Source organism: Tubulanus polymorphus, chromosome 1 (genome assembly GCF_964204645.1).
Source record: "Tubulanus polymorphus chromosome 1, tnTubPoly1.2, whole genome shotgun sequence".
In the NCBI taxonomy this organism is placed as follows: Eukaryota; Metazoa; Nemertea; class Palaeonemertea; order Tubulaniformes; family Tubulanidae; genus Tubulanus; species Tubulanus polymorphus.
Genome location: NC_134025.1, coordinates 2788938 through 2903461, shown reverse-complemented (window position 1 = coordinate 2903461; position 114524 = coordinate 2788938). Strand labels below are relative to the sequence as shown.

At 36.6% G+C, this 114524-nt stretch overlaps 14 protein-coding genes and 1 long non-coding RNA gene across 21 annotated transcripts; 10 read left to right on the top strand and 5 right to left on the bottom strand.

Moving 5' to 3' along the window:
• Positions 1–19096: 19096 nt before the first annotated feature.
• Positions 19097–20972, top strand: LOC141914215 (NAD(P)H oxidoreductase RTN4IP1, mitochondrial-like). The gene is made up of 8 exons (XM_074805485.1): positions 19097–19356; positions 19446–19606; positions 19692–19885; positions 19968–20016; positions 20089–20219; positions 20309–20495; positions 20573–20665; positions 20757–20972. Exons 1-8 carry the CDS (start codon positions 19119–19121, stop codon positions 20862–20864), a joined length of 1161 nt encoding a protein of 386 aa, XP_074661586.1. The 5' UTR covers positions 19097–19118; the 3' UTR covers positions 20865–20972.
• A 261-nt stretch (positions 20973–21233) lies between these two features.
• LOC141914244 (protein FAM76B-like) lies at positions 21234–25711 on the bottom strand. The gene is made up of 8 exons (XM_074805515.1): positions 25541–25711; positions 25250–25314; positions 24431–24491; positions 24059–24214; positions 23018–23265; positions 22523–22606; positions 22198–22435; positions 21234–22108 (listed from the first exon to the last, which is right to left on the bottom strand). The coding sequence occupies exons 1-8, from the start codon at positions 25625–25627 to the stop codon at positions 22049–22051; spliced, it is 999 nt and encodes a 332-aa protein (XP_074661616.1). The 5' UTR covers positions 25628–25711; the 3' UTR covers positions 21234–22048.
• A 112-nt stretch (positions 25712–25823) lies between these two features.
• On the top strand, positions 25824–30121 carry LOC141914139 (centrosomal protein of 57 kDa-like). Of its 2 annotated transcripts, none has more exons than XM_074805417.1 (9): positions 25824–25933; positions 26131–26311; positions 26500–26679; positions 26916–27157; positions 27239–27316; positions 27944–28183; positions 28436–28632; positions 28756–28897; positions 29405–30121. In XM_074805417.1, exons 1-9 carry the CDS (start codon positions 25895–25897, stop codon positions 29642–29644), a joined length of 1539 nt encoding a protein of 512 aa, XP_074661518.1. In that variant the 5' UTR covers positions 25824–25894; the 3' UTR covers positions 29645–30121. The 2 variants fall into 2 exon arrangements, with proteins under 2 accessions (XP_074661518.1, XP_074661510.1); XM_074805409.1 differs by having other exon boundaries at positions 27239–27334.
• A 235-nt stretch (positions 30122–30356) lies between these two features.
• LOC141913972 (DNA helicase MCM8-like) lies at positions 30357–36259 on the top strand. Its single transcript, XM_074805205.1, has 27 exons — positions 30357–30473; positions 30826–30933; positions 31025–31107; positions 31195–31255; positions 31520–31608; positions 31691–31838; positions 31909–32009; positions 32518–32559; positions 32648–32733; positions 32809–32891; positions 33134–33398; positions 33485–33515; positions 33613–33675; positions 33754–33822; positions 33907–33984; positions 34056–34190; positions 34439–34482; positions 34557–34643; positions 34724–34787; positions 34862–34920; positions 35036–35183; positions 35254–35319; positions 35401–35493; positions 35589–35665; positions 35792–35876; positions 35959–36048; positions 36132–36259. Exons 1-27 carry the CDS (start codon positions 30383–30385, stop codon positions 36243–36245), a joined length of 2460 nt encoding a protein of 819 aa, XP_074661306.1. The 5' UTR covers positions 30357–30382; the 3' UTR covers positions 36246–36259.
• Positions 36260–40065: 3806 nt separating this feature from the next.
• On the bottom strand, positions 40066–52739 carry LOC141914077 (islet cell autoantigen 1-like). 2 transcript variants are annotated; one of them, XM_074805356.1, is made up of 15 exons: positions 52696–52739; positions 52297–52411; positions 51546–51720; positions 50958–51030; positions 50687–50810; positions 50128–50326; positions 49685–49909; positions 49535–49590; positions 49273–49404; positions 47672–47790; positions 47487–47591; positions 43446–43733; positions 42913–43100; positions 42518–42580; positions 40066–41707 (listed from the first exon to the last, which is right to left on the bottom strand). In XM_074805356.1, the coding sequence occupies exons 2-15, from the start codon at positions 52299–52301 to the stop codon at positions 41600–41602; spliced, it is 1860 nt and encodes a 619-aa protein (XP_074661457.1). In that variant the 5' UTR covers positions 52302–52411; positions 52696–52739; the 3' UTR covers positions 40066–41599. The 2 variants fall into 2 exon arrangements, with proteins under 2 accessions (XP_074661457.1, XP_074661467.1); XM_074805366.1 differs by lacking the exon at positions 42518–42580.
• LOC141914012 (E3 ubiquitin-protein ligase TRIM56-like) lies at positions 44454–47460 on the top strand. Its single transcript, XM_074805260.1, has 2 exons — positions 44454–44589; positions 45028–47460. Exon 2 carries the CDS (start codon positions 45035–45037, stop codon positions 47051–47053), a length of 2019 nt encoding a protein of 672 aa, XP_074661361.1. The 5' UTR covers positions 44454–44589; positions 45028–45034; the 3' UTR covers positions 47054–47460.
• A 902-nt stretch (positions 52740–53641) lies between the features above and the next one.
• Positions 53642–58665, top strand: LOC141914369 (uncharacterized). Of its 2 annotated transcripts, none has more exons than XR_012620825.1 (4): positions 53642–53724; positions 53881–54059; positions 54144–54265; positions 58638–58665. It is a non-coding gene; the product is annotated as an uncharacterized LOC141914369 (long non-coding RNA). The 2 variants fall into 2 exon arrangements; XR_012620819.1 differs by having other exon boundaries at positions 53659–53724; positions 53809–54059.
• LOC141915359 (uncharacterized) lies at positions 58665–75439 on the top strand. Its single transcript, XM_074806852.1, has 16 exons — positions 58665–58739; positions 64212–69356; positions 69871–69987; positions 70071–70206; positions 70303–70406; positions 70480–70611; positions 70710–70967; positions 71057–71209; positions 71287–71370; positions 72636–72781; positions 72894–73008; positions 73082–73177; positions 73269–73427; positions 73515–73631; positions 73720–73818; positions 73898–75439. The coding sequence occupies exons 1-16, from the start codon at positions 58683–58685 to the stop codon at positions 74024–74026; spliced, it is 7047 nt and encodes a 2348-aa protein (XP_074662953.1). The 5' UTR covers positions 58665–58682; the 3' UTR covers positions 74027–75439.
• Positions 75440–75697: 258 nt separating this feature from the next.
• LOC141914276 (ganglioside GM2 activator-like) lies at positions 75698–78130 on the bottom strand. Its single transcript, XM_074805551.1, has 5 exons — positions 77911–78130; positions 77173–77368; positions 76942–77017; positions 76501–76641; positions 75698–76025 (listed from the first exon to the last, which is right to left on the bottom strand). Exons 1-5 carry the CDS (start codon positions 78020–78022, stop codon positions 75873–75875), a joined length of 678 nt encoding a protein of 225 aa, XP_074661652.1. The 5' UTR covers positions 78023–78130; the 3' UTR covers positions 75698–75872.
• Positions 78131–79241: 1111 nt separating this feature from the next.
• Positions 79242–80401, top strand: LOC141914299 (neo-calmodulin-like). Its single transcript, XM_074805583.1, has 5 exons — positions 79242–79357; positions 79547–79568; positions 79649–79795; positions 79885–80130; positions 80264–80401. The coding sequence occupies exons 1-5, from the start codon at positions 79355–79357 to the stop codon at positions 80350–80352; spliced, it is 507 nt and encodes a 168-aa protein (XP_074661684.1). The 5' UTR covers positions 79242–79354; the 3' UTR covers positions 80353–80401.
• A 453-nt stretch (positions 80402–80854) lies between these two features.
• On the top strand, positions 80855–98592 carry LOC141914039 (uncharacterized). Its single transcript, XM_074805301.1, has 14 exons — positions 80855–80967; positions 81081–81111; positions 81196–81339; positions 81424–81666; positions 88322–88372; positions 89140–89283; positions 89408–89650; positions 91023–91166; positions 91350–91592; positions 95757–95900; positions 95982–96127; positions 97822–97996; positions 98079–98321; positions 98472–98592. Exons 1-14 carry the CDS (start codon positions 80965–80967, stop codon positions 98498–98500), a joined length of 1983 nt encoding a protein of 660 aa, XP_074661402.1. The 5' UTR covers positions 80855–80964; the 3' UTR covers positions 98501–98592.
• Positions 83834–102585, bottom strand: LOC141914254 (uncharacterized). The gene is made up of 9 exons (XM_074805521.1): positions 102312–102585; positions 100987–101017; positions 100350–100493; positions 100004–100246; positions 97923–97951; positions 84822–84879; positions 84590–84733; positions 84262–84504; positions 83834–83877 (listed from the first exon to the last, which is right to left on the bottom strand). Exons 1-9 carry the CDS (start codon positions 102312–102314, stop codon positions 83849–83851), a joined length of 924 nt encoding a protein of 307 aa, XP_074661622.1. The 5' UTR covers positions 102315–102585; the 3' UTR covers positions 83834–83848.
• LOC141914989 (uncharacterized) lies at positions 92630–94501 on the top strand. The gene is made up of 5 exons (XM_074806341.1): positions 92630–92671; positions 93432–93462; positions 93678–93821; positions 94113–94355; positions 94443–94501. The coding sequence occupies exons 1-5, from the start codon at positions 92630–92632 to the stop codon at positions 94466–94468; spliced, it is 486 nt and encodes a 161-aa protein (XP_074662442.1). The 3' UTR covers positions 94469–94501.
• Positions 102586–104022: 1437 nt separating the features above from the next.
• On the bottom strand, positions 104023–106356 carry LOC141914237 (uncharacterized). The gene is made up of 8 exons (XM_074805506.1): positions 106193–106356; positions 106014–106104; positions 105444–105639; positions 105251–105360; positions 104780–104941; positions 104555–104686; positions 104333–104470; positions 104023–104240 (listed from the first exon to the last, which is right to left on the bottom strand). The coding sequence occupies exons 1-8, from the start codon at positions 106282–106284 to the stop codon at positions 104106–104108; spliced, it is 1056 nt and encodes a 351-aa protein (XP_074661607.1). The 5' UTR covers positions 106285–106356; the 3' UTR covers positions 104023–104105.
• A 223-nt stretch (positions 106357–106579) lies between these two features.
• LOC141914047 (uncharacterized) lies at positions 106580–109852 on the top strand. 4 transcript variants are annotated; one of them, XM_074805321.1, is made up of 4 exons: positions 106580–106619; positions 107387–108498; positions 108588–109091; positions 109261–109852. In XM_074805321.1, exons 2-4 carry the CDS (start codon positions 107392–107394, stop codon positions 109525–109527), a joined length of 1878 nt encoding a protein of 625 aa, XP_074661422.1. In that variant the 5' UTR covers positions 106580–106619; positions 107387–107391; the 3' UTR covers positions 109528–109852. The 4 variants fall into 4 exon arrangements, with proteins under 4 accessions (XP_074661422.1, XP_074661428.1, XP_074661437.1 ...); XM_074805327.1 differs by lacking the exon at positions 106580–106619 and adding an exon at positions 106626–106706; XM_074805336.1 differs by lacking the exon at positions 106580–106619 and adding an exon at positions 106894–106906.
• The last annotated feature ends 4672 nt before the right edge of the window (positions 109853–114524 follow it).

Genomic DNA, 114524 nt, shown 5'->3' with positions numbered 1-114524 from the left:
AATGATAAATCAACAGTATGTGTAAACATTGCTGCCAGTCAGCCATCTTGGTTCAGACTTCATAGCCAAAATGAATATCAATCATTACCATAGCACTCTAACTTATTCAAACTAAACCCCTAAAGTTTTGAGAATTAAATATGGCTGCCAGTCAGCCTTCTTGAGCATGCATGTAACTAATGCTTCACTTAGCACCCTACATCTTTTCCATGGTAATAATGATTTTGAGTACTAAACTAAATAATAGTTTTAACTATCAAATCTGGCTGCCAGTTAGCCATCTTAAGTGCCACTATTAATGTGGACGGATGGGCAGGCCACAGCCACGACAATACATTGTGCAACTAAAGACTAAAGAGAAATAAGTGAAACATGAAAGATTATCGGGAATATATGAAAATGAAAAAAGGTTAAAATAGTTTCATTCAATAAATATAGCTGTTTATATGAAATGTGTTTGAGAACCTTAAAAGTGGTGACACTAGTGGTCCAGGGACACCATGCCCTTTGGATGAAATGCTAGACAATCTGACTATGCGCCCGGTGAACACATACAGAAACCAATGGCCTTTAAACTCATCGCAATATTAGAACGAATACCAATATAAATGGAACAATTTCATACAATTCAATATTAGGCTAACCCCAATTCCACGTATGGAGATGTGTCCAATGAGAATGCTACGAATTAGCAAATTATCAAGACAAGATGTTAAAACCTGTTAAAACATGGGCACTACGGGCATGCATATATAAGAAACATCAATCAAATTGGGTGAAGCATCTCTAAAATATCCCTAGTAAAATTTAAAAATCTGATTTTGGTGAACAATAATCACTGCCCGTTGGCCATATTGATTCTGTTTGGGCCTTCTTTTGGTGTCTAGGGAACATGTATAAACCAAAAGTCATGACGATCTGTTGAAGCCTCTTCCCACAAAACTGGATTCTGTCTATGGATAGAAGACGATAGGCAAAAAAGTGAATGCAATAGTCTATATGTGCTTAAAGGTTCAAGAAGATCAAAAGAAATATTTGAGAAAAAAAACTTTAAAGAAGAACCCCATAGAAGTTAGGATAAAATAATAAACCTAAAAAACTAGAAAAATCATTTTTTCATTTCCCTATCTTCCTAAATGATTAAAAATCTATTCTTTCCTTCAGTTACAATCTATCTTATATACAAATCATATCCTAGAAAAATTCACCCAAGATGAATCCCACACATAGAAATAAAAAACTGATATCTAAAATTCTGTTAATGACAAAATTTACCCTCAGTTCATCAATCATAAAAAAAAACCTAACCGTATTCTATCATGATTAAAAAAAACATATAAAACTTTATCATTATTTTACTGATGAACTGAGAGTAATTCTATCAATGAAAAATTTACCCTCAGTTCATAAAACAATAAAAATAACCTAACAGTATTCTATCATGATTAAAACTGGTCAATTTTGTTTTAAATATATTCTAGTGTTAATCCTACTAACTTTATAATTTATGAATTTTACTGATGACCTGAGAGTAATTCTATCAATGACAAATTTACCCTCAGTTCATAGAATAATAAAAATAACCTACCAATATTCTATCATGATTAAAACTGATCAATTTTACTATAAACATATTTTACTGATAATCCTTCTAAATTTATAATTTATGAATTTTACTTATGACCTGAGAGTAATTCTATCAATGACAAATTTACCCTCAGTTCATAAAACAATAAAAATAACCTAACAGTATTCTATCATGATTAAAACTGATCAATTTTGTTTTAAATATATTCTAGTGTTAATCCTACTAACTTTATAATTTATGAATTTTACTTATGACCTGAGAGTAATTCTATCAATGACAAATTTACCCTCAGTTCATAGAATAATAAAAATAACCTACCAATATTCTATCATGATTAAAACTGATCAATTTTACTATAAATATATTTTACTAATAATCCTTCTAAATTTATGATTTATGAATTTTACTTATGACCTGAGAGTAATTCTATCAATGAAAAATTTACCCTCAGTTCATAAAACAATAAAAATAACCTCGCAACATATTCTATCATGATTCAAACTTATCAATTTTACTTTGAATATATTTTACTGATAATCCTACTAACTATATAATTAATATATTTTACTGATGATCCTGAGAGTAATTCTATCAATGACAAATTTACCCTCAGTTCATAAAACAATAAAAATAACCTACCAATATTCTATCATGATTAAAACTGATCAATTTTACTATAAATATATTTTACTGATAATCCTTCTAAATTTATAATTTATGAATTTTACTTATGACCTGAGAGTAATTCTATCAATGACAAATTTACCATCAGTTCATAAAACAATAAAAATAACCTAACAGTATTCTATCATGATTAAAACTGATCAATTTTGTTTTAAATATATTCTAGTGTTAATCCTACTAACTTTATAATTTATGAATTTTACTGATGACCTGAGAGTAATTCTATCAATGACAAATTTACCCTCAGTTCATAGAATAATAAAAATAACCTACCAATATTCTATCATGATTAAAACTGATCAATTTTACTATAAATATATTTTACTAATAATCCTTCTAAATTTATGATTTATGAATTTTACTTATGACCTGAGAGTAATTCTATCAATGACAAATTTACCCTCAGTTCATAAAACAATAATGATAACCTAACAGTATTCTATCATGATTAAAACTGATCAATTTTACTATAAATATATTTGACTGATAATCCTTCTAAATTTATAATTTATGAATTTTACTTATGACCTGAGAGTAATTCTATCAATGACAAATTTACCCTCAGTTCATAGAATAATAAAAATGACCTACCAATATTCTATTATGATTAAAACTGATCAATTTTACTATAAATATATTTGACTGATAATCCTTCTAAATTTATGATTTATGAATTTTACTTATGACCTGAGAGTAATTCTATCAATGACAAATTTACCCTCAGTTCATAGAATAATAAAAATGACCTACCAATATTCTATTATGATTTAAACTGATCAATTTTGTTTTAAATATATTCTAGTGTTAATCCTACTAACTTTATAATTTATGAATTTTACTAATGACCTGAGAGTAATTCTATCAATGAAAAATTTACCCTCAGTTCATAAAACAATAAAAATAACCTCGCAACATAATTTATCATGATTCAAACTGATCAATTTTACTTTGAATATATTTTACTGATAATCCTACTAACTATATAATTAATATATTTTACTGATGATCCTGAGAATAATTCTATCAATGACAAATTTACCCTCAGTTCATAAAACAATAAAAAACCAGAATTCTATCATGATCGGAAAAAGCTTATCAATCTCCATTATAAACATAATTTCATCTTCATTTTACAAAAGCAAATAATAAAATTCTATTCGAATCTGTTTCAATAAAACTATTTTTTTGAAAATTCAATAAGAGAAATCTGATGAAGCGTACCTATAAATGTATATTACTGATGATCCCGAGAGTAATTCTATCAATGACAAATTTACCCTCAGTTCAAAAAAGAAAAAAGTCTATTACAAACTGTTTCAATAAAACTAATTTTTGAAAATTCAGAAAAATAAATCTGATGAAGCGTTCCTATAAATGTATATTACTGATGATCCCGAGAGTAATTCTATCAATGACAAATTTACCCTCAGTTCATAAAACAATAAAAAATAACCTAACAATATTCTATCTTGATTAAAAATATCTGATGAGTTAACATTAATGTATTTTATTGATGATCCCAAAAGTAATTTTATCAATGATGAAAACTTGTTTATCCGGAACCCTAGAAACAAATGACTTCATACCTTTAATAACTAAACTTAAAACAATCATATAACTTGACCTAAACAAACTTAAATAACAAGACTTAAATACACTTAAATAACTAGACTAAAATAACTAGACTCAATTACACTTAAATAACTAGTCTAAAATAACTAGACTTAAATAGACTTGGCCTAAATAGACTTATTAAATAACCTGGCCTAGACTCAAATAACAAGACCTAAATATGCTTAAATAACTAGACTAAAATGACTAGACCTAAATAGACTTAAATAACTAGATCTAAATATACTTGGATAACTAGAAATATACATAAATAAATAGCCCTGAATAGACTTAAATAACTAGATCTAAACACAATAAACAAATAAACTGAAATCAAAAAGTGAAGACAATAAACTCACTGACAAACTAAAAATATCTTTAAAAACTAGGAAAATCAAGAAAAGAAGATAAAATAAAGTATGAGAAAAAGTTCTCAATCACATTTCATATGAACTATGAGTACAAGCTCTTCATGCATACATTATAATATATGGGCCTTTTACATAACCACTATTTATATCTGCGTTGTGGACCACGTAATTGTGTCAAAGAGTATTCAGTGATAAAACCTGGACCTTCAGTTATCCTTTCCAAAATAGCTTGGGTTCCAATATATGATATAGTCAAATACATAGAGAAATATAGTCAAGATAAATAATTCATCAAATTGATCTGTAGGCGTGTTTAAAAAAACGAATATCATTTCGTTCTTAAAAATATAAAATGGTTCTAAATTATATACAAATAAAGAAATTTAAAATAAGTACAAATAAAACAATTTAAAATACAATACAGATTAGTGAAAATTGGAATCTTAAGCAATGAATGCCTTGAAACATAGAATTTGGTTGAATCTTTAGGAAATAAATGAAACACTGTAACGGCAATAATCATAACACTGACTGTTCAATAACTGGAATAACACTGAAATGTTTGTTGGCTATTGGTGATGATGATGATGATGATGATGATGATGATGATGCTGGTTTTTGTTTGGATATGTACCTCTATACAAGGGTACAACCTACTCTCTCTCCCGTCCTCCATACAGGGGTTCAACCTACTCTCTATGACTGTCCTCTATACAGGGGTTCAACCTACTCTCTATGACTGTCCTCTATACAGGGGTTCAACCTACTCTCTATGACTGTCCTGTATACAGGGGTTCAACCTACTCTCTATGACTGTCCTCCATACAGGGGTTCAACCTACTCTCTATGACTGTCCTCTATACAGGGGTTCAACCTACTCTCTATGACTGTCCTCTATACAGGGGTTCAACCTACTCTCTATGACTGTCCTCTATACAGGGGTTCAACCTACTCTCTATGACTGTCCTCTATACAGGGGTTCAACCTACTCTCTATGACTGTCCTGTATACAGGGGTTCAACCTACTCTCTATGACTGTCCTCCATACAGGGGTTCAACCTACTCTCTATGACTGTCCTCTATACAGGGGTTCAACCTACTCTCTATGACTGTCCTCTATACAGGGGTTCAACCTACTCTCTATGACTGTCCTCCATACAGGGGTTCAACCTACTCTCTATGACTGTCCTCTATACAGGGGTTCAACCTACTCCCTATGACTGTCCTCTATACAGGGGTTCAACCTACTCTCTATGACTGTCCTCTATACAGGGGTTCAACCTAGATACTCTCTATGACTGTCCTCTATACGGGGGTTCAACCTACTCTGTATGACTGCCCTCTATACAGGGGGTTCAACCTACTCTCTATGACTGTCCTCTATACAGGGGTTCAACCTGCTCTCTATGACTGTCCTCTATACAGGGGTTCAACCTACTCTGTATGACTGCCCTCTATACAGGGGGTTCAACCTACTCTCTATGACTGTCCTCTATACAGGAATTCAACCCGTCCTCTCTGACTGTCCTCTATACAGGAATTAACTTCCCATGTATCTGACAGCCCTCTATACAGGGGTTCCCTCTATGACTGCCCTCTATACAGTAATTTAACCTGCACTCTCTATCCTCTCTATACAGGAATTAAATTCCCTTTTATCTGACTGTCCTCTATACAGGGGTTCAACCTACTCTCTATGACTGTCCTCTATACAGGGGTTCAACCTACTCTCTATGACTGTCCTCTATACAGGAATTCAACCCGTCCTCTCTGACTGTCCTCTATACAGGAATTAACTTCCCATGTATCTGACAGCCCTCTATACAGGGGTTCCCTCTATGACTGCCCTCTATACAGTAATTTAACCTGCACTCTCTATCCTCTCTATACAGGAATTAAATTCCCTTTTATCTGACTGTCCTCTTAACAGGGGTTTCCTCTCTGTCCCCTATACAGGAATACAACCTGCACTCTCCTGACTGTCCTCTATACAGGAATTACCGGTAAATTCCCATTTTACTTGACTGTCCTCTTTAAAGAGGTTTCCTCTCTGACTGTCCTCTATACAAGGGTCCTCTATACAAGGGATCAATTCCCACATTTCCCAAGTATATATCCTCTATACACTTGGCAATTTTGAACATCCAAAATTTGAATAATAACTAATTTTGATTAGAATTATCATTTCAATTCATCGTTAATGATGTTTCAGTACTTGCTGATCCTAGGTCAAATCCCAGCAATTTCATTTCAAAATATTGATGATTAATCTCAATTTTCAATCAATTATCTAAAAGTATCTCAATCTTATCTTTTATTCATTCATTAGCTTAATTAGCGAAATACTCTATTTCTCTCTCCTCTGCTCAGTAGACAAGTCAAATTCTGAGCCTGATGATAATAAGGCTCATTATTAGCCAATACAACTTCACCGACTTGACAACAACAAATCTCTTATCAGAGATCATTCTTTTTTATTCTGCGTTTTAACTGAATCTTTACAGAATTCTTTCTATAAGGTTCCATTTTATCGCAATTATCAATTATGAAATTCATGTATTGATCATCAATCAAGTGAATCATTCCATTTCACACCCTAAATAGGACCATGGGTGCAGCAGGATCAACTGAGTAAAGTTTACCGTTGAGCATTTAAATGGATTTATGGGATTTGCAATAAGGTATGAATATGAAATCTCAGTGCACACAAAACCAGTAGTAAGCATGTGTGATAGTATGCATGGTATTAGGTTATTCCCATGACTTACGAGCAATTTAGTGGAGATCAATTTAGTTGAGATAATTTGCTCGTAGCCATGACTCGCTGGCACATGGCAGAACAATCCATACAATGTTTATTCTATAACATTGAACTTGGATGCTGAAGGACTATCCCAGTGACGTCATTATCGTGGAACAAGGTCAAGCATCGATAAGTAGAAATGGGGAAAATTCATTTGCTCATTTCTCTTAGTACTTCCAATCCACTGAGAGCTGATGGACAAAACCTTCCATATTAATTCCAACGCCTATTTCTCTGCTAGTGACAAAATATCAGCTGTGTATATCCAATGGTTACAATTCTACCACCCAGAGCTAACAGAAAGTTCACAGAAAAATTAATTGTAGAGATGGCATTTTCCAGCGTGTCCTAGAGGACTTTTCAAAAGGCCATAATGATTACAGCAATTGAATCGGTGATTAATTACCACGAGTAATGCCACTGAAAAATGGCAAGGATGGATACAGATGGTAAAGATGGATACTGAGGCTGAATGCTGCTGCAAAATGGAACGCAAGAATGGAACTGCATGAGTCAGTTCGAATGCAGGAATGGAACTGCATGAGTCAGTTCGAATGCAGGAATGGAGCTGCACGAGTCAGTTCTAATGAAGGAATGGTACTGCATGAGTCAGTTCTAATGCAGGAATGGAACTGCATGAGTCAGTTTGAGGATGCAGGAGTGGAACTGCATGAGTCATTTTGAATGCAGGAGTGGAACTGTATGAGTCAGTTCGAATACAAGAATGGAACTGCATGAGTCAGTTCAAATGCAGGAATGGAACTGCATGAGTCAGTTCAAATGCAGGAATGGAACTGCATGAGTCAATTCAAATGCAGAAAATGGTGTGGGAGGGTTTGGTAGGAACACAGCGGGACGTACAGTCAAAAAAATAAATAAATTAAAATGATTTTAAATAAGTATGGATGATATGATGGAACAAATTTTAATTTGCCCAATAAAATAAATAAAGGGATGAAATGAATTGATGGTTTCTTTTTTTATTTTTAGTTTTTATAATTTTTTCAGGAGAACCGTAAAACTCCCTATAAAACCGGTAGCATCTGGTTTTTATTTTTTATTTTTTTAAAAATAAAATTGAAATGCAGGACTGCACGCCCACTGGTTCCTAATGCAAGGGGTTGACAGATATTTTGTGGCACCGCGCCAACTGCAGACCGACGAAGAAATGAAATGAAATGAATGAGTTCTTAAAATTCACTTGAGCGATAATAAAAATGAATGATGAAAGGAGTGCCGATCTGCAGACGTGCATGGGCTGATGTTGTTGCCCGGAGTGATGGCGAGTGAAGGGGGATGGATTTTTAATTTCTCCTTGCTCTCTTATTTCTTATAAATGTATAATTTCCATCAAAGGCCCCTTCAACATCGCGGAGCAATTGCACAGGATCTTTTATGCGGATGTTTCGAGACCAACCAGGGCCGCGTGCAACAAGCTCAACAGCGGGGGCGGGTGGTACCCCCGCTGGAGCGCCCGATGTTCCAGCCTGGGCGGGCATATCATTATTATCATTATTATAAGTTCTTTTTCTTTTTCTTGTAGTTTGCACGCACACAGGTGGTTGTGGTGGTGGTGGGGGCCCTGGTTGTGGAGCTCCAGGAGCCGCTGAGGACTCCTCATCACTGGACTCCTCAAAATTTGGTTGTGGTGGAGGAGCCGCACGTTTTGGTGTTCTTTTTTTGTTAGGCCGCCCCGAACCTTCCGTATAATTCACATCTTTCCTATTCTTGCGCGGCGACCTGCGCGGTGCAGGAGTCTGGTCCTGTGGCGCCTCTGTCGGGGCAACCACGGCAGGGGCGACCTCCTGCTTCACGATAACAGGCGGCGCGACCTCCGTATCCGAAGATACGGTGATCGCAACCACCTGCACCGCAGAAGCAGGGTCCACCACCCGCGGGGGAGCCAACGGTGTTGGTGGATTTGGCTCCCCGTGCTTATGAGACGATAAACGCTCCACGCACCTTTTTAATCTCCTTTGTAGAAGGGAAGCCGCCTCATAAGCGTGGCCAGACTCATCTTTTCTGTTGACAACATCAATAACAATTGATTCAGCTGAAATGAAAAGAAAAACTATTAAGGATCACGAATATTACAAATTAATACCACGTAGACTTAATGACTGCAAATATGCAATTAATTGCCAGTTTATCTGATTCATTTCTAAATCAAGAGTTCGAAGGCAATTTCAGTTTTGTCATAGTATGTGATGATACATCAACAATGGTGATGGTATTAGCTTTTGGAATGCATAGGTAAAATCGGTTCATACCAATAACTGGAATTATGATACAGTTCAGGTTTCACAACTACATAAATTTTTGTTTTGGAATAACTCATATCACAATTTAACAGTAAACCAGCGAAAGCTCATACAGATGTTAATATTATGATCACCTGCCCCAGCCTTACATGTAGATTGTTGCTGAAAAGCTTTCAAATCTATCTTCTTCATTCCTCATAATTATCAAATTTGATATTATCGTTAATTCATTTTCATAACAATAATAAAGCCCATTGCTATCAATACAGTTTGGGTACGGTATAACTGCAGATGCCTCTAGGGGTATAAACAAGTATAAACCAAATATCAAGAAAATCCATTATGCATTTCCTCAATCTGTTCTTAATATCTTTAAGAAAATGCTCAGTAACAAAATAATCAAGACAAAATAATTACTTTAATTTATTCATATTCTATTATCTTAACTATAAGGCGCGTTCACACGACGAAATTTAAACCGGTCTAAATACCGTTCCAAATTAGACCGGTCTAGTTTAGACCGGTCTAATTTGGCATAGAGCGAACCAGGTCCGGACCAAATTTTGGACCGGTCTAAATAAGTGTGGACAGAAACTGGCACCAGGTCTGGTTTAAATCGTGATTCTGTATCTCTGCGGTAGATGTCGCGACCTCTGCGGTAGAGTGCGAGTCCTGTTTATTAAGTTCTAAATGCTTTTATTACCGTTTACATAATTATTTTTAAATATTGTTTTTCCTCCCTATTCTATGGAAATGTTTGGAGCTTATTCGTATTCGTACATCGCGATCATCATCCGTTTTACTGCCGTGTTTTGAACCATGTTTAAATGATACTTAAGAGTTTCAGCGTGATAGAACGAAGTCGGATTCGCAAAAATGTCTAAACCTGACAGAGGATCGAATTGGTCAAATGAAGAATGTCTTGCTCTACTTCGAATCTGGAAGCAAGACTTCATCCAGGCGCAATTAATTATTTAGCAGATGGCGACATCTTGTGTGCCCGGTGACAAGCGATTTTATCACCGCGTGTCAAAACACTGTGTGAACGCTCACCAAAATTTGGTCGGGTCTAAATTTGGACCGGACCGGGTACGGACCCATTTAGACCGGTCTAACTAGTTGTCGTGTGAACGCGACTATAGACAGTACATGGTAAATCATATTCAATTTTCACATATTTCAAAGCTTTTTTTACATTTTTTTCATGGTAGAAAAACAATGCAAAGAATTTTATTCAAATTTCATCAGAAATCGAAGGACAGATATAGTCGCACATTTACTGGATTTTTTGTTTTAATCGAAGTACATAATTGGAAAGCTTTGGTTCCAAATCGTTTGAACATTCATTCAACCAGCCTGAACTGACTGTTCTTAACCAAAACATCACATTTCTCGACGTGATTATCATTTTAGTTACCAAACGGGATATGCAATACATCAGTTCTCGAGGATATTACAAATATAACGTTTCACCATTAGCAAAACCTATCTATGTATCATGCGCCGGCCATGTTATCAAACCAATTCACTGCTGGCTACATCCAATTCTACAAATAAAACAATTTGATTTAATCAATAATAAATGACATCTGGAATTAGGCCTATTTTTGACGCCGTAAAAACCGTTATGATAATGTTTTCATCCATTGATAACTACAATGCCTTATTTGGGGGGTTCTGTGTCAACATTCCTGTTTCTAAATAACAATTAATTTTCAGCATTTATTCTATCGCCAGATATATCTATCTTGTACATATTTTTATATATATTTTATATTATGAAAATTGTATTATATTTTTGATAAATTTTCAATTTATATGAACTACATCATAAATAATGGAGCTTGCCTGCCCGGGCAAACCTCCGTTTCCGGAGGAGGTGACAAATTGAAACGGAATGACAGTCAGAACTGCAGTCCGGAAACGGTCGACCGCGGGATTGAGCACGGTTGCTGTAGTTCGCACCTAGTTTCAAGATGGCCGACACTGAAATATGTAATGACCGAACTATAGTGCTTTGGTTATTAGCTCCGACCTTTATTCGACTAACAATAAAAACCAGGTTCGCCCTGGTTAGACAGATTGCCACTCAATTCACTGTTGATTCATTCACATTCAAAACAACCAAGATCTGAAACCATGAGCCCTGGATTGAGGAAGGATCAGCGACTGGGTCACTACACCTCAATGAAGGCCTATTTCACATAAATTCACAACTTATTCAAATGAGCCACTTACTTGAATATCGAATCCTTCAGACACAGCTTGTTTCAGAATTCAATGGTTTTTGAGTTGTGGCGATAAACGCAAAAATTTCACACAGACGTAGCACAGGTAAAACTTTATCTCCCACGACTTCATCAAGAGGATATGGTACTAGTGGTTCTGATGAAGTTCCGGAGTTGTATTTAACAATGTTCAGCTCATATTTGACATAATCTAAGAAAATATTCTGACAAAACGCTACGTTTGAATACATTTTAATGTTTGAATACATGTTTATGTGTATTCCTCTGAAACGGATTAACCATTTACAAAAAGCAATTTGTCTTGAAATCAAACACCAAAATTCATTTTCACTTAAACCCGATTTTAGCTATTCACATAAAATGCTTATCATATGAGAAAAGTACAAAATAAGTTTAGGCCTCATTGAGACCTCATCAAATCTTCAAATACTGGACAGTCATTAGTTACAGCTTTGCAATTGAGAGCAATAAAAAATATGCGAAACGAAAAATTGCTTATATTTGCATAATTTTCAGTTCTCCTTATGGGATTATCGATACTGAAAAATACTAATTCAACTCGATGAGATGCTGTTCAATTCAAGTAAAATAATATCACAACATGATAATTCATTTACCATTTTGATTTACATGTATAAGAATTGTACAATGGTGATACAAATAAACAATTCAAGATGGAGGGACGCATCAAGAAACCTGTTAAGGTTTATGAAAGTAGTTGATGATATTTACATCAATACGCAGCCTATCGGCTGATAGCTCCGCTGTTTTATGATAAGACTTTACAAGGACCACCTACACAGCACTCTCAAGAGTTCAAATCCAGAAAACGGCTCTATCACTTTTTAGCCCTTGGCCCATAGTATCTACATACCAAGTTTCGTCAACATCGGACAATAATTGTAGGACAAGTAGCGATTTAAAGATTTTACAAGCGCCACCCGTACAGTGCCCCCTGGAGATCAAATTGGGAAAATGGCTCTGCAGTATCTACATACCAAGTTTCGTCAAGATCAGAAAAGATCTGTAGCACTAGTAGCAAAATTGAAGCAAAAGTTGATGGATGGACAGACTGACAGACGGACGGACAGACGACGACGGATAATCCCCCTAACCCATCAAAACCCACAAAAACTCATTGGATAGCGGGTTTCTTTGAATATCCCTTCCCCAAATATACCAATTTCAAATTTCATTGTAATACGGCTAGCATCAGGCCTAATACCCACAAGAAAGCCATTTTGTTTCTGATCAAAAAATGTTTTTGAGATGATGAAATAAAGGGTATCATAATTGTATAACCAAAATTCAAGACGAGAATAAATATGCAAAATGTACTTATTTTGACCGAGAAACAACAAAGGCTGCCAGTCAGTTATCTTAATTCTGATAAGGGCCCAATACTTAAGATTCGTTTACTGAATATTGAATTTCAACCAAAAAAATTATTCAGACAATTCTGATTTCTCAATGTATCATTTTATTTAAAATTTTTTTTATTTTATCATTTTATTGAAGTATTCACAGAAACCAATTAAACCAATAGAAACCGAACAATCAACAATCAGCAGTTTGTAGAATAACCAGACAGCTACAGTTAACAATAATAAGTACTGGGCGTGGATGCGCTGGTATCACTGGTACTGGCTTGATGCACTGGTATCACTGGTACTGGGATGATGTATTGGTATCACTGGTACTGGGATGACGCACTGGTATCACTGGTACTGGGATAATGTACTGGTATCACTGGTACTGGGATGATGCACTGGTATCACTGGTACTGGGATGATGCACTGGTATCACTGGTACTGGGATGATGCACTGGTATCACTGGTACTGGGATGATGCACTGGTATCACTGGTACTGGGATGATGCACTGGTATCATTGGTACTGGGATGATGGGCTGGTATCTCTGGTACTGGGATGATTATACACTGCAACTGGGTTGGTGTGGTTTGATAGTACTTAAACTGTAGTAATGAAGAAGGCGGCCAATCTCACTACTGGGTAGCCTAGTGCTGAACTCAGAAGCGGTGCTGCGACGTTGCATAACCAATTCATAGCCGGCTTCAAACAAATTCATTCTAAATATAATAAACACATTTTCATCTACATCGTCATAAAAAATAATAAAATATAAATCATTAATAATGAATAAATGAGGGATCGATTATACTTACATTTAGTACATTGTTATTGTACGTTGCGCAATTATTCAAACTTTCTCCCACAACCAGGTGACTTCATTAAATCGATCAAATCCATTTACTACAAAATATCAAATACATTTTCATTCGATCATAAAACAAAACATCAGTAAACAGTGAATAATGAATAATAATTGGAATCTAGGCCTATTTCACATAAACCGATATCTACGAGATATTTCAAATGAATCACTACTTACCCCTCGAATATTGAATCCATCACTGGAAAAATTCACTGACACTGTAAATATAATGATAGCTACTTCCCCGCAGGAAAAAATGCTCAAAGGCTGGAAAAACACTAGGCTGGGGTTGCTAGGCTTATGAATGGAAAATATTTGGGTCCGGTACCTACCGTAGCTTTTGAGGCCTAATTGAAAATAATTCTTTCAACAAAATAGAAACCTTTTCTAACTTGCAATATGATGAGTTTCAAATTCAACAATCAAACATTTCGGCCTGACTCGCAATGATGAGTTTCAAATTCAAACTTCACATAGGAGGCCTTTTTAATAGTTATTTGTATGTAGGCCTTGTGGGTGGTGCATATGCCAGAGCCAGCCCCAGCGCCCAGGCCCTGATACGGTCTGGACCGGACGGAGGGAGGACTCGCCCACCACCCGTGGCGTCCCAGCTAATGATGTCAATGATGACTGAGGCCTATTATCAATTAAACAGTTTCAAACTGTTTATTTGCGGTTTTCTGAAAGGAATTAAACAGCATCAATGATACATGCTTGGAGCGCATGATGGAAATTCTTTACAAACGGCACGTCAAATTTGGACCCGGAAATAGGTTTTTACATCATTATAATAAATCCCATCCATCAGAGTCACATTCTATTAAATTCAATTCAATTTTGTTCCGTGAATATTTGTGTTGAGAGACGGAAAGGAAATTCTATGTCGAGACATCAAGGATAGTTTTATCGTTATTACTGCAGTTAATTTACTGTTTTAATGCAGATATAGAAATAATTGTCTTTCCTTATTGAATGTTTCTAAATTTTTTTCTTTTCAATAAAATAATTGAGATTCTACCTAGAATGAAATATTTAAGATCAGTTTCAAATTGAAAAAAAATATATATATTTGAGATATTGAAACATCGATATTTTTGTGATCACTTTTGAGATTAAGAGTTGAAATAATTGAACTTTCAAAGTGACTGAGGTATTCAAATGAATAAAAACATTATCTGAATAGAATTGGATCAGTTTAGATATTCTAGTTTAAGATTTCGGATTCGAGAAATATTTAAATGAAATTTCAGAGATTTGTGCTAGATAAGTTGTGTATTTGAGATAACCAAGATAAGTAATTTTGAGAGATATTTGATTTTTTAGAGATATTTGAGGCATACTAATTGACATAAGGTAATGAGTAAAAACTTACTTAAATTAAGGAACAGGTCGAGTGCCCCGCCATTTTTCAGCACCTCGACCTGTACGGATTTCAGCACGTCGAATAAAAAGTTACATGACATGATTGTTGTAGTTTTTGTAGTTAGTTGTCGACGTTGTTGTAGGTTCCGTAGAAGGTTCTGTTTTCGAAGATTCTGTTTTCGAAGGTTCTGTTGTCGAAGGTTTTGTTTTCAAAAGTTCTGTTGTAGAATGTTCTGTTGTAGAATGTTCTGTTGTAGAAGGTTCTGTTGTAGAATGTTCTGTTGTAGAAGGTTCTGTTGTAGAATGTTCCGTTGTAGAAGGTTCTGTTGTAGACGGTTCTTCTTGTTGTAGGTTTTCTGATTGCTGCTGCTGCTACTGCTGCTGCAATATTGATAAAAGAACATAATTAATACCAAGATATTAAATCAATCAAGAAACATTTCATCGACAGAAAAATAAAATGGACGCAGTTTAGCTTACCGGAAAATGGCCGAACTGGAAAGAGTGACCCCGTGACGGGCCTTATATACCGACACCGGTGTGACGTCATATTACACAATACTGACCAATCCCAAGTAACTTGACATTCCCGCCGAGAAGTCAAAGAATGAAATTGTTGCCACCGAAATGCCATTAGATTCGAATCCTGCAAACGGAGCGATGGTTGATTTTCTATTAAGGGGTGCCTCCACGTTGGAAAGCGCCGATGCCCGGGCAACACCAATCTACTTAGTTTTGTGGCCAATTTAACAACGTACCGTAAATCGGGGTGACTTGAGACGCTTATTTGTGATTTTTTCAAATGCAGCTCGAGGACCTACCAACAATCTACCCAAATGATGATTATTTTGAACAACAATTGGTCGCTCTTCAGTTTTCTAGGCATGATGAAAAAATGTGTCTAATGATTTTCTAAATTTTTTTATTCAGAAACAATGTCTCATGTCACCCCAAGGTGAGGGTAGTCAGTAACCTGACTGTGGTTTAGTTTCACGATCGGATATTTTCACAAACCACAGTCAGGAATGGGAAGGTCATTTTTGTATGAAATCTTCGTCAGCCAATTTGACTGACGAGTAATTTGCCTGGCATTTCATTGTCTCTTAAGATATCTGTCTCATTTTTGTTGTAATCGACGCACAACAGATTCGTAGTTTGTCTGATACCTATAACACCTCACCTGACGATCTTAATCCATGTGCAAATCGGCCGTAAAGTGAGAGTAAATTTCCGTCCAGTCAACAGCTGCCATTTTGAAAATTACTGGAGGTGCTGGCACCTGTGGACTGAGGCCAGGACAACAGCACAAACTAACAAAGCGAAACGACGAAATTTAAAAAAATTAAAAAATCAACACTTATTCACATTTTTCTTTTACCAGAAATTTATTATTTCATTATTTATTATGGAAAACACGAAGACTTGAAATAAAAGTTGGAAAACCATCAAAAATAAAAATTGTCGTTTCGTCTTGAAAGTTTTATATAAATCCTTGTAGGTCCCCTTGTCTTATCATGCCACATGTGCAATACAGAGAAATGGCGGCCAATGGCGAAATTTGTGGAGAAATTAATTAATTTCTCAAAATAATGTTGATTCATCACTCGAAACGTACATAAAATTGGATTATTTCGAAAGGTACCTGTGTTAGTTTGTGAATTAAGCCATTAATTGTGGACTGAAGTGAATAGAAAGTATATTTTTGAAGTGTTACTTTTTTCAACCGTGTTTTGGTCCTTGTCATCCCTAACGTTGGTATAAGCCCATCCGATTATAAAAAGCTTACCACCAACGATTAGGTAACTAACTAAGGTGAGGGGTGACTTGAGACATACACAAAATGATGACACAGAATTTTAGTAAAATGAATATATGAGTAGTTCTTAACCCCCTAGACTGAGTCAGGCAGACAAAATAGGCCGACTCATGTTTGGGTCCTGTACATTTAGGAATCTTTTTGCATGCTGTCGTTAGAGACGGGCCTGTATCAAGTAAGTAACCCCATATGAAATTGCACTGAAAACTTTAGTTGGGGTGACTTGAGACACTCTCTCAAGTCACCCCTAGTTGGTTGGAAGAATATCCAACCTTACTTTTATTTTCATGAAATAATAATGATATAAAGATCAATGCCTGGGGTCGTCACAGAGCACCAAAGCCTTCTGGACCTTAAACTGAGCGTTGTATAGCTAGGTAGGCTACGACTGATACAACTGGACCTTAAACTGAGCGTTGTATTGGACAGGGATTTTCTGATTTCACCCAGGAGGATTTTCTGTTCTATTTGCCTCGAGTTTAGTTAACACATGGTTAAAAATGTTACCATGGTCCCGTTACGGGTCTTGAAAATTTGTTGTAAATAAAAGTCTGTTTGATTTTACGCCGATAATTTGATTCTGTTTGTTCGCCAGTCGCAGACTTTAAGCAGCTTATACAAGTGTGGAACAATTGGATTCAAAACTCAGTAGAACTGGATCCAGAACTGGAGAACTAAACCGCCGACTACGTATTATTAGAAATCAAATAAAGCCAGAAAATTTGAAGGAAATTTCGGCCACTCGCTGCTTTTGCATTTGATGGCTGATCGGGTCTTATCTAAAGGACTCGTACTCAAGCTGGTCAGTGAGGGATCGAGTTCAACTAATACACCTTTAACACGTGGAAACAGTAGGATATTATGTACCGCCTTGCGCCGATAATCAAGTATTTTTACTTTGGATCATTTAACCAATCCGTGAAATTGATTGTCCGACAACTATTTCCTTAAAAATGTTGAAAGTCTCTTTTACTCTCCCAAGACCGACTGAGGTGCATGGAATGTATGGTGACATTTGAAGTTACCACAGGCAGCCGTTATCAATATAACTTTTTGAATTCATCGTGGGAAAAAAACCAAACATTTTGAATTTTGGATCTTAGGTAGAGAGTCTAGATAATTCAAGATCCATAGAAGCAAAAACAGAACAAATCTCATTTTTTGGTAGTATATATTTATTAAACGAACGTTTGCGGGAGTTACATTATTCCCTCTTCAGGCATAGCGCAAAGGATTAAATTTTCATATCATACTGGTATTTATATAGAATAAGACGAAGCTAATTACAAACGATTTAAAATTACTGAGTGACAAGATAATTACAATACAAAGATAATTAATTACACACAATCTAAATTACTGAGTGAAGATATTTGACTCAGATATCTTTGATGATTTGTACTATTTTGGCAACTAGCCGGATACGGCTTGCGACGAGTCGGTATTAGGCGTCGGGTTGACGTCGCAAGCCGGCTTATGTCGAACCGATAGAGCAGCAACTGGCGGCCTCTCGTAGGCCGCTCAGTTGCCGCTAATCGGCGATAAACCCAGTTGCGTCGGTGGGCGTCGCGTTGCTTGTCGACATAAGATAATATTCAGTATTAATGGAAATGTCCATCTATCGTATATCGCTATGGGTTCTTGCATTGATTGACCAATTTTTCGAAGACTAATGTTTCAGTCCACTGGAAATACACTGCCAAATTTTCCTTGAGATCTGAGAGTAGGGCATAGGCTAATATTTTCATTAGATAGAATTGGTTTGCGGATTTTACTTCATCATATTTAGAAATATTCTGGGAAGGATTAGCCATGCATTTAATTTAGAGTATCTGATGCTGTACTACATATACATCATCGCTCCGTCATGCCGAGTTATACATTTCACATCAACCAGTATCTACATGCAGCTGTTCAGTGTACACACACTATATCTGAATACGAGGCTGGAATTACAGGCTCACTTCACTTTGAATTCAATTGAATTGAATTGTTGAATGCCTATGTAATAATTATCGAATTGCGGTTTGGATATTCTTGGAGCTACCCGCCCTGTACTCAATACAATAAAAACTTTATTGACCGGTTTCAAGGTTGTTGCCTCATTTGATTCTTCATTTCGGCCCAGCATAATAACAATGAAATGTTTAATAAGATTACATAATCTATTTCTTAAGACCAACCGACACTATGACGCAATTAGGGGAAGAATTTCAATTAATCATATGTCACAATGGCAGATCAAGAAATATGGAAAGGAAAATAGTTGTCTGAATCTCGAACAAAATGCAACTGTTCCCCACATAAATAATCCCACAGATGTGTTGATTCAAGTCTATGCGTCCAGTATCAACCCTTTAGATGTGCTAATGAGAGGTGAAATAACCTATCATGTTTTTTAATATTTTTTCATACACACAAATTTGTACTCATTTATTTATCAGTCGTCTTGTTTCATTTTGTAGGTGGTTATGGGGCTGAACTCCTTAATATCTTGCGTCTGTCATCAGGATTGTGTAAACCTGCTGCAACTACTACAGAATTTCCACTAACTCTCGGTAGAGATTTTTCTGGTACCGTTATTGATGTTGGTAAATCAGTCAATAATGTCAATGTAGGAGACCAGGTATAGATATCAAATGTCCCCAGTTCTCAAAAGTAAATTTATCCTAGACTCGTAGTTTGTATGATATTTGTTATTTATATAACAGGTATGGGGTGCTATAGCTCCTTACAAACAAGGAACACATGCTGATTATGTTGTCGCTTGTGCGAGTGAAATATCGAAGAAGCCGCAGATGCTGGATCATATCAATGCAGCTGCTCTTCCTTACGTGTCTGTCACTAGTATCAATGCTTTATGCTCAGTTGGAGGGCTGTCTGAATATAATTGTTCAGAAAAAAAGTAGGCTATACAAGAACTTTTGCGGATGAAGTAAAAATCTCTGAAATGGATTAAGCTAATGTTGTTTTGTTTTGACTTGTAGGGTTTTAGTGTTTGGTGGTTCTGGTGGAGTAGGGTCCACTGCTATTCAGGTACGTATCAAATGATATCCAAATCATTAATAGCAGGACTGAATGTATTACTGCCATACACTTGGTTTTCAGATTTTAAAATCTTGGAATGCTTTTGTTGCTACCACATGTGCTTCTGATGCAGTCGAAATGGTGACAAAACTCGGAGCAGATTTAACCATAGATTATCAAACTCAAGATATCGAAAGAGAGTTAGTTGGCGGGTATGTATGGTATTCAGTTTAGACTGTTTTTTTTGAACCGTTGAGAATTATTTACTCATAAAGAATGTTTTCTTCATTCATAATTTCAGGTTTGACTTTGTGTTAGATACAGTTGGAACAGAAGTAAGCCGGAATTTAGGACTGAAATTATTGCGTCCATGGATGAATGCTAAGTACGTCTCAATTGTGACACCATTATTGAAGGAGTCTGGGAAACGAGGAGTACCTTTGGGTATAGCCTGTTCAGCTGGCTCATTGACATCCCATGTATTGCAGGTAATTGTGCGCATATGAAGTCTTATGTTGGAAAGAAAGGTTTTGTATTCTATCAGTGATTTATTAAATCCTTTCAGGGTGCTAAAGAAGGAAAAAGTGTAAGGTGGTCATTTTTCCAAGCAGACGGCAAAGCTCTCGGTAAAGTTTCCAGTTTAGTAGACAAAGGAAAGGTTGGTACTACACTATATAGCATGAATTTTTCTTTTTTCAACGTACATGTACAATTGATGTAACAAATGTTTTTGTTAATATGATTTATAGATTTTTCCTGTTGTTGAATCAGTATTTGATTTTAAAGATGTACCGTCAGCATTTAATAAATTGGAAGCTGGACATGCTCGTGGAAAGACGGTGATTAGACATCGGTGATAATTACATGGAACTTTCTGGTGGCTGTTGAGGAACAGTGATTGGTGAAATATTAAAATAAATTATTTCTAGGATATAGTGTCATTCTGTCAATAAAATTAAAGTTATTAGAGATGTTTTTTATGCATAGAAATTAGGTTGTTTTTGTCAGTCATTTGAAATCCTTATTCTAAACTGTCCGTGTGGATTCTCATGGAGTCATGCCTCAACGTGTCAGTCCTGTTTACATCCTCGATCATCGACTGCTCTCTATCGACGTATCGTTGTTCACTCGGAAATATCCTACAAGTACTTTAACCGAACTACTCGATGGAAAAAGGATAAATGTTTTGATTCGGTAAAAAAATCATTTATTAATCAATATGCACAATGAGTTATAATGAGGAGAACCAGAGATAAGTGTACGTCATAGTGATTAATATGTACATAATACAATTTTCAGTGTAACAAAACAATTGAACTACATATACTACAGATTTGATATATAGAAGAGCATTGATAATATGATTATTACATTATTCACTATGAAATGGTGGATTCAAATCTAACATTGCCGACATACCTTGGACATCGACTTCACTAGTTGTAATGGCAGCGTATTTAGTGTTAAAAGGCTTCGTGAAAATAAACTAGTACATAAAATAATTGTTAAAATATATAAATTAAGAATAAGTATCGAACAACAAGACATCAAATTGAAAATATAAATGAATTTCAAGGTATCCTTACATTATGAGTATGACAATTGTAATTCTACACTAGATATATATATAGGCATGTCCTAGCCATACCATCACCTGTACTTAGTTTTCCTATGACAGTGCATGAATTTCAGTATTTTTTGGATTTAAATGCTTGAAATGAACAACATATCAAAATAATTATATAGAATCCTTGTAAGAAAATATCGATAAATTATGATGAATGAGTTTCAACTAAGGAGACCTATTCAGGTAGCCGAGAACTCACATTTTATATTTTTAGAGATCTTCTCATTTACTACAACTTAAAAACAATAAAACGCACAACAATGAGGTACATTAAAAGTACATTAAAATCAAATTACTTTGCTCCCAAGATATAAAGTTTGTTTGATTTCAATTTTACGGCACAAAAATTTAAGTGAACCTGTACGATTTACCGGTAACATGAAGTATAAAAAACTCTTTTTACAATTTGCGTCATCAACCACTTTTGCCCTTCGACATACTTGACACTTGCTTCTGTAAGTGACGTGTTTTGGTCTGAAATGATGGCATTGAGTAAAAACATGAGAAAAAGAACAACAATGAAAAGGAGTGAAAATGAGGAGGGATAGAATATTGAATTTTACCTGTAACTGTTCAACTGTATTATCGTTCTGTTTTTGTAAGTTCACCAATTTCTGCCTCCATTCTTTCTCGACTTCGTAGTTTTGCGCCTTCACTTCAGTGAGTTTCTTCTCTTTTTCTAATAACTGATTGTCCTTTTCTTTCAGCTGTTTCTTCAGAGATTCGACTTGTTCTCGCAGCTGAGTTATTGCTATTACGTGATCACTGCTGCCTGCATCCACTAACGCTTGGTCGACGCCCCTATAACATTCAATATACATTCGATGTTTTGAATAACTTCAATAATAAGTTTAATAGATTATACAATCTATATGATTTCACTCTTACATTCTCGATGGATTTAGCCCATTGGAAGTTGATTTTGAGTCGAGCTTCACCTTCTTGCTGTCACTGTGATGATGGTGATGTGACCTACAATCAAAAATGAAAATTCATTCATAGGTTTAACACAAGCACTAATTTTTTTAGAGCTTAGATTTAGAAAAAGTTATTCATAATTAGCGACATTCAGGATTCTTATAGATAAGAGAATCCAGAATTCCTTGCGCTATTCATTACCAGAAAGAACAAGTACCAAAATTCCAATTCCCAGACTTTTCCCTGAGTTTCAAGAAAATACATCGGAACCTCGTTATAATGATGTCAGATATAACTATTTATCGGTTATTACAAACCTAGAATAAATTTCATCCTAAATAAGACAATTATGATAATTCCATACCATGAACTATCAATCAAAATGAACAACTTTCTTATGACCTGAAGTTCGTTGTAACGAGGTTCTGCGATAAGAATTCCCTGATCTGCAAATACCATGCTTACTTATGATCAGAATGATGATTCTTTGATTTATGCGCATGTTTAGATCTTTCTTCTTCCCTGTCTTTGTGATGATGTTTGTGTTTGTGATGATGACGATGTTTTGTAGTTGGACTTTCAGATTTCTCCGACTTCACTTCAGAATCGGAGACTTTAGGCGGCGTTAACTCGTCGTTCATCTTGGCTTTATTCCGCGCCATTACTCTCTTGTGGGTCAGCGTACAGATCCAACATAACAGCTTGCCTTCGACCTATAAAATTTAGCACGCAACACATTTTAAACGATTTATCTACAACGCAGATTCTGAATTTACCTGAAAACATGTTATACAACACAAGTTACATGATCCTGGCAACACAGAACACAAAAAAGGCGATACAAGCGCAATTGAAAACTCGATATTTTTAAAAATATCTCGAACCCAAAATCGTGAACGCCCCTCACGAACTTCTCAAATTTTGTACCACGAGTTATAACCTATTCACTTGCGGCACACATAACCGAGGTACTCATATCCGGACAAATGCATCACACATTGAGATACACATTTCCTTCAGCAAAATGTTAACAAAATGTCGAATAAAGTGATATATTCTGAGCGTAGAAGACGAGTGTTAAAACTAATCAAAACACAATTACTGCAGACATGCTGTCATAACAGTGTGACATTTTGTAACTTGAAAATAAATAACTCCAAGAACACTATGAACAAGTAGAATTCTCTTTATTAAAACATCTTACATCATTATAATTTCCATACACAAATATACAGGCTTCCATTGGCACAAGATTGAATCAAGGGCTCAAATATCTTTTCTCCAAAATACACCAACACAAACACGAGACACAGATGATGATAGTTCAATATGAAAAGAATGAATTGAGACAATCAACGATCAAACAGCAAAAACGGTATTCAAGTCTTATGAACCAGAGAATTCCTTAGAACTGATGAACTAAAAACCTATATATTCTAGCAGCTTTGAAAAGCAAATTTTGAACTACCATCAGCGTCCTCAGTTGGTTTTTAAAAATACTACTACCTTTTTTCGACTTTCCTCACTGCGATCAAAAGCACACCTCTGTTTACATTGCTCACATGTGATAGGGGGACCCCATTTCTTCTCCGAATTAGTACATCGCTGACATTTGTTGCCAATGAATGCGGCAATGATGTTACAGTATTCACAAGCAGTGGGCTAAAGGGAAAAAAAAGAGATACAGGGACCTTAACGGGATTGCTATCCATAATCACTTGATGAGTAAAAGAAAATTACAGCCTAAAAAAATTTTTATCATTCAAATCTTTTGGAAAATACCTGAAAATATTTTCATTTTTGGTACCGAATAAACTTTAAATCTTAATCGTAAATAATCGAGTGTTGCTGTTCATCCTGTGAGCCCTCCATACTAACCTTTCCATAAACCTTTACATTATGGGCGCATTTCTTGCAAATTGTATTCGTACTGCCTTTGCTGAAAATGTACAAAGCCAAAGCTGCTATTAGCTCAGAAAACCTTGACACACCATCCTCGACGTGAGTGCCTCAGTTTAAATTGATCTATCTCTATGAAATCTTTGATATCAGCAGCTCATATGGTGAAGTTAAATACGATACGTTACTTGACTAATCATGTAAGAAATGCTCAGTTTAAAGCAAAAAACATCCCCAATAATCTTTCTCAAATAATCAATATGCATTCTTTCTGCCTACATAAACATTTTAAAAAATTGTGTCTTTTTGACAAACTCTCTCGTCAATTCCAGATGCTTTGATACTTTTAGAATATCTAATTATCTCTTGATACTTTAAGAATATCTAATTATCTCTTATCGAGGTTAATTGCCATAAAAATCGATCATTTTTCAGATCATTTACTATTTCCCACATTAAAAATACCTAAATACCTGCAAATAAAGAATGTACCTGAAAGCTTAAAGTGTGTTCTGTGTTGTCAGAAAAATGTAATAACGTATAATACAGCATAATTTCATAATATCTTAAGCAATGAACCATCTTCAAAATTTTCACTTTTTTGCATCCAAAAATCGTGTCATCCATTTTTGAAGAATGTTCAAATCTTAAGGCAATAAAAAATCTTATCAACTGTTTTTCTATTCAATATATATATTAATATTAATTGCCCTAGGACTTAATCATCAGTCAAAAACAGTGATATGATTAGACTTTTTCGAAATAGAAAATCACTCAATTGAATAAAAGAATACTTACTCATCTTGCTGAAACTCAGCTCTACAGTACGTACACTTGACAATAGGGAAATTATTGCGACATTCCTGTAAGAAAAAAATATACACATAGAATTATAAACACGCAACAACAATAAATAAATAATAGAAACATGAATCAAGTGCAAGTGTTCTTTTTCTAAATTCACAAGGAACATTCACCACAGTATAAGGCGACATAAAGAAAATTCAGGCCGGGACGTCATTATTAAGGACAACAAAAATTCAAGCAATAAAATTAGATTTAAATTGCATTTGTATTCTTTATGCTTACTTTGCATAATTGTTCTCCCTGTGAAAGTTCTTCAAACGGATGCCTCGAATGACAGCGAGTACAAGCAAATAGAGCAACACCAGACATATTCAAATCGACCCGATTTCAAACATATATTCCACTTTTTGTTGTCAAAACGTAATTTCTTTTTTTAGGATGTACAATTTCAACTACGCATGCGCAGGGTTGTCGGTGGAGTCCAAAAGTCGGACCTCGGATTGTTGTATGGACGCAGCACGGACGGCTCCTTTAGACTGGTTGCCGGACGTAGCGTTCAGTTCGGAATCACTTCCGGATTCAGTGAAATTCAAACATTCTTGTTTTCAATCGGGAAAGAATTTCTAAAATTCTACGATGGAAGCCGCTTTTAACCCGGACAGTAACAGTAGACCTGTAAGTTTTAATGACCACGTGTTGCTGAAAATTATTGTTGGTTAGAAATATGCAAAATTGTGTGGTATTTTCCTTTTGTTGGATGATATGTGTAGGTAGTGTCTGTCTGTTTGTTGTGAGTTGTAGGCCTACCTCTCCTGTGTCTCTGACTCCGTGAGTTGTGTAGGTTAGTAGATATATTCACGTTGACATTTCAGCAAATGCAGGAACAGTTTGAAGAAATGAATTTGCCAAAAGCTCAAGATGTCAATGATGGGACACCGTTATCTGCAAGGGCTAACTATCCAAAACCTCAATCATACATTATTCCTGAAAGCTCTTCTATTCAGCCTCCAGTTGAGACGCCTCTTTCTTCTTTTCCCTCTCATGATCGTTCAGGTAATACCTCACTCAACAAAAAAATATCTCATCTAAATCTGGGCTGGCTCCAGAAATGTTTAATAATATAGGTGCTAGCTGTTATAGAACTTTGATTCCGGGACCCTGCCCAGCTTTATGTGACGAGCCTTTGATAAAAATCATCTATGTTCATATCATAACTTTATATCATGGATACATTTCAATAGGTGTAATGCTTGCGTTGAAAGGATTGCAAGATAAAATACGCAAGCTAGATATTGAAAGAAGGGTCGCTGAAGGCAATTTGAAAAGTCTGGCGACTGAAACGATGAAGTATCGAGATCTGATGTGTCAAGATAAAGCAACACATTCTACTGAACAATCGGCTGTGTCAAAAAATACTCAAGGTGAATATAACAGATTAAGCCCACCTCGACATGGCTCGCGGGGAATTCTGATTCATATCTTGATAATCTGGGCAAAGTCAGGCAATTCAAATTTTTGGTAGATGTCTTATTCTTCCGGGTGAGTAGTACTAGAAACACCTTGAGAAGAAATGAATTGTATTCGATTTTAAAAATAAACAAATCTATGGTAAACATGGCTATCGATTGATCTGATTTAGCTATTTTTACAATTGCAGAATTAGAAACACAACTGAACAGCGCTGAAAATAGATGTCAACTCTTAGAAAAACAGTTGGATTACATGCGAAAGATGGTACAAAATGCCGAACAAGAAAAACAGGAGGCTGTCGAGCGACATAATGTGAAAGATCAACTAAAACAATACAGCAGTTCTCAAGAACGGAAAGTACAACTGGAAAAAATCGCTCATCTTGAACATGATTTAATTCGATTGTCGGCGACTCAGGATATGGCTCAGGTATTTAGTATTACGATCGTCACACTGCAGGAACCTGAATATTTTTTTGTTATAATCGGATGCTCTTGCTGTAATTCTTAGAATAAAATAAGTGAATTGGAAGAGAAACTGAAAGAGGAGAAACTTGAACGGAAAATATTGCAAGGCAAATCAGCCGAGGTACTAGAAGATAAGACCGTATGTATTGCATGCTCTAATTATTCCATTTTAGATGTTTGGTGCTGGTTTTATTTCTTCATTACTAACATTTGTTTCTGAGAAACCAGTGAATCCAGTTTCACAAAACACAAATACATATTAGTCATTCTGTTGATGATAACCTATCATTTTCATGGATGTCAACGATTAGTATCAATTTTGATTAGTTTTGTGATACTGGGTCCTGGATATTACTGAAGTTAACCTCAGGTTTGAAGTTCAAAGTCGTCCAGTTTTCTAACGATCTAACCCAATCCTTTTACATCATATTCATTCTTCAGTCGCTTAAGCAGCTTCCAAGCCTGAAAATAAAAATCAAACATATTTACTGATGGAGGGGTGAGATTGATGTGAAAAAATGTGAAGATTTTCTAGCATATGTGAAATTTCACAATTTTTTTGTTTGCACAATTTTAATAGACTGCAATGCCTTTGATTCTTGTCGAAAATGATGTGGAAAGATATGAAAATTGCAATCCTCTACACCAATCTCACCACTGCTGTTTCTACACCAACATTTGTCAAAATACTAGATTCTCACATAATTATATGTTATCATTTTAAATATTTGTTTTCTATCTTGCTCAGTTGGCCGCTCAATCTGAAGTGAATCGACGACTTATTGAAAATATGTCTCCTCCGGCTGGACAGAAATCAGCGGTTAATAATGCTGTGAAAAAACCAGCGAAGAAGAAGTGTTGTACAGAAAAACCGCAACTGAAGAAACAACATCAGCAGCAGCAGCATGTGAGAGCTCGATCGGTATCACGAGATTCACAACAACATTTCAGATTAAACATGGCTGAAATACCGTTTGTTACTGGAAAGGTTAGAATCAATGTAGTCAAACTCGCTCTTAAGTCTTCATTGGATAAGTCACCACATGACTCGAGTCATCTCTATTTTCTAGTCCCAATTTGTATTTCCAATTTACTATGTGTAAGTCATCATTTCGATTAGTTATTATCGACATAATGATGCGATTGATGGCCCTGACTTCAGGATGCCTAGTTTATAATTATCTGCTGGATGCCTTAGAATGGAGTGTAAAAATCGATGATTTTGGTGATGAATTTTCAGTCTACTGGTGCCAGCCACAATATTGGTGCAAACCTGCAACAAGTGATATCACTGCTGAAAAATCACAGTCCTTATTTATGTGGACATAAACAGGTGGAGAATTTACGGCGTTCATCCTGGTCATCTGGTCAGAGTTCTGAAAGCGATCTCGGTGACCTTTTACTTCAACTTCAGGATGAATTCGCTCAAATGGGATTGTAAGTTTTCAACTACTACTGCAGTAAACCGTGCGATCCAACACCACATGGTTTACTGTAAATTGAAATACTTACCCGGTAAACATTGCCAACTATATGAATAAAACTGATTTGCTTTCACAGTGAGCACGCTGAATTAATGAGGCAGATCGATGAATCTTCTGGAATTATGAAGCACGATCTTGAAAGAGAAATGGAAACTCTGGTGCAAAGAATGGAAGCGAAAGATAATCAAATTACACGTCTTAAACAGCACAGAGACAAGGTAGAGTTTGTGTGTGGATCTCGAACGGAACAAGTAGGAATCAATAGGCATTTGTTTTATACTGTGCTATTGAATAATGCGGACCTACAATCATTAGAAATGGGGGCCCAGTAGCACAGTCGGAAAGTGGTGTTAAATCTTAATGCTGTTAAATTGGCTATAGAACTTAGAATGGTCTTGGACCGGTCTCAAATCATATGACTTCATATGTTTCAGGCAGAATACTTCTTTTATTCAAAGTGTTTATTTGAATATAATTTCGGAAGAGTATCCAGATATTTAAATAATAATAAGAACGCAACTATCACAATCTTCATGATGATAATGAGTTTATTTACATTTTCAAACGTTTCGATCGATTTCGACTCATCTCTTCGAGTCCTTTTCAAGAAATGACATGAAAAGATACAAACTATGTATAGTATACTGTTACTAATTACAGAGAATATCATGTTAAACTATGATTATATCGTTAGTAAACATGTGTGCGTGTATTCTGATTAATAGGTTAAAGGGAAACCTAAGAAGAGAAAAGTGAAGAAAACTAAAAACGTAGTGAAACGAACGGCATTAACAGAACGATTACTGGACGCTAATGGTGAAGTTGAAGTTACGACTACAATTAAGACTAAGGGTCGTCCGGTACATTCGGCTATTACTCCCAGAAATAATCAACTCAAATTGTTGAAAGATGTCAAAAAACTTCAGACAGCTCTTCGCAAAGATGATATTTCCTGGGATTGTTAAAGGTGTTGTTGATTAATGACAGTATTTCTGTAGGTGGTAGTCAAGGGGTTTAGTCACGATTATAAATTGTAGTATTTATTTGATTTAATTGTAGATTTATATTATATAGAAAAACTAGATTGGAAATTACGCTTCGATTAATGAAACTATGTATTATTGCTTCATATTTATGATTTAAAGATAATTTACTTGTATTACAGTGGAATCCACCTTACTCAGTAATGACACCAACTTGCAGTTTTTCTAGTTAAGTGTAAGGATTCTACTTGTAATTAGCTTATCCTTGATTTATGATGTATAACTCTTCAGTGGTAGATAATGTCTCAAATGATAAAAGTCTCTGAAATTTTTTTCATTAGAATAGAATAGAAAAAGGTTTGATGATGATAGCCTTCTGCTGGCAGAAGCGATTTTCCCTGTTCCTGCTGTGCAGGATCGAATATATTGTTATACCACGATCTGCCATTTGTATTTTTTCATAGAAATAAAGTTTATTATGTCGAAATTACTTCTATAATTTTTCGATTCGCAAATGAGGATTCTAACCTGTGACGGATTGAGACGGGTGGTCGGAGTAGGAGTAACCCACTGTTCGAATCCTTAATAAGTGTCGACATCGTACATTTTCTAAATTTGTGTCTATGACGTGCTGCCACCTATACCCCGTGGGAAATATGAACCCGGAAATCAAGTAAATGTTGACTACACTATTCGTTTTTCGAAAGAAAATTGCAAAAAATGAACCGAAATGCCAGAGGTAGAGGCCAATGGAGAGGAAACAGAGGAAAGAATTTCTATCGCGGTCGGGGAGGACGTGGCAACTATAAAGGTCAATACGCTAATGCGCCGAATAAATTAAAACATATATAAAAATAGCCACTCGTCTTTTTTGAAGAAAAAAATTAATAAATACAAACTGGCTCCGGTTAGGGAGTCCGAATTAAATAAGTTGAGAAATGCGGAGATCACGACGTCGACACTGTGACAGGCTTTTTTGTGAGTGTGGATGACACCAGTATCCCTTAAAACAGAATAGGGATACTGGTGTCGTCGATCCTCCAACTCCAAGCAGCAAGCGTCAGTGCCATGGAATGGATGGCTGATTCAGTGCAACGAATGGCAAGCCAAGGCAAATGCAGGTTTTAAAAATTGATTGATTAATTGAAAACTCATATTTGCAGCAAAATCAAACGAAACTAGAAATAGAACAGATTCTCAGAGAACCGTCCAGACTCAATTGGAATTTCCAAGTCCATACAAAGGGTGGAAGCTTTACTTTCCAGATATTGGTGAGGAGGGAATTAACTATCTGATAAATATACTGGATCGAATGGCAAAATGCGCTATTGAAATAATTGATAAGTTGTTAATCTATTCCAGTGTATTCTGACAATTCACCTGTTATATCCAGATTAGAAACATTTGAGAAATACTTCCTCAGTTGGCGACAAACTTATAAATTTGTGAGTAATTCTTGAAGTAAAAGTAGGATTAATACGATACCAGTTAGTGCAATAGTTTTTGAGTGTTGAGTTTTATTATTTTTTCAGGATGTAATTGAATCGTCTGGTTATTTCACAGTTGATGTTAAAGATCTGCTGTCCAGTGATAGTTAGTCTATTTACTCATTTGGGGTTCGGGTTCCATACTTCCAGAGTTGATCTTGAAATAGCGAATTTTTTCTCTTTGGTTCAGTGATATGCTTTGATGTGTCGCGTTCAATACCAGCAGCCAGGAATTAACCAGGATTTTCAGTGTTTTAACCATATAAGTTCAAAATTGAATGCAAAACTATAAAGCTCCATGTTGATTTATGATTCGCAATATTAAACAGATGAATTCATTGTTTAATTGTCTCCGAATGAATCTTTCTAGTTATCGTTCAGAATATACCTGACCTTCTGGATGAATTGAAATCTAAACCTGAATCTCTGATAAGTACTATAGGCCTGGCCATGCATCAGGTAGGATATGTTTAAATTCAAGTAAGAAATTTTTATCGAAGTCAATGGATTTGAAAAACAGCTATCTTGCAATTAATTACAGGTGATGGTTAATGATTTATGCCTGCAAGCTGAGAGTACGAACTCCCAGGAGGCTTTGAATTCTGCGTACAGCCTATCGAAAATAAATGCCAGGCTCGTTAACTATGATGTCATCACGCCACTAAAACATCTAAAAGCTAATTTCTATGGTAAGTCTTACCTTTAAACGTGTCATTTTATCCCGTATTAATTTCAATAACTACTGTTTGATTTTTGTAGGTAAATTTGTGTCAATCAAAGGAACTGTAATCAGAGTGAACAATATTAAACCATTATGCATGCGTTTAGCATTTGAATGTGTTCAGTGCGAAGGTATTCAGGTATGTTATGATTACGCATTGAGATTCTGTGGCTTTCAGTTATAAATATTGTTCAGTTCAATTTAGCCGTGCCATGATCGTGGGGGCATCACAACCGGTATACATTATAATCATGGCCCATTCTTTTCAGCTCTCAGCCAGACAAATGAAAGTCTGTGTCCTACCTAACCCAGTCTACTTCTTGACACAATTCAATTCGATTCAATACTTTATTACAACTTAAAAGTTTTACAGTAAAACATACAAGTATATAATGCAATAAAGGAGAAAAAGGACAATTAATTTTACAGAGTAGAAAATTACAATTTAAAATAGACAGGATAACACATCTGCGGAACAAGCATGATTTGGAGGACACACTCTGGGGCTCCATCATGAGAAAACTGGAAGAAGCACACATGACACATCTAGCCAGCATTTCTCCTGGGCGGCCTCTTTGTCCGTTGCCACTTTACCTCAAATCCTGTATTGTTGCTATAAATATATAATGAACATATTTTCGATTCAGACTGCTGTTTTACCCGACGGCAAATTTCTTCTTCCTACTTCAGTAAGTACAACATCTAGTAACTCATTTGAAAATTATTTTGATATCAGCTTATAGATGATAAGTTTTAACATGGTTTTGGTTTACGCAGTGTCCTATTGGAGATTGTAGAAGTCGTAGTTTTAATCCTAGGAGAGATCACTGTCTTACGGAAATGATTGACTGGCAGCGAATTCGGTAAATATTGAACACGTCAAATAATTTCGGAGGATATCAGTTTTATACTTAGTGTTATTTTGACCTATTTTGTAGAGTTCAAGAAATAATAACCGATGACCAGAAAGAATCCGGACGAATTCCACGAATTGTTGATTGTGATTTAACGAATGATTTAGGTAAAATATCACTTCCCCTGATAAACAGTGAAACCCCCTTCATAGTCATAGTAGTTGTGCTGATAATCATTATGGTGACGACTTATGCAAATTACTTACACTTACGTAGCGAAATGTATTGGAAATATAAGTTAGGGCTTAAAAGTTGTGACGATGAAGTAATGTGATTTGACCAGGTTTGACTGGATGACATGATGTCACCTATCATTGAATGATTTTACGTATATTGAATGTATTTGTAGTTGATAGTTGTGTACCCGGAGATATGGTAATTATATCTGGTGTTGTTAAAGTAACGAACTCTGACGCCGGACACAATCGAAACACTAAAGATAAATGTATGTTCTTCATGTACGTTCAAGCGAATTCTTTAGTGAATACAAAAGGCAGTAAAAACTCGACTGAATCGAGCAGTGCTGCTGGAGTTTCGATGGAATTCACACTGAAAGAACTTTACGCGATTGAAGAAATTCAAAGTGATCAAAATGTCTTTCGTTTGATTGTTGGGTAAGTGTAACGGTATGAAGACTATCCGTATAAAATCTTAAATGCTTCAGTTGTGTTTCATAAACACATTTTTTTTGTATTTTCAGGAGTCTTTGTCCTACTATATATGGTCATGAGGTACTGTATATCTGTATTATACTATTATGTTATATCGTTTGTTTCTTACAGTACATTTTTTTTATAATGAGTATTTTATATACATCAATATTTATAGGTTGTAAAAGCTGGTCTTGTGCTCGGTCTATTCGGAGGAAGTCAGAAGTACTCTAATGACAAGGTAATCTGACCTCTCAAAGATCTTTTATCAGCCCGTATTCATAAAGATCTTCTTTCTGCACACCACTTTATATTTTAGAATCATATTCCCATAAGAGGTGATCCGCATATATTAGTTGTAGGCGATCCTGGTCTAGGAAAGAGTCAGGTCAGTAATGTCAATAATACTAGACTGCCACTGCCATTTCAGCCTTAAACGCTTTAAAAAAATTTGTTTGATTTGTTTATTTAGATGTTACAAGCTGCTGCATTCGCGTCACCGAGAAGTGTTTATGTGTGTGGAAATACAACTACAACATCAGGTTTAACTGTGAGTTATAACATTTCTCTTCATGCTCGAAGTGTAGATGATCTAGTCATTTTGAGGTGATTATTTTACAGGTCACTCTGTCTAAAGATAGCGGTTCTGATTATGGTTTAGAAGCCGGTGCACTTGTTCTTGCTGATCAAGGCTGTTGTTGTATCGATGAATTCGATAAAATGGGAAACCAACATCAAGCGTTACTCGAAGCTATGGTGCGTTGTATAGAATACTCCAGTAGTGGTACCTTGTTACGAGGAACTTCAGGCAAACAGAATTTATGTTTGTTATATCGGTATTGATTATTGAAATTGTAATATTTGGGATGAAGCTGTAGGTTTATGATAACCGATAAATCATTATACTGGAGGTTGTTATAAAAAGGTTCCACTGTGATAGCCAGTTTAGTGAATAATTCTCATTTGAGCCTTTCATTGAATTATTATGTTATTTTTTGTTGTAGGAACAACAAAGTATCAGCATTGCTAAAGCAGGAATAGTCTGCAGGTAACTTGTGATTGATTTTCTAATGTCACTAGTAATTTTAACTCAATTATTTCGATGTGATGAGTATATTGTAGTCTTCCAGCTCGTTCGTCCATACTAGCTGCTGCTAATCCAGTCGGTGGTCATTATAATAAAGCCAAAACAGTTTCTGAAAATCTGAAGTAAGCTTTATAAAATTTTCACCCTTTTTTCTTTGATTTTGTATATTTTGATATTGAATATTTGTGTGTGTTGATTTTAGAATGGGAAGCGCTTTGTTATCTAGATTTGATCTGGTGTTTATAATGCTCGATCGACCTGATGAGGTATGTGTTTACCTTACCAATTTACCATAGTTGGTTATTGTACACCCAAAATCAAGAATATTCTTCTTTTTAAGCAAATGGATACCATGCTTTCTGACCATGTGATGGCTATGCATTCTGGGAAAAGGAAAAGGTTAGGTGCAGCTCATAATTTGTCTGTGTAATTTTGTAAACCCCTCGCCACAATTTTAAGCATAGGGAGAAGTGACCAATTCTTGATTACTAGATTTTTGGTTGTGTGATTGCAGAAAAATTGGTGCAGACAAATTGACCGTGAATCAACCTGGGAACGATGAAAGCAAACGTTTGTGGGATTCTGATAAATCATTATCGGAGAGATTGCAAGTTTCACAAGGAGAACAGTTCGATCCTATACCCCTTCCACTTCTCAGAAAGGTACCAAATCAATTCACTCGTGAATTTTACACGAACAATTACAAGTTGATATTTCATGTTTTTCTTTCAGTATGTTGGTTACGCGCGGAAATATGTACATCCAAAGATAAGTCCGGAAGCTGCAAAAATCCTTCAGGTATTTTATAGATTCATCACGGTAAAAAATATCATCGAAACATTTGATGTATTTCTAAATTTAAGTGGATTTCGTTTTCAGAAGTTTTATCTCGAATTGAGGAAAAACCACCATCATAAAGACAGCACTCCGATTACAACACGTCAATTAGAATCTTTGATGAGATTGACTGAGGTATTCATCTATTTATCTACATGTACCGGCATACACACGAGTCTTTAAGCTGGGAAAAAGATTTCAACTTATTATTTTCTTTCCGTTAAATAAAGGCACGAGCACGTTTAGAATTAAGAGAAGTTTGTATAGAACAAGATGCATTAGATGTTATAGAAATCATGAAAGAAAGGTTAGTGTGAACTATGAGTACAATCTGATCAAATTATTGGGAAATAATTTTTGAACTCCACGTAGTCGAATCTTATTACAAACTGCACAATGAACTGGATCTTGATTTACATTTATTTATTTTCAGTATGGTAGATACTTATTCTAATGAACTAGGATTTCTGGACTATCAGCGTTCACAGCATGGTTCCGGTATGAGCAGCAGGTCACAGGTGCGGTACATCATCCTTATACTTATTGATTTATGCAAAGGAATTTTCATAATCGATGCATTATATGACCTTGTATTTATAGGCTAAGAAGCTAGTTGCATTGATGCAGACAGTAGCCGAGAGGACTTACAATTCACTGTTTACAACTCAACACATCAGACAGCTGACGCAAGTAAGAATATAATATTTTCACATTATGCAGAAATCATTAAGAATTCCAACTATATTTCGGATACTGTTTGTTCTTTCTTTCAGGAAGCCAATCTGAAAATCAAAGACTTAGAAGGTCTCATCAGTTCATTGAATAATCAGGGATATCTACTTCAGAAAGGACCAAGAGTTTATCAATTGCAAACATCAGCTTTTTAAACTCATTACTACTTCTGTGTATTACAAGTTGTATTTAAAAAATTCGTTTATATTTTTACATTCAATATATAGCATTATTTCATGTTTATTTCGTCGATTTAAAGGCTTATGTTTTGAGTAGGAAATCTAAATTGAGCTGCATTCTTTCATCGATGTTTACAATTACATGACGGTGCTGATGCTATGCCTGCTGATATTTCATACACTATTGAGTCTGATAAAAAATATGTAGTTGAATCGACTGCCCGTTGGCGATCATGCCGCGTGAGTACACCATAAGGTGCTGCCGCTATGCTCATCGTTAACTGGTTTTTAATACACTAACATGAACCAGCTCTGGCAACCAACCATCGGCAGTCAACATCAATTGCCAGAGTCGATTCTTGTTAGTGTATCAAAAATCCGTTAACGATGAGCATAGCGACAGCACCGTACGGTGCAGTTAGATTTCTTACGTTTTTGCTCATCAACGGTTATCATAACTAAGATATATTAATTTCCTTCAAATTCCCGGGTCCTGGGAAGCTCGGTGATGATTCAATAGGCAATAAAGGAGTAAGGAAGTGAAACTAACCAGATAAAACACAAACAATGTCTGTGTAATTTTTACTCGGATTTATTTCACTGCGGTTCCCAACCACTGCACATAATATACATTGAATACATCAATAATGAAAACAATTTCTCCATTCGATTTCAATTGAATACATTTTGATGATATTTATAATTGAACACGGGCCTCATATCTTTAGTGTCATCACCTCCATAAATACTTATCAACGGACGTAAAATTTGTCATATTTTTATACATATTTCAGATTAACTGCAATATAGTATCATTTACAACACGCATAAACAATCATGATAATTATAATATGTCGATTATTATCTATAATATGTAGTTGAATCGACTGCCCGTTGGCGATCATGCCGCGTGAACACACCATAAGGTGCTGCCGCTATGCTCATCGTTAGCGGGTTTTTAATACACTAACACGAACCAGCTCTGGCAACCAACCATCGGCACGTCCACAGGCCTTTTTATGAACCAGCAAAATCGAAATAGATAAGCTATTTAGATTATATAGCCGATTAGTGTCAATTAGCATAGCCGGGTATGTTGGTTGATAAAAACGCCAGGTAGAAATTATTCAATTATTGCCTACTCAGCAGCGACTTCTACCGAGAACACCATATCGGTTGGATTAGATAATCGGCATACTTGCTCGCCGAGCGAGTATGCTGAGTATGCTAATCGATTATGATAACCAATGTTCATAAAAATGACGGATTATGATGGGTATGTTGGTTGATAAAAACGCCAGGTAGAAATTATTCAATTATTGCCTACTCAGCAGCGACTTCTACCGAGAACACCATATCGGTTGGATTAGATAATCGGCATACTTGCTCGCCGAGCGAGTATGCTGAGTATGCTAATCGATTATGATAACCAATGTTCATAAAAATGACGGATTATGACATAATCCATGCTCATAAAAACGTTTTGCATACTCGAATATATTAATCGAGTGTTCATAAAAAGGCCTCACATCAATTGCCAGAGTCGATTCTTGTTAGTGTATCAAAAATCCGTTAACGATGAGCATAGCGGCAGCACCGCACGGTGCAGTTAGATTTCTTACGTTTTTGCTCATCAACGTTTATCATAACTAAGATATATTAATTTCCTTCAATTTCCCGGGTCCTGGGAAGCTCGACGATGATCCAATAGGCAATAAAGGAGTAAGGAAGTGAATCTAACCAGATAAAACCCAAACAATGTCCGTGTAATTTTTACTCGGATTTATTTCACTGCGGTTCCCAACCACTGCACATAATATACATTGAATACATCAACAATGAAAGCAATTTCTCCATTCGATTTCAATTTTATACATTTTGATGATATTCATAATTGAACACGGGCCTCACATCTTTAGTGTCATCACCTCCATAAATAATTATCAACGGACGTAAAATTTGTCATATCTTTATACATATTTCAGATTAACTGCAATATAGTATCATTTACAACACGCATAAACAATTATAATAATTATAATGTGTCGATTATTATCTAGAATATTTAGTTGAATCGACTGCCCGTTGGCGATCATGCCGCGTGAGTACACCATAAGGTGCTGCCGCTATGCTCATCGTTAGCGGGATTTTAATACACTAACATGAACCAGCTCTGGCAACCAACCATCGGCACGTCCACATCAATTGCCAGAGTCGATTCTTGTTAGTGTATCAAAAATCCGTTAACGATGAGCTTAGCGGCAGCACCGTACGGTGCATTTAGATTTCTTACGTTTTTGCGCATCAACGTTTATCATAACTAAGATATATTAATTTCCTTCAATTTCCCGGGTCCTGGGAAGCTCGACGATGATCCAATAGGCAATAAGGGAGTAAAGAAGTGAAACTAACCAGATAAAACACAAACAATGTCTGTGTAATTTTTACTCGGATTTATTTCACTGCGGTTCCCAACCACTGCACATAATATACATTGAATACATCAACAATGAAAACAATTTCTCCATTCGATTTCAATTTAATACATTTTGATGATATTTATAATTGAACACGGGCCTCACATCTTTAGTGTCATCACCTCCATAAATAATTATCAACGGACGTAAAATTTGTCATATTTTTATACATATTTCAGATTAACTGCAATATAGTATCATTTACAACACGCATAAACAATCATAATAATTATAATATGTCGATTATTATCTATAATATGTAGTTGAATCGACTGCCCGTTGGCGATCATGCCGCGTGAGTACACCATAAGGTGCTGCCGTTATGCTCATCGTTAGCGGGTTTTTAATACACTAACGTGAACCAGCTCTGGCAACCAACCATCGGCACGTCCACATCAATTGCCAGAGTCGATTCTTGTTAGTGTATCAAAAATCCGTTAATGATGAGCATAGCGGCAGCACCGTACAATGTAGTGAGATTTCTTACGTTTTTGCTCATCAACGGTATATCATGACTAAGATATATTAATTTCCTTCAATTTCCCGGGTCCTGGGAAGCTCGACGATGATCCAATAGGTAATAAAGGAGTAAGGAAGTGAAACTAACCAGATAAAACACAAACAATGTCTATGTAATTTTTACTCGGATTTATTTCACTGCAGTTCCCAACCACTGCACATAATATACATTGAATACATCAACAATGAAAACAATTTCTCCATTTGATTTCAATTTAATACATTTTGATGATATTTATAATTGAACACGGGCCTCACATCTTTAGTGTCATCACCTCCATAAATAATTATCAACGGACGGAAAATTTGTCATATTTTTATACATATTTCAGATTAACTGCAATATAGTATCATTTACAACACGCCATAAACAATCATGATAATTATAATGTGTCGATTATTATCTATAATATGTAGTTGAATCGACTGCCCGTTGGCGATCATGCCGCGTGAACATACCATAAGGTGCTGCCGCTATGCTCATCGTTAGCGGGTTTTTAATACACTAACGTGAACCAGCTCTGGCAACCAACCATCGGCAGTCAACATCAATTGCCAGAGTCGATTCTTGTTAGTGTATCAAAAATCCGTTAATGATGAGCATAGCGGCAGCACCGTACGGTGTAGTGAGATTTCTTACGTTTTTGCTCATCAACGGTTATCATAACTAAGATATATTAATTTCCTTCAATTTCCCGGGTCCTGGGAAGCTCAACGATGATTCAATAGGTAATAAAGGAATAAGGAAGTGAAACTAACCAGATAAAACGCAAACAATGTTTTTTTAATTTTTACTCGGATTTATTTCAGTTAATTCACTGCGGTTCCCACAACCACTGCACATAATATACATTGAATACATCAGCAATGAAAACAATTTCTCCATTCGATTTCAATTGAATACATTTTGATGATATTTATAATTAAACACGGGCCTCACATCTTTAGTGTCATCACCTCCATAAATAATTATCAACGGACGTAAAATTTGTCATATTTTTATACATATTTCAGATTAACTGCAATATAGTATCATTTACAACACGCATAAACAATCATAATAATTATAATGTGTCGATGATTATTTATAATAAATAATATTTACAATCAAACAATCTTCGCATACTGACAGAAGCAACTCTATGAGACTGAAATCTAGAACAGACATTTCTGGAAGCTGGAAAAGATGATCTATCGGAATGTAGCATTCTCGATGGAATGTTGAATTAATGATACCAAGTTAGTCAGAGGCGGATCCAGCTGTTACTATTTGAGCGGTACTCGTGGATAAACGAACCTCGAATATAAATAGGATCCACCAGATTTCGGATGAGTGACGTGCCTGCAAATGCTCAGATTGCGTCAAGAGGTGTTAATATTTCAAAATATTCAGCGGTAGGATCCCCACACCCCTTCTGTGGGCAGAGATACTGCACTGAGCAGTACTCATGAAATGAGGTTAGATCCGCCCTGCTTGTGTACTCTACGTACAGCATGAAGCAGATATATTACAGTATGAAATTGATTCTCTCAAAGTATTTCTAATCGTAAGGAATGTATTACTCAGTAGTTTGAATGGAATTTATTTCAATTACTGTAAGAGCAACTATTTCACCTCGGTCAGTATCAATTACCAGGTATCGGTATCATCTAAGCATAGCAAATACAAACAAATTAATCAATTTCGAAATAGCAATTTTTCGTTTGATGTTTTTCATTTCTCTGACGGTAGGCAACCTCAATAAACATTCTACAGTAGACAATATAGAACATAATGCCAAGCATTATAAATATATAATATGTACATATCGTTACTTTACACTCACGCCATACACAACACACATACATAAACTTCAAAATAAACTTAAAATAAATCTATGACAGTATTTCAATAATGACTAGATATCAGTGAACTGAAACGAACTAACAATCAATAAGATCTATCTCTCATTTCATAGATAACTGGAAATGTACAATGTCTCATATTTTGGATCTAAGAGAATTGAAGTTAAGTCTCATATAGGCTCAAAATGATATTACACATGTCACATGCAGTCCGGCACATGTACATGTTTGTCGTACATGTATTGTTGTTCTTAAAAGGCTATATGCTCCTGTTATCTTTCAGCTCAGCTGTCTCACATTTTTCAATCGTACGATTTTTAAATCATCCGAGTCACCGAATCGATAAAGTGAAGCGAATATACAATATCCTGAAGCCACTTGGTAAAATAAAACTTTTTTCGGAAATCTATGCAAGGTCAGCGCGGAGACTGAATATACTCCGTTCTGGTTGTCGAAGAGTTAATACTACTGAAGTTGCGTCGTTGTCCACTATAATTTTCCAGCCGCGTCCGTTTCTTGTTTGCCAACTTCATCGGGGTTAGCAAGCGGGTCGAGATCGGCGAACAAATTAAACCACGCAGACATATCCTTCTGTCCCTGAAAAAATAGCATTAGCGTTAAAAAATACGCAAAATAGATAAAGCATTCCGGTTTAAAAATACCCTGGGACAAAGACAAATGGAGATGAATACAAAGGCAGCCTAACCAGTAATGCAAAAACCAACGATCGTGTAAAATTCTCTGAATTTAGCTATTTTCAATGAAGCAATAGTGATAAAAATTGTTTACAAAATGGAAAATAAAAAGCGGGCAATAATATCGATATGCTGTAGGTTTAATAACATAAAAGAAAGGTAACTTAGCCCATAGCCAAGATTTCAAATCAGATAAAATCGTTACCCAAGGTGTTTCTTCAAAATATTCTTCAAATATTGTTTCTGTAAACTATAATATATACAGAATAGAATGAAATCATGGCATTTGATGGGAACTAAGATTCACTTTGTATTTTAACATACTACGTGACTACAGTAATTTAAGGATGAATTACGGTTTATGAATTAAAACATTCGATGATTAAATATAGTTATAATAAATGCCGATTAACCTGAAAGATCTGATTCCCGTAAACCGAAAGCTCAAATCAAATGAAGCAATTTCAGTTATGAAAGTTAACAAAATGACCAAGCATTATTTTAAGTTAGACACCGCAATCATTGCATGATGAAAATGGCATTCAGCGATGATGCAGTTATGCCTTCAAAACAATGACCTCATTCTTGATATAAAATAAACGCAGCATCATAACTGATATTATGAGGATACGTCGTGAATAATGAAAGTTTTAAACGGAATCAGTTAATAGCTTAAACTGTGCACCAAATGCTAAGCATCATTCGTTCTTACTTGCTGCTGATCTTGTTGTTTAGTAGTGGAATTAAATCCACTAGCACCTGTCCAGTCAATTTCCTGAGGGAACATTTCATCAAAATAAATGTGAGATAGCTTGTTCGGAGTTTACAGGCCTGGTTTAAGAGAGCCCCTCAATGTTCAATATATCTAAGATTGATGGAATTTTCACATTCTTACAATTGGCATTTTTCACATTTCTTTCACAACAACATACCCAGGAATTTCTCGAATGTTTTACACATCTTCATGATTTTTCGCAGATTTTCAATTATCTTTTACATTCCGGCAGACACTTATTTTTCCCAATTTTTGGAAATTTTATCACATCAATCTGATCCCCAGCTCTAAGTTATAACTGTAATCAATTTTCTAATTTTGACAGATTTTACCTTTTTAGGCGGCTTCGATTTCGGCACATGTGATTGCTGAGCAGCTTGAGATGGAAGTTGTTGTTGGCCGGGCATCATTTGCCCCATTGACATCTGCGGCATTCCGGGCCTAGCCTGCATCATCCCTTGTTGCAGGCCGAGCATCTGTTGAGGAGGCATCATCTGACCCATAGGTTGTTGTGGAATACCTATAATTCATGCGTAATAGTTTGAGAGTTGATTCAATCAAAGAGATCAGATAGAAGAGGTGAGGTTTAATACTTTCACCACCTTCACTTTTATACCCCACAGAAGAAAACTTGAAAATTTTAGAAAATCCCGCTGCAGTGCGGTGTATAATGGCGCGCCCTGTGGTGTATTAGTAGTTACTACGGTAACATTTCACTATGTTTAAAAGGTGCTGCCATCTTTTAATGGAAATTCTAACTATTCAACAATTACATGGATACTATACCGTACCGCAGTCAGTGCTTAGATCATGTGCCGCAAAGCGAGGTACAGCTACCGAAATGGTGAAATAAATTCAAACTAACCTTGTTGTTGTTGTTGTTGTTGTTGTTGTGGCTGCTGGCCTAAATTCATCGAATCCATATCCAACAAAAACGAAGGCATGAAATCATCGACGTCATTGTTTTCCTGTGTCGTATTGGGAAGTGTCGAAGCGGGAGCTCCGCCGCCGAACATCGCCTGCCAATCTCGCGTAAAATCATCACCACCGGTCGACGGAGCGTTCAATATTTCGTTTAACAAAGCCAAATCATCGGCTTCTATATCTTCGTTATTATCAGCCGTTAAATCGTCGAGTAGCAGATCTTTAGGAGCTGAAATCAAACGTTTAAAGTTTTCATTGAAAATTCTCCAGTTTTTGCTACGATAATAACGCAAGAATAACATTACAGTCAAACTCGCTAAAATCGTCATCAGATCAGTCGTCACATCGCATCACTCATCACTATCTTTAGTCTCAATTTCTATTTCTAATTGCTAAGTGTATGTTGTCATTTTGGACGTTGTCGACATCATGAATATCCCAACTACTACATTTTAAGTGATTTTGACAGACTGTTAGGCTAAAAAAAATTGATACCTTGTTTCTCCGCTCTGCTGAGCTTAAATGTTGACCCGGCCGGCCGCCTATCTACCCTATACATTACTTTTTTTAAAATCGTGATCAATTTAACCATAACAGACCCGGCCGCTATAGAAATGAACTGTTTATAAATTTTATCATATTTTACAAAAATGACCCGGCCGCTGCGGAGAAACAAGGTATCATTTTTGTTTAGCCTAATATACAACTCACAGTTAGATATCATATTCTGTATAGTTGATTAGTCAAATATCTATACCTGATTAATAATTAATTGACTTCATAAGAGGTTTAACTCAGGACGCTACATTCAGGCAGTTTTTATATTGAATCGTGACGACTTAACAGTAAAATCTAAATAAGATTAGTGCTGTGTAATTGTGTAAGTTTTGTCGCTGTCACTCAAACGACATTGATCAGTCGCTCCGCGGCTGTCGGTAGTGTTTGTCGCACAACGGTTATTGGTGTTAGCAACACGAGCTGAGCTGAGACTTATACATACAATACCTTCAGTTCAACAGTCCAGTCTGACGTTTAAACCTACTGGACATACAACTAGTATTACTGTTCAGTGAAACGTTATTACGGTAAGTACAAAACTGATATCTAATAGTTTGAGAATATACCAGGCATAATGTATACAATATGAAACAATTATCGAGAGTATCATAAAATATTCAACGTATGATTGTTTGAAGATGAATATCAATTTCGCCCATCTATCGATTTCAAGGCAATCAACATAATTTAGAATTTTACCGGAGAGGCTCTTATAGTAGAGTATAGCACGCACTACGAAATAACTGAACAAATTTCTGTTGACCTGAATAACGGCGATACATGTACTGACAATAAAACTAGCTTAGAATTCATGAAAGTTCATTGAGCAAATATGTTTTAAAAGCAGCTATTCAAATATCAAATGAATAATAATATGATTTAAGAATTGAATATAGACATTCATCAGATATCATTATTCCCTTTGCCGAAACGCAAACCTAATCGAGTTCACTATGATTTTCTAGGTTTGAAATGGACACCGATTCCCCGCAAACACTGGCCGAACTGATAGATTCAGACGTCATTAAGTGTAAAGTTTGTCTGCGCTCTCTGAAAGAAGCGAAACTATTGCCGTGTCTCGACACTGTGTGCAACAAATGCCTCGACAGCGTTCTAAAAAAACGCGACGAAAACAACCAGAAATCCATCGTCTGCCCGATTTGTTATGAGCCTTTAAACCCGCCGAATATCGATCTGATCAAATCGAACGCATTCTTCGAAGACCTCGCCGAGCTGGCCGAATGCAAGAACTCCGATTCGAAATATTGCGATTACTGTAACTTCACCGGGCATAAAATAGTAGCGACCGGCTGGTGTCTGGAATGTAAGGATAATCTGTGCACGACGTGTACGTCGGCTCATCAAAAAACGAAGATAACTCGTTCCCACGCGGTCGCGCCGTTTAAAGAGATCAAGAATCATCGTTACGATCACGACATACGCGAATCGCAAACGATTCCGTGCGCGAAACACGACGATAAAAATCTGACCGAATATTGCGTAACTTGCGACGAGTTGGTCTGCGCCGAGTGTTCGACCGGCGACCACAAAGAGCACACGACGAACACCGGTATAAATACAGCCGGCGAAAAACTCAACCAGCAGTTATCTTCGCTGATCGAAAACTTGGACGGAAAAGACCCGGATTTAGTGAAAAGCGTCGAATTCATGAAGAAATACATCGAGGAATTGAACAGTAACGAGAAACAGGTCGAAGAGAGGGTTAAAAATCACGCGGAGACCTTACACGCGTTGATTAACGAACGCAGAGATCATTTACTAGAAACGATGCATACTCGCGTAACGACCGAAATCTGCGACGTCGAGAATAAAATGAAACGAACGAATCAAATTTTGAACGTGCTGAGAAATAATCTCCGATTCGTGAATACGATTCGACGACACGGTAAACACGACGAGCGGTTAGACATCGCGCGAACGTTACGAGAACGCCTCACGCGACTGATCGATCTCGAATCCGATCGAATCTCGTCGAAACTAAAACTCGATTTCAATCCGGGGAACGCGAACGAGCAAAATATCGAAGTTATATTCGGGCAACTGTCGAGTAAAGCGATCGCGCTCGAGAACGGAACGCGAATCAAGCGCGTCGCCGGATCCGAACCGCGAGGGTTAACGATATCGAACGTTCTACCGACCGTAAATAACATCACGGAATTAATCGTAGAATTCGAGGCATCGTCGCGATACGACGAACGAGACATCTGGCCGTGCGGTCTGGGGGTAACGTCGCGAGACGAATACGTCATCGTCGACCGCGAAAATAAACGCGTGAAAATCTACGCGAACGATGGGAAATTCGTACGCGATTTCACCGGTTCGGACGAGCACGCGCTCGGCTGTCCCTACGACGCCGCGGTATTACCAGACGGTAACATCGCGATTACCGATTACGAATCGGACGAAGTTAAAATATTCACGACGAACGGCGAATATATCAGAACGATTACCGGTTACTTTAAACATCCGCGAGGAATCGCGGTAAACAGCGACGGAGAGATAATAGTGGTCGATTGCGGTACATTACAGGTTACTATTCATAATCCAGACGACGGCGCCGTTATACGAACAATCAAAGGTCAGGACGAAGAGGGTTTCGAGTTTTTCACCGATCCGTACTACGTTGCCGTGATGAACAACGATAATATCATCGTCACCGACTGGGCGGCGCCGAATATCAAAGTTTTCAGCGCGAGCGGTAAATTCCTGGCGAAGTACGGCACGTACGGCATCAAACAGGATCAGATCCTCGAACCGTACGGAGTTTGCACCGACGCGTTCGGGTATATATTCGTAGCCGATAATCAGAATCACCGGATTCATTTACTCCTGCCCGACGGACGCTTTCACAAGTTCATTCTATCGAAAATGAACGGATTGTGGCATCCGATGGCGATCGCTATCAATAACGACGGACATTTAGTTATCACCGAAGCCTTAGGCAAAGTTAGAGTATACAAATACATATAGAATCATAGAATCTACTTTTATATAGGATTTAAACGCGCGATCACACAAGTATCGCACAACCTGGGCCAAAATTGACCCGTGCCGGATAAGACCTCAGCAAACCGTATCACACCGGTGTCAAACGGGTTCATGCCTGTTTAACTAATTTTGCTACATCAAAAATATCAGGTCCGTGCCAAATTTAAGTATGGGTCAAATCATTTTGTGTAAATGCTGACTGGTTCTGGAAATGACTCGCTTGCCACAGCATCATTTTGTTAGTATTTTAGTTACGAGTCAGTGATTTACACGCAAACACGCTCTCTGATAAATGGCACAGACCAAATTTGAACCAGGTTTGTCCAGACCAATTCATTTCTGAATGATCGCGGCTTGAGAATATAGGACACACTGCAAGCTTTGTATAAGAGAAGAAATAAAAAGATGCACCTACCTCCAGTTTTTGGTTGCTTTGATTTCAGTTCTAACGGTGTTGGATCAATTTTCGAGTCTTCGCCAAGGTCTAAGAAGGGTTGAGACTGTCCTTGGTTGTTTTGTTCTATAAATAGAAATAAACCCATGTGGTTTCAACCGTTTTCATCGGCTTAAGAAATTCTCATTATTCGCACAAAAACGTACCTTTTTTACCGGTTGGTTTTTCCGGTGGCTCATCGTGATATTCATTATCGAATAGATTCTCTAAACTACCGTTATCTTTTTCAACGCCATCATTTGTCGCTTCCCCAAGTGAGATTAACCTAAAATACAACAATAACATCGATTTATCATAACATTCATTAAATAATTAATAGATTAATTATCATTACTAGTAAATACAGGGATAAGTGTAATGTGGAATTTTTTTTTTCATTCTATTCATATCGTCATTTTAAATTTTTTCCACATTTGTCTTGATATTTTTCACATCAATCTCACCCCTGTACATATGTGTCTAATTACATAACAGAGAATTTCATTCATTTGGTAGAGTGAGTGAGAACTGCGAATTCAAAATCATGCAATCGCTTTTGAAAGTTAGGAAGCCCACAAAGTGTTATGTTATAGAAAAGTCATTCATGACGCCTTAATTCATATATACAACAAAAGTCAGGAGGAGCCACCTCCATAGCTGCGAGTTGACTATTTCAGACTTAAATTAAGTCCTCAGGATCTGGGCCCAGTTGCACAGTCATGACTAAGTCCAAAAGTGGTCTTTATTCTAAAGACTGGTCTCTTTAAGTAGTCGGATTGGCTATAGAACTTAGATGGTTTTAAATCAATACTTTAACTGTGCAACTGTCCCCTCGTTCAACAGTTTAACTTGACTCAATTATGAGTAAAATTAAATTGATTTCTAAAAAAAGTATCTAACACATAGTAAAAGAGTCAACTGTAAACTGAGAACTGTCAAATAGTCGTCCTGAGCGATCATTAGAAACAGACAGAGAAAATCTTAGTTATCAGAAATATCTGAAAGAAAGGCTTTTACATCCGTAACCACGAGGTACTCGAGGATAGATAAATCCCTCAGCCATCATCAGCAGACGCGTTAACTACTTACGCCGGAGTGACATCATGAGTCGCCGATGTCAATAAGTCAAAATAGGGAAAACTAAATTCGGAATTATTTCTAAGTCTTATTTCACTACAAAAAACACAAACACCTCGTAACAAATAAAAACACACACAGCAGCAATAATCATTAGTTCATATGTATGTTGATCAGATTAAAAGCGAGGCCCTGAAGCTTTTTTACGTTATACCATCTTTTACCCCGGATTATTACGATTAAATAGGATTAGATTAATGTAAGCTAAAATCTCACGAACAACAAGCCCAAAAAATTTCCTTTTGAGCTAATATTTTAATCAAACGTTTCAACTTTCCTAACAGCCATCTTCCAGAATTACACTGTACTCATGAATTCCTGAATGCTGACTATTAGAATACTATTAAACGCCGAAATTAGCTCAAGGAAACATTTCAAATACATTTTTATTTGTTATCTGGGATTTCATCTTACAGTATCATTACAATGAAGTGTTTCGTCAAGGTTATGATTAGATTAAAACAGAAAAAAACACCATATCTATTTCACTTCTTAGAATACTGGAACTTTGATATTTATAGTTCTATGAATGGTTATCATATGAATGGTTATCATATCTACATGCAGCAAATAAGCAGTTATTATTGAATAGGGTCGACCTTCACCTTCAATATAGAATCGTTGAAAATACCTAGTTTTATCTGCAGTATTATTATTTCTATGTTCAGGAATCGGATTCTGAGTTAAGTCATCATCGAGACCTAATAAATCAACATCTTCCAATTCCTCCTCCGCATCATCCTTCTCTTCATCCGATTGTTTCCTGTTCGCGCAAACAGTACTAAGAGTTTTACATACAATTCAACGTACATTTTTGTACGGAGATGATTCGTGAATCAAAACAACATCATTGAATAAACAAACACAAACAACACGATTTGAATATCACTTACCCATCAGAGCCTTTAGTGGTTTCTTCGATAATCTTTCGGCTAGGTTCTGCTAATTCCTGGATAAATAAGTTACAAACATCATATAAGATTTCACTGCGTTAAAACATTTTGGATTCGCAGTTGTTTGTTAGAGACTGAATTCTGGGTTACCTTTAACATGTTAAATTCGTAATGTTGATATCCCTTGAAGCTCTCTAATACAGCGGACATGGTTCGCGACGTTTTATCCCAGAAATGCAACAATGTGGACTGATAGTTGGCTAAAACGTGAGAAAACATATTGCACCGACTGGCTGCTAACAGATCTATCTTTTGCATTGAATCCAACTTCAGTTTATCGAATTTTGCTTTCGTTTTCTTCACTTGAGCTTGCACCTGAAAATAATCGAAAATTGGTTAGAAAATAAATTAATCTACCGTAAATAGGGAAAATTCCCTGACAAAATTCTTGATATCTCGAGTCGACGCTGTTTCTGCTGAAGATGTTCCATGTGCCAATCGTCACCAGCATGAACCACGAGACACCAAAAATTCAAATTCCTTGATTTTGAAAAAGAGTCAGAATTCCTATCCTCTCGATAAACAATAATTACCTTTCTGAATTTTTCTAACTGTTTAAATGTATCCGGATCTAATTCTTCAGAGATATCTTTCATCCACAGTAAAGCGCCTCTGTATTCAGTTCGAGCAGCTTCCATGCGATTAATCGTCATCAGCGTATCGGATATTGCTCTATATCTGAATGTCTCGACCTCTTGATATAAACGCACAAGTGGAACACGTAAAGCTAACCTGAAATACCCAATATACGCGCCATGAAACTTCGGTGTAATGATTATTAGGGGTGGATGCAGGATTTCACTGGACAATAATGACCTCGAACAGGGCACCAATTATATCTATGACATTTATGACAAGACGGGTAATTGAGATGTTGTTGCGCATTTAGACGCTTTACGCAAGCAATGAAAAGTTACATCTTAAGTTTATAGCTCGGAGGCAAGTTCCATAGTTGAAACTTTAGTCCAAAAGTGGCCCTAAAGACCAGTCCTCATTTACTCTATTGACTAGAGTACTAAGATTGTCTTAGACTGGTCTTAAGTCTCTAAAGTAATGACTATAGAACTTGTTTTTTATGTTATTATTACATACCTTTGTTGTGAAGAGAAACTCAATGATTTTCCGACTGCTGCCATCATTTTACCAGCACGCGTTTTATCAGCCTGACTTTGAGACTTCAGAAAACGACCAGTCGCATTTTCTTCTTGTGACAAAGCTATTACAAGTGTATTAAATAAATCATGATCAATTCGATGAAAATACGATTTCATTTGAAAATTTGGCTTTCAGCATAATCATGATAATAATCATCGAACCAAAATAAAAGCTTTCAGTACAATCTCTAGTTAAAAGTGAAACTCACCACACAATCTATCCTGGTATTTTTCTATAACTCTCAGCAATTCCATACACGACAATTGAACAGCTTTAAAAACCTGAAATCATAGCCGTAAAATGAAATACGTAACATCACATAGGGGACAACAACTTCTTGGAAGTGGATATTTTGCCGATTCGGCATAATTCTTTTATGTTATCTTTCTCTCATCCTAGTCCTAAAATCTTAATCAAGACGCTTTATTGGTTAAATAGCACCTACTTGAACGATACCATTGGCAAAATATCCACTTTCTCAGCCCTTTGAACAGGGTCCCTACTGATCAGTCCTTTCTGGATATAAGTTTTCAATCAATTCTAATGATTATGGTGGTTTCGTAACTCTCATACCTTCTTATTCAGTAACTGGTTAATTGGGCAACAAATCTCAACTATACTGATTTAGGTATAGTGAATCTCAGCTTTTAGAATTTGTAATTGCCAAAATTTCTCAAAATTGAAGGAGTTTGTTTTGTCGAAGCACCATTCTGCATTGAGAAGGGGTTTTAAGGAATCAAGGAATCAAGGAATCATAGGGACCTTGTTTTAATCTTTCATCGCGAGTAAAACAAACCTCAATTTTAGCGTCCAATTCGTGATCAGAAGCGACAACGTGTTCATCTTCTTTTTTACCGAGTTTTTTCATCACAGTTTGTTTCGTCGTCCAATAAGCTTTCTTCATCTGATGTATCGTAGACGTATCATTACGTTCTACGTAACGATCGTAAGAACTTCCTGAATATCCTCGACTTAAAATAGAAAACATTCCAAATCAATCAATTTGCCTTTAACCGCATTTTCTTATTACTGAATTTCCTGAAGATTTCCCCGCCAGTGTCTTGACAGCATGGCCAATATCTGAAAAGTGCTATCACCGGATGGCCACTTTTATTTGACTTGATTTTCCCTGACTATTCCCTGATATGCGCGTTGTTTTCTCCGACTTGATCAGCTGAATCCAATCAATTTAAAAACTGTCAAATACATAAGGCATAGATGAAAACTGCATTATTTTACGCGAGGATTCAAAGTTGAAATAGACATTACAGAAGGTCCTAATACCTCATTGTCAACTTCAGGCATAACCTGTAACATAATTATTTTGGCGACTCATTATTCTTTTGTATGATGGGATTTTATCTAAAACCTTCAGTAATGAAAAAGAATCATTGGACTCTATGAAATTTTGGTAACTTTCACTTCTAAATTCTGGTAGGCTAAGTAGTCCTGCTTCACGCCAAAGAAGTACCAGTGCAGTTCGTATTTCTCAGATCAAATGGTAACGATTGAACATCAGGAACAGTTTACATCCCTGTGATAATTACCTCATCTTGACATGATATGATGAACTTCTATTTCAGGTTAAATATTGTTGCTGGAATGTTTAGGTCTCAGCCGAGAGTGTTGTGTTCAGTTGAGCGATCAGTTTAATTCAAACAACTAAAAATATAAATACGAGTTCAGCTTCTAGAAATCATAACATCTGAACAAATAAAAAAGCCGACCGGCGGCGGATCGATGAGGAGTGACAGGGAGTCGAGACGAGATGGGATTCCGGATAGAAATTTGGGCAAATTAACTATTCTTATACCCTTTCAAACTGTTTCTTATCGGGCCATTTTCGCTGATAATATCAACATATACAAAGTGTATCTTAAACTGCTCTTAAATCTCATCAGAAGCGATCGTCAAACGAGAAATAATCGAATTATTAATTTACAAACCTCTCAATTTAGAAACTATCAAGGTCGGCCATCTTGAATTCGTTTGTACGTGGAATGACGGAGATTGCCGAACTCGTCACTCGGAAGACTTCAACACTGGAAAGCGAGGTTTCTTTTCGGTGGCAGCTAGTTAAGCAGTTCTCGCGCGCGGATAACGCGTTCAAGGACGTTGCGCCGTAGGAGAATAACCGGGAATCATAAACTTAAATTTAGCCTTTAAAACCTCGTAAAAAGAGCGAAATGTTTGATATCAGAAATATTGTGTCATAATAAAACATGATCGAGTAGTTTAAACGATGTTCATCCATATACGGGTGAGAATAATCTCCTTTTATTATGAATTTCACTCAATATCTGCCACTGTATTAAATTTATTGCGCAATACATGCCACAAGGATTAATGCATTCGCCACTGGGACTCATCACATAAAGTAGGGTTTCCGATTTCAAAATCAAACCCCCTGTTTCGCTCCCGGCAGGTGTGGTGGGTCTGTAAAGGACACTAGCAATCAGAAAATCAAACAAAATTTACCAACCAAAAAACGGGGACAATCCCTATTTTAAGATCAAAAAAGCTAGGGTAGAGCCTTGATGTTTTGGAACTTGGACCCACCGATTAAGCCAGCTAAAAGCCGGGAGTGTGGTTATGTACCTACTAATTCGGTTAGACCCCTAAGCCTTTTAAAAATAAATTCTAGCATTGCTATTACCCTAGAAATGAAAAAACCTGTTGAAAGAACAATTAATTCATATATATATATATATATATTTTAATATTTATAATATGATATTTAATATGTTTCATTGTCTATTGTTCGTTTAATCTGTAATCAAAATTTTTTGCTGAAATGATAGTTTTTCTTATGCACAAGCTAGAATTATGAATTGCAGAGAGAAACACCTGTTACAACGGTTTATGCAAAGTCTGGTATTAAAATTGAAATGAAGCCTCACACATTGGTTTTTGTCTCGTAGGTTGTTCTGTGTTTATACAGTTAGAGTAATTAAACAGTAGTCTCTACAAATGAGGTATGTTTAATTTATGTAAGTCCGGTTTTTCTGGTAGCTTTTACGAACATTTTGTTTGTATAGACGGTTAGCTTTATTGTTTAGATTTTCAAGCCAATGCACAGCTCTCTCAACAACCCACTAAAGCATGCGTTTTCTATGGTTAATATTTGACAGTCGCTATTGCTGGAAGCACACGTATATACGTCATTGAGGTTTGCCAATTGAACTGAAATTAACTCCATGCCTGTCGAATATAGGACTAGACCTGTAAATGGAGTTGGATTACAAAATCGCAAGAAAAATGTGATTCTTTCTTCAGATTATTGTCACTGAAATAGCTGACTGATATGTGCGTACGTATATGGACGATCTTTGTAGCAGATCTCTGACCTTCGTGTTGATCACATATTCTTTTAACAGCCGGATTTTGTTTGCAGGTTTCAATGGCATTAAAAACAGGCAGATGTTCAGGTCAACACTGGATGGCTCGAAAAACTAATGCAGCGCTATCCGTGCCAGTCGGTATGAAAACCTGCATAGTCTGAAAAGTATTCGACAAGTGAGTATTTTTGATGAATTTTTTCCATCACTATTATACTAGGTCTATTGTGGGTATTGTTTTGATGTTATTTAAGTGTTATTACATTTTAACCTGAATAAAATCGTGGACTAATGAAGTTGCCATCTCTGAGGAGGAGTTAACCTAATCGTATATAATATTACAACATCACATCAGTGAATTCTATGAATATGCCCTGGGAGAAATTAAAACTGATACCTGTAAATATGATAAATTTAATGTACTCGGGTTTTCTGAGCAATAGGGTTCTATGTTGCGCTTATTTATTAATAATCGTCATAGGTGGCAATATCGAACATTTAATCCATAACAGAGATGGACAGCAGACATTTGCTTTCGTTCAAGCGATACATACGCGACATAAGCTTTGTGGCTTTTAGAGATGTGCACTTGTCTCAGGGGATAGTGTTGATTTGTATGAATTTGAATTGCTAGTGGGACGAAACACGAATATGTCGGGTAAAGTTTCATCAAATATAGAATAACTTCTAATTCATCGCACGTATTCAGATTATTGTCATCAACCATCAACTTTCTGTTTTACTTTCATTTTGAATATTTGAATTTTGATTCTGAATTATTTATCAAACTGTAATGTTACAGCATATGAATAAAATGTAGACTGGAACAGGTGGTGTTTTATGAAATAAACTGTTAAAATAGATCGGCTCAGTTTATAGTCGATGTACGTGTACGTGTGTCTGTGTGTGTTATTTTATGTAATTCAGAGCAGAATGTAGGTTTTTTGAATATGAACATGTGAGTTTATTTTGAATGTTCATATATAGGTCCAATAGTGTTTGTTGTTCTCATTTTACTTTTACTTAGATCGGACAATTGCGGCCCAGTCTAATTCGGTGTTTACGGCACCATTACATTTTGTAATTTTATAATTACACCACCGCAATCTATTATTTAGTGAATGCCTAGTTGAACCTTTTCCAAGTCAATGGTCATTTCATGTGGAGACAATTAAACAGCCTTAATCTATCATTGTGAGGTGTGCGTTATGAGTGTTTTGTCTTGCTCAATATGTACTAGGCCTATTGGCAAGTTGCAAGTAAAACGATCAGCTCTGAAGTGAATACTTCATATTTAGTGAAACCATGGACTCAAATAAACTAACCAAAATCAGAGAATATATGATATATACAGTATATTATGAGGTAAGAATATTTTTCAAATCTGGACATTCCCAAAATTCAATTTCATCCATAACAATAGATACCGTTAATACTTAATAATATGTATTTACACGAACTGATTTAGAACTATTGATTTTGAACCAGATGTCCATCCGATTAATACTTTCTTTGAATTGACTATGAATTTGTATGGCCGATTATGTCGAATGATATCGTCGTATCCCGGGAACAGACTGTAATAATGAGAAGTATGTCTATACTGCGTTTCTGTCACGGCAAAAGGTAACAATGACATTCATCGAATTTTACATCCATCCCTGGATTTAGTACCAATAATCTCTATTCAGCTTATCGATCAATATTCGCGTTTGATGAATAATAATAGGCTTCCATAGGCTGAACTAATCAGTATTATACAGCGAGCAATATGTTGCAGATGAGGCGGCAAGTGTTGATTATCATAAAATATTTATTATGTTTTAAACTATTATCAAAATCGTTCAGTTTTTCTTGCGAGCAATGTAGATTGAACTTGTAGTTTACTTTTGTGTGCGATTATCAAGCTGAAATAATGCTTCTGAAATCTTAAACGGTTCTAAATAGTGTCACACATGACCGGTCAGTGAACCTTCAAAATACTGTTAATAGTTCATTAAGAATGATAGACTTATTTGTTGAGAAATACCTGTGTATGTGAGACTATCTGCATGGGGTACCTAACATTATAACAATAAAGGTAACGGGTTAAACTCCCCCCTCATGGTACAAATCTCCCATTCTCCTGAATTCAGATTCAGATTTTTTTAATCGAAACAGTCACAATTATTATTGATTGTTCATTTTCAAACCTGAATGATTAATGATAATTCCTTATGAGAAAATTTTTTTAATTTTCAAGTGGCCACTCTTGATTAGCCGGTAGTTGAATTCTACTGACTGAGTTTGAATGGTTGGATTTAATCAACCGACTTGAACCCCTAGACTAAAAATATTGTCCCTAGAGTAAGTAAACCTTAGCAGGCTTTTAGCGATCATGTTATACGTGCTATCAATTGAAGGAATTTTTAGGGGTTTTTACGTACATTCAATGGGTCTTTATTTAATGGTAGATACAATTTTTACATTTCAATTTGTTGTAACCTCACGTCAAAGATCACCAGTCGAAAGTCTATGTATATATGCTCAACTTCAAAGACTTCTAATTAAATGCTAGGCTAATACATGATGATTGTACAAAATTTATCAACCAATATCATTAACTTAATAAACAAGATTATTATGAGCAGTTAACAAAAGTGTAGGAGTAAATGCAAATATGACATGAGTCTCTGGTAGTTGCTTCATTGATTTCTAAGAATTCAAATATTGGCAACTACACACCTTCCATGACAACACCAGAGAACAACCTGCTCAGGGATAAAGTGTAGTAATTAGAATATTATGACCTGTTATCAACTCATTATATAATATCATAACTTCTTGATAACAATATCTTGCAATCTATATAAAGTGTACCTTTACTCAGAAACATAAAATTCTCACCGGATACCTATTATTAGGTATCATAGATAAGTGATTATTCTAACGCCTTTTCGCGTGTTCAGTTTTTCTATTTCTTTGAAAGGTTCATCGAGTATTTCTGTGAATGTATTCGAATGGTAGAAATTTGTCGCTAATTTCTCGGTCAAGCAGGTTGAACAATTCCAAAAGTATGAGTGATAAATATTTTAAAGAAACTCGCGTACAATAGCGCTTTCCAATTTTGAAAACATCTTAACATTTTTGTCGTTCGTGTTGGTTTAACGCTGTTCGAATTGACTGACATCATTACAACTTCAGCCAGTAGCTGTTCAATTGATTGGTCTTCAATATTGGAAGGCAGAAATTATGTTTTTTTGTCGACCATTCCTACAACAAACAGCGATGTTGGGTTACCAGACAGCCAGACAGCTGAACAGTTTGGAATCATACCTAAGCGACAACAATGACTACATTATAAAATGGAGGATAAAGATTTTCATTGTTGTTTGAAGTTACAGTTTGGAATACCAAATAAATAACGCTTATTCACCCACCGAGGTTCAATCATTACTTCTTTTGTCAGGGGCGGAGGAATTTTAAACAATGTTTGATCAATGTCAGTAATGGGGTAACGCAATACGGTTTACAAGCTGTAAAGCCGGTGCTGGGTAAACTGGATCAAGAGAATTTCAGGCAATCGGTAATTGTGCAATAAATGTTCGGTGGTATTTTTGACGGTGTATCTCCGAGCGTATATCGATATTTCTATTCTCTTATCCGATACACGAGTGATATATACAATGCTCCTCCTCCTCATCTCGTCTCGATGGTTGATATCACCATGGATTTCACCTCCCGTCATGTGTGTCTCGCTATATCAACTATTATACTGCGATTGTCTGCGGATGCACAATATTGTCCCACGTCTCAGTTGATGCATACATTATGCTAGTCACAGGTAAGTATCGCAGAAAGGATTTACACATACAGGTCGAACACAACTAGGAACCATGCTGAAAATGTTTGTTTTTGGTAAAAGTTTTATGTTTTAAGTTGTTGCAAAACTTGTGTATATTTAGGGTTTGATTGGTAGGAAAATTTTGGGTTTTTTTTTTTTAATGCAATGGTTATTGAATGAAATAATTCTGTTTTCTTGTAAATATCAGTTTTATTGTTAAAACACCTTTTGTCGTCTTGCATAAATGAATTCCTCTCATTATATGTGGACCACGAGGGTATAGGTGAATTAATTGCCTACTGACCGACACTGAACCTTTTAAATACCACCAATAAAACGACAATAAACATTTCACATGACTGCACCATGTTGATTTCTTTGAAAATATGTGGCGTATTATAATTCAAATACTAAAACTATCATTTTTGGAAAATCATTATTAACGAATCCCCTGATTTAGAGACAGTCGGTAATGTTTGATAATAATGCAGTAATAATGATAGTTGCTTCCAGTTGCATTTTTCCATGTTCATGTTCTCGAAGCTCTGGTCTCTACGAGGTGCCATCCAGGGCAAGGATCTTAACTGTCTATTAAAACTGCTCAGAGATGAAGCAATTTGACCTGCTGCTAATGATAAAATGTTCATTGTTTGTCACATACTCAATGTAGGTTTGTCATAAACAAAAACAAATGTCTTTAAAGTTGTATCATTTTTATATTTTTCAGGAAGGATCTGTTTCTCTGACGTGAAGGCGCGAATCGCTTGTCACCATGGGCGGGTTATTAAGCACGGATAGCGATAAGGTGGAAAAAATGGCAGAGGAAAAGGTTCGTTATTGCTTTTCGAAACGTTCAGTATCCAGTTGCACAGTTCTGAGTAAGAATTTGACGGCGACCGATTGAAAATATTTGGAAATGAACTAGATTTCGATACTCAACGTTGTAGCAGTGCGGTCACAGCTGTGCAACTGGATTCAGGTTCCTAGACATCGTCTAGTATGCAGCAATAGATGGCTCACTAGTTCCACCGTTCACACACTCGATACCGATTTCTATTAATTCTGATTGATTCAATTTTGTGCTATATTTGCCCATCAAATTCAAAAGTAATTCATCTACTCTTCCATTTATAAAGCGCATTCTTCACAGACGAGTGTTCATTTTGAGTTGAAACCTTGAATTACAAATACTGATTATAAGACAATCGTATAACTACCGGTATATTCATCGATGGCTATTTTTATTGGTTGTGAATCGAATCTAGGTTTTTCTGATTTACTCGATTCAATTTTAGTACGGAAAATACGTGTATGATTAGGATAACTAAAAGGGGGGCAGGTGCTCGGCGAGGAGCTGCGATGAGGATAATTGTCGAGTAATTTAGAAGGAGATTATTATAGATATACTTCATATAAATGATATCGATTGATGATGGGATTTGACAAACTGCCTCGAGGAAGACAGTGCACAGATAATGTCATAGACAGTCGAGGCTGTCGTCTGCTGCAGTTATAATCTTTTGTTGTTGATGATGATTAGCGCTTAAATCATCATATAGCGGATACATAAGAAACAGTTTCTAGGTAAGATAATGTTATTTTCTATATGCAGGTATAAACATGCATAGATTAAGTTGTTTTTTTATAAAGACGTTGTTGTTGACACTGTCGTATGGCTGTGTCACGTAAAGTTCATACCTGTGTCTACGAAGCTGTTGCATAGATTTATGCGTTTATCCCCGCAGTTCCGTTCTCTATTCATACATTTTTATGAACAATAAAAAATCGATCCAAAGAGAAAATCTGCGCTGGAAGTCGTGCATTTCGTATTGCGGTCGTTGTGTCAATGAAAGTTCAAGTACAAAATGCAAAATAGAAAATACACATTTTAAAATTCGTCGTTAAATGAATAAATTCATTTGCTAGATTGACACTGTATCAGTAATAGCTCGTTGTCGCTGCTTAAGTTCATATCGGTTCAGAAAGTTGAAATGCTCGGAGTAATTTTGATAAAAACTCAGGTAAATTGTTGTCGTAGTTTTTGAAATACGTGTATCTTTTTATTTCGAAGCAGTATTTATTGGTTTCGTAAGCAATATATATATATATATATATATATATATATATATATATATATATATATATATATATATATATATATATATATATATATATATATATATATATATATATATATATATATATATATATATATATATATATATATATATATATATATATATATATATATATATTGTTTTTTGTTTATTTGGAGAGAAATGTCAAAGTACAAGATTTGTCTTCGATGTAAACTTATCTACCAAAACATATCCATTTTGGCGATTAGCCCATTTATATGTCATAATAAAGTATTGAATTTTTTACAAGGTAACGATGAAAGACACTTCTTTCTCAGTAAAGAGGTATTATACATAATGCATACATATCCTGCTGTCAATAAGTCTAAGATTGAAATTATGAAACCACAAGTATTTTTGACTTCCGATTGAAATCCTTAAAACGTCCTCAAACAGTTGTAGGTGTTATCTCTTGTATCTAACCGGTTTAAACCGATGAAAAAGAGCTTTTCATTTGAATATGTGGAGTATTAAAAATAAAGAGATTACATGTGTCAAAAAGAAATAGCGTCTACTCGGAAAAAAATGCAAATGGTTTTCTTTGTATTAGATATTTCACCAGACACGTTATATTATAACGTTATAGTTATATTTACTATAAGGATTTGTGTGTAACCCCTTCAGTTTTATTTACACAGATGAATGATGGTCATACAGTGGGGCTGGAATTTTATTTATGTCTTTTTGATATTCTTAACATATTCTATTGGATTTTTTAGACCGAAAAATGCATTGAAATCCATCTGGCTAAAAATGTAGTTTTAGAGTACATTACGATATATTCGATTGCTTTATCAAAATTTTTAAAACACCGTTTTGTAGTTCAATGGTTTGTTTCAGTTTATTCACCGCAATTATTAAGTTTTTGAATACTGGTAAGTTCTGATGCACCATCTGCTGATGGTCTACATTTTTCGTATTAATTATCTACGCAGGTTGTCGCGATTAGGAATAGAACCGTTGGCTATGTTTGATATCAGTGCAACATGCGAATATTGAGTTGAATTTGTTTCGTTCGGATCTTTGCCAGCAAAGGTCACCTATCATCAAACGAATCAGAAATTACCCCTTCAAGCGATATGTTTGTTTCAAAGTTTGAGATAATGAGGATTTTTGACAATATTCTCCATATTTTCATCGCAATTTTCCAAAACTGATTTTATTTGTCTTTGTCTGCATTCTGGTATAGTGTCAAACTTTTCAAAGACCCTGTTTCTGGTTTGTGTAATAGTTTCCAAACCTTCAACATGAAGGTTCTGCTTGTGGCCATGTCTAAACCCTCAGTAATATAAGGCTCTGCTGTGCAGTAATGTCCACACCTTGAAAATCCAAGGTTCTGCTTTGTAGTTGTGTTGGGCACTTCACAAAGCTTGGTAATGGTGGTATTAGTAAACCTTAACAAACCCAGGCTTTCCGTGGTTTATGATTGAGGTGAACTCCCCAAATGGAAATGTCCGAATTTCCAAATAGCCTGGCCCTGCCTCGCGTTATCAATATGTTGTGTTCTGTCTTCTTCTGTCAAAGCATGGAGTTCAAACCCTTATGTCCAAGTCTTCCCGTGAGCCAAGCCCTGCCTTGTCGTAATATCGAACCGTTCAAGAAGCCTGGCTGTTTGAAACTGTTGAAGAAGTCTGGTTCTGCCTTGTTTCAAACTGTTGAAGAAGCTCTGCATTGTGATTGTGTCATGAGTCATTGGTAAATGCACTGCGACTCTCAACGTGACAACAGCACGTCACACACTGTATTCCACCAGTTCCATCGTGTAAGTGCAAGTATAATATTGATGTATCATACAGCGTTCGACGTTGTAAACGTCATCGGAATTAACTCTAAATACATCATCACCTACATATAAACGCCTAGTTTTAATTGGTAAGTCATATTTTCATTAATGAAATGTTAGACGGATTCGCTGGTGCAACCAGTAATGAAATTTGTTCTCGATCACATCGCGGATTGATTTAATTAATTCTCTCAAGTCAGGTCAGTATTACAGAGAAACGTAGTCAGTTCTAAGAATTGAAGACTTTTTAGTTTCAATTTTTCAGTACCCTGGCTTTTAAAGATGCCACACAAAATCTCCGAACGACATCGCGGTTACTTTACTTAAAAACGCTCGTATCATATTGAGACGTTATCGCATTCTACGGTTTGTCTCGTGTTGATTAAAGTAATCATGAATATGTCAGTTTTGAATTGAAGGAATGTTGATGGCTGAAACTACTGGGAATGAAAGACTTGTATTCGTTCCATGTAAAAATGAAGTTCATTATCGCTGCAGTGTCTCCTCGCTGTTAGGTCTTTTTACTTGATATCGAAAACACGAAAAACCAATCTAAAGACTTCATTGTAAGGAATTCCTATCTGCGCTGTATGGTGTTGGCTTTCACTTAATGCGGAACCTGGGGTGACCATTTATTTTGATTTATTTTTTGTAAGAAAATTTGGCGTTGTTTTAATGTTGTGTAAAGAGTCGTCCTACGTCGCACCTCCCTGTATTGAGTATCGCTAAAAAATAGCACATTTATCATACTACATGTGACGTGTATAATCATAGTGCGGGGGTATATTATTCATACCCTCACGACTCGCTCGTAGATTATGTGGATTCGTGTTAATCCTTCTGCCTAATACTGTCATTCTCGGTTATATAAGACACAACTTTTTTGTCGGTGAACTGGAAGGTTTATTAGCAGCGGTGACAAGAAGAGACTGGAATAAGTTGCGTATCGATTATGTCCCAAGAACGAACTCTCTTCATAATTATTCCTATCTATCACCTTGATTTGATATGCATTGATTTCAGCGAAATGGATGCATATTTTGGCCGTTGGAATGCGTGCCACAGCATCGAGTCTTTTTGGCCATCGACTTTACTATAGCCTATGTTTGGACTTTCTTTCCAGTAGCCCCTGCCCCTCGATACTCAATACGTATCTGTTTCCTAGATATGACATTTATACCGGAATGTGAATTGGGCGTTGACCTGGCTTCCATAGATTTAGTAGAATAAGTATGTCTGTTATTCTGGAAAGATATTTACTATTCAGATTTAATGTCTGAGTATGTCATTAAATTTAGCCTGTGGGCAAATTTGTCTGAAAAGTGGAATATAATTCATTAAATCAGTTGATGAAATTGTTACTGATAGTGATCTGAATCTTATCAACAATGATGATATTTTGTTGGAGTCACTATTACCTGTTTCTAATCTACAAGCTGATCACCTTTTCCATGAATTATATACACACATAGTTGTATGAAAAGTGTACGCTGTATTTAATATTGTATGTTTTATGTTGGCGCTCATTTGCTCGTAAATATTTTAACATAATGGACACATTTGGCATGCAAATTGTTTTTCAATGAATATAGCAGGGTTATTGCTATTTGGTTGATTTATCGATGATATGGGCGTCTTGCAAATGGAGTTAAGGTCGTCTTTCAATTTCCAATTCCCAAATGAAGCTTTGCCTTTTCCCGAGTTAAGTCATGCTTGCAGTCTGTTATTACGAATTTTTCACTCAATTCATCTTTTTATCGTTTAATTATCGATCTTCGTTCGACTGTTATTAAAACAAACATTAAATCCACTTAAGGGACTACATGTATATTCGTCGAAAGCCGTAATTCCATGAAAGAAAATGGCCAATTTCCAAATGTGTGATCCTATCATTAGGCAAGCATCGGAGCCAGCTAATGAATGTATTGATCATGTCCTGATGCGGTCCGCTTTTAGTTTCTGCTTAATGAGCCAGGAAAATGCAATTCCCTCAGTACGGGGCTGTTCAGGAGTGCTGAAACTCCATTTTGATTGTTTGTAGCTCGGGAATGAATGAATGTTAGACCCCTGGGTATACTTTCTATAAAACAAAATGCATGTGCATTAGTATAAGCCGGTATGAATATTTCACTAAAAAGTATTTTCCATTAAGTATTTTAGCCCATGTTGCCCGTTCTAATCGTGAATATCGACTGCGCGACTGTTGATCGGTGAACTTAAATTCAAAGCGCTTAAAATAACGTAATCTTCTGCTAATTAATCAAAGATTACTCGTTCATCGAGGTGGAAATTATCTGATTGATGCATTTAATATCATCATACAGGTGGTTGAAGTATAAAAACACACTAAACGCATTATATTTTCATTCTTATCTTACAGAAAGTGAGGTCTCACTATGGAGAAAATGAAAATCTGCCCGGCGTGAAACGATGGCCCGCTGAGCCACCGGACATTCTACCTACGTATCATCTGAGCAGTGCCGATACCGAACAACTGGCACACGGCCATCAATTGGACGAACTAAAGAAAACCGTTGTCGTGACAAACACAGAACCGCAACATATCGGTGATTCTCACAGCTTTTCAAACTGTATATTACGTTCATCTAGTAGCGATAACGTCATCCAGTCTATCGGACTCATTGATTATAAGTTTAATATTTGCAATAAATGCGGTCATTCGATAAATCCTAGTCATCAAAAAGTGCAACCAGTTGATACGGAATCGACGGGAAATTTGTGTTCACCTGAAGTTGGAGATAAAGAGTTGTTGTGTCGTTGCGTCGACGAGCATTTCCAAACAAAAACGCCGTTGATTCTAGAATCCTCGTCATTACGTATCGAATCCGCAACTAATCACGAGGAATATTTATCATCATCGCCGGCTGAATGTGAACAATCTTCAGAATCTGTGATAACCCCGGTCGAAGACACTCCCAAACGTTACAGTATACTAGACAAGTTCTCGTGTTGGGTTAACGAAATCGAATCTAGATTAACACGACCACGATCGTCGACGAGTAACGATTCAATTAGTCGTCGTAGAGATTATGATAATACTCCGACGTCGGAGGAAGATCGGCGGTCAAAAGTTGATAAGCGTGTGAATCGAGTTGTTGTTAGAAGCGCGAGTGATTCGACGCTGTACGCGAACAATCAGCAGACGCCGAATAAAGACTCGCTCGTAACTTATATTCTATCCGAACATAGTCGTTGTTTAACTAAGTCCGATCCGAATCTGATATCTGTCAATCATTCACGTATCGATTCGGGTGAAACTACAGTAAACGATTTCGTATCGGTGACACATGTGAGATCTGGTCCGGCATATATTCACGCGAGATCTGGTCCGGCGTGTATCTACGCAAGATCTCGTCCGGCGTGTATTCATGACAAATTTTTCAAATTGGACTCAAAATTGAGACATCGCTGTAAATACTCGTCGTACGGCTCGAATGTTGGCGTAATTCGTAGCAGTGATAGATTAAAAGGGAACAATTTGTCAGTTGATGAATCGATTTCGTTGTCGGTGTTGGATGGTCGTTTTACCCGCTGTACGAGTCGCGTCGATGATGATGACGAAACTAAACATGACAAGGAATTACAGCCAGTCGGATGTTTTAACGAATATAAACAGTCAGATAGTGCGTTAACTCATCGGTTTGGTAATAATTCACTAGCGCCGCGAATCAAAGACTCCGATGATGAGAACTTCAGGCGTAATCCGATTGTGATTACGTGTGAAACGGAATACTCGAAGAAAAATGAGCAAATTATTTGTGCCGCCGATGGTGATGATATTGATACCGATGATGATGTGCCTGTAATCAAACCTAACACCTGTGGTGATTCGGTGAAAAACTGTATACAAACCGTTCGGATAAACTCGTCTAGTTTAGAGTCGCCGGGACAAGAATCGAATTCGGATTCGTCGCTCGTTGACGTTGTTTCAAAGAGTCATCGAATTAAAGAGGATATATTACCGTTGGTAGATCCCACGGGATACTCTGATGACTGTGATAATGTCAGTTTAGAACCGATATCGCAATCTTTCACCGAAATCGACAGTAATTCAAGTGCGAGTACCGATAGCGCCGTGAAATCGTTGGAAATTTGTGAAAAATGTCCGCGCTGCACCTCTGTAATATTGGCAGAAAACTGTGATCAACAATTTTGTTCGTGTGAATTCAGTCGTAGTAAGGAAGACCTGAATAATATACTACGCGAAAAACCTCGTTCTATCGTAGAGAATGAAGTGGATGAATCTATTGCTGATAGCTGTGATGTTTTAGTCGATTCAAATAGTGGGGTTGAGGATAATCTGATCTGTGGACGATTATTGGATAATGTCGAGTTGTTGAGTGAATCCGATTCAGAAGATACTTCTTCCTCCGAGAAGTTCGGCGACCGCGATAATAATAATATCATATCATCGAAAGAATCAAGCTGTGACAGTGATTCGGTTGAATCAGCTGTCGCCTACGCTACTGGACAAAATATACAACTTCCTGTTATCGAAAACGACTATTCACGCATAAATAGGTCGCGATATTGTGATAATATCGACTTTCTTAAAAAAGCCGATTGTAAAAATTTGAGAAATAGCCGCGTCGTAAATTATACACTTCCGTGGAAATCTATTGAAAACTTTCCTAACATTACGGTATTCACGACCAGTTCCGATCACGGATTTTTAACGCGACAAAAAAGTCGATTTTCGCATATCGCCGCGCGGACTCATATTTATACGATCGAGGAAGAAGAAAGTGAATGCACCTCGTCTGAGTACGCGGCGGCGCAATCGGCGGCATTACGAAATGAAATTGATACTCATTCGAACAATCACGCGGACTTAGAAGAAGACGGACATCAATCTGATTTACTGTTTAACGGGCAACTGCTCGATGAAACCTTAAATTCGAGCGAATACTTATCGGTGCATAATGATTGTAACACGGTGATAAATGAGATCACCGACCGAGTTGACTTTAACAACGCCGCTCAACGTTATCGCCAGTTTCTGTTGAGCGCACGTCGAAAATCAACGTATGATACACCAGGAATTTATGAGGAACTGTTGCGACTTTGTAATCAGTCATCTTTTAAATCATCGTCGAGCAGTTCTGATAATTTGGATGAAAGAACTGATGATACTAGTGAAAATGAAGACGATGATGATGATGATGATGATGATTGTTTAAGTCAGTATTCGTATAAAAGTTCTGGTTTCGAAGTTCGTAAGTCGTCTGAGTCGGGTACGTACACGGACGAATCGGAAATAGTGGTACCTTCTAGTAATGAAGATGATGAAAATGATGAAATAAGCGATAAGTCCGATGTAGAGAAGCGTAGTAGTTGCTCAGAAGAAAGCGACCTATTCACCGATGACGATGATAACGATGATCTTTTCGCAGCCCCGGTATCGACGTTCCAGCGATTTTCACGTAATCGGACTTCATTCCGGCGCGCTTCGATAGATTTAAGCGTTTATGGATCATTTCGCAGACGCTCGAATTCGATCGCGTGTTTGTGTCCAACTCCTCGTCTACCGCAATGTACGCAAAGCCTCGATTTACAGGATAACGCTCGCTGCAGACGTTTCAGCACATCAGTTATTATGGAACCTAGCGATGACGTGAGTAAATCAGGTAAACGGAAAAATATCGCGATGACCAAAACAATCGACGAAACGAAGAATCCCGGCGGGGAATGCGTAAAATCTCCGGAGAGGAGACGTGACAATTTGAAAACTAATCGTAATAAGTATGGCGCTACAAAGGATGAAATTCCGAGAAGTAGTCGTACAGGTTTTGACCGAGAGATCGTCGGGCAACACCTTTCAAAGATACAAAACAGTCCGTATTTACAGAAATACCTGGAGAAAGAAGGCATCGGTAAATATAACTTGTCGTCGGCGCCGCGAACTAGTCAGATTTTGTCGGATCCAAAAATACAGAAATATCTACTGAATCGCGGCGATGGAAGTAAAGCACTGGAACGCGCGATACAGAAACCGAAAACTCGATCGTCGCAGGCTGCACCGTCGAAACCTTCTTTAAACGATAAAAAAGATAGTGATAGCGCGACAAGTGCCGTGTCCGATAAAAGTGATTCGAACGATGATAAAGAATCAAAAACTCAACAAACTAGCGAAACGGTGCGTTTAGTCGTTCGCCGGACTAGTAGTCATAGCGATCTAGATAAACTGAAGGAAGAATTTACGAACGTCGATGAATCGAGAAAACCGACGGTTAAGATAAAAGATTCCGAAAACGATCACGATGCGATTTTCAAAGAAGAAGCCAATTGTTTGGATGTAGCTATAAACGGAGACGATAGCGGTCAAAATAAAACTACGGTTGTTCGTAGTTTATCGTGCTCGTCGCCGCGTCCGGAGATTCTCGTAACCGATGAAGCCGAAAATTCTAGCGACGCCATCTGTGATAAAACGTCGTCGGCGAAGTCGCAGTCGAGTTTAGGCGGATTCAGTCGTTTGAGGGCCACGTTTCTGAAGTCGAAGTTTTACATACCGACATTCGAGGAGTTCAAGAGACGACGGTTCGGATCGATTAAAGTTAAAAAGCCGGATTTCGTCGAACCCGGGATAAAACGCACCGCGTCCGTTCCTGTTCTCAACGATGAAGATCAGGATTCGCATAAAAGTCAAAATCTCGAGAATCGTCATCGTAAATTATCTCACGATCCGCGGTTGAGTGCTCCGAATTTGGATGCGGAAGAATTCGCCGAGGATTGCGGATCTGAAATACCCGTGGCTAAACCTCGAATTCGCGGTAGGACTATTTCGGAAAACGAGGCCAGGTCGAGATCGACGGTTAAACAACACGGACGTTGTAAAACTGCCCCTGAACAATCGCCTAAATCACCTTGTAATGAATCATCCGATAGTTCTAAACAAGCATCACCAAAGGATAAGCTTCGGAATAAAATGAAAATGTTTGACAAATCAAAGAAAACCGAAAATGAGGATTTATCAGGAGATAGATTTACGAGAACCCGAAGGCATAAATCTGATCTGACTGGAACGCAGACACAGGAGAAAATAATTAGTCAACCGAAACGTCACAAATCAGACGTAACAAATAAAACTGACAGTAGAGCTAAAAAGCATTTAAAATACGTATCTTCCACTGATACGGCGGTGACCAGGAAACAGTCACCACTACCTAAACCTCGAGAAAAAACACGACGTAAAGGAACTGCAGATAAACCTGAATTAGGAGGAAATAACTCAGACCAGTCGAGCAGCAGTCCAAATATCAAATACACAAGACAAAACTCTAAATCTAGTTTGAAAAATCAGCCATCAAAACCCAGAGATCGCAGTTTAACGAAACGCGAAAGTTCAGAGAGTCTAACCTCGATATCCGGCGATTCGACGACAATTCCTCGAAGACGAAATAAACCGAGAGCGACGACAGATCGTCCGGTATCGGCTAACCTCGAAAATATACACAAATCTAAATGTCCAGTCAGTGCATTTCAACCGTCATCAACTTCTAATCAGGTAAGTTGAAACAGTAAACTGAAAACATAGAAACGGTCTGAATGTTGTATTCGGTGTCAAGATAGAAAATTGTGGTTCCGAATGAGCTCTTGTAGTTGATATGACTGATTTCGAGCTGCTGTAAGCAATGTTGGATAAAAGCTTTTATACAAACAATTCCCTAATGAAAACAGGCCTCGATTGATTTTTTACTCCCACACGTCAAATAGAAGTGAACTGCTAATTGGAAACGAACCAATTTTTGTATTTCATTCATAAAAACAATGCGCGCATTCAAATGCATTGAAATCATCAGAAAAATCTGTTATTCAGTATTGTTTAGATCTTCAATTTTCATAAAACAGCAGGTATATCTTGCGACAATACTATTAGATAATACTACCATTGCTCCATGGTATACGTACTTGAAATTAACTCAGAACATTTCCACTCTGCTCTAAGTGATTAATTGGTCTGTAGGGTAACTGAAGCTGAAGTTCGATGATTGAAATTTCCTGATATTTTTCTATCGTAGCTAAGTGACAAACAAGAATCTAGTCGCAGTAATAGTGAAACAAGGGCTGCAAGGGATACACTCATAGCGAATCCTGTTGAAAACCGATTGTCTCAAAGTTCTGATTGTCTTAGTATTGTAAGCTTCCCTATATTCCTTGAGTAAAACACAAATCCGTGTGTGCAACCGGTATGTGATAAATATGAATCATCTATTCTTAGTCCGGGGTGTCGAGGTCAACTTCTGATGTTACTGACATAAAGGCTGAAGAAAAACGAAAGATGAAGAAGCCTAGGGCTTATAAGAGTGACCCGTTCAAATCTGACGAACAGAAGGCAAATCAGTATTTTCAAAAAGGTAACTGACTAAAGAATTTATTCATTTTGAATTGAGACAAAAAGTTTTTGAAAACTTCGATGCATTATACATTAATATGATTCGTTAATTTATCAGACCATTTGGGCAGAAGTAGTGAAGATTTGCTGAGGACAGTATTATCTCAACATGGATCGGAAAGTTTACCTAGTTTAGATTGCGATACCGATATCAGCTCGGAAGTAAGTTTCATCAAATCTTCCTTTCACATCTTATAATAAACGCAAATTAATTCGATAACGTATTTCGATTCAGTTCCCATCGAAAAGATTCTCGCCGAGTAGAAAGATCAAAAAGATCAGCAATGTGAGCACGACGAGCGTAGATAGTGGTGTCATTGGTCATGCTAGCTCACGAGAACACATCGACGAATATGACCGGTTTCAGGTACAGTATATATTTATAGCCATTATTCTAAGTAAACTGCACGAACTGAGACGGCAAGCTGTGCTCGAATAATTACAATTTATCACTTATATTAACAGGATAGTGGACATGGTTTCATAGAAGTGGAGAGAGTTGATAGCGGAGTAGGATATGATATCTCAAAAGACGTGCGTGATAGATATCAAGGATTGTTGTGTGAAGATTGTGATCAACCTGTAGACGATAGTTTACTGAGAGACGAGATGAACTTAGTTTGTAAGAAGTGTCAAGAAAGCCGCGTTGAGAGGAAAGAAGCTATGCAGGAAATAGTAGACACTGAAATCAGTTACGGTCGAGATCTTAAACTCATCAGAGAGGTGAATTAGGTTTTTGACGTATAGCAAAAAGATTTAGGCTACAAGTAGCTCTTTTGTTCAACCTTTCGAATACTTTATATCGTTTTTAGGAATTTCTCCTACCTATGCAGAAGTCTTCCCTGTTAAGTGCGGAACAACTTCAGTCCATATTTTTGAATCTCCAAGAACTTATTGACATAAACGACAAGTTTTCTGACAGTTTACTCGATGCTATCGAATTGGCTAATGAACAAGGTGATGAGGTAAGGTCATATCTGTATATCAACGTTTCTCATCACTGATAATCGGATAAACTAATTTCGGTTTAATTTCCCTGTAGGATCTGCACTCTGTTCGTATGGGCAACATCTTCATGGATTTTTCCTTCATGTTTATCGCATTTGAAAACTACTGCGTGCACCAGGTATGTATTTGAATAGGATAGATACGGATTTTGCCTCCCAAGGTTTTTTATACATTCTGTGATTGTGCGCGTTTTCTCGGATTCATCGCCTTGTGTAAAATAAATATCGTAGATGTAAGGCTGAAATATGTGACAAGTTGTGTTACTCAAATTTGCTTTATGTTACGGCGTATTCATCTTTTCATCAGCGCTCATTCTCATTGATAGCCTCACATCGGTGGCTGAGATATTACACGCAATAGCTGGATATGCACGGATAAATGCCTTAGTAATTTTACAGCCTCAGTTATAACCAGTTACGACCATTGAACTGCGCAGCGAGTTCCACCATTTTCAGTATCCATTTCTTTGATACAATATGCAGACACTGCGCTTAAAGCAGAAACCTGTTAATACACGTATAATCTTCTACAATTAATGAATCATAGTTACAATGTAATATGCTTTCTGCTCTACTCGTCTACTGAGTTTAAACTATGAATGGATTATTGATTGATATATTGATCTATCCTGAATGTTGTGTTATACGCGTCAGATATAGCTACAGATCGATGGTAGTTCTCCGGCAACCTTTGATAGATTTGTAGTCTTTTATTCTTTATGCAGCTTCATACGTGTCTGATGTATGAATTCACTTCTATTATAAGTTAATCCATGCAAATGAGAAGATTGTAAATTTGATTTTGTACAAGTATGATTTTTTATGCGCTCATGATTTATCGCTATTCCAGCATCACACTCTGTTAGTTGAAGCTAGACTAATCAATTAGATGATATGAAAGGTTATTCTGTTATAAAGTATCTGTCTGCGTCATTTAATGACGCTCGTCTGAAAATCCATCGATCGTCATTGATTTCTTTGTTCGATAAGCCGACTTGTTCTAGTCATCATTTGGCCACTCGTGCACAGTCTCCGTACTCAAAATCGAAGACTTAAATCTGTATCAAATTGATGCAGATCAAACCATGGACGATCCGTGGAATATCATTGATTTGATGAACGGATTCTTGATTATTAAGATTCTTATTTATTCATTGATGGCAAATATTTCTAATGAAGCAATGCCTCTGAAGTTATCAGTATATTTACATTTTAATAATTCCATTTCACTTGATTCAAACCTAGACACGTGAATGTATACATGTATATATACCATGAACACATGATAAATTGATAAGACCTGGTAGAAATGATTGAATATCAGGGGATTCTTACATGCCTAAGATTTGACTAAATGCTTTCATGAAACTACTTTTTATTTCAGGCTGCAGCTGCAATACTTCTAGAACAGTTAGAAAAGGAAAAGGAGCTTTTTCGTATATTCTTACAAGTTTCACAGACAGATAATCACCTTCTTCGCCGTATGAATCTCAAGTCTTTCCTAATGATTCCTGTCCAACGAATCATGAGGTATACATATATATGTCTACTAGATCAGTATCATCAGTGGCTAAGACTGTTATAATAATGAGTTTATACTTATTCCATCATTTCGCTAGTATATCTTGAGTTATATCTGCAGGTATCCACTGCTGTTATCTAGACTATATAAAGCCACTCCACATTCTCAAGATGACAGATCTTCCATTCGAGAATCTCAGCTTAAGATTGAAGAAATTCTGGAGCATATAAACTCCGTAAGTAGTATAGCCATGTAGTAGCACAAGAACAGCTAAATGAACATTTGAACACGATCCGTTTCTATTTCAGAAAACTAAAATTCAAGGTACAAGTGTCGGAACACGAATTAAAAAGTTGTCAGTGGTTAAGAAGACTTCCGTTGCCGAAAACATCGAACTTCAGAAGGTTAGTGACATATGATTAGACAATCTCGTCCTATCGCCGTCCTATCATGCGTGATATTTTTATCGCGATGTTTGTTCTGTTGGAAAATTAGGTTGCATTTGAAATCATCGGAAAGAACAGAAACGAAGCATTTTGTGTACATATGGGTAAATTGAACTATGCACAACCAACTGATATTACCCACTGGCAGAAGAAGGGAAAAGGCATTAAATTCACTCCAGCTCATGGAATCATTATTGCTATTGGAAAGGTTAGTATACCTGCTACTAAACCTACTAAACATGCATTTATTGATAGAAAATTAAGTCCATAGCTTCAATTAATTATTGTTTTACAGAGTAAAGAAAACTATAATGTTTATGGAGATCAGTTATTTTTTCCGAAGAAATCTGCATTGTCGGAAGGCATTCTCGTATTACTAAGGGACAAAGGTGGCAAATACGTTCAGTCCAGGGTATGCTTATATACATTGCAGTCTGTGAATGAAGCTATTGTTACTTCTATAATTGTTGTAATGTTTTACGTTTTCTGGTGTTTTTTAGGATCCTCTATCACTGGAGAAATGTGTAGTCACTGTCGATTCCGAATATGAAGATGTTATTGAAATTCAGGATATAAATCGTGAAACTTTACTACTCAAGGTATTCACTATCACTTTATTCATTGGCGTGAAGATGAATAGTTTCAAAGAATGGTAACTGATGTGTATTTATTTAATAGGCTGATGCATCTGGTGAGAATAAAGTCTGGTTACAACACTTGAAATACCAAGCAAAAGATTTAGGAATGTGGAGAAGGCGACGTCATGCCTTACCCAATATCATGTTTAGCAAGCCTACAGATTCTTGATACCGGGATGCCATCTAGTATTACATAGGAAAATTTATAGCTCATTCAATTCTATGAGGCTTTTAAAAAGAATTACGAAAAATTAACACCAAGTCTATGTTACTTAATAAGAGATAATTGAATTGTATTGTGCCGTGCCAAAAAGTCGAAGTCAAAGTCAACAAGTCAATAAACTTAACATATCATTTGACCGAAGTGTACTAGATTAGGTGTCAAGGATGAAAAAACTCAATCAATGCCAAGTTACGACATTTGATCTATTTATTTGACACACATCTATATGAATTTGTGCTAGTCAATGCGTGTGCAGTAGATGATGATTTGGTCTACTTTAAAGAATTTTTAAATGGTGCTATGTGTTATTTTGTTGGTGATATATGTATACCTTTTACTGTTTTGGGTAATTAATGCTGCATATGTTAGTTGTAATTGCTTGAATTCTGAAAAAAGAGTGTGGAGATATTGTGAAATGCATGTACTGTTTATTTCCTCTAAGTTTCTACAGTCAAACTCATCTGTTAAGTCTTCATTAGAGGACTGTATTTTTGAATCCAAATTTGTGTTTCCAATTCCATTTACCAAGTGTATGTCATCATTTGGATAATTCATTCAATGTCCCAGTTATGATGACTGTACGACTGTATTTATGTGTTGATTTTGTGAATAACCTGTTTGAGGGGCCAGGCCACATATACACGACCGGTCATAACGTGTTCGGGCCTTTATATGGGTAGAAACGTTAAAATTGTGTACTAAGAAATTCTTGATATCTCTTGAGTCTCACGAGAATAATCTCATATTGTTCGAATACGCCCTCATTTATTTGAACAAGTATCAAAATCGAAAATCTGATGACGATTTATTTGAACGTCTAGATTTAGTCAAAATGTCTGGATTTTGCATTTCTTGTAAATTTCGTACCAACTGTAATGTGGAATGAAATCTGTATAACAAATTTTCACTATGCAGGATTTCCTTCCCACCACGTGATGAAGCGTATTCATTTCAGAAGTGAATTCTTTTATTCTCAAGTGTCCATGATATCTCGGGATGATTGCATTTGGTCGAAGGACAAAAACGATTAGAGGAATATGGATCTTTGGTCAAAATGTTTTAGGTGTATAGATATCTGTAAATAATGTGTGACTTGTTAAAAAGTCTCTACTTAAAGTTGATTGCTTGAAATAAAATTTAGGTTCGAAATCATGAGCACGGAAAAGGAACCAGATTCTGATGAAACTTAGATCTGTGATAACGAGTCACGGGGAAGTATCGGGTAAATGACTGGTCATTATATCATTAGGAATTTCCATGTTATTCGTGGTACATGTACAATGTATAAGGTTAGCTTCTTAACTGTTTTTATGACACGAGTTAAATAACCTATTGTATATACGAAACATTCTGTATATTAGTTGCATTGTATAAATAAATTGTAAAATTAAACAAAAAATCCTGTTGGTTGAAGTTTTCTAAATGTATTTATTCTGAAGAGAAGAATGTGACGTCATCACAGCGCCTCAGCCTCGGGCCGGTTCAAATCGTCTCCGCTTGGTCTCGGATAAATGTTGCCGGAAGTCGCAGTTGATTGATTTGTCTGACGTCACGTGGGTAAATGAAAGCAACATGACCGACTCATTGTTAAGAAATGAGAATCCAAAAGACCTGGAATGCGTCAGAATTAATCTGCTTTATTTATTCATTTTCAATAAATCTAAGTAATGTACATCTTTTTTTCACATTGATTGAACGTTCTAATACAAGCTGGTATTACAAAAATAATCAATAGAAATTAACAGTTTTGTGCACATATTTACATCGGTGCGTATGTTTTTGACAGCTGATTTTAATGAGGATATTTCCGGTGACGATTTTCTCTATTAACGGGACACTCGTTTCCTCGTCCATGAATTGGTCTTACAGACATGTTCATATCAATGCAACCGATTTCGGCGTTAGTCACATGTTCAGTCATCTGTACTCTAATTTGGTAATTTGCCTAGAAAGAGAAGTGCAACATTTTTCGTTAGTCGCTGTATGTGTTTATAGACCTTCGAGGGAGCATCGAGGCACATCCTAAAAGTGTCAGGAAAAAATTCTGGACCAACGGCATTTTGTCTTGAAATATTTTTTGTTCTATTGAAGTGGTTTCTAATGGTTTCTGTTGAATTTAATGCTCACATTATTTGGAGTGTGCTTTTTGCTTAGAAATCCGATTCTTTATAACTATTTCAGATTTTGAAAATTGGTCTTTTGTTGTTTTTTTTTTGCCTAAAGTTTGATGGTTATGTCTTGACTTCAAGATGCCTCTAGATGTAACTGGTAGGCTTCATTATTGGAAATCATCTCGGGGAGATCCCCGGAACCCAGCCCTCCTCCTGGTATCGGGGGTCCTTAGCGCTCCCCCTAAGTGAACTCCTGCTTGGTTGTTAAATTATTTTCGTATTCTTATGGCAATCTTTATCAACACTTACCTCCATGACTAAGCTCATTCCCGGTAAGTTTGGTAACGGTGGGAGATATAATGTCCTGTAACCGCTGTGCGCGTATCCTCTTTTGAATTTACATAAGGCCTGCCGACTATTCGCTCCGGCAGATTCTATGATTTGAGATATCTAATTCGAATTGAAGATAGAAATGTCATAGAATATGATAGATGAATAAAAAAAGAATCGTAGAATTTAGGGAACGGGTATATGTGTTCACGTGATAATAATCATCTGATCGAAGGTCACTTTCAACAATAGATTCGAACTTTGAAATCAATGCCTTCCTATCGACGTTTGATATATGAATCGCTAAATCAAAGTTCACTTGTTGAAATGCTTTGATCGTATTAAGAATCTATGAAAGTTAATGATTCCAATACATACATTTCTTTTAACCGTTTTTTTTTTCTCTCAAAAGTTTCTCACCTGGTGAGCAATACATTCTGCTTGCGGGCCCCACCCTTTCATTGCCTGCAGCAGCTGACACGAATCAGCATACTCACTGAAATAGAATTGTGTTATCTTAATAAAATAAAAAAATTACAACAACAAAAATATGCCTCAATCAACAAAAGAACTGAAATATGACTATCCATAGCTATATCAAACTTATGGAGTTATTAATTAGTGCGCAGAATTTATAAGGTTTTTACGTACCACGATCCGATGTTTTCTACACACGGAATGTAAATTGGCATCCAACCTTGTCTGATAATTGTTAGTTTTAGTTTACCGTTACCCATGTCTCTGTTTGAACCTCCGCTGAATGAGATTGTAACGTTACCGGGTACCATCATTGGCATCGGTGCCATGCTGAAAGATGACACGGTAAGCGGTCGATCTGGATCGGAACCTGTGGCATAAAGGATATCATCATACTCCAAAACGTCGATTAAAGTTAGTCAATAAGCGTGGTGTCTATATCGAATCGTTTCAGAGTCCGCAATAGCAACATTCTTATGTCGGCAAAAAAGATTTGGCCCGCATTCTGAAAGTATCTTTAAATTCCATTATACGACTCGAGATGAACTCGATATTGCCACTGATATAAACGTTTTAGAGATAAGAAAGTTAACTATTGTTACTCATGATCCTGTGATTCTTTCACCTTTCACACATTAGTATAGCAAATGTTATCTTCGAGTACTTTCGAATTGAATGTGTTTTTAATTTAGCTCCGGGAAACGTTTAAAGCTATGTATATCCTCGCATTTGCATTTGCGCTGAAATTCATTGTCCGAAGGAAATAGTTTTTTATTCGTTTTATGATTCAAAAAACTATATCTCTATTGTTCATTGTATGAATTCTAGGCATCTCTAACCTCTATCGGTATGAACTTTAGGAAACAGCATTATTTCTAACTATAAAATGGATCGTTCTACAAACGGACTTACCACAATCACGCCACCGAAATATCTTTATTAAGCTTCTTTTAGTCCTAGCCGAACGAGCATCTATCGTAGCGAATGACAAGGCTGCCAATATACATGCCACTTTTAACCACATCTTGGCTTCTCTGCCTCGTGAACTCAGTGATAAATCCTTAGTTTTTTAAATGTTGTTTCGAATTCGAAAGAATTCTCGATACTGGCTGTGAAAGATAGAACTCTTAGGGGAAATATAACACTTGGAAGTTTATCTTGTGCTTATAACTCTCTCGATTGGTCAATAGTTTCGTGACGTATCCGAACGCGCGATATCAAAACATAACGATGATCTTTTGCGTTCTAAATATAACACTTTAAGTAGATAAGAATTCGTGAAGAAAATCGTGGAGTTTCAATCGAACGATGTTAGATTCATGAATATTCAATGTTATGACCGGGCATTTGCATGTGTGTATGTACACTAGCCTCATGTGCTTGACCTTCGAGCAATTTGTTTTGAAATCTAATTGTCCAAAATGCGTATGAGACTAATGCTAAATAATGAAATGAGGCGTTTAATAGGAACTGATGGAATTTTAAACGAATTCTGGGGAGAAGTTTTTCGAATTTCTTTACAAATCTATACGCATGAATCACGGAAGGGCGTGTTCAGGTGAAAAGCAGGCGATATCTACGATCCAATCAATTTCCAACGGCTATTTCTAGGAATCATCCGATGTTATTCTCGTGAAGCGTAAAGCATTCGCGCATTATCAGGTTCAAGGGTACCTAATTCTAAGATAGTGTTTGTAAATATCCTCGATATTTACGTGTGTATACATTGCTAAGAAATTACGTAGATTCGAAGAATAAGGTCAAATACCCGCTAAATAGAATGCGATTTTAAAGTTAGTTTAACGTTTGTAAATTACAAATATTCTAGTGACTTCGAATTTTTCGTCTATCACAGAGGAATCAGATATTTCAAGCCCATATCTATTTAGGGGGATCGGGATTCGTTCACTCATCGACGAAGGTCAGCCCTGGCGCCGGCCTAAAGAAAATCTGAGCATGAACTTTGAAATGATTCACTCATTCACTTTTTTGTTAGTTCCCATTCCAAATAGGCGCATGCTTTCAAGCCGACTTGATTCGATATAGTGTGTCGGGTGTGTCCACAGGAAGGGCATATCATAGTTGAAACCACGTAGTAACAATTTGTGTCCAGCATCAAATAAAGCATCTTGTATCTGTGTGGGTTCAAACCTTAGAATAGTTAATATATGAAGTGGGAAAAATTCAAAACCTGTTTGAATATGGCACGGTTGTAAAGAAAAACTGGTTGTACATATTCAGCGTATGTTCTATATTCACGAAGCAATGAATTGAATATTTTTGAATATCGAATTTGAAACCGCATTGCACGTCACCAGGATACCGGTCGCCACTACGTGTATACATTCGTTGGAAAATGGTGAGAATCTCATAAACAATTTAAATTCGAGTCTAGAAAAGTTTTTTACGCTTTGATATTTAGCAGATGTTGCGTATAGATCTTGTGTACAGAAAGTATCTCATGATCGTATTTGTATAGACAAACATGTTGATAAGGTTGGATTTATTAGTTGATGAATTGAATTGAATTGTATTTCTATATTTATAGGCTATCCCGGACGATGATAGTGGTCAGTAATAACTTCTTTTAAAGATTAGAATTGTTGGTGTTGTGTCTTATCACTGAAAATGTGTCTGGTTTTATTCATAGATTGTATGAGAGAAGCTTTTGAAATGTTTGATAGAAATGGTGACGGTCACGTCAATGCATATGAACTCCGTACTGTAATGCAGTCATTGGGAATGAATCCAACTATAGCCGATATCAAAGCTTCTTTAGATGCGTATGATATCGACGGTAAGATAAAGAATAGACCGGAAAATATTGAACTTCCTCGTCAAATTGTACTATACGTTTTTGTAATCAATCCCTCCATTAAATGTCAGGAAACGGGAAAATCGAATTCAACGAGTTTGTGAAAATGTTAGAAGACATCCAAAACAAACATCCAGATCCAGATGCTGAATTAAATGCCGCTTTCAAAATATTCGACAGAGATGGGAACGGTAAAATCTGCGCTGCAGAATTGAAATATGTCATGAAACAAATTGGCGAAAAACTCACAGATGACGAAGTCAAGTTAATGCTAGATTGCGCAGATATTGACAAAGATGGATTCATTAATAAAGAAGGTGCATTTCACAAATCCTTACTTATTGTATTACGTTTACATCCCTTATTTCATGCCAAAAATAACAACATGTTTATTCTAGATATACATTTCAAGAGGGTAAAATATAACACGTATATATTTTTTCGTTTCAGAGTTCTGTGTGATGATGAAAGGGACTGGAGTATTCAAATCGTCGAAATCATCGAAATCGTCGAAATCGACGAAATCTCGCAAAACATGAATATATACCAGATAACTGCGGCGACATTATTACATGTATTATACTTTATACCTCATATTTCTAGAATTATAGAATATGTTATTCTTATTATCTGTGTCAATTTCATTGTTTATGATTTTTGGTCGATTCACTTTTTCTCATGTATCACACGACTCCGGCAGTACAATCAGGAGTACAATACACTTATGTCAACAGAAAGTGACCTGACGAGATGATAATCCATTGCTTTTCGACACTACCTCGATGAATAGACACATATAAACCACCCCTGACAATACCAACCTGCTTTTGCTGTCTGTAATAAAAAAATGGCTGTAATAGTTCATTGTCCGGGTTTTACAGCAGAACTGGTACGTTTGAATAGACAACTTGTGTTTAAGTGAAACTTTTCGTTTGTATAAACCTGTATGGCGGTATAGATTGTCCTTTCAATAATACTAGAACAAAATTCTTTTAGAACATGAAAAAAATACATGCATACGTGTGTGGTATGTGTGTTTGCACCTAGTTGGAGTTTTAGTATCGGGCTATAATACTGGAAGGTCTATTTAAAGTGAAAAAAACGATTGACAGTCATATTACGGATAGGCTTTACATAGGAAAATACCGAAAATGGTAGGTTTGAATATTTGCAAATTGATAATAGATACTGAAAGCAGCTATTCTTTACCTTGAAGTGTCCATTCCGAGTCAATATTGTTTGAATACTGATATACATTTTTTTTTAGGGAGATCAACTCACCGAAGAACAAATTGCAGGTACGCCCAGTTTATGTGTAGTGTTATCTATTTCATACAGTTGTCTACAACGAATAAATAAAGTCATTTTCTTTACGATTACAGAATTTAAAGAAGCCTTTTGTTTATTTGACAAAGACGGCGATGGCTTCATCACAACGAAAGAATTGGGGACGGTTATGAGGTCTTTAGGCCAGAATCCAACTGAGGCCGAACTTCAGGATATGATCAACGAAGTAGATGTTGATGGTAACGCCATTGCCTAGACTGATAACAGCCGATTTGGTAAATAGTCTATCTACATATATTTAAATGAAACGTTCTTTGTAACAGGAAATGGAACAATAGATTTCTCTGAATTTTTATCGATGATGTCTCGCAAGCTGAAAGAGCACGACGAAGAAGATGAAATAAAGGAGGCATTTAGAGTTTTCGATAAAGACGGTAACGGTTACATTACAGCGGCTGAACTCCGTCACGTGATGACGAATCTCGGCGAAAACCTGACAGACGACGAGGTCGATGAGATGATTAAGGAAGCAGATGTAGATGGCGATGGTATGGTGAATTTTGAAGGTATAAGGACATCCATTAAGAACTAAAGCGAGTATCACGCTCTGAAATCAATTTGATGGATATTTTTGTCTTCCATTTCAGAATTCGTGCGAATGATGCACAGCAAGTAGAAGGAAAACTCATATACATTTTGTCGATATGAATTTTTATTAATTGATACCAAATTCTTCCCTATTAAATAACTTGTATGATATATTCATAAACAACGTTTCCAGTTTATTTTGGGTGTATTTTCAGGGTGCATCTGACGCGTCGTATGAAATTTTTCCAAATATATTTCAGTCGTAAAAATCTATGCGTAAAATTACACAATCTATCAGTAAGTGTGTTGTACTGACTGCAGGATGGATGGTTCAGTGCCAGGGCTAGTTCCGAGAGGGTTTTATGGAGGTCTATTTCGCCGAATTGGTCTCCACCGCTTGGAGATTGCGTTGTCGTTACAATGACGTGGCAAGTAACTAAGAGATCGTCTTTTCTGTCGGAAATATGTTGTATATCGACCGAAGAAACCGTTGTTGACGGTAGATTAGGCACTTGAACTCGTGACTGCCAAGTTCCTGCTAAAACTGCTCCTTCCGATAGTTTTCCATATACGGCGTCGTGCGCAGTACTTGGGCCTGAATTTTTTACAGTGTCAACTGAGGCACAATTTGATGTGGATTGACCCCTATTTGTTGTAATGTTACCGGAAACCTTTTTTTTGATTACCATCCGTGAGCTGGATGATGTGCCAAAATCGTTACAGGTTGTTTTGTCTTCGTTGGATAGTTTTTTCTTGCCGGTTTCTGTTGGTTTTGTCGATGAAGTCTCTTCACTTGAACTATATGACATACGAACATTAGGAATCCACATAAGATTCGGGGGCTTCATACAAATACTCGGTTCAATATGGTACGTGTAACTTCTACTAGAACAAGGAGAATTTGTTTTGATTGTGCCCTGAAGATCGTGAACGTCAGTCTGTGAATGATTGTCTACTATTTGAGGATACGATCGAGTATTTTCAGACGTCAGTACTTTAACGGATATTCTACTTGCGCCATCTACCGAAACGTTCGTCCTGATTGAAAAATTCTCCGACGGAACGGAAAATGCCGGCGTTTCTATATCTAATGAAATATATATCTATTTGAGCGGCTGTTACTTGGTTAATGCGGCGGAATAGAGCTTGATGACTGTTGATAAAGCGGAATGAATTGAATGAAGGTTGTTACCTTGAAGGGGATAAGGTATAGGAAGACAAGCGCCGTTCCATTCTGATAAAAGTATCTGATGACCCAGATTGACAGCGGAATATCTTGTTATGCGTTCTTCTTGGACGAATTTACAATCACCATCAATAACCAACCATTTCCAGTGAAATCTGCTCTGAATCGGGAACGGAACACAAATATAAAACCAGCCCCCGGAATCGGTGACTTTATTCGCTTTACAAACTTCGCCAATTTGCCAACTTCCCAAAGCTGGACATGAACCGGTTACAGCCAAATTATTTCCATTCGTTGACGTATGATGAGTCAGAAATAGAAGAACAACCGCATTTTCATCGCTGATTGCTGATATTCTATCAACTAGATTAATTTCAGTTATGATCCATTCTAATGCATCGTCTCGTAACGTTTCCATATCAGCTAAACATCATTATCAAAGTAACTCGTTTTTGTTATTCTTTCAATATTTGTAACTATGGTATTTGAATCCTATGGCAACGCCTTGATAAACCAAAATTCACTACGTCATAATACTATCGAGTAGAAATATCAATTTATTCGTTCTTAACAAAGAAATATTCGTTTGAGTTAAATGATAGTGATAAAACGATGGGAAAAGACCACACAATATGATGAATCCACACACATTAACGTTTTTACACCAACGACTCCAGAAAAAAAAACCCCGATCGACAGCGGGGTTGTAAGAACGCGATCCAATCAATGATATAATAAGCAACGAGGTAATTAAAGACGTAGATTGATAAATGACGTAAATGATACCAGGTTGCATAGTAATAGTAATCAATAACCTCTGAATTATTTCATCGACGCTGCTGCCGTTAGATGATGTTGATTCTCTTACGCGTTACCGCTGTATCTCTTTTCATTACAATATCCCGTCGAATAAAGAGCAAAGATAAATTCATATTGAAAACGACCTTTAGGTCATCGCAATCATCAGCATTTCGTCACTTGTTTTTCATCATCTTGAGGAATTCTGAAGAATAGAATATATACACTATTCTCATCACTGAAAGTGATCACGTTAAAGTTACAACTGCAGGTCTACTGCCAGGGTTAGGTATCTATCTATCAATCTATCTTGAAAGGGATATATGTGTATATATATATATATATATATATATATATATATATATATATATATATATATATATATATATATATATATATATATATATATATATATATATATATATATATATATATATATATATATATATATATATATATATATATATATATATATATATATATATATATATATATATATATATATATATATATATATATATATATATATATATATATATATATATATATATATGTATATACGTCGTATATATATTTGGCTGATAAATACCGTCGTAATTAACGAATCCATCGCCATCCGTATCAGCTTCCTTGATCATTTCGCCGACTTCATCATCCGTTAAATTTTCACCTAAACTCAACATAACCTGTCTGAGTTCTGAACCACTGATGAATCCATTGCCATCTTTATCAAACACGTTAAACGCTTCTCTTAATTCATCTTCCTCGTCTCCGCTATTCAACTTGCGAGCCATCATCGTTAAAAACTCCTGGAAGTCTATCGTTCCGTTGCCTGAAAATAGAATTCAAACTTTTAACAAGATTCACAAATGATTATGACCAATGTTGCGTTCCTGTAATAGAATTAAATTAAATACCATCAGCGTCTACTTCATTGATCATATCTTGTAATTCAGCTTCAGTCGGATTCTGCCCTAATGATCTCATTACTGTCCCCAGTTCCTTAGTGGTTATATTCCCATCTCCATCTTTATCAAACAATGAAAATGCTTCTTTGTATTCTATAATGAATAAAGGCAATGTTTCTGAATATGTTAAAAGAAAAGGAAAATCCTGTTGTGATTGTTTTCGTAAAGATTTTCAACCTACCCGCGATGCGTTCTTCGTTAAGCGTTTCGGCGGGCGACGGCGAAGGGATAGTTGACATCTGAAAAAGACCAGAGCATATGGTTATAGAAGACCGGTCGGTTCAATATAACCGGGAATGATCAGATCCAATTTGGTCAATTGTCTGAAAGAAAAAAAATGTGGAACTGCGTATGTTTATATTGGCTCCATGTACAAGTAGGTGACAAAAGCACATGCTCGCTTAGAGAGGAGGCAGTTCTTACTTCCGGTTCTGAGTAGGGAAACAGTCATCCGATCATAGCAACGTACGCTTCTTATACAAACACAACCATGCAAAATTGATTGGATTGATTTTTTTTCAATTAATGATGAACATCAAATTCTCGTTACACATATTTAAGTATGAAGATCCTCAGTCTTGAAACAAGTTATATGCCAGTATTTGTTTCGTAGTTGTCGGCAGAGTATAATATGATTGACTAGAATTGTATATGTCACCTACTCACATGAATATTTCATTAGTTACAGAAAACGTGTATATATATGTTAACGGCTATAAATTATTTTCTAGTACTGTTTTGATCGATTTTCGATGATGTGTGGATATGATGGTAGGCAGTCCGTTCTAATTGCGAATATATTCCCAATTAGAGGATTCCCATGGAGTTATGTACAAATGAGGTAGAGTAGTTGTAGATACACGATGATCAATGTCCACTCATGGTATCCTCAAACACATCGCTAATCCTATCTCAGATCTGTAGATATTCCTATCAACTTTATTCGCTGTAGAGTTGCGGGAAGTGAATTAGATGAAAATTTTATGTTATTGATCAGGACGATTTTCATGAGTTGCAATTAATCTATTTATTATTCAGTTATATATAACTTAGATCTGTGGAGCAAGGTGCAAAAGTGACACAATTTGTGAGTATTTGTTAAGTTTGTTGAAGTGACTGATGTCATGTAGGCCTATTCATAGTTTTTTATTCATCTGAAAATCATTTAACACATACCGGTAAATAAGAAAATGAAGGTTTTAAAAATTCTTTTAGTTGAATGCGATGTTAATTGAGATGTTTCACACTACTACATCAATACTGGCTTGTGAATCGAATCATTTCGACGCCGAACACGTAACAATGACCAACGAATACAGATGTTATCCATTAGTTAGAATATCTTACCTCGTAATCGTGTTTCGTTCTGATTTCTTTAAAAGGCGGCGGTCGGAACTCCTGTCTTAATCACAAACACAAACAACTACGTAGTCCATTGGTTATAAACTCTGCAACTTGTCAAATGTGATCTGCTATTTGAATTGGTTGTAGGCGGTGGTATCGAATGTGTTTTATTCATTGCATCGTTCGTCTATAAACTCAAGTGGTAATTGTGGATATGTCTACATGCTATAACCCTATAAAATGCACTCCCCCGTACCTTTGCCCCGAGAAGGCGCCTATCGATTCGTTTAATGTAGCTCTTACTAATGTTTTCCTGTCAAATGAAACCGTACCAAGAAGTAATGAGCATGAGAGAAAAACAATAGTGTTCCATGCGTAATACGACATGTCTATCGATTTCTCAATACAAACCCGAGTTGATGAAAGACTCCATCTTATTTTTACGCTTATGTTAGTTTCAGTGGTAGCCAATTATCAATCGCTATTTCTATCATCGAATATCGAATTTTGTTGGAGGGTCGTGGCGGAGGCGGTCCATTATCCAGGTTGGAAAGATGGCGTCAGCGGCAATGATGTCACCAAGCGCCGAATCGTCGACTTGAAGCTCTTGTACTTGACGTCATGGTACCATATGATTATTTCATCAAAAGTTTTGGTAGATCAAACGAACGGAAAACACGTCATAATCGGTATATCGGTATTTGATGTTAACATGCTGGTGAAGTATTAAAATGTTTTTATCCTAGATTTTACAAGATTTCATGACGTCATCGCACCGGTACTAGAGCTCTACTCTTCAAGTGAAATAGATGACAAGGACTTCTGTTAACTCACTCGCGTTAAAATCGAATATCAGTTTACTGTTCAGAATTGTTTGAACAGTAACTGCTGATCAATATGAAAAATTTAAAAAAAAACCTCGGGCCTTCATTGCATAGAATTTGAATATAGTATGATATTTATATATTACATATGTGAAACAACACATTTTATAAATCTGATAATATACACATCGTATCAAGTTGGTTAAGGTACGGTAACACACACAGCACGAGGTGGTATGGTCTCGTTAATCAAGATTAATCATGGCCACAGCTAAGTGAATTATATCACTTTACGTAAATGTTTAACATCGTAATAAGAATTGATTATAATGACTTTCACTGAAAACGGTTGCGACTAAAATTGAAAAATTGTATATTTATCATATCAGATTATTATCATTTCATTATTATGATATTCATTATTTTTCAATGATTTATTGGTTACACGTGGATTTCAAATATCATCACGAAAAGCCCCGCACTAACTTTCAACACCATCGCCAAACGTATATACTTCAAAATGTAACGGATACCACGTGCAGGTATGTTTCAATATTAGTTATGAATACTTGCGAGTAATAATAGAAGTGGTACTACAAACGAATTACTGATGCTAGTGCATCTTCACAGCCGTTTCATACATGTCTTAACACTTCATCGATACAGCACTACCGCAACTGGAGGTATTTGGAAAGGAAACATTGGTTGTGTGGTGTCTTCGAGCCATGGTAAGTTTCTTCATTAGTATTATAGTTACCATCTTCGATTGTTCCGTGTGGTTAGTTTCGAATCATATTACATATTAGCAATGGTTCAGTGGTTTCAGAGTATGTTCAATAATAACCCGTCTTATGATCATCCCCTCAAGATCCGCCATTCGTTGATGATCATTTGGCGCTACAACACATTTTATATATGGCTTTTTTCATATATGTTACTGTTATCGAGTTCTAAATTCATTCGATCATGGAGTGAACTGACTTAATAAATTCATATAATTCTAATGATCCACTTATTAACCACATCACGGAATCAGCATCACTATTGGGACTGTATATAGGAGCAATAGTTGGCGAGGAAAATTATTCACCGCGGAATCATTATATCATATCATGAATCAGGGTTCTAACGAAAATTGAAGGACTTATATTGTTTGAGTTGTTCGTTTTTGTATCAGATTTAATCTCGTCGCTGCTGTAGCGCGATACTCACCTGTAATTATATTATCATCATTTTTATGATCGACCGAATACGAATAGGTTTCGTGTTGATAGGATAAAACATCAAAGCAAACAAATTGTCTGACAAACTATGAGTGATCGACTCCGAATATGTTTGAATTTCATTATCAACGCGTTATATGGTTTTCCATAAAGCCCCATCTGTTATTACAGCAGAATTAACTACACAAACTCACTAGTGTTTATACGACAGTTTCAGCGGTTCGGTAGAACTGTGCGCAGTCAAAAAAACATGTTTAAATGTGGAGTACCCGTTAATATGACAGTAGAAGAGTATAAACGTTACTTTCAGGTTGAACATCTATCAGAGGAACAAATTGCAGGTAAACTTCTTTGTCCCTAGAGTAAGAGTTTGATCTTTTATATTTTACTTTCATTTCACCCGGATGTGATGTCATTTGTTCGTCAGTTTACCGTTTGTTGACTTCCGTTTTCGATTATGTTTCGAATTGTCACCCGCATCAATATCTTGACTTAAAAATAAAAGTTTTATTTGGTGAGAATATTTATCAGGATTCTTCGGTTTACGTGTGTTCAGTCGGTATAACCTGTATCAGTATGTATTGACTATTGAATCCTGCAAATTTCATTATATTATAACTATACAAATGACAGATGTTTCCTGATGAATGTACACGACGGTATATAATGTATGGCATGGATTAGACCGTTGCCATTCTGTCATTTTTTCTCGATTTTTCACTAACGTATATACACGACACGACGACAGGCTTCAAATACTATTTATCGTAACATGTAAATTATATCTTATTTATTCAACGGGAGAAAATTGTCGATAATTCTATATCTAACAAAGAAATTGATACCTACCCAAATCCTTTGCTTTATACGTATTCAGCGTATCTCATATTTAGAAGCAACATTTTATGACGATTATTTTTCTATTGCTGCAATCAAAGTTACATAATGTTAGTTAATTAAATTATGTAAACATCTATGAAGCCATTAGATAAACGGTATACAGTTAAAGCCATTAGATACTCTAGATACTGAGTTAATTGAGTTTATATGGATTTATATATCAAATCCCTGAAATAACCGACGAGTTTCCGTCGATTTTTCTTTCCAGAATTCAAAGAAGCCTTTTCGTTATTTGACAAAAATGGAGACGGTGCAATTACAACGCGTGAACTGGGAACAGTAATGAGATCATTAGGACAGAATCCGACTGAAGCTGAATTACAAGATATGATCAATGAAGTTGATGCTGATGGTACGGATTTTCAAATTCTCATATTTCAATCACTTTTTCCATGAAATTTCGAAAAAAAGGTTTTGTTCGGAACAAATCTCCGTCCGCGGTGTTTTGATGGTGATATATGATGATTATTTTCCAGGAAGTGGTTCGATTGATTTCCCAGAATTTTTGGCACTTATGGGAAACCGGATGAAGGACGTTGATTCCGATGAGGAAATTCGTGAAGCCTTCAAGGTGTTCGATAAAGACGGTAATGGATACGTAAGCGCCGCTGAACTACGTCACGTGATGACGAACCTTGGAGAGAAATTAACCGATGAAGAAGTGGATGAGATGGTCAGGGAAGCTGATATTGACGGCGATGGCCAAATCTGTTACGAAGGTAAAATATATGTGAAACGCGCACAGGGCGGTTCCAGGAAGAGAGCTTGCTCTGCTGATCATCCCCCAGAAAATTTCGAAAAATAATTCTCATTTTCATGTATTGTGAGCGATCTAGGCGCTGCTTGATCAGTTCAAATATTCAAAATGTATCTTGAGTTAAGAAATTTCGCGTTGAAAAAGTGAAAAATAAATCGGAAATTTTCTTACGGGTGGCCGGAAATTGAGTCAACCCCGGGTTAAAGCCACTACTATATATAAAGTGTTGATTAATGTTAACCTTGATGTAAAACACTTGTAGTAATGATAATAGAAAATCTCACGAAACGAAACACGCAGCCGAAAGGTCTTTGTGAGCTAACAGTTCATTCGACGTTTCGACTTAATCCATCATAGCATTAAGTCGAAACATCAAGTTAGACATAAGCTCAAGGAAACATTTCGGATGCGTTTTTCTCTTATGTTGTGGGATGTTGTATTGTGGATTTATCAGCTCGTTTGATGAGTGATCGACATCATAATGAATTATATCAATTTACAGCCATCTGTTTGCGGGTTATTCTAGCCTAAAATCGACAATTTGACATGCTACACACAGACATCTATTTCGACTGACTTGTTTTCGCCAAATGATGATACGACATACACTTGTATCGTGTGTCATAAGTATAGACAAAATGAAGTTTTCATTTTCAGAGTTTGTGAAAATGATGACCTCCTGAGACCTCCTGCAGTTTCCGCATTTTCATCACAACATTTATACAGTAATTTTTCCTTTATAAGTTATCTTTACTTTGTAACAACCCATATAATTTAATTGTTATTTCTCATATACAATAAACGTGTTTTCGATAAAAAAAAGAAATCCGTTTTCATTTTCACAGTAAATTATTTAATTGTTTCGAGTCAGCTGGCATATGATTAGAGGAAAGAAAATGGTTTTGCGTATGACTTTCTCTAATACGCATGCGCGGTATTCGATATCTGATCGACGCCTGAACAAACTGTCATTCTATCACTGCTACAATTATCGAATTCAATTTATCAAATTTTCCATTCAATTTATATACATTAAAACCAGTAACAGATGAACGGTCTAAAACTGCAAATTTGCCGAACAATAGCTCGGTGTTGTCAAACATTAGTACCACCATATGCTTCACGTCTTTACGACCGATATTGAAACATGTGATCTATATAGAAAATTGTCGATTTCGTATTGATCATCACTTTCGAACAAACATCCGGTGATAAACATCCAAAAATGGTAGGTATCAAGACATACACAAACTTTCGATGCGTACATTTTTCTCAAATATAGAAACGCCTTTCGCTCTATTAGGAAAGTCATCTTTCAACGGAACAGATCGAAGAATTCAAGGCGGCTTTTTCGCTATTCGATAAAGATGGAGATGGAGTTATTACGACAAAAGAACTGGGAACAGTAATGAGATCATTAGGACAGAATCCAACAGAAGCTGAATTACAAGATATGATTAATGAAGTAGATGCTGATGGTAAGACGATTTTGCAGAAAATGATTATTCTTTAGATTTTCCGATTGACCTTTTCGCTAAAATGCTTCAGTGAGTTTTCGACACGATGGCTAAGAAATCGGTGATAAAACCTCGATTTTATGATTCTATTCGCCAATTGTTCGTTAGACATTCTGTATTTTAGTAATGCGTTTCCACATTCAGGAAATGGGACGCTAGACTTTCCAGAATTTCTAACAATGATGGCACAAAAGATGCACGACACAGACTCGGAGAATGAGCTAGGGGATGCATTCCGCGTGTTTGATAAAGACGGTAACGGTTACATCAGTGCCACAGAACTACGACACGTGATGCTGAATCTCGGTGAAAAGATGACCGATGAAGAGGTCGATGAAATGATAAAAGAGGCAGATATTGATGGTGACGGTCAAGTTAATTACGAAGGTAACACGCAACTGAAGTCAATGAAAGGGTTGCGATACAGAGAACTCCGTTACATATAGATATTTCTGTTTGCAGAGTTTGTCCACATGATGGTCCAAAAATAGTACGATCGATAATGTCCTACAACCTAGAAAAAAACGCCGTCATAACTGCCATAAGACGGTGAAGCAAGCATCGTATGTGAATAGCTTCATGAATAAATGAATAATTATTTTCTGTTCTAGAAATATATTTAAGTGAAGAATTACTTTTATGTTTTTTTTTTGTACGAAGATGGCAAAATGGAAAAGGATTTTGATCAGCTCTATATCAATTATCAAAATATCGTTTAGCATTAGTAAGTGTGACCTAAACGAAAATGTGATAGCTGAGGTCAACGACACGGTTTTTCGTATTCAGAACAAAAAAAATAGAACATGGTTATAGTTTTTGAAGTGAGCAACATTCTTACTTTCGTATGACAGCCGCCGCGTCGTGTATTTACCGTTAAAACGACGCGGGAGATTTTTGGTTTGGTCGAGTGCAGCCGAGCCGTTATTAATCATTACAGCGAGGCTTTTGTGAGGATCGCGCGGTCAAATTACTTTTACAGAAATCACGTACCATTAGCGAACCATGAACAGTAATTCAACCAGGTCTATTTAAAAGTGATTATCGTGAGGACGTTTAAATATTTTATCTTTAATTTCGGTCGACGTAATTGCGGAGAGTACTTCAGATTATTGTGTGTACGCTTTTAAAAGGTGAGTACGAACAACATTGAAAAATACAAGTATGACTTGTTTATTGTTTCATTTCATTGACTGAATATTTGGATTACTGGATATGCATATATCATCTTATAAAAAAAGGTAAAGGGAATTTTTCCTCCACGTTGAGAGGATGTTTTGTAGGCCTATGCATTCTCCGTTCGCATAGCGATCGGTCACTCTACGTTTCGAATACGGTTTTGGTAATTCTATATTATACGCACTATTTTTCAATATATGGAATAATTATTTACACCATTTCTGCGACGATTTTTTTTTCAGAAAACCATGACGACAGTGAATGAACACACTACGATGATTATATCGGGGGTAAGAACGTACAGTCATCTGAATACTCCATAAGTAGAACAATAAATCAGTTAATGAATATAACTGGTGATTTCTGTCGTCATATACGCGGTGTATTCAATGTAGCTACGGGTCATTAACCTGCGCATGTATCAATATTCTAAGACACGGCGTACTTATAAACAACCATTTCTATAAGTGATCGATGCAGCCCGGGTTCACGGAGACGAGAGACGTCGGATAAAGACGATAATAGGCTAGGTTCAGTTGAGACCGCGGTCTAACTATTCAAAACCATTTTTCAAAATTACAATATGTAGCCCGTTTCACCACGGAACGACTTGACATTCGAATAGCCATGATAACACTATACTAGTGAAACTTTAAGAAGCTTTATGTCGGTTGCCCTGGGTACACTGATATTACTTTGGAACCAAATTATGCCCTATGCAGAAGTGGCTTAGTAAATGAAGTATTTATATTTGGCATTCGTAAAACTTAGTAAATAAATACACTGGATGTATGTATGCCGTTTGTGAATAGTTTAATTGTGAAAAATCATTAATCGGTCACGTTGTGTTTCAAGAAGTGAAACGACGGAAAAATCGCTTTTATTTCCTTGACCAGAATTGATTGCTAAACAAAAAAGACATTTGTTATTTCATGGACATGCAAAAATATAATATCATTCCTAAGGCGCCTGAGGGTCGATTAGATTGGAGTATTTCGTTGAATTGAATTGAGTTTATCATTAGTACCGCATTTACTTGTTTATTTTCAGCTGGATGCACTTTCTGAAGAGCAATTAGCAGGTAATCATTTAGAATATAACACTGGTTAGAATCAGTGATAATGAAAACTCTCAAAAATGCCAAATACACTGCTACTGTGGTAAGCGAGGATTCCGCGAGGTCCATCATTTACCGCGCTTCTATTATTGACGCCGTAAAAAGCGAACAATGATGTTCATATACATTGATAACTACTGAGTAATGATAAATATTGCCTAATCGATTGACTATTTCAGATTATAGAGAAGCATTCCATTTTTTCGATAAAGACGGCAATGGGCACATAAGCGTTGAGGAATTGGGAATATCAATGCGAGCGCTTGGAAAGAATCCATCGGAAGCCGAAATTAAGACGATGATTGAAGAGGTGGATGTGAACGGTAAAAACTAGCCAGCAATGAATAAACCCAAAACACAAAACAGAAAGTTTTTTTTTTTTACTTGTTTCGTGGCAGTGTGCCCGAAACACGATCGCAGACTGGTCAAAAAGGGCTGTGGCTGTGTTTGTTTCGCTGTTTGATGCGTGCAATGGCGGGAAGCCGATTCATCAAAACACATAGACGACCAAAATCTGTTTCGTGTTTCGCTTTTTTTCTTGCTGTGCGCGCTAGAACTTTTTATTATTGCCAAACTTGGTTACAGTTGATTTTCATCGGTTCCGAAACTTTTAGGAAATGGAACAATTGAGTTCGGTGAATTCATATCGTTGATGTTGAACTATGGCTCGAAAGGTGATCCCGAGTTATCGATGCGCGAAGCTTTTAAAACGTTCGATAAAGATGGAAACGGGTTCATTAGCAAACAAGAACTGGTTGATATAATGACGAAATTGGGAGAGCCGTTAACGAAAGAGGAGGCTGAAAATTTGATGCAAAAAGCGGATCTCAATGGTGATGGTCAACTCGATTATAACGGTAGGCACTTTTTTCAATTGCATTTATAGTCAGTTTTATCTATAGTATTACCGACGGTTCACTTATTATGTTCATTTTTCATTTCAGAATTTATCAAAGTAATGCTGCGATAATGAGTCTGAGTCGGAAGTCATATACATACCTGATATTCTTGTTGTACATATTGTTTACTTGCTGTGTTGAAAAATACCCAAAAAAAAGATTATAAACAATTATCAAAAGATTTTTGACGTATATTTTTTGTATTCATTTTCGCTGCCGCGCGCGCCATCGAATTCTTGTTGTTTTTGAAGAGTATAATAGGTTGATTGATAAAGCATTGAAAATGAAGGGAAGAGAATACGCTTTCGTAGTGGAAAGAATGACCCGCATGAACTATGGATTTTTAAATAGCTCGTTGAAATCCCTTCCTTTGTGCTAATATAAAATGTCCAAGCGGCATTCTTATCGGCGAATACACAAGTGACAATACAAATACAAGTCATCGAAATGGAGCGGCAATGCGCCATATAGGCCTCGTTCTCGTAATGCCTAGAACACGATCTTGATAGCCTTAGCCACTACTATATTCTTAGTTCACGCGGGTGTCGCAAACAGTTATCATGGTAAGAAACGAAATTTATCAAATTAACAACGACGTAGCCGTATTTTTAAAAACTAACTTCATTCAAACTTTGAATTACTATGAGCATTTTTAACTAGTAAATTTTATTTCAAATTAAGTCTTCTAAACATTAACACATCTATGCCTCACAAATCGCAAAAGTGTTATATGCGAGGTATAATAGCTTGACATTAGTAAAAGGCGTCCATATTTGAAGGATATTTATACAATGATAAAGTTTTTAGAACGATAACGTAGTTTCGCTTGCGCTCGAATTTCTCCGGATAACCACAGAAAATGATAAAATAAAGGCTTATGGTTTACTAGTGGTTTGCCGTAATAGAGCTAGCAACTCTTTTTACGGTTCGTCTCAAAAGTAAGGTCTTTATTGCCGTTTATTAAAAATGAACATTTATTAGATAGTGTCTGTTTGTGAAACTTGCTAGAGACGTTATTTCTGTCGATAAAATGACGATATTGGTCTATCTTTAATACGTGGGATGGGGTTACGGCACTGAATGAAAAAAAAATGACAAGTTATAGTGATATTTACGTGACAGTACGTACAGTGAGGATTTACACAGCGCTAGTAAGAGCTTTTTCAATAGGCCTATACGGTAATATGAAGTTAGTCGGACCAATTGCTATTAGATTCCATTCCTATAGTCTATGTACATTGTAATCTATGGTCGAGCTGAACATAGAACGACTATAGCTAATACTACTAGGTTTCTCATTCCATATAAACGATCTGTTTCTTTCAAAGGCTGACCAATTAACGGAAGAACAAATTGCAGAATTCAAAGAAGCTTTTTCCTTGTTTGACAAAGATGGGGACGGTACTATCACAACTAAGGAACTGGGAACAGTAATGAGATCATTAGGACAGAATCCAACTGAAGCTGAATTACAAGATATGATCAATGAAGTAGATGCTGATGGTAAGTACATTTCATGAGGTACCTATAATTTTGAAATATTTCAGTCAAAATGATTTCAATGAATATATTTTGTTTTACTAGGTAACGGTACTATAGATTTCCCCGAATTTCTCACAATGATGGCACGAAAGATGAAAGACGTTGATTCAGATGAGGAATTAAGAGAGGCATTCCGAGTGTTCGACAAGGATGGTAACGGTTTCATCAGTGCGGCCGAGTTGAGACACGTAATGACGAATTTAGGAGAAAAATTAACCGACGAAGAAGTCGATGAGATGATCCGTGAAGCCGATATAGACGGAGATGGTCAAGTAAATTACGAAGGTGAAGATACTAACTAAAATTTCGCGGATGAACTTTTTACACTCGAACGTTCTTTTATTATAGATGTATTTGGTACAAATGTTTCTCTTCTCTTTTTAGAATTCGTGAAAATGATGATGAGTAAATAAAGTGTCAGACGCCCATCCAACTTGCAATCATTTCTTCCTAAATAATCTCATTATGTTTCATGTGAATAAAGATATAGATATATTGACAATGTGCCTTTTTATGTGTTTATAAGTTAATTCTCCTTTTTTGCTTCATATAAATATCTTGGAAAACTCAAGGAGGGAACTGGTGACGATTCTACCTGCAACTGTGAGTGGTTTGAATCGGAATTGGAACCAAAACAAGCCGCGATCATACGGAGACGATTTGGATCGGGCCACAAATTGCACCGATCAGGCCAGAGTCAAATATATATCTGATTGGCTAATAATGACATCTTCTAAGCCGCGCATGTAGCTGTGCGCACTCGGTCTAGTGTGCAGGGTTACCGTGGCAATCTCGATGTCATCAGGTTCGTATCCCTGCCGGGGAGGATGAAATAGAGCGCGTTCACGCGCAAACATCCCACTCTACTAAATAATGCTTAAACAAAACGTTCGGGCGTTGGTATTATCAGCCCCAGCCTATGACTCTGACCATTTTCATGATCAGGAATCATCTATCAGACCCATTTACTCCTGAGTGAAGAGAGGCAATGAGGATCAGTGTCATGCCCGGGGCGGTAATGTGCGGGGTTCGAACCCACGACCTGGCTTCTATGAGCGATAATTCCCCTCAAAAAGATTAAGTTTTGTTTCACGTAGCGTAAAAGACATTTCCCGCGTCCCGAATGCGTCGAAATGTCAGCAGACACAAAACGATGTCTTTTTGAAGGGAATTGTTGCTTTCCGGAGACGAACGCTCTAACCACTCGCCCGCATTGCTCGCTCAAAGTGAAGTGAGTCACTTCCGGAACCAGTGGCAATTCTCAGGCAATGATTTGACCCGTGCTAAAATTTGGCTCGGGACTGGTCCGAGGTTTCTGATCAGGCCAGTTACCATATCCTTACAGAAGATTCGCCATCTTACAATATCAATCGAACCTAACATAAAAGAAGGTGTCGTCCGTTTATAGAAAAACCTGTTCAGTGCACTTGTTTCTCTATCTCATGTTGTGCTTTGTATAAAGTTTTATGAATCATTGATCCAGATATCAAGCGAACAGGTTGTTTTCAATAGCACCTGAGCTAGTTTCGACTATCTATTTTGTTACTACGGAGAACCAAACAAAATTATCTATTGAAGTCACGAATGACTTATCGGCATTGCGCCACATTTTGCCTCGTTTTCGCGAGGATCTGATGTTGATTTTGGGTACACAATCTTCTATATCTGTCTGTGTAATATATAATAAACCTGTTAGTTTGTTGTTATCGTCATACATCGAAGCAATCATGGTAAGTACATATATATATATATATATATATCATGTACACAAGTACACGAGTGTAGTAGGCCCATTATAATGAATTCACATCAAAAGCCAGTGTTGCAAATCGCGATGTACCTTGGATTGGTAAAACTCCATAATTCAAACTTTTATCCATAGGCTGATAGTCTCACCGAAGAACAGATTGCAGAATTCAAAGAAGCTTTTTCTTTGTTTGATAAAGATGGAGATGGTACGATCACAACTAAAGAACTGGGAACAGTAATGAGATCATTAGGACAGAATCCGACTGAAGCTGAATTACAAGATATGATCAATGAAGTTGATGCCGATGGTAAGTGATAATATAATTCATAGTTCATTAGCTTGTTTGTATCGCTGTATTGACTATACGCAATTTCTAATCCCTAATTCAGGTAACGGTACGATCGACTTTCCTGAATTCCTCACAATGATGGCACGAAAGATGAAGGACACCGATTCAGAAGCTGAATTACAAGAGGCATTCCGAGTTTTCGACAAGGATGGTAACGGTTTCATCAGTGCGGCCGAATTGAGACACGTGATGACAAATCTCGGAGAAAAACTAACCGACGAAGAAGTCGACGAGATGATCCGTGAAGCCGATATAGACGGAGATGGTCAAATCAATTACGAAGGTAAAGTCTAAATAATACACGTAGAAACCTTTCTAGATATCCAAATATTCGGTAACGATATTGAATGTTAATTATAATAGATACACGTTTTATTTAACGATATCATTTTTTGCTTTTCTCACCGCGTGCTTTCTTTTATTTGTTTTGCAGAATTTGTTAAGATGATGACAAACAAATAAACGTCTGTTGTTATACATTGTTTCATACATTTATTATATACTTTTGTAATGCTTACTTTTGATTGAAATAAATTGTTATCAATAGTTTATATTATAAAATGATTTGATTGTTTGATATTTGTCCTTATAGTGTCTCGGGCGTCATTTCTTAAAATTCTCATCTGCTAAAGAATTGTTGTTTCGAAGTCTTAGTCGTTCGAATAAATCGTCGAAATGTCAGATCTTCCATCTTACGAGGGCAGTTATTGTGAAATAGAGGAGAGCATGCGGAGGAGAAAAGCCCAATACAGGAACATACGAACAAAAAACTTAAAATCCGGCTATATTCATAAGGCAAATGTTACCTCATCCGGAATTGTTGTACAGTCGTTTCTCGTCTGATGGGCGGAAGATGCTAGCGGTGGCTTGTACGAGTTGGCGAACGAACCCCCCACGATTCACTTCAAAAAGTCAGTGTAAAAAATTCGGGTTAGGATTTATCATAATTTGGATACAATTTTCATGTTTTTTTGGAAAATGATAAGTAATCCATTCCCAAATGATTTATTCAGGTGTTCAAAAATTTATATTGAAGATGGGGTCCCTTTTTTCAATAGGAAAGTGCCCCTTAAGACGGTGAAGTGCCCTTCTTTCTTGAAATGGAACTGTCCCTCAATAGGCTCGGCACGGGCCTGCACACTCTATAAGCACCATCTAATATACCTGTTTATCTCATCAATTCATTTTTGACTAAGGAAACCTTAGGGACTTATCTTCCGTTTCATTGCGGGATTTTCTATATATCGTTAGTGATTCACCAGTGGTTAACCAGGGAAATGTGATGACATCACACTTCCCTGGGTTGACCAAGTATCGCGCCTCCGTAGGGCTCAATCACTTTCGCAGTGTAGATAATGGACCAAAACCGAACTAATCAACGCATCGAGCGTCTCCATGCAAGAATAATGAATCAATGCAACATTTTTTTCGCCTTAGTAAAGACCATATGTATATATTTCCAAAGACATATATATTACAAAAATTTACAGATATTACAGATACGTTGTCCATATGTTTTCACAATTACAAGTCCTAAACTTTAAAAATGTGCCGCATATTCGCAACACATCTCCTGTATATAGTAAATCCACATCTAGCACGTTTGCGACCCACAACACAACTTTATAAACTCAAACCCCGTTGTTTCCAATGCTTCTCTGTCGTTCCAGCCTGTCTCCGTTCTGTTTATAAAGCGTGTTCCCTTCGATCTTCGTTCGTCAAGCAAAAATGCGTCAGTGTTAAAATGAGACCAATGAAATGAAAATGGAGGAAAAATGAGACAGGAAAATGTCCAAACTCTCTCTGCCATTGGTGAACAACTGAATGTGCGAAGAGAGCAGTGACAAGTCTATTTGCTGGTCATCATCGTGACGAATTCTGAAAATATAAAGAGGTCGTCAGTATCAAATATATACAGTCGTTTCTATCAACCTATTCATCTCGCGGGGCCAGCGAAAAAATTACCTTCGTAATTTACTTGACCATCTCCGTCTATATCGGCTTCACGGATCATCTCATCGACTTCTTCGTCGGTTAATTTTTCTCCGAGATTTGTCATCACGTGTCTCAACTCTGCAGCGCTGATGAAACCGTTGCCGTCCTTGTCGAAAACTCGGAATGCCTCTCGAATTTCTTCCTCGCTATCGGTGTCCTTCATCTTGCGGGCCATCATGGTCAAGAATTCAGGGAAATCTATGGTACCGTTACCTATAAAATTCATTCCATATTTGAAGCATGTCCGTTCTTTTTAGAACTATATAAACATTTAGAAATGAGGCTAGAATAAGTATATGTTTGTTGAACAACATACCATCAGCATCTACTTCATTGATCATATCTTGTAATTCAGCTTCAGTCGGATTCTGTCCTAATGATCTCATAACTGTTCCCAGTTCTTTAGTTGTGATCGTACCATCTCCATCCTTGTCAAATAAGGAGAAAGCTTCCTTGAATTCTGAAATGAATAATTTCAACTATCATTGATTTTTGCAAAACATGCGTACATATACATTACGATTGGGGAAAATTGGTCGATGCTTAAAAACAAATATACTTGACATGAATTCTCGGGATAAAATCTCTTGAAATGTTCCAAGCAGTGTTTAAATATTTACTTCACGTAATTTATCTTCCCTCATAAAATCTTTTGAAATAAAATTCTGATGTCCCCGTTGAAAATAGTCATATTTATATGTATATCAAATTTTAACGACGATACCTCCATTGTACGATATCAAACTTAAATGTGCACTGCATCATAAAATGAATGAATAATTAATATCAACCTCAATACAGCAGTCAATATCACATCAGAACTCTGATGATAAACAATTTTCCCGAAATCAAGGCGAACAATTTCAGTCATTAACGATGTTGGAAATCTACTTGTTTTTTATCTAAAATAATGAGCTGGGCGCCCCATTGAGGACCTATATAATAATGCTTACCAGCAATCTGTTCTTCGGTTAATTGGTCAGCCTGGAAATAAAATGCAACATAATTATAAGAGAATGCACCATAATTATAAGAGAATGCATTATATCGAGAATAGTTGTTATCAATGATAATGAGTATCAAGCTAATGAAAAATGAAAATAAGGCCAATGAAGACCAATGCAATGCGTAATGCTAGTTTAGGAGTATTCGTGTGTAGATGAGATAGGGATAACTACAGCCACACGTCACATGATAATCATCGGTGAAACGCTGCAATTACGATCACTATGGCAACGCGCTAACAGTTTGCTGCAGTGACGATCGATACTATCACTTCCTGTGGCAATGCGCCACTAAAACTCATGGCTAATGTATAAAATATGCATGGACATGCCGCAATGGTCACATAATCAGATATCATTCGACAAATTACATTCCCTGCAACGCTTTTATTTAGATAAAAGGACCATTAGCAATTAATTGAAACATGACATTTTTCTAACGTCAATTTTTGGAACGTTAGATAATTTTCAATAGCAACCTATAATTGCGAAATTACCCAAGCGCAATAACAACTGCTCGCAATTCAAAAGACCGATTCAGATTTTTTAAGTGAGCAAAAACTTGAAAAACACCCGCCGGTAAACGACTTGATATCCTAGACATACATGAATGACATAATTCGTCCCTTTATAAAAGAAATTCGTCCTTTTTGGTAAAAGAAATGACGACCTATATTTCTCGACGAAATGCAAATATTAGGTCTTAAGAGGAGGAGAATACATTATTTGCCATACGGGCATCCAACATTCAAACCCGAAATACGGTCAGACTTTTTGCTGGTGCGATTGTAAATTTTGACAACTTCCTTCTTGATTTTATATAGTACGTATCAATTGGAATACAAATCATATATGTTCATGGGAAAGCTAGACTATATATTATAAAGCAGACAAGTTCTTCAAGTTGAAATGCTTACGGTTGGACATAAACCCTTATTCGCCAGCTGTCAAATACAATAGATTTTATGTATGATAGAGCATCCTTATCATCATCTACACATTATACAGAACAATAAATTCAACTTTGATATATATAGTATGTGCTTATCAATAGATTCTAAATCGTAAATCATAGCTAGCCTAAATCATTTCTAGCCAAAGACACGAATATCAGTACGAGTCTTCTCGACATGGATATGTTACCGCCAAAAAGAGCCAAATTAGTGAAAAGTGAAAACCGGGCGCGAAAACTAATCATTCCAAAACGTAGAAAAACCTTAGATGAACACTTTATGAAGAATTTCATTATCGGATGGCTACAAATTCAAACTTACCATTTCGATTTATTCTGGATACCGGCTTGCGACTTGATCGTCTCTGCTTGCTGAGGATGGGAGCAGTAAGTGCAAGTTGCTGAGAATATCAGTGTATCAATGCGCTCTCGTCTGCTCGCTGTAGTTATCGTGTCAACAAGACTTTTCTACAGAAACAGCCCAGTTCTTTCAAGACAGATTACAGCGAAATAGTAGTTTCGACGGAAAATGCAATTTGCGGACCAACCTATGCAGTGTGCGCCGATCAGTTGGAGTAAAACAAGTGGGACTATACGCAATAACTACACCGGGTGTTATACGTCCCAGCTGCGCGCCACCTCGTTCATCAGTATAATTCATAAACGCTATTTTCATTGGTCGGCTAGCGTACTGCAATGCGCAACTTATTCTTCTGCAGTTTAATCATTGCCTGGATATGATGCTTTTGTGGCGGATGCCAGAGTGATTAACACTGCAAAAATAGCGGATAATTATTGGATCCAATGGATATTGTCTCACTTGAATCAATAATTCATGGTTGTTGGGACAGAACTGCCAAAACACCCGCATGCTGGCCTGAAACCAGGAAGGACTCTTACGGGTTCAGGTAGTGTCGACCAAGGCCACCAAACCGCGACACTTCAAACTCTCAGAAACTTTCAACGTCTACGCGCATGATGGCGTTGCCTAAATACTGAAGGACCTGAAGTGTTTATGTCTAATATCCTCAATCTTATACTACCGTGTTTCTAAGTTTTAACAGTCATCACCGGGGGTGTGGGGGCGACTTCGTTGCTTGAGCGAAAATATTTGAGTTTTTTCTGCTGTTGACATAAGCCATTACTATTAGGTGATGAAAAAGTCACTGATGAAAAATGCGGACGGTTTGAATAGCGAAAGGATGTCAATTGATGGATGTCCCTAATTCACAGCTGTAGGCCTGAGGTACTTAAACAATTACCGTCCGTCGGCCGAATGCCCATATCAGCAGGTTGTATTTATCAACCGGGCACAGTCCAATGTCGTATCATGAATGTACGTACAGAAAAGTGTGGCGACAAATCCTGAACTGTTTCTCAAAACTGTATTTGAGAAATTTGGGCAACCACTTCAGACGTTTGACTCTTCTCAAATGAAGAAAACCTACTTGCACTAACTGTTCCAGGAACTAGCTTTTGAACAATTCGAGGCCCTAATTGTAAAACAGCTTAGCCGCTTTGTAAAACATAACGGGAACGGGGCCTGGTGTTGCGGTAGTTCAATTAGAACCAAGAATTATGATAATGAAATTAGATACCTCTCTGTAAGCATGGTTATTTCGGAATAGTGTATATGTGAAATTAGGTGGACACGGGATTACTCACGCGCGTGGCCATCTGATATTGACAATAGCGGTTACGCCCATTATAATGATAGGATGAAAGAAGATTCGCCGCGGGGACCTTCATCATTTCCAAATGCGCTGACGTGCGTATTTTCATCATTAACAAAGGTGACTAGAATAGCCGCTAAACAGTCACAAGCGTCATAGTGGCCGTCAAGCGCCTAACTGACGTGAATTCGACGGCCAAGATGACGCACGAGAATTGCTAACAACCTCTGTAAATACACATTGGGCGTTTACACTAATAGTCCATTAATGAAAGAGCAAATGACCATTGACAAACATGACACTGAAGTATGATTGAACGTGTTAATATATTTTATTAAAATGACAAAACTTGATACAAGCTCTTCTATAAATGCATATCAGTACACTTACCAATACAAATTATGTACATTGATTCTATACATGGTGTAATGAAATATGGAAAGTCAGAAATAGGTTAGTTTTAATGCTTGAATTGAATTGTCCAGGCAACCAACGATTATAGTCTTTTCTCTGTCTCTGTCTGTATTAGTAGTTGAGATTGAATTAACCCAGTCGGAAGTGGCATATCTGGCAATTTCCTACAAACAGAAAGTTACAAATACGTACCGCATATAAATCTAAAGTTTACTGTACACTGGATGACTATTGTGAAAGAAAATAAATGTTTTACCTTAGCATTGTTGAACACAACAACAGCATTAGCATGACCAGCACAAATAATTGTATCTACTTCATGAGCTTCCTGTGATGCTAGCACACACATCTGCGTAATTGACATACCGGTATTGGCATATTCTTCTTGATAGAGCTAAACACAGAAAACAAAAAGGATATGAAAGGTAAACGCACAAGAAGTTGAGATCCGTGAATAATGTAGTCACAACTAGTGTACCTCAAAATTACTGAATAGATATATCCCACCAGATTCGCTGCCTAAAGCTACCTGTGGGCCAGGGCTATTGGTGCTAACTGGCCCACCAGGTGTCTCTAAACCAACATTGTGAAGGAAACGTCCGGCACACATCTATAAATATCAATTCATTACCGGTATTACAATAATCAATAAACTCTATGACATCGTTTCATTCAGAAATAGATGATGTGATGGAAAACTCACAGCTGTTATATTTGATGGTGTGTCTAGGATAAGAACAATACTTCCTTGATGAATAATGTACAAATGATGTTGATCATCACTCGCTAATATATAACTTGAATTATGACCTGCCACATTCGGTAATGACACAGACAGCACACTTTTTATCGTCGTTGGAATTTCCTGCAGAATATTCATTAAAACAATTTAGACGAAGATTATACAGTATAACTTGTCAGCGTTATGTTAAGGCAGGCATAGGTCTACCTAGTTGCAAAACCTTGTGACTGTCAGTGATGCCAGCTGCAATAGTTGCACAATATCACTGATAATTGAGACAATGTGTGACCAGTAGCAACCGATCGCGTTGGGTTGCGTCGACCTACGTCAGCCTTAACATACAGAGTAAAAATGCAATAAGATCTTCAGACTTAGCAGCAAAATGCGTCCATTTGCAATAATCAATGAACCTGGGTTAGAATAGTATCTTACCCTAGAAGGTATCACATCCCCGAGTCGTATTTTCCATTCAAAGGCGTTGTACGGAGAAGCCGCAAACAAACTTCCAGAATTATCTGAACAAACGATAGCGATTGCACCGGCTAAAACAGCAAAATACATATTACTTTATTACAAACAATTCATTTTGAGACACTAAACTAAGTTCATTCGGATAAAAACCTACTTGCATCTTGTAGTATCTGTAAACAATTGAGACTATGATTAGATATGGGTTGACGCGAAAGAATTTGACCATTAGAGAATACTGTTAACATTCCTTTAGAATCACCAGTTATCACATCTATTGAAGCGAATTTCATCACATTGTGCAGAGCAAGAACTTGGATTGGACCTCCTTTCGTTTCCAATGTAGAAATACACTAGAAATACAAAAACAAAAGATCCATTCAGTCAAAGGATTTGAAAATAATGAACTGACTGAAAGATTTTTAGATATCCTAGTGTTCATAGGGAGTAATCTGTAACGGTTAGTTATTTTCACAACCACTTGTGGTTGGTATTAGCTCAGTAGGAGAACCCTGAAGTAAGCATCTTGGTGATCCAAGTTGTCGGTGGTCAGCTTTTAAAAGTGGTTTGGGTTGTGAAAATATCCAATCAGGAAACTAAACCACAGACAAGTTACCGACTAAAGTAACAAGACTTAAGCCGCCCGTCATAGGTAAAGCGGGATCCAAGACAAGGACAAGGTTGGAGGGCACCTTCGGACCTTTTGACTCCAACAAGGAAATCTTACTTTGAGGGGAAGCTTAGAGTCATTTGATGGGACCTCAAACACCCTGATTACACCATCATCACAACCAGCGACCAGCGACATCTGATTACTCCTGTAAAACAGTTAGTACATTAAATAAATAAATAGAATTGGAATTGAATTGACACGACTGGTAATCATCAGGATCGGCTTTCACTCACTTAAACACTTTTCCCACGAGTAAAACATTGAAATTATTTTCTATTCTTTTCGTCCATAGTAGATTTAATCTTGCATTCGGTGACATGCCCATATTTATCTTCGAATATGAGGAATATTAATAGTTTAAAGAGTGATCAATGCTCTTAGACAAATTTACCAGGAAGTGCTGCCACCTCGCAATTACGGCGAGAACTAAAATCATTACCAGCCTTATTATCACATATTTTCTAGTAATTGAAGTGGCAAGATACGCTAGTATTTTGACAAGCATAATTCTATGATATATATTTCAAGCAAATATTTATCCTATTGTGTGAAATTTTGTGTTTACATTTAAACGAATACAAATCTGCGCAACACACCCTATGTCCCTACCAACCATGTAAACAAACAATAGGCTTACTTCCTGGTTGAAAATAGTCAAAGGTAGGAACCAAATTCATGAAAAATGGCTATTTTAACATTGAAAAGAAGTTTTATTTGAATCAGATTGGACACTCGGATAAGTTGCTCGTACGGATGTCTTAGGCCTACTTAATTGTAGACTATCGTTTGTTTGGCTTTTTTGTTTTGTTGATTTTAGCAGCTGTCACACTCTCATTGACTGAGTTTGAGTCTGATTTGATCATTCTCAGAGTCAGACTCAATCAATGAGTTTTGCATAAAAAAGCCGGATCTTAGTAACCCTTCGTTATCTGTCACTTTTCACTACCGTAAGTGAATGCAACGCCATAAGGCTATATACCACCTACTAAAGTAGCCTATAGTTTGCATCAGGGGGACGGCTCTCAGGAGTGAAATTCACCTAACCTGTTTAAATGTCTTATAAGACATATACTTTGGGTTTGAAATAATCTAAAAAGAATTGTAATGGTATGTTATCCTCAAAATGCTGCAAAAAGATTGAATCTCATGCAGACGATCCATAGTCAAAATACAACGTCAAGGATGCAGTCAAACTCCACTTACCCCGTTGTGTGGGACACCCCATACAATTCAGAAATATCCCGATTCAATATATCAAACGACACTGTGGTTATAAATAAAGGTAATAAATCATCCAATGGTTTTACATGCATGATCTGGAGTTAACACTGCTAAAAATCAGTCTCCCGACAAGAGCAAGTTTAATAATAGCTTAGTTTACGAGAACTTTATAAAAGCGGAAAATGATTTGATTATGTATATTTCAGGCTCCATGGCTATGACGCAATCACGTATTCCACTCCCTGCTCAAGTAAACCCCACACCCGGTAGATATCAATATGGGCGTAAAAGATCGGACCCTTCAAACGCTTCGGCACTACAGGCAACATTTCAACAGAAACTCATGAAAGAAAAGGAGCAAAAGCTGATAGACATGTACGAGGATAATCAAAAGCGTGCCTTAGATAAAGTGAATCGAACTACGAGATCACAACCGAACAGTGGGTCTCATCAAAGACGAACTGAATCTACCAGCAAACATTCCCCAATACAACCAGATCCAGACCGATATAGCGCTCACGATCGCAATAAAAAAAGAAGACAAATACCTCGTCGTATACCTACCCAAAATCACCCTAAACACGCCGGAAGCGCTGGACGTGATCGATCAAACTTATTACAACCAATTCAGCGAAATAATCATCGAACGGAAAAAGTTAATGAACGATATGAAGAACACGTGCCAACACCTCCGATGCAATTCAAGCCGAAACTAGTCCGCGCGCGAAAACAAAAAGATCAAACTCGTGCTGCGTACGACCGTGAACGATTTGAAAACATGAATAGTAGTGATGAGGATAACCTTACATCGGCTGCTTTAGAACATATACGAAGACAGCAACATAGTCGGCACCAAAAACAAAAGAGTCCAACTCATTTAAGTGATTTCGAAAAATGGCAAATTGAACAAGATATCGAACGGCAAGTGCGCATTGAACGGGCTCATTTACCAAGGTCGAGAGAAAATTCTGGACATTTTCAGCAATGGCAAAAAGAACGGGACATCGAACGGGAAAATAGAATTATAAAAGCTCGCGTGCACAAACCTCAGTATTCCAGCACACAAAACTCAGACCCTCCATCCCGTCATAAACACAAACCGCCTAAACCTAAACCAATAGTTCCAAAGATACATTTTAAGAATGATGAAGTCGATGACGACAGCGACGAGCTGCAAAATACTGCTCCAGAATCTCCTGATGAGAACGACTGGGAAGCAGAAATAAAACGCAAGGAACAGGAATTGATAGCTAAAATTAAACAACAACAAGCTGAACTCGAAAGGATGAAATTGGAAAGAGAAAAACAAGAAGAAAAGGTAAGAATACACATTGTTGGTTCGTGGTAAAATAAACAGTTCTCGCTACGCACATTTTAAGTATACATTATACTGTTCTTATTCACCAGGATAAAGCTGAAGAGGAGAAAGAAATGAAGAGAAAAGCAGCGGAAAATAAACGTAAAAAATTGCTGCAAGAAATGCAAGAGTGGAATGATGACAGCGGTGAAGACGATGATGAAATTCATTGGAAGAAAGATTATGTTGAAGAACAACAACCTACAAGAACTAAAAAAATCGAGCCAAAAACTAGACCACGAGTGAAGAAATGGGAACCGCCTCCTACTTCAGATGACGAAGAAAATGTTGCGGTTCATGACGAGCCTGCTTCAAGATTCTACGAAGAAGCCGCATTAGCCTCCGATGCCGCAGCTCCGGAAGTTAATGTCAACTTAAAACCGTGTTCCATTTGCGGAAGAAAATTCGCTTTAGAACGACTGGAGAAACATAAACAAGCTTGTAGCAAAGCATCGAAAAAACGAAAAGTATTTGATGCAACGAAAATGCGCACGGTTGGTACCGAAGCGCAGAAATATAATAGAGATGAACCGAAGCAAAATACGGACATTCAGGTGAGAGCTATTATTGCATCACTGTCATTTTATGTAAAAAAATGACGACGCCAATCCTGAATTAAATCGTCCAATAAAAAATAAGAAAACTAATTTGTTAACCAGATAATCCACTATCGATACACTTGGATGGTTTTACCATAAAAATTGCTCTGATTGAATCTTTCAGCGGAGAAAAAAGGTAAACTGGCGTGCTCAGCATGAAGATTTCATCAAATCAATTCGTTACGCGAAGAAGTTGTCTCAAGTTGAAGCAGCTGGAGGAAAGATAAGCGATCTACCGCCACCCCCACCTTCAGAAAATCCGGATTATGTTCAGTGTCCTTATTGCGAAAGACGATTTAACCCAACAACTGCTGAAAGACATATTCCTAAATGTAAAGATATTAAAGCTCGACCCGCTCCACCTAAAAAGGGAGTTTCTCGTAGAAGATAAAGAACAAACAATGTCTCTATTATTTCATCGTATATCTTATGTTTTATTACAAAATTCCTCTTTTGTTATTGAGGATAAAATATATAGTATTATTTGAGCTCGAATTAGTCATTGACCATTAAATGGTTGGTAGATTTTATCTTCATCGTAAAAGATGGAAGATTTACAGGCCTGCTTTATCAGATGAGGACGGTACAGTGCTGCCTTCATCGCGCGCTGAGTGAGAAATGGATACGGCGCGCTATGTAGAAAATGATAATATATTGTTATATCAATGAAATTATTTAGTTGATAAATTCTATTTATAGAGAATAAACTTTTATTATTGATCTGACCCTAACTTCTACAGTTGGTTTATCGTCGTTCTGAAAGCACTTTAAGGAAAAGTTGTAGCTAAAAAAGAACACAAATAATAAACTTGTGCCGATCCCATTCAAAAAAAAATCGAGGAAGGAAAGGCGATTTATGTTAAAGGCTGATTTTGTCATAATATTCAAAGAGATCCGGGAAAAGTGAAAGGTAATTTACTCGGCAGGTGTAAAATAGTAGAACGCTGCACAACTCGTAGTAAAACTACAGAAACAGTTTGATAAACAGGCCACATGGTACACGATGTTTGTCTGTTCACCTGGTTGTCAGCAACGGTTAACCTGTAAGATAGTTTAATACCACTCAATATCCGTGAGAAAGTTTGTTACGGAAGGTTTGTTTAATGAGTAAAACTCGTAAATTCTCATTAAAGAAGTTTGTCAGACAATATCTGGACCAGGTTTACTTGTACGCCGGCATCACGAGATCGTTCTTCGAGTCGATGTTGTTGATACTCAAAATGAAAATGTAGTAGATAAGATTTCCGGTGTACGCGCCTGAACGAGACCCGTTTATCTGGCACCGAGTTCACCGAAAACAACAGCTCTTCGGAGGTAATGGAGAGGTTATGAACGTCAACTCAGCCCGGTTTTAGTTGTTCGGTGCAAGGTGAAGGGCCTCGAATATTCGATATTCACACAAAATAAGGTTTTCATATGAAATATATCTTCAGAATAAATAAGATCGCATAGTGATGAACTATACGCGCTTAGTAAAGAATACAATACTGGATACAACTAATATTACGATATTCTTTACATTTCCACAGAATGATAGTAAAGTTTTCTTATCTTTTGTTATTCGTACTTGAGAATGCACAGTAAAAGCATAACGCAGGTGTATGCATGCCCTAGAAATATCAGTTTTTATTCTTTGAAGAAATCTGATCACGCATCATTACTAAAACAAATGAAGTATACACGTGCGTTGTTGTTCAATAGGAGGTTACAAGTCGATCGGCTTATGTCGCGAAAGCCATCATCACCATTAGCGATATTGTGACATCACTGACCAGATACACGATTCTATTTCAGGTGGCTGTCAACCGGGTTAATCCAGGATTCAGTTCATACACGTCGATATCCTCATAACATCCGGTTTGCTCGCAGCGCCGGAGAAATTACTCAAAGACAACCGACTGTTTTAATTCACTGAGTACGATATTTACCCCGATATGGCATTGGCCTGGTCTCGTTGTCTGACAGATTATAAATGAAAACAGTTGAATAAACATAAGATAAATGAAAAAATTAATACATATAAAAACTATCAATATCTTCACATAATCCCCTCAACGTGTTTATCAATAACATTGTTATGTGTGTTTAGGTTTCAGCTAAACCTCCGCCTTTTGTGATTCATACGTGGATGGATTATTTTTTCGTCACTATCATATGACACTAAGCGCAAGAATAACATTTAAAAACACCTCGTAACATATCAGGTTTAGGGATTTTGTCGGCCATCAATAATTCATGGCTTTCTTTCTGTTGTTAGTGACATGATGACATCAGTCTCGTTCGAGCCTCTCAAGATCCAAAAGAGAATAGTTGGAAATGTTTTGTATGTACATCATCCATAGTTATTTTAGCAGTAATGAGGTTTGCAGAAGTCATTATTTTTGGATGGATGGAGGCCATTAGTTCAGGGAGCAAGTGAGACCAGTAACAGGGAAGGGATCATCTATTCTGGAAGAACATCATTAGGGAAGATTTATGGCCGGAAGACTGAATAATGAGTATGTGTTCCAATCGAATGAAAATATCCGTTGTGGAATACATTTTATCAGGTCCACGTTGAATTATAGGTATACATAAACTCACAGATATATCTTCAAACAACAATACAACTCGAGATTCGATTTTACGCTTTAGACTAATCGAGAAAACTGTGAGTCGATGACACTTGTTTCAAGGTTACAGGCACACATGCAGAATGAAAGTTGAATGCTAAGAGAGAACGAGAGAGAGAGAGACAACATTGAAGGTTGTTTCAATAAGAGAAGGAGAGAGAGTGAGAGGGTTACACCCTGCAGCATTATTTTAAGTCAGAATGGTTACTGCGAGATAACATTCTCCACATCCTTAGGTCATTCTTCGCTGTGAATTCTAAAAACCATATCACGCGTCCCTAATGTTTAGTGTCAATGCGTGCTTCGAACCAAAGATATCATCGATACTTCGCGATTACCATATTTGCATTTTCCAGGGAGACGCCGATAGCTTATCCCATAATCTCTAGTGTCCATTACTGGCAACAATCTCCATGTCATCAAAGCAAACCTTGAACAAACAATTACCGGCATTTTATCCATCAACATCATTGCAGCCTCAGATTTCAGCTTACTCGCATGAAAGTACCTGCAAACGGCACTCATCCTGTCAACTCAAATAACGCGTAAGAAATTAAGATTGATCAGATTTTAATCTATGCTTAGAATATCCAGGCGCCGTGGATTGTCTTGAAGTATACGACTTACAGTTAATACGTTTACTTACAGACACGGCTTAGTCTAGGATCATCAGGGAGACTGGTCTTTTAAATCATGGCTTAGCGGGCTTTATGCATACTTTTTATATACACGGTATGCACCTTTTTATGCCATAAAGCCTTGGTTGGCCATCGCTTGTACATTATACGTAAATACATGATAAATCGTAATGAAACGCTTCCTAATGATGGAATTGATTTTACCCCAAAATAGCAGGTCTGGTTCATCTTTATATACATATATCGGATCTTGAAGTTAAAGGCCTTGGCAACATCTGAGGCTTTATTCTGTGTTCATTATTTATCGATTCGTGAGCGGGAAAAAAACCATCGAAGAACTGGCCCCGTAATTATTTCAGCTAAACATGTCTATGAATAAGGCATTATTCTCGGTAACGCGTCGAACAAATCATCAAAGAAGAATCGCGGCATTAATTGCATATGCCAAGAAAATTGATCATTTGAATTCGAAGTAAATTCAATACAATATGGCTATCTTTTCTAACTAATAGAATTAACGGTAAAACCCTATATCATCCATCTACTACATTAAATGTCCTCTTTTACTTTTAGGTATCGAATATATTTTCTAGCTGTCCATTAACTGAACTATCATTATTGAATCGCTAGTGCTTGATGTAAGCGGTTGTCTCGTTACCAAAGTAGGATTAAATAATTATTGTTCAACATCTGGTTGTTTGATCAAGTGACAGCTGAAAAAGTAGAAACTCTTTTGTTTCGAGATCATTTTTGCAGTTTACAGCACATGTTCGACAGCGCTATGAAGGGGACATTTTCCGGGTTAAGAGACTGTAATTTTTTGCTTCGCTCAACAATCTCATGATGAGTGTTAAAGATGAAACCCCCATTATTTCTGATGGAAATGATGCTGTGACACTCGATCAGTTTTCATTTAGACATCATAGGTTCTTCTTCTATTTCGGAATCAACAATACCATTTACTCTCAGATAGACAGATATAATTTAGAAAACATAATCACCATCTCGGGAGACGACGATGGACGACAAAAAATAACTGGTATCGTCCTCGTGATGTGGCTAATGATGTCTGTAATAATTTACCCCGAAGAACGTATAGCGTGTCAGTGACACGATCGAGGTGGAAATTAGCTAAGATGAAGCGTATAAGTTAATGCCCGCGAGATCTTTGATGCCCTCGCAGCAAGCTTCAGGAAATGATAGTCCTTCCGTCACAGTAATCTTTTTTTTTTATTCCTTTCAAGGTCAACTTTATACTACATTTTTTCTATTTTTAACGGTCCGGCGCAACAGAAATCGCTGATTTGTAACACGATTATTTGAGTATTACTTTCCGTATGATATGGGATAACTAGAATTTATGAAATGATAATTTTCTCCACGCGAGACCCTCAATCTGGATTGTTTGCAATGTAGAAGTAAAAGGAACAGTAAAATTCCGTTATATTCTAATGAATTTGATGAGGGTGACACTTACGAACATTTTCGCCTGGTTTCGGTGAGCTTAATTCCGCCCTAAATTCGTACCTTTTTGGGGTAACGGGTCGGTAAAAACAAAAAAGAAGTAATCGATTCATATCGAGAGAAATGAAATCAAGACCCAAACCACTCGGCCGAGCGCCAAGCTGATTTACGCCCAAGCAAAACGACCCAATGTCACCAGTTACTCGTGACGTATTTCGACACACTGTCAAAATGTATCATTACACGTTTATTTTACTATATCCGACATTATAATGTTTTGCGTTGGGTGGAATGTATTCAGTAAAGTAAACACAATGATACGTTTATCAAAATAGAAGGTTTTGTGAGTTGCCTTATCAGTTATATTTGTCGACAGAACTCGTGACTTCACTAGAGGCCTCACGCTGCATCATCCACTTCTCCAGTTTATGATCATCATATCTTAGCGTAGAAAAGGCACGTTTCGTTTGCATATCAATCCACTTCACGCGTGTACTCATCTAATTCCCGAATTGCACTTAAGAATGACAAATTGACCCATAATGTGACCATCTTCCGTTAAATGCGGATACTTTCGGTGCAGAACCGGCAGAAAAAGGAAGCAATATTCTAAATATGTGACAAGTGATAAGATGATGGCTTCTCGAAAATAAAAAGCATCACTTAGAGGACGC

Excerpts from the sequence above, each read along its gene's own strand:
- LOC141914237 (XM_074805506.1), bottom strand. The coding sequence starts at position 106,284 with ATGGGCATGTCACCGAATGCAAGATTAAATCTACTATGGACGAAAAGA. Across the intron at positions 104,687-104,779 it reads CACCATCAAATATAACAGCT|ATGTGTGCCGGACGTTTCCT; the intron begins GTGAGTTTTCCA and ends TGATATTTATAG. Across the intron at positions 104,241-104,332 it reads TTGTGTTCAACAATGCTAAG|GAAATTGCCAGATATGCCAC; the intron begins GTAAAACATTTA and ends TTCTGTTTGTAG.
- LOC141914039 (XM_074805301.1), top strand. Across the intron at positions 91,167-91,349 it reads TAATGAAGTAGATGCTGATG|GAAATGGGACGCTAGACTTT; the intron begins GTAAGACGATTT and ends TTCCACATTCAG. Across the intron at positions 96,128-97,821 it reads GTGCGGCCGAGTTGAGACAC|GCTGATAGTCTCACCGAAGA; the intron begins GTAATGACGAAT and ends TTTTATCCATAG.
- LOC141914077 (XM_074805356.1), bottom strand. Across the intron at positions 49,591-49,684 it reads ACGAATTTAACATGTTAAAG|GAATTAGCAGAACCTAGCCG; the intron begins GTAACCCAGAAT and ends TTATTTATCCAG. Across the intron at positions 47,791-49,272 it reads AATACTGCAGATAAAACTAG|GTTAATCTCACTTGGGGAAG; the intron begins GTATTTTCAACG and ends GTTGTATTTTAG.
- LOC141915359 (XM_074806852.1), top strand. The coding sequence starts at position 58,683 with ATGGGCGGGTTATTAAGCACGGATAGCGATAAGGTGGAAAAAATGGCA. Across the intron at positions 58,740-64,211 it reads AAAAAATGGCAGAGGAAAAG|AAAGTGAGGTCTCACTATGG; the intron begins GTTCGTTATTGC and ends CTTATCTTACAG. Across the intron at positions 71,210-71,286 it reads CTAATGAACAAGGTGATGAG|GATCTGCACTCTGTTCGTAT; the intron begins GTAAGGTCATAT and ends ATTTCCCTGTAG.
- LOC141914989 (XM_074806341.1), top strand. The coding sequence starts at position 92,630 with ATGACGACAGTGAATGAACACACTACGATGATTATATCGGGG. Across the intron at positions 92,672-93,431 it reads CTACGATGATTATATCGGGG|CTGGATGCACTTTCTGAAGA; the intron begins GTAAGAACGTAC and ends GTTTATTTTCAG. Across the intron at positions 93,822-94,112 it reads TGAAGAGGTGGATGTGAACG|GAAATGGAACAATTGAGTTC; the intron begins GTAAAAACTAGC and ends CGAAACTTTTAG.
- LOC141914254 (XM_074805521.1), bottom strand. Across the intron at positions 97,952-100,003 it reads TGGTCAAGTAAATTACGAAG|TCGGATTCTGTCCTAATGAT; the intron begins GTAATTTTTTCG and ends ATTCAGCTTCAG. Across the intron at positions 84,505-84,589 it reads CAATGAAGTAGACGCTGATG|GCAACGGAACGATAGACTTC; the intron begins GTATTTAATTTA and ends TTCTATTTTCAG.
- LOC141914299 (XM_074805583.1), top strand. Across the intron at positions 79,569-79,648 it reads TATCCCGGACGATGATAGTG|ATTGTATGAGAGAAGCTTTT; the intron begins GTCAGTAATAAC and ends TTTTATTCATAG. Across the intron at positions 80,131-80,263 it reads TGGATTCATTAATAAAGAAG|AGTTCTGTGTGATGATGAAA; the intron begins GTGCATTTCACA and ends TTTTCGTTTCAG.
- LOC141914244 (XM_074805515.1), bottom strand. The coding sequence starts at position 25,627 with ATGTCTGGTGTTGCTCTATTTGCTTGTACTCGCTGTCATTCGAGGCAT. Across the intron at positions 24,215-24,430 it reads ATGTAAAGGTTTATGGAAAG|CCCACTGCTTGTGAATACTG; the intron begins GTTAGTATGGAG and ends TTTTCCCTTTAG. Across the intron at positions 23,266-24,058 it reads GTGAGGAAAGTCGAAAAAAG|GTCGAAGGCAAGCTGTTATG; the intron begins GTAGTAGTATTT and ends TAAATTTTATAG.
- LOC141914012 (XM_074805260.1), top strand. The coding sequence starts at position 45,035 with ATGGACACCGATTCCCCGCAAACACTGGCCGAACTGATAGATTCAGAC.
- LOC141914215 (XM_074805485.1), top strand. The coding sequence starts at position 19,119 with ATGAAATGTTTAATAAGATTACATAATCTATTTCTTAAGACCAACCGA. Across the intron at positions 19,886-19,967 it reads TATAATTGTTCAGAAAAAAA|GGTTTTAGTGTTTGGTGGTT; the intron begins GTAGGCTATACA and ends TTTGACTTGTAG. Across the intron at positions 20,666-20,756 it reads GTTTAGTAGACAAAGGAAAG|ATTTTTCCTGTTGTTGAATC; the intron begins GTTGGTACTACA and ends TATGATTTATAG.
- LOC141914139 (XM_074805409.1), top strand. The coding sequence starts at position 25,895 with ATGGAAGCCGCTTTTAACCCGGACAGTAACAGTAGACCT. Across the intron at positions 26,312-26,499 it reads TCCCTCTCATGATCGTTCAG|GTGTAATGCTTGCGTTGAAA; the intron begins GTAATACCTCAC and ends ACATTTCAATAG. Across the intron at positions 26,680-26,915 it reads TGTGTCAAAAAATACTCAAG|AATTAGAAACACAACTGAAC; the intron begins GTGAATATAACA and ends TTACAATTGCAG.
- LOC141913972 (XM_074805205.1), top strand. The coding sequence starts at position 30,383 with ATGAACCGAAATGCCAGAGGTAGAGGCCAATGGAGAGGAAACAGAGGA. Across the intron at positions 34,644-34,723 it reads ACAGTTTCTGAAAATCTGAA|AATGGGAAGCGCTTTGTTAT; the intron begins GTAAGCTTTATA and ends TGTTGATTTTAG. Across the intron at positions 35,877-35,958 it reads GTATGAGCAGCAGGTCACAG|GCTAAGAAGCTAGTTGCATT; the intron begins GTGCGGTACATC and ends TTGTATTTATAG.
- LOC141914276 (XM_074805551.1), bottom strand. The coding sequence starts at position 78,022 with ATGTGGTTAAAAGTGGCATGTATATTGGCAGCCTTGTCATTCGCTACG. Across the intron at positions 77,369-77,910 it reads ATTTCGGTGGCGTGATTGTG|GTTCCGATCCAGATCGACCG; the intron begins GTAAGTCCGTTT and ends TTTATGCCACAG. Across the intron at positions 76,642-76,941 it reads CAGAATGTATTGCTCACCAG|ATATCTCAAATCATAGAATC; the intron begins GTGAGAAACTTT and ends AATTCGAATTAG.
- LOC141914047 (XM_074805312.1), top strand. The coding sequence starts at position 107,374 with ATGTATATTTCAGGCTCCATGGCTATGACGCAATCACGTATTCCACTC. Across the intron at positions 108,499-108,587 it reads GAGAAAAACAAGAAGAAAAG|GATAAAGCTGAAGAGGAGAA; the intron begins GTAAGAATACAC and ends CTTATTCACCAG. Across the intron at positions 109,092-109,260 it reads AGCAAAATACGGACATTCAG|CGGAGAAAAAAGGTAAACTG; the intron begins GTGAGAGCTATT and ends TGAATCTTTCAG.